This window comes from Aquarana catesbeiana, linkage group LG06, assembly GCF_042186555.1.
Source record: "Aquarana catesbeiana isolate 2022-GZ linkage group LG06, ASM4218655v1, whole genome shotgun sequence".
Classification (NCBI taxonomy): Eukaryota; Metazoa; Chordata; class Amphibia; order Anura; family Ranidae; genus Aquarana; species Aquarana catesbeiana.
The window spans coordinates 370,895,171-371,024,017 of record NC_133329.1 but is presented as its reverse complement, the minus strand read 5'-3'; the positions used below and the strand labels follow the sequence as shown (position 1 = coordinate 371,024,017).

The 128,847-nt window shown below is 43.4% G+C and overlaps 1 protein-coding gene and 1 non-coding gene across 3 annotated transcripts; one reads left to right on the top strand and one right to left on the bottom strand.

The window, feature by feature from the left end:
- The first annotated feature begins 45,356 nt into the window (after nucleotides 1-45,356).
- ACVR2A (activin A receptor type 2A) lies at nucleotides 45,357-128,613 on the top strand. 2 transcript variants are annotated; one of them, XM_073634221.1, is made up of 12 exons: nucleotides 45,357-45,832; nucleotides 90,897-91,104; nucleotides 96,372-96,481; nucleotides 97,396-97,550; nucleotides 105,763-105,786; nucleotides 110,099-110,242; nucleotides 111,072-111,215; nucleotides 113,254-113,399; nucleotides 113,617-113,731; nucleotides 115,467-115,605; nucleotides 116,988-117,118; nucleotides 118,755-128,613. In XM_073634221.1, exons 1-12 carry the CDS (start codon nucleotides 45,778-45,780, stop codon nucleotides 118,947-118,949), a joined length of 1,566 nt encoding a protein of 521 aa, XP_073490322.1. In that variant the 5' UTR covers nucleotides 45,357-45,777; the 3' UTR covers nucleotides 118,950-128,613. The 2 variants fall into 2 exon arrangements, with proteins under 2 accessions (XP_073490322.1, XP_073490323.1); XM_073634222.1 differs by lacking the exon at nucleotides 105,763-105,786 and having other exon boundaries at nucleotides 45,358-45,832.
- Nucleotides 124,815-124,941, bottom strand: LOC141101926 (small nucleolar RNA SNORD22). Its single transcript, XR_012235055.1, has one exon. It is a non-coding gene; the product is annotated as a small nucleolar RNA SNORD22 (small nucleolar RNA).
- Nucleotides 128,614-128,847: the final 234 nt, after the last annotated feature.

The window sequence follows — 128,847 nt, the reverse complement described above, 5'->3', positions numbered from 1 at the left end:
CTGCACAGTGTGCGGGTCCCGCCCTGTCATCTGCCTGCTCAGCTGGGGAAAATGGAGCGATCCCCGCTGAGCAGCGGATAAACACGGGGCGGATCAACACGGATCCGTCCCGTGTGAAAGGGGCCTAACTCCCACTGGTTACTAAATCTAGAGTGTGCAAAATCTGGTGCAGCTCTGCATAGTAACCAATTAGCTTCCAGGTTTTATTGTCAAAGCTTGACTGAACAAGGTGAAGTTATAAACTGATAATCTACCATGCACAGCTGCAGCAGATTCTGAGTGCTCCAGTCCCCATTGTCTACTTCCATTAAAGCGGGAGTCCGGCGACCAATCTTTTTTTTTTTTTTTTTTTTTTTTTAGGTCATTGAGACACTTTGCTAATCCCAAAATAATACTCACAGTTTGGGTGTAATGTTTCCACCTCTGTCTGTTTTCGTACTGAAGAATAACTTAAACTTGTGAATAACTTAAATAACTTAAATAACCTAAAAAATGTGATGCTGGCTGTTTCCATCTTGCTTGTGGGCATGTGAAGCCCACAAGCATTGATTTCCTGGATGCGGTGAATGCTGTTCATTCACAGCTTGTTCACGCACATGATCATTGTTTCGCACTGAATGTTGGGAAGCCTGACACTAAACTCCCAGGAGACAGTGCGGCGCCGGGGAAAAGCAATAAACACGCCTACTCCCATGGGAGGAGAGACAGGAAGTGCCACAATAAAGTACAATATAAAGGTAATTACAGCGATAAAAAAAATTTTTGTGTGGCATTTGAACATCTATGCAATTAACTGAAGGGGGTAAGATTAAGTTAAAAATTTGAGTGGAACTCCGCTTTAATGCTGGGACATTTTCTACTTTCACTGGCTACAGTCCAGCCCCCTAAAGTCTGAGAGACAGTAAACTGGTCCTTTGTTTAGAAAAATTTTGAGACTCCTGCCAAGGATCAGTCCACCCAAAACTCATATTTCAGTATTTTGTAGACATTGAAACGGTAAAGTACTTACCATCTTATATTTCTTGGGGACTGCAGGATCCTTTGGCGTGTTTTCCCAGGCTTGAACCCCTGCAAGGGGAAGGATAGGGGGTTGGGGGTACAGTTTTCTCCTTGTTGGATTTAAAATTTAGTTCATATTATGGGGATTGCATTAGCAGCAGTAAGAACACCCCAAGATGGGCAGGAACTAACAGAGGTTTCTTGTGGGAGGTCAAAGAGACAGAAGCTACAACAAGAAGACCTCATTAGTGGAGTCCCCAATGCACAAAAGAAGCTAGAAGATAATTTGACCCACAGACTCCACTTTTACCTGAAATATTACTTATGGGTGTATTGAACTATTAATTGCTACCTCTCCCCAATTTCACAAACTTATCGTCACTCTGTTTGCCCATTGGGAGCCAATTGCAAGGTCTGATGCATCTGGGGATGAAGAGCATCTAACAGCGCTGGTGCTTTGTGACTGGCTGCTCTTATGGGGCTGGGCAGAGAGTTCTTGTAATTAATAATAATTATTACGCTAGAGCAAAAAAATCGACTGGTGGCCACATACACAAATTAGGTGTAGTTCCATGTAACCAAACCAACAGCATACAAAGGAAATTGGGGGAAGAGAGAAAACTTCACCCAAGAAAAGTGGTTTCTTTCTCAAACTATTTGGGCATATATCCAGACCGCGTCATTATAAAAGTATGCTAATCACAAAATGAAAAAGTTGACAAATCAACAAAATATATGACAAATCAAAAAAAGGTGAAAGGAAAGGAAATTGCTCAGTATCCCTATCAACACAGTCAACGTGAATGAGGGAATACCTCCTACAGCCCTATTGTATTCTCCCGGTGGGAAGGGGGAGGGGCGGGCATTTGGAGCCTTCCCAGCTGGCAAAACAAAATGATCACTGCTAGCAACTATAGTCGCTGGCAGTAATCGCATATAGAAAATCTAACAGGCTGGATGTATACAGACCTGCCCCCCCCGCGAGCGATCAGTGCCCCACAACCCCACGCATGGGAGACAATTTGTCGTTGCGCCCCCACCCACGCATGGGAGACGAACTGTGACGATTAGTCCCCCCACGCACGGGAGATGGACGGCGATGCTGCTCCTCACTCCAGGGAAGAGCTGGAGTCGTTGCGTCTCCTCCCCGCCAAACGGGAAGTGAGTCCTGAGACCCGATTGACCGGGAGTCCTAAGACTCTCTCTCAGGTCTCAGGTCCTGCTTACTGACTGGCCGGGAGGAGAATCAGGAAGACAATAGCGAGCATCCCCTTTTTTGAAGCCAATTAGAGCCTCAGGCTCTAATCATGTGCTTCAAGTGCCCGGCGCCCTGCATGTAGAATACTGGCCAGGCGTATGGATTACTGGGGCGGCGCCCCTGCGCCCCTAATGGGGGGGGGGGGGGCGCCACAGATTTTTATAGTAGCTAACTTGTTACGCACACTTACTACAGAAAGCAAATCTGTCCAAAGTTGCATTATGAATAAAATCATTTAAATCATAGCAACTGCAAACAGGACAGCTCTGATAAATGTCTCCCAAGGTGTGCATACTTGTACAGTTCAGTTTTTGTAAAAAACAGCAACAACTTGAATAGAAAAGCATGTCCCCTGCCACCACGCTGTAAAGAAGGACCCTTTCTCTATGTGTGGAAGCAGTGGTCTCTCTGCAGAGCTATGACACTAAACTCTGTGTCCAATCCTTCAGCATGAACTTTGCTGTGGTTGCTTTCCATTGGTTGCTTTCTATTGGCAAGGTGTGTTGAGGGTGTCTGTCGCATTATATAACATGCTGCAAATTAGCACAATATGTTAGTGTAAAATATGCCCTAAGACTTTGCACACCTTTTGTTTTGATGCACATGGATTCATTGTACAAAGTGGCATTTATCTTTTTTTTTTTTTTCAAAGAAAGTGAAGTTTTGCTTTAAGGAAGCCGTGGGATTGTTACATGTGAGCCGGGATTAGCTGAAATTCCAGCTCCACCGCCGGTCATACAGATGGCGATATACACAGTGCTGGCCTTTTGCAGTGCAATTCTCCCGAATATTGCAGCTAATGTGGAACAATGCAAGACTCAGTGTTTCTAAAAGAATAAATATTGCTTATTCTGCATTCACATGGAGTATTACAATAGTCCCTACGCCCCACAAAGAATTCAAGAAAGTTCATATCGACCCCTCATTGCAGTGCTGTGAAAAGCTTTAATTGTCTGACCGACGCAGATGGAAAAAATGAGTGGAATTTGAAATGTTTTTTTGACAAACAAGAAGCACAACATATGAAAGCTGGGGTTGACGGGTTACGTTGTGACAACAATTTTTTCGTCTAATTGAATGTGACATCTGCATACATTTCCTGGAACAGTGATAAGCTTTCTAAAGGGTCCTATAGTCTTTTGAATTTTTGTTCTAAATATATGTAAACTGTTTAAGCTTGAAGCAAGTTCTCTTATTTGCTCTAAAAACTGAACTCCCGGCGGATCTAAAACCACCAATTAAAACCAGTAAAAGAGAAGTATGAGATATTGAAAAAAAAAAATTATACTCACCTAGGTGGATGCTGCATCTGTCCCCCCACTGGCTCTGCACTAAGAACTGATCGATCAAAGACCACTGATCACTCACATAGGTGTGCACAGCCTATTGCATTAAGGTGTGCATCTCAAAGCTCAAACACATATGTGTGTGTGCATTTATACTGATGGTGTCAGTAGAGCAATGGATGGTGTCAGTAGGGCAGGAATTGGTGTCGTTATTCGTTTTTGCATCTTGTTAGGAGCCCCGTCAGGGGCTTTGGTGAAAAATCAGGGGTTCAAACAGGGGGAATCTGTGCCACACTGGGTGATTTGGGTGTGCCTGGGCACACCTGGCACACCCTGTGCGCACACCTATGATTACTCAGTTCTGTGAGCTGTTAGCCGGGTACTGTCAGGCTTCTGCTCTCTGCTCCATTGGCAGGACAAGATATTCCAGTGCCCAGGGCGAAGATGCCAAAATGCGACCCCCCCCCCGGTCGCAGAGCAGGGGTCAGGGCTAGTAGAAGCATTTGCAGCACCCAAAAACATATGTAATGGTTACAGAGTGCACCAGTATTACTATTTACATCTGTGGTTGGTCATCCCAATGATCACAAAGTACACAGCCAATTAGATTGCTTCGATGATGGCTTGGTTCACAGCCAATAATGAGTAACCTGGCTGCCCAGGGGTTATTTCTGAAGATTGTAAATGGTGCTCTAGAACTAGGTGAAGCTGATCTTGGTCCTGCTGGAAAACCTCCTTTGATCTGCGGGCTGCAGCGATGATCATTGTATTCTGATAGTGGATCAGTCCTGCTGTCAGAGTACAATAGCACAGACAATGATCATCGCTGCAGCCCGCAGATCAAAGGAGGTTTTCCAGCAGGACCAAGATCAGCTTCACCTAGTTCTAGAGCACCATTTACAATCTTCAGAAATAACCCCTGGGCAGCCAGGTTACTCATTATCCACCTTGTTTTGAGTGAATGCAGGGATCTGTTCAGCTTGCTGGAAAATAAAAATAGCGTGTACTAGGGTTACACTGTTACAGGGGCGGATCCAGAGCCTAGTCTCGGGAGGGGCAAAAAACAAAAATATGTTTTTTTGGGGGCAATTTGTCGGTGAAACGGCTGGTGTTGGCGCTTCAAACATCCCGGCACCATGGTTGTTATGGTGTCAGGATGATTGAAGCGCATTATTTCTATTATTACATTGTTATAGAAAATAAAATAGTTCAACTCACCATAATGCAGAATCAGTGGGAACCCTGAGCGTGTCACTTGCCACCGTCGCCTGCCACCAGATGCAGATTGTCACTTGCCACGTCACCTGCCACACATTGAGGATTGTCACTTGCCACGTCGCCTGCCACCAGATGCAGATTGTCACTTGCCACGTCACCTGTCACCAGATGTGGATTGCCACTTGCCACGTCGCCTGTCACCAGATGCAGATTGTGACTTGCCAAGTCACCTGCCACACGTTGCGGATTGTGACTTGCCACGTCGCCTGCCACACGTTGTGGATTGTCACTTGCCATGTCATGGATTGTCACTTGCAACGTCACCTGCCACACATTGAGGATTGTCACTTGCCACGTCACCTGTCACCAGATGCAGATCATCACTTGCCACGTCACCTGCCAGCGGTTACGGATTGTCACTTGCTATGTCAGGGATTGTCACTTGCCACGTCGCCTAACACATGTTGCGGATTGTCACTTGCTGTGTCACTTTCCTGTGTCACTTTCCTGTGTCCCAGAGTCAGGCAGCAGATTATCAGTCAGGCAGCAGAGAGATGATGTCATCTCTCTGCTTCCCGCAGCTGCCTGCACACTGAGTCAGTTGTTAGTTAGTAGTAGTTACTGTATAGTGTATACTGTATGTATTGTAACAGGGGCGGCGCCGCTCCAGGCTGTGTCACACTGTCACGTCGGTCGGCTCTGAGAGACTCGAGTTCGACCTCCGACGTGACGCCGTGACTCACTCACTCACTGCAGTGTGAGTGTGACTGACCGTGACGTCACTCGTTGCTAACGCCAGGGCCGCCTGGCGTCTAGCAACGAGTGCAGAGCAGGGAAGAGGCTCCACCCACTTATCCTTCCGCCGCCGCCGCCCATACGTACCACACGCGAATATCTCTCTCGGCGCCGCTGATCGGCACATGTGAGATAGAGACTCGGGCCGGCAGCGGAGCGCAGGAGACAATTACATTCAGAGTGTGCGTGCTATTATTTCGGGGATCCGCCCCTGCACTGTTACCAGTATTGTTGCTGATACTAAGCAGTTGCAAGAGTACTTGTACTTCTGCAAATGCTCCAATATCTAAAACTAATACTTTCCGTGCAATTTGAGCTCATACAAAATGAATGGGCTCAAATCGCACTGTAAAGAATCGCATGTGATCACACAGGAGTGGTGCGGGAAACCACATGTGATTCAGACAGGAATCGCACCACATTCCTGTTCAAATCACATGTGATTCTTTACAGTGCGATTTGAGCCCACTCATTTTGTATTGGCTCAAATTGCACCGCAAAGGTATCGGCAACTGGTATCAGCGAGTACTTGAGCACAAGTATTGTTGGTACAAAACAGGTATTGGTGCAACCCTAGTATGTACCCAGCTTTAGACTATGGGGTTGATTTACTAAAGACAAATAGTCTGCACTTTGCAAAGTGCAGTTGCACTCTAGAGCAGTTGCTCCAGAGCTTGGTAATTGAGCAGAAGCTCAGCTGGTTTCCATCATCCAATCATGTGCAAGAAAAAAAGCATTTTTTTTTTTTATTTTCCTTGCACGTGATTGGGTATTCTTTACAAAGTGAAGTTTTACCCCATTTACTAAGCTCTGGAGCAATTGCACTTTGCAAAGTGCACAGTCTATTTGCATTTAGTAAATCAACTCCAGGTGTTTAATGGACTCAAAGACAAAGCTCCTGGGCAAACAAATCTGCATATTGTAGTATAAAGATAACAGGGAAAACATTTGTCATTGTTAGTACTCCTGCACAAGATTACTATTCTGTAGGTATAGCATACACTATACAATCTGATTATACAATCTCTGCACAATCTCCTTTTGATTTACCAAAACTTTGTAATATATGGACAAACCTATACAACTAATTTAAGTAGTATCCAATCAGGCAGGCCTTTGTACTACATAGTTGTTGGTAGATCCAAAAGATATTGTATAATCAGATTGTATAATATATGGTAAGCTGGAGGCTGGCCATAGATGGGTCCATTTTTTTTTTTATTTTTTTTTTTATCAGTCAGTGTCTGATCGAAAAAAAAAACTGAGTGGATCTCCCAATCCACACAACTAGGGTGGATGTCTCTCCTTTCTGCTGAGACATCTATGTCAGCGCTGCAAATCTAATGCCGCGTACACACGAGCGGAATTTACGGCAGACTTTGCCCGGCGGACGGGATTTCGTCGGACAATTCGATCGTGTGTGGGCTCCAGCAGACTTTGTTTTCTCAAAAGTTGGACGGACTTAGATTTGAAACATGTTTTAAATCTATCCGTCAAACTCGAGTCCGGTCGAAAAGTCCGCTCTTCTGTATGCTAGTTTGACGGACAAAAAGCCACGCTAGGGCAGCTATTGGCTACTGGCTATGAACTTCCTTGTTTTAGTCCGGTGTACGTCATCACGTACGAATTCGACGGACTTTGGTGGATTGTGTGTAGGCAAGTCAGTTCATTCGGAAAGTCCGTCATAAAGTCCGTCGAAAAGTCCGCCGGGCAAAGTCTGCCGTAAAGTCCGACCGTGTGTACGCGGCATTAGGAAACACTTCTGCTGGTTTGAGAGAAGTTGATCATTAAATTGATGTCTCTTTAGCAAGAATGACTATAGAAGGATTGAAACGTATCCGGTCCTTGCTGGACCAGTTGAATTTCCATCCATTTATAGACAGATTTAGTAGCTCCTGTTGTTTTTTTATGCCTGGGGAGCTCACTAAGCCTCCATGTACAGGAGTTCTTTAGGACCCATTCACATGGGGTGCAGACGTGTGTGTCCTGTGCAGGGCTCTCTTTTATCAGCACAGGGATGTACGGGCATTGTTTGCATCCCTGTGCCAGCGTCCCATTCACTTCTATTGAAACCTGCACCTGTAGGTCATATTCGGATAGAGAGGGACTGTGAGAGATAATGCAGGAGTGATAGAAATGAGCGGAGAGGGAGGAGAGAAGTCAATGTCCAGGAGAGGGAAAGTTGTATGCATGTAGACTGAATCAGGAAAGCACTGATAGCTGATGCCTTCCCAACCTCACGCGCCCCACCTGCTCCATTCTACTGTTATTGAAGGAGAGGAATAGTACAGTGCACTGTGCAGGCAGGGGGGCGGGTGTAGTGCTACGATCTACATGCGGGGACAAAGCCGCTCTCTGTCTGTGTTACATTCTTCAGCATATTCTGTTCTAGGAAGGGTTGTACCTGGCAAACTGCGCCCTCTTCCTACTTTAAATCATAACGCCCAGGGCAGAGGCCCCGCCCGCCCCTAGAACCGGCCCTGCTCTGCTCTGCCCCTCCAGCGCTCACTGGAGAGCTGGGCTGTGGAGGGGGCTGGAGCGGCTGGCTCAGGCTCTTGGCAGATTGCTGAGAGGCTGAACCAGCTGTCGGTCCAGGAATCTGGGTACCAGGAACCACCATATGGTCGAGATCTTTTCAGAGTCTGGTCCAGGCCTGTGATGTCAGCTGACAATTACTCATGCAATGCTGTACCCAAATGAATTTTATATCATTTTTTGGGAGGGATAGAGCTTTCTTTGTATGGTATTATCTCCTTTGCAGTGGGGCTGTGTCAGGGTCATCTGCTCGTTTGGGTCTATGGGGTCAATTCACAAGCTTTACCACATTTGATAAGGGTATCGTATTACTTATTTGGATCCTTTATCGCATGCAGTAAACGACGTCCAATTCACGCGAAAAAAATAACGATTATGCCGGTAAATACCACATAAAAAGCTCTTAAGTCCAAATCACAAATGGGCCAGAGCGTTAAAAAGCATGCGATAATTACCACTAGGGTTTAGCCGGCGGTCTCACATGCAGTATTTGTCAAAAAACAGCCGGGGGGTCCCGCAGGCTATTTTTTGACAAATAGCTGGTTGCTAAGCCTGCCACCACGTCCATACCAACCGATGACTCATCAGCTGTCAAGGGGCTTCCTCGCTAACAGCTGATTGTAAAAAAAAAGCAGACAATTAAAAATTCTAAAAAAAAAAAAAAAAAAACAGCGTGGGTACCCCCCCCCCCTTTCTCTCAGTCCATACCAGGCTCTTTTCTGAGCATGCAGTCCGACAGGTCAGGAAAAGGAGGGGACGAGTGAGCCATACTAGGCCGTATGCCCTCAACATGGGGGGGTGGGTGCTATGGGGCAGGGGGGACTCTGCCCGCACCCCAAAGCACCTTGTCCCTGTGTTGATGGGGACAAGGGCCTCTTCCGACAACCCTGGGCTGTGGTTGTCGGGGTCTGCGGGCGGGGGGGCTTATCGGAATCTGGAAGCCCCCTTTAGCAAGGGGACCCCAGATCCTGGGCCCCCCCATGTAAATGAGTATGGGGTATATTGTACCCCTAAAAATTGAGGGGGAAAAATGTATGCAAACACCCAAAGGCTATCTTCTCAAATTTATATGCTTACTGAATGAAAAGATCACAGCATAAAACAGAGGTTGCTATACCCTACAAAAACACCCCCCTTCCCCAGAAAACCCACACACTTCCCACCCACATACCTAAACCCTCCCACTAAGAATATTGATTCCCAACACTGACTCCCCTACAGAAGCCCAGAGCAGCCCTCCTGGAGAGCTAGGACAGTGTGACCACAACCCCCCTAAAAGATGGATCACCTATACCAACAGCACCTGAACGCTGATTGGACCACGGCCTGTAAATAGTGCTACTGGTAACACAGAGTGTATTGATGAAGGTGTAGAACAAGAAATTAGAGCAGTCTTTAATCGAGATGATCAAAATGTATCTGGTTGAGAAACTGATTTCAAGACATTATTCAGAAAGCACAGTAATATAACAATAAAACATTTAAAGAGGAAATGGAACATTGCCTCCTTGGAGGCATATGTTGAGGCTAAACTAATCCCATGGGGATTACGGGAACGTATTATCCTGGCCAAGCATCTTGATAATGATCGATTTTTGAACGTATGGAAAGGAGAATCAATCAAACATGGATTGCACCTCATGGGATTGATTGTAGCCGAGGAAAAAACACAAGTCCAAGAATTGGAGGAGCAGCTACAGGAGTCTGTTAAAATACTGGATGGGTATCAAGATATAGAGGAATTAGAGAGGTTTAATGATAGATTGAAAAACAGAAAAAATATAAAAGAGATGTGGCAGATTTTGAGTGTGGACAGGTATTTGATTTAGAGGGAAAGAGGGGACAAAGTAGATCCCCCAGTAGATTTAGAAGACAAAATAGAGATGCACATCAAAGAGGAAAGCCTGACTTTTTTTAGAGACCAACAAAAATGGAGCAGACAGGGAAGATCCCGGGGGAGAAGCAGGAGAAAAAGGAAACAAAAAAGAAAGAGACAATGGGAGAGAAGCCCAAATGGGGAAACGGATATAATCCAAGGCGGTACCTCTATTCCCCGGGGGGGGGGGGGGGGGGGGGGGGCAACGGAGTAACAACCGGGAAAAACAAGAAAAAAAATAGGTCAAAATATCATAAACCTGACTGAGTGTACATTTGGACCGGATCTTATATCCCTACTTAATAAGGGTTTGGGCTTTTCGCCCTGTAATCGAGGTAACTTATTTGACATTTATAAAGACATCTGTCTGTTTCTACGACAAGTTAACTTCAAGCTCATGTACTTTGTTAAGGAGAGTGATAGGAATAAAACCCAAGAAAATAGCCAGCTTGAGGGGTTCGGTGACTCTGAATTAGTTGACTATTTCGAAGGCAACACATAGATTGACTCCCCACCCCCGTCTCTACTAGCTAATAAATCTAAAAAGTTCCCGACTTTTGGAAATAACAAATATCTGTAGGTGTTCATGGAAACTATTACACATGATATGCACACAACTGAATGGGAACAAATACAAAACACGAAGGACAACCTGACCTTGGGGGAGTGTAAGGTTTTACAGGAAATAAAAGAATTGCCCGATTTGTATAGTGACAAGGGAGGAAATGTGGTCTTTTGGCAGGAACAAGTCTACACAGATAAGGTATTTAGGCAACTCAACGATGCATCTTGCTACAAAAAATGTCCTCAAAATCCCTTCCCAGTTTTGCCAGATTTAAATTAAATTAAGTGCAAGAATATAACATCCCTACATTTTATGTAACTCCTAAAGTCAACAAAAATCCAAGTAAACCACCTGGACGCTCTGTCGTGGCCCTTTAGAAAGAGTAGGGAAATATGTGGATAAACGCATTAAGCATCTAGTTGCAGAGTTACCATAGTTTGTTCTAGATTCAGCAGATATACTACGCAGACTGAAGGATCTTATTGCACCAGAGGATTGTGTCCTGGCAGGGATTGATGTTGAGTCTCTTTACTCCTCAATCTCACATGAGATAGGGGTACATGCGGTGTTCCGATGGCTCGAAGTGCGTCACCCCCTAGCGGGCCCACATAATGAACTGTTGGTAGAACTCTTGGAGATGGTTTTGAACAATTTCTTTATGTTCAATAAAAAGTTCTACCGCCAAATAAGGGGTGTAACTATAGGCACCGCATGTGCCCCGTCCTATGCATTTCTACATTTGGGATGGTGGGAAAGTGAGGAGACATATACTCATCGTGACTTTGACAAACATGTGGTTCTATGGGTACGCTATGTTGATGATGTGCTGGTGGTGTGGAAGGGGTCCCCAGAGCAATTAAGTGACTTCATTCTGGACCTCAATAAGAACAAAATAAATATCTATCTTACCTACAAGAGGGATGTCTCAAAAATTGAATTTCTGGACCTGATGATCAGTAAAGAGGGTACCAGACTGAGGACTAAAACGTTCAGAAAACAAACAGCGGGTAATACCCTTCTCCACACCACCATCCATGGCCCCTAATTAGGGGTATCCCCATGGGGCAGTTCCTGAGGATACGCAGGAACTGCTCCAACCTCAGGCATTACATAAAAGTAGGGAATATACCCTTGGCTTTGAACAAAACACAAACAGTTCTTTGCCCGAACAAAAACCTGATAGAGTAGGAATTGTCACTACCTATGGGACACATTGGAACCATCTTAAAACAGTTTTGAACAAACACTGGCACATCCTCCTCCTTGACCATTGACTGAAATAAATTCTGGGCCCTAGACCAAACCTAATAGCAAAACGAGCCCCTACTATAGATGACACTCTAGTTAGGAGCGAATATACGTGTAGAAAACAGCCTAATAAAATTCCATGGGCCAAAGGCTTGCTAAATGGCATGTACCCTTGTGGGCACTGCAGTATATGCAAACATGTGGTTAAGACAAAGACATTCACTGACTCAGAGGGTAATCGCTCTTACCATATACAGTCTTTTATTAACTGCTCCTCCAGTTACGTTGTGTATCAATTAACATGCCCATGTGAGAAGATATATATTGGGAGGACCAGGCGAGAATTTCGCAAAAGAATTGGTGAACATCTGTCTAGTATAATACAAAAAGATGATGAATTACCAGTAGCAGTACATTTTAGAGACTCACATGGGGCATCAACAAAGGGATTTAAATGTGTAGCCATCTATAAACTTGTAGCTAACAATGAGGAGGCTACACTTCTGCATCAGATACTCCACAGCCTTACATGGGGAGTCACATTTTATCCAAAATCAGCACAATTTATCTTCCTGACTCAGAAGATGAGGAAGCAGATGATAGAATTGCCTGTGGTTATGTCAGGAACAATTCATAGTAGTTCAAGATCAGGATTCAGGAACAATGCATAGGCCTATGGAAAGGCAGGTGACTGCATGTAAGAGCATCATGGTGGAGGTAGCTGGAAGAGACGGCCACACAGGCAGTAGCCCGAGGTTCCTAGAGTAATCTGACTGTGGCAGAATGTCAACAGGTTATCAGCCAGCTCCCTTTGATGCTGAATTCATTATTAACAAGAGATCCTCATAACACATACCAGATATGCTAAATGTCAAATGAGATGTTACTCATAGCAACCTATATATTCCTGACATTTCTGTTTTTTCATCTTACTCACTTAGGTGGCATTCACACTATCATTGGTTGACACCCCACACCAACACTTATTATAGTCTATGTTTTTTATACAATAGCTTACTTTGCCAAAAAAAAAAACCCTTGCTCGCCCCCGGGGGAACGCCCGAAATGGGCGTCTCACAAGTGCCGTCTAAACCCGAAGGGGCAGTGGTTGGTGAGTGTACATTTTTTAAAATTTGAATAATTACTCCAATATTATGCTACTTACCTTGTATTATTATTTTTCATCACTATGTATATGTAACTTTAACTGTTTTACTTTGTAGATAGTTTACTTGGACGCCTCCTGAGGAAGCTGTTTGACTGCGAAACTGTTGAGGCTTATGTCCTTTAGTATTCCAAACCTGCCTTCATCCACCTATGCGAGTGCTTAAAAATTGTGATTTCAACAAATACTATATTGTAACATGTCTTTATTATACTTGTGTGAATCTACTCTTTGTATATGTAGATTTTTTAATGTATACTTTTGAATAAATTGTTATTTTATTTATATTGCATATTTTTATGAGGTACCGCGATAGTCCACGTTGCTCTCTATGGTGAGGTAGGACTTAATTGGAGAAGTCCTGGTTACTCCCTCCCCAATTCTCCTCTATTAACATTTCTCCCTCCTGTAAGCAGGAGCCCAAATGTATACACTGAAATACATTCATGTAGTATAATGCAGTTTTGCAGTAGCTGTAATGCAATGCACTATGGGGCTCAGCAGGAAGGATGCAGGCTTCAGAGCAGCACAGCTACAGCATGGTAATAGAGCACCATTTATGCCCAGATGTCTAACTTTGCTACATAATCAGGAGCTGACATTCAGAATGGGGTCATTTTACCATACCTGGAGTTGGTAGGGGCACAACTTTTGGTGCCCAAAGCATCATCTTTTTACTAGGATTGCGTATAGAGAACCTATCTGGTCCTAATCTGCATGGGCAAAGCACAGGTTCACTTTAAAGAATAGCTATATTTTTAGTACAGTTATCCTTTAATTTAAACCGCAACCCATCCACTTTAAAATCTTGGGCTTGTTCACATCATGTCCATTGAGTTGCGCTTTTTTGCACACCACCTCTTATTTATGGTGTGAACGGGGCACATAGACAACAATTGTTTTCTATGTCTCCTGTTCACACCATACATGTGCGGTGGTGTGGACAAAAACACAACTCATGGACATGCTGTGAACAAGCCCTCATACTTACCTGTCTCTGCTCCTCTCAAATCTTCACTGTGCCCAACCTTCTGGGAGACAGGCAGCCACTACTGCAGAAGTCTTCTGAATGGGCTCTTGTTCTTCCACACAATAATGGAAGAATCTCCATGTAGTCCATTGAGGGACTGCACAGGGCCGCTGATAGGGGGGGACCACCAGTCCTCCTGTAGGGGGCCCAGCACACAGAGGGGCACGCACAGGGAGGGGGGTGGGTTCAGCGGCAGAACTATGCCCTGTGCAGCTCTCTGCAGCAGCTGAAAGCCTGTTTTTCCACCTCCCATCAGCTGTCAGCTGCCAAAGGGAGAGAAACACAAGGCATTGTTCTGTAATTAACCTCCATGATCGGCATTCACATTTTAGTTACCCCCTATTTATATGTAAATCTTGCAGGTATTTATATGTAAATTAGGTCCACACCCTGCTGCGATTCATATGCAAATCACACCCCCTCCTCTGCATGGCACCCACCTAGAGGATGTAAACAGCCACTTCTATGCCCACTAAGCCTGCCACCAGACTGCACTTGCAAACTGAGTTCAGTGTAAATGTCCCAATTACATTGATGGTCAGTGTAGGGTACCCCCTTACATTGGTTGTCAGTGTTGAAATCCCTCTTTATATTGGTAATTGGTGTAAGATCCCCTGGTACATGATGGTCAATGTAAATTCCCCCTTACATCAGTGTAAATTCCCCCATTACATTGGTGGTCAGTGTAGAATCCCCACTACCAACATGCAAAAGATTTCCAGCTTTGCTCTACATGATTCAGAATTTTCTACATGCCCCCTAACCCAGGATTTTTACTACCTACAAAAACCTACAGCCCATCAGCAACACAACAGATGTTACAGTACTCAGCAGAATGGTCAATGTCAAATGAAGGTTTCTAAATATTTTATTCCAAATGCGTCTGCAGTGTATTTGGTTTTTATCACTGTATTCTCTGCGAGAATTGTTGGATTGCCACATTTTAGCTTAGATTGTACAGACTAAGGCTAGCCAATACCATATACATGAACATTTCTCTTGTTTAATCCCAAAAGAAGGAAATCACTCAACTACCCCATCCACACAAAACAGATGAGGGAATCTCCTCTGGTGGCTATTGTATTTGGACAGCAGCAGCTGTGGCTGTCTGAATACCCAATCACTGCATCTGATTAAATACAGTCACTGTTTGGCTGGTAATTTTCCACCCAGCTCCTTTGATTTTGAATCTGGATTTGTTGAGCTGTTTGACTGATTTGGCAGGAATTTTGTAAGTTATGTTATGTTTGTGTTCGCTAATAGTGATTTTAGTGCATTTTTAGTAAAAATATTGTTTTGATATTTTCGGGGAGGGGACCCTGTCAGATAGGCTGTACGGGGCCCCATGATTTCTAACAGCAGCCCTGGATTGGCATCCTGTCCAGATGTTTAGAGAGAACAGAGAGTGAGGGGTAATCCCACTAGAGACACAGACAGCAAGTTACCTTCTCAAGGTATATATTGTAAATCGAAAAAAAAAATTGCATCTAGGGCTTTGCACCATGTTTGTTGAGCAGTGATTTTCTGCACACCACTGAAAATGTATGGTGTGATCAGGTCACATAGAAATCAATTGATATGGTGTTAACAAGTCCTAAGGTGTCTAAACACAAAACCTTTTTCTTGTGTTGTGGATAGATTAGGGAAGAACTAGAACCCCTGTAGGGAGTGTATTGGAGTCTGTATGCTTGCTAAAGAATTTAAAGAGGAACTAAACTCACCTCCCCTTGCTGGCGCCAACATCCATGCCTGGTCTTCCTCTGGGTTTGAGAAATTTTCCCATCTTGATTGGCCAGCCCAGGATGACATAACTCCCACACATGCACACGAAAGTTAAAGCGGTAGTAAACTCTGATTTGTGATTTTTACTTACATGTAAGCTTACCTGTAGGTGAAATTAATATCACCCAAATGTGCACCGTTTAGGAGATATTCGCTTGTTTGGCAGCCGGTGATGCCACCGGCGCATGTGCTGTGAAGGAACAGCATACTCATGCCATTCCTTCAGAGCTCTGTGCCACGGGAGTGACATCATCGTGGCTCAGCCATTCAAGTGGCCAGAGTCCGCTAACCCGATAGGAAGACTGGATTAAGATGGAAGCCCTGTCAGCGGTGACAGCGCACTGCTGGAGGGCTTCGTTTTAATGTAAGTCTTTCATAATGTGCTAGTATATTTTTTTTCTTCTTTTTCAGAAGTTTACTACTGCTTTAATTAATCCCAGCACCAGGGCATGCTAAAAATGCACACTGAGCTGTGCATGCACATTTCAGTGAACTTGCTAAAGAAGTTTTCAGAGGTATGAAGCTTTTATTGCAGAAGAGATATACGGTAGCATGTTTCTTCCGACATGAAAAAAACTTTCTGTTGTAAAAAAGTGCAGCAATACAATATTTCAATCATAAAGTGCCACATATAAAACAAAATGTCATAAATACAATATGTGACTTTGACCATGTGTTAATAATAACCAAATATAACAAAGACCCAAACTCTCCATAAAGTGCAACACGTGTCCTAAAAATGTGGAAATCATCCACTGAATAATCCACTTTATAAAGTTTATTCTCAAATGATTATAAACTTTATAAAGTGACAAGAAGTGTTTCCATGTATAAAGTGCCTCCAGTGCAGTCCCCTTTACCAATATGCACTCACCGGAATGCCATTGGTAAACGACATGATATCAGAACAACCTTTTGAGGATTCTCAGCAACTATCCACCAGTAAATGGCATAACATGAGAATAACCTTTTAAGGGTACCCCGCAATCATCTGGTGGCTCTTCCACAAAGGCAATGGTTCCTTGCATTAAACCTAATCAGAAGGGTGAGCAATAGCAGCCAATCCCAACCCAGAATCCCTTTCTACTTTTTTTTTTTTTTTTAACGTAGACTTAGTTCCACTTTAATCAGTTACTGCTCTATCCAATATTAGAAAAAAGTATTGGCTTTAGAAACATCTTAACGATTATTGGTTAGTCCCAGAGATCTTCCAACGTGACAAAACATTTCTGTGAATTTGTGCCCATCTTTCCATTTAGGTCTACTATAAATGCATGTGAAGTCCACATATGTAAAATAATAAAGCCCCATACACACTATTAGATTTTCTGCATATTTTTGTCTTCAGATTTACAAGAACCATGTAGTTGAATTGAAACTCTTAAGGTTTGACCTCATATTATATATTTTGGTAAATCTGAAGACAAAAATCTGCAGAAAATCTAATAGTGTGTATGGGGTCTAAGATAATTTCATGACACTAAATGTAAAAGGTATATATTACGACATATAGTATAGGAGAAGTTAGGGGTCCACCTTTATAAAATATATTTTTTAATTTCAAAGTGTAGGCTAGAGGGCTCTATTAACTGAAAATACTAGTATACATTACTGTACGTTGCAATACAGAAAACTTCACCTACGGCTCCCGCTGTCTTGGACAGATTAGCCCAAAGGGAAAATGTCTCTTCTTTGCCCTTGTGTTCACTAATGGGGGATGGTTCATGTGCCTAGTTTCTAGTAAACAAAGCCTTCAGCTATGACCTATGTCTTTTAAGAAGGGGTCAATAAGTTTGCTGAATACAACAAATACATATTTTTAGACTGAAGAAAGTCCAAAAACCTTTTTGGAGAGCTAACTGTCTGTCATAAAGATGATCAAACAAAAATGACCTGTAACTTTTCTGAAATTATAGATGGTTGGCCTTTATCTTTGATTATGAGTTGCTGCATTATCTGTACTGATACAGTACAGTTAAGACTTGTCTTGTGTGTCATGTTTTCCATTCAAAGGAAATGGTCAGTGTTGCATTAAAGTGCACTGGATATAACAAAAATACATAGGAACAGGACTTTGTTGAAGGTAGGATTTAGGAAGCTCGGGGGTCAAAACATGGTTGCCATGGGTCAGTGGTCTGTAACAGCAAAGGCCATGTGATGCTTTAAAGCAAACAGTAGATAGGACATTCACTTAAAGCAAACCTAGTTCACTTTAAAGTTGGCCCCATCAGTTGCTTGTACTTTCTTTCATTTTGTCCCTTGTCAAGAGCAAAAAAAGACACGCGGTATTTCCGGATATGGAGAAACATGTGACTCACTAACCTACCTCCCCATGTGACATTGCTGATTTTGGGAGACTGGCTTGCAGCTTACACAAGGCATTCTTTCTTTGCTTCTGGCAACTGAATGTAGCAATTTGGAAGCAAAGCAAAGCAAAGCAGGGTGCATCTGTCACCTGACCCCAAGTGATCTGACAGTTTGATCAGCCATTGACCCGGGTGATGTGCCCCTACCCGCAGATGATCCGTTGCAGGGCATAGTCCGTAGACTTGAGACCTAGGAATCTAATGAGACCCAGGTTATGTGATTCCTTCAGGATTTGGCCTCCCGCTTTGAACAGCTTCAGGCCTCCTTAGGACCCCCAGGTTCAACAACCTCAACCACTATCTGCTAGACATATGCGCCGTCAATAAATTTGTTTTGTTTCCTTCCGTACAAAAATTGATTCGCATTTCGTAATTCGTGCCCGAAATTCAATTCGGATTCGGATTTTTTCGTTAGCCTCGTAAACTTTTCGCAAAATAACGAAAGTTCGTTAGGATGAATTTATCATTATGAGGGGCTCCCACCATTCCTGTGCTGTGCTGACTTCCTGGGTTTTTAACCTTTAGGTTCGTTAACTTTTTGTAAAAATAACAAATGTTCGTTATGATGAATTTATCAATATGAGGGGTTCCCACCATCCCTGTGCTGTGCTGACTTCCTCTGATTGGTGAACAAAACACCAGTCACGTTTCTGTTGTAACGGAATTTGGATCCGAAATTCGTATGAAATTCGTAAGCATAGAAATTCCCATAGGGTTCCCACCATCCCTGTGCTGAGTTGCCAGGTCTGTACACCTGCTGTGTCCATTATGAGGGGTTCCTAACATCCCTGTGCTGAGTTCCCGGGTCTGAGTGTACACCCGCTGTGCCCATTATGAGGGGTTCCCACCATCCCTGTGCTGAGTTCCCGGGTCGGAGTGTACACCCGCTGTGCCCATTATGAGGGGTTCCCACCATCCCTGTGCTGACTTCCTGGGTTTTTAACTTTTAGGTTCGTTAACTTTTCGTAAAAATTCCGAATGCTCGTTATGAATTTGGATCCGAAATTCGTAAACGAAATTTCATATTTTGTTCAGAATTCCTATGCATAAAAATTCGTATTTCGGATTCGTACGAATGTACAAATTTCCGGAAAATTAGTACGAAACTAATCGCACATGTCTACTATCTGCTGCCACACCTATTCCGGTCACAGCCACATCCACAAAATCTTTGCATTTACCTGCTCCATCCCGTTTCCCTGGGGGACCCCAAGGCCTGCAGAGGGTTCCTTAGCCAGTGCACAATTCATTTTGAACTCCAGCCCCAAAACTTCCTGTCCGATCGGGCGAAGGTAGCCTATATTATATCCCTCCTGTCCGGTGAGGCATTAGCCTGGGCTGCCCCTCTGTGGGAACTGAATGATCCAGTGGTTTCTAGCCTGTCTGGCTTTTTGAAACTTTTTCGGAATATTTTCGAGGAACCAGGTCGTATCTCTTCAGCAGCCAGCTCCCTTTTATGTCTCCATCAAGAGTCCGCTTCTGTGGGACAGTACGCTCTTCATTTTCGTACTTTGACTGCTGAGCTGAGCTGGAAAAATGAGGCCTTAGTTGCAACCTTTTTACATGGCCTCTCTGACAGAGTGAAGGATGAATTCGTGGGAAGAACCATCCCTGCTGATCTGGACGGTGTCATCTCCTTGTGTAACCAGATCAATATTCGCTTTCAGGAAAGGCCCACGGAAAAAAGACGCAAGCACTCCCCGGACCAGACCCTCCCTGTTAAGATGTCGGTAGGGACACCCCACCAGGAGTGGATATCCTTTCTTATCTTACCTAAGGCCTTAACTCCTATCATTTTGGGTCATCCTTGGTTACGGCTCCATTCTCCACACGTTGACTGGACTGCTGGACAGATCCTGGCTTGGGTTTCCTCCTGTTCCTCGTCCTGCAATAGCCGGGCTGATGAACTCTCTAGGTCATTTAACACTCTGGATGAGGAGCCCACCTGTGAACCTGAGCCGATCATTCACTCCAGTTTGCATAACCATTTACCTTTGCTTGTCCCTAAACTCCCTTAGACGCACAGCCAGGCTAACTTGTCCGCAAGTTCCACAGTCGCTACGCCTTACGATGAAATTCAGGTAGTCGCTACACCTGGCGATGCTATTCAGTGGGCCTCTGCACCAGTTACTGTATGCCAGTCCAGCCCATGTCCAGTGAGCCTCCTGCTTTTTCTTATTCAGGCCTTCTGTAACCTGGCCTCACCCTACTACTACTACGTCCATTCAAACCTGTCTAAGAGGCTCAATCCATCCTTTGGATAGACTGCCTCATTCGGCCAGGTGGGGCTTTCAACCTTTTTTCTGCAATCTGCTTGTGTTTCAGCTATCTGGCTTGACTCCTGTGACACATCACCTTCTAACCAAGCTGACCTCACGGATCCACTGACCTTTGCCCAGTTTGATGGTTCTGTGCTGGATGTCCAGCTCATCTTTAAGGGTCTGGGGGACCCTTCTCAGACTCCTGCTGGTCTTCTCATGCCCTTTCCCATTCCTAAAAAGCCTTTAGTCCTCAATAAGTCCTCTCATCCTCTCGCTACCTCGGTTCCGGTCTCTGAGGATAATCTAAAGTATGAGGTTAGTCAAGTTCTGGATTTGCAGCTCTGTAAAGGCATTCTTCAGTACCTCGTACATTGGAAAGGGTTTGGTCCTGAGGAGAGGTCTTAGATCCCTGCATCTGATGTCTTCGCGCCTCGTCTTTTGCGGAGGTTTCATCTGAGATTTCCCTCCAAGCCTGGGCCCAAGTGGGGGAGGGGAGGCCTTGTAAGAGGGGGGGGGTACTGTCATGAATCTGCAATTAATATTCATGTCTGTTTGCTTACCTCTCTCTTGTGTCAGCTTAGAGACCAGTTGCTGTTCACCTATATGCTTAAGTAATCTTCCCTCAAGCATGGCTCCACCCCAGCCTTATCAGGAAACCCTATATTAACCTGTGCACTGCAAGCCAAGCCTTGCTATTCAATATTGTGTCTTTGGCTTCCTGTGTGTGTGTCTTGCCATGTGCTCTACGTCTGATCCTGTTTACCGACCTTGGCTTGTTCTTGACTGTCTCTGTCGGCTTCATATCCCGACCTTTGGCGTGTTCCTCGACTATCCCTGTCTGCTTGTTGCCTGACCTTTTGGCTTATATCCTGACTATCCCTTGTTGTCCCGGTCTGCTGCTTCCTGTCTATCCTCCAGTAGCCTACCAAGAGCGTGAGCTGGGAGACCCTGGGGACCCCGACCTGGAGCCAGTTGCAGTGAAGTCCATCCCCACCATCAGGGGCTCTGGGGAATACCTGCTGGCTCTTAGATTCCGCACCCTGGGGAATCCCATGCTCTAGCTACTAGTGTGATCCTTGTTGGTGCTCCAGAGGACCTGCTTTCCTGAACCACCCAGAACTCCATCCGCAGCAGTCAGCCGTAGGGTCCACTACCTTAGCGGTGCACTCCTGACCCCAACGTGGTGCATCTGTCACCTGGCTCCAGGTGACCTGACAGCCTGGAGCCTCTATCATTAGGTCCTCTACTTTTGTACATATGTTTGTAAGAAGTCTTCCAAACCAGCCAAGGCCTCCTCACTGCGATGGGGAGCCTCTATATCTTAAACTGGGAGGATATCTGTCAGTCTGCTAGTCTAAGAACATTTTAGATATCTGGATCCAGAGTGTGGTTTCCAGGGGTTTCAAACCAGAGTTTCACACTCGGCCTACTCCCCACTTAATGCTCTCCGACTTGTCTCCTTCCCCAGCACACCAAGTGTTATCAGTTGGCTGCTGCCCAACAGCTCTTGGATCAAGGGGTCATTACCCCTGTACCAACAGGAGAACACTTTCAAGGTTTCTACTCATATCTCTTTGTGGTTCCCAAACCAAAATGGAGGAGTTCAGGCCATTCTGTGAAATTAAAACTATAAACTTGTTCCCATGGATTCAGAAGACTCCCATGGAAAATGTCAGGTTGGTCATTCCCTCCCTTCTTCTGGGGGATTCTCTGTCCTCTATGGACATTTGGAATGCCTATTTGCAAATCCCCATTTTTCTGCCTTATTAATGATCTGTGTTTTGCTGTGGGAGGTCATCATTACCAATTTGACACCCTTATTTTGGCCTGTCCACTGCCCCCTGGGTTTTCAGCAACATGCTTTCCCCAGTTTGGGCTCTGCTCCATTCTCAAGAGATTACCATTGTTGGGTACCTGGATGATATCCTGGTAAAGTAGCAGTCCTCCCTGACCCTGTCAGCCAACATCTAACATATGGTACAGGCTTTGCAGAGTTTTAATTCAATCCTCAACCTGAAGAAGTAATTGCTTGACATATCTCACAGACTGGAGCAGCTGGGTCTGCCACTGGACAAATCCTTGTCCACAACCTTTCTGCCTCGGGAAAAACTTCTGTTCTTTTGTTCTCTGGGCTCAAAAGGGTCTTGGGTCTCATGATTGTCTCCTTCAAAGTTGTATGGTATGGCTAGTTTCACTCAAGAATCTTGCAAATCAACTTTTGGCTGTGTGGAACTTTCTGGACTGCTCCATGCATCTGACTCCCAATGTCAGATGCTCATTAGCATGGTGGATTTCTATCCCAGTGCTGGGGTTAAGAAAGCCCTTTCCTCCAGACTCGTGAAAGGTTCTCATGACAGGTTCCAGCCTATCAGGCTGGGGAGCAGTCCTGAACACCTTACTGATAGAGTGGACACGGTCGCCTGACATTCCAATTAATATTCTGGAACCCAGGGCGAGTCAGCTGTCCCTTCAAAGCTGGACTCCTTGATTGGGAGGACACTTGATGAGAATCCAGTAAGAAAACTCTGTGGCCTATATCAATCATCCAGGAGGCACCACAAGTCATGCTGCTCCATGGGAACTTAACTCGATCCTCTCTTGGACAGGACCTCTGGTTCCAGCCCTGTCTGCTGGCAAAATCCCTAGTGTGCAAAATTAGTTGTAAGCACTGGACCAGGGGGAATTGGCTCTCCATTCAGAAGTCTTTTTCCATTCAGAGGTCTTTAAATCACTTTGTCACAGGTGGGGGATACTAAATGTGGACCTCCTGCAGTTCAAATTCAATAAAATAAAAAAAAACTACACAGGTTTATCACTAGGTTCAGGGACCCATGGGCCTTCACAGTGCATGCTCTTGTGATGCCATGGGATCAGTTAAACTTGATCTATGCCTTTGCCCCTCTAGATTCTTTGCAAGATAGAGAAAGAGGGCATTCTCGTGATCCTCATTTCACTGAACTGGCCCTGGAAGGCAAAGTATGCAGCTCCTAGCAGATGTTCCACGGACCCTTCCAGATTGTACAAAACTCCTGTCTCAATGGCCAGTGCTCCATCCTACTTCTCGGTTGCTGACTGTCGAAGCCATGGTCCTGAGGAACCAGGGCTTTGGATTCAGCCATTCCTACACTCTTGGAGGCTAAGAAGTTGACTTGTCGTAAAGTCTATATTTCATATGGAAGGCCTAATTTGCTTGTTGCAAGTTTAGGAACTTTCATCCTTGAAAGTACTATGTGGGATGTATTCTGTACTTTCTTCAGTCTGGTCTGGACCAACATTGGGCTTTGAGTACCCATAAGAGACAAATCTTGACCTTGGCCATTTAGCTTCAAAAATCCTTTGGCCTCTCACTCTTTAGTCAGGACCTTTGTTCTCTGCCCCTATTCATTCCTGTGTCCCCTTGTTTTTCTTGGCTCTTCAAAAGCCACATTTGAATCTATTATCCCTTGTCTGACCCTACCCCTATGGTGGCCTTTTTTGGGGGGCTATCACTTCTGTGAATAGAATCTCTGAGTTAGCAGCCTTATTCTTAAGGAGTTTTTCTTAGTGTTGCATAAGGACAAATTTTATTTGAGACCTCCTTCTACCCCAAAAAGGTCTCTGCTTTTCACCTTAATCAGGATATTATTTATTCTTTACATCCTGCTCCAAAACCTTCTAGGGAAATTTCTCTTCACTTTCTATATATGCTGCATGCTATGAGCATTTACCTCTCAGCAATTGCCGCCTTTGGAAAGTCCCTCAGTTGAGCTGCTTTTGGACATCCCAGTCATAAAGATTAAGAGAAGCCTATGTTCCGTACTGTCCGATCAAGAAAGTAGGATTTTGGCTTACCAGTAAAATCTGTTTCATGGAGTATCTTCACTTTCTATATATGCTGCATGCTATGAGCAAATACCTCTCAGCAATTGCCGCTTTTGGAAAGTCCCTCAGTTGAGCTGCTTTTGGACATCCCAGTCATAAAGATTGAGAGAAGCCTATGTTCCGTACTGTCCGATCAGGAAAGTAAGATTTTGGCTTACCAGTAAAATCTGTTTCATGGAGTACCTTACAAGACACAGGACCTTCCGTTCTTATGATCCTCGTATTGCTTGCTACAAAAGCGAGACTATCTTGGAGTGGTAGGGGTTATATAAATGGATATCATTGCAGCCTTTCTTGTTTTCCAGTGTCCAGTCATCAGACGATAGCCACATATAACTAGTTGTTAAAGAAGCCCGTATCTTCTACTGTTTCTTAAGTTTTAATTGCATGTAAAAAATACTATTTTATTGTGTAAACTACTAGTCCCATCAATCCACCATGTATGAAGAGGAACAAAAGCAGACATGTTGGAAGTCCAGCCTGTGTGACAACCATGACTCCCTCCATAGATAGAATGAAGAAATAAGCATAGCCATGAATGGGCCAAAGCCAATAAAAAATAAAACAAATGCAACCACTACATCCAAGTATCAGCAAGTTGCAATATATATTAAATTATTAAATGAAAAAAAAAAATAGTTTTTATAGGCATCCCAGATGTTGTCTTGTAAGGCGAAACGCATCAGAACGCTCTGCTGAAGTCACTGTTTTATTCCAAAGCGCTTTTTTATCCACTAAAATGTGAGTGTATTTCCTCCTTTTTTACTAAATAAATTACTTCTGATTTAAATAGGATTACACTATGTGCCTACTTCTTCTTCCTTTTCATAAATTTGTCCCATTGGAGCAACTATCCATGCAGTTCTCTGTTTATTACCTATTCCATTGAGGTCCATTGTTGGAGTTGGTCTTCTGGTTTGAAGTTGTGTCCTCTGTGACAGTTCCCCTTGGGTGTGTAGCTCTTCAAGCCTGATTGACCCATTGGGTGTATACCCACTTGGGTTCAATCGCTCCGGTAAGCCTTTTGACTCTCTGGTGGTGGATCACTTATCATCAAGTTTGGGCACATTTTCCTTTGTCACATCGTTATCCAGTTGAAGTGTCAGTTATTTTGAACCACGTTTTGGATAATGTATTGTTTGGTTCACCTGTCCAAACACTAAGGACTAAAATTTATTTCTAAATATTTTTTTTCCTTTACATTATTGGACACCATAACTTAAGTTTTGATGGTCACATAGTATATCAGTTTTATTTTTGGTTTTCTGTACACGCATATTTCAGTGTTTATTTACACACTGTTTGCAAATATATATTTTTTTGAAATTTTTCTTAGATTATTTATGTGTACTTTCATGTATATGTATAAAATTTTCAGTTTATTCTGAGATTTATTTTGAGCGCTGCACTTATTGTTCACATCTCTATAACCCAAATACTTGAAGGGGCATTCATTCATTCAGGTACCAGCCAACATTTTGCAGAGCAGCTTTGTTAATGGTTGCTTTTAACACTTGTCGATGTGCATCTTCCGGCTGGCTTTGTGAAAGATTGGAATGAAGTTTGAGTGGGAAAAAAAAAGTCTTCCTTCACTTCGGATTGGCAAATTTTTGCCTGTGCTGCATTAACTTAATGGAGCTCTGTATAAGCGGATCCCAGCAGTCTATAATAGTTCTGTATTATGCATGAAACCCTCTGTCCCCCCATTCACTTACTGCCTCAGGCTGTATTATGTATAAGACCCTATACGACCCTCTGATCCCAATAGCAGTTAACTCTATGCCCCCTACTCTCAGCAGTCTATAGCAGCTCTGTATTATATGTAAGCCCCTCTGACCTGAGTGGTTTGTAGCAGCTCTGTGTTATTAACAAGCCCCTCTTAACCCATCAGTCTACAGCAGCTCTGTATTACAGATAGCTTAGTAGGAGCTCTTTTCTCCTGAGAAGTCAATTTTACATCAATGCTATGAACAAGGTCTTCTGCCCCCATAGAAGCTTTGCATTATTCAAGACCCCTTGCCCTATGCAGTCTGTAGCACCGCTGTAGTAAGGTCCCCTGAAGCAACTCTAAACTACACGTAACCCCATCTTTTCCCAGCAGGCTACAGTGGCTCTGTGTAATGTATACATCCCCAAAGTCTACAGAAACTCTGTATGATCTGTAAGATCTGTGCCCTTTATGGCATCTGTAACACCAAGCAGTTTAAGGTTAGTGTAATTTTTCATTCATGATAAATTAACATCCATTTAAATTCTATCCACCACAGATTGAATAAAGCGACTTCTACTGACTTAGCCAAAATTCATTCCATGGGTGGCCCTGTTGGCAACACTAGGTTCATAAAAAATGTTTTTTTGATTGAATTTTTTTGAATAAGCTTAGCGGAAAATATTCAGCCGCACAGAATCTTGTGCAGGCATTGTTTGGGTATTCTCACAGCCATGTAATTTGGGTGTATTGATACCTCTGTACAGTCTATAAGCCCCACGCCCCCTATAACACCTTTACACTATATGGTAGCCCCACCAACCCTTGCAGTATTATAACAGCTCTGTACAATCTTTAAGCTCCATACCCGTGGGGCGTGTCCAAGATGGCGACCTGAGTGTCCGCTTACTTCAGAGCTCTGCTGGCAGGTGCTGCTAATATCCTCTTCCTGGGCAGAATTACCACCTACGGATGAGGGCTTTCAGCCGGATGAGATGCCATTCCTCCCGAGCTACATCTGGAAGGAGGAAAAAGCTCCGGTTTCCACAGACTGAGGAGATTAAACCTTCCTCTCCTCCTGCATGCGCGGAGCCTTGTGCGGCGCGGAAATCCAACATGGTGTCGCAGACGGAGCCGCGGGAGATGGAAGAATCTCCTCACCCGAGCTTTGTGGCTGACATCATGTTCAGCGATTGCTCTGTGGCAATCTACGCTAACTACAGAGATTGAAGCGGTGCAGCTGGAAATAGGAGTTATGCGGCAGGACGTGGACAAACTCCGGTCCCATGTCACTGAGACGGAGCACCAAGTAGGCCTTGCGGAGGACACCATCATGGAGCATTCTTCGGCTCTCCGCACCCTACAGACCAAGCTCAAAGCACTGGATATAAGGCGGATGATGCGGAGAACCGCAACAGGAGAAAAAAATCTCTGCATTGTGGGGCTGTCGGAGGGGGTACAAGGTAATAACCCTACAGTGTTTGTGGGGGACTTGCTGTGCACCCTGCTACCGAACACTCACTTTTCTCCACTTTACACTGTTGAGCGAGCGAACAGGGTTCCGCCTAGGCCTGGGCTCCTGGGATCTCCTTCCCGCACCCTCATACTAAGACTCCTCAATTTCCAGGACAGGGATGAGGTGCTTCGTGCCACCAGGATTCAGAAGGACATGGCCTACTAGAATAGCAAACTGCTTATCTTCCAAGATTACTCTATTAAAACTCAGAAGCTTAGTAAATCCTTTGACCAGGTGAAGGCAGCGTTGCGGGCTCGCAACATAAAGTATAGCGTCGTGTTCCCTGCCTGCCTGTGGATTCAAGATGAGGAATCGGTTCGTTATTTCTCATGTCCCCGCAGGAAGCATCAGCCTGGATTGACACCCTTCCTCCCCATCGCTGACCGTCTGGAGGAAGAGGATTCCACCTTCACACTCCATACCATTTTGCCTTTCCGTCTTGGATCTCAGATTGGTTTGTAACACAAGGGTATACCCCCCTCTCCTTTTGTTTTACCTTCCTTGATGTAGGGGCCCCCTACCGTGGAATACTGCTGCTCTCATGTGACCACTGTTCAAGTTTTGTGCCCCTGTTTTTAGTACTGTTTTTAGTACACTGACGATCCTTACTACCCCCACCGAGGGGGGGGGGGGGGGTTAGCCCCTGGCCATACTCAAGCTGCTGCCCAGGAGAAATGTCTTTATCACTGCAGGCACATTGTGCTAACTGACTGCCAACATCTCTTGGTGTTGTACATTGTAGGTGCTTGCCACGTGAGCCAACACATCTGGCTCCCGTTCCTCTAGGTTCTACCTTGTTGACTAACTGTTTGGGGTTCATGCTCTCCATGTTTGGGATGGGGCGGCGGGGAGGGGGGGTTTGTTTGCTCCACATAGTTGGGGGGGGAAGGGGGAGCATTGGTTGGTTTAGTTCTAAATGTTTTTTTCTATTTTTCTACCTGTTTTGTGCTTTGTTCTACATGGTGCCTTCGGTTATTGCAACACCTGACTTTCAACATGCTGGCTCTCTACTTTTGTGTACTGAGTATACTGTTTGGATTTTATTCCATACTGTCCCTGATCTTTGACATAGGCTCTCCTGTGCACCCATGTATACATATTCCCTTATGTCACGTTTTACCGTGATATCACTGAATGTCCGGGGCCTCAACTTGGCAGTGAAACAATCCCTTGTCTTTAAATATCTCCAAAAATACTCACCGCATATCTGTATTGTGCAAGAGACCCACCTCCAGGGCTCTAGGATCAATAGTCTCCGATGCCCCTGTGTTGGCAAGCATTTTCATGCAACCTATTCAAATTATGCCTGTGGTGTAAGTATATTAATTGGGAGGTCCTTGCCCTTTAACGTCTTGGAGGTGCATACAGATCCAGATGGAAAATACGTTATACTGCATGCAAATGTTTATGATAAGAATATGGTGATTGTAGGGGTGTACCTTCCCCCTCCAGCGTCAATTAATACATTGAATGACATTATGCCACTGGTGTTAGGTTATGATACTCCAGCTGTTTTCTTACTGGGTGACTTTACCATGGTCCCTTGTCCAGGTATGGATAGATTGGGGGGGCAGACACTGAGGTACATCGGCACGATTGCAATGGGCCTCCACATTTGCTCTTGAAGATGTCTGGAGACACATGCATCCAGCTGCTTGTGAATATACTTGCCACTCCACCTTCTTTAAAACCCTATCGAGGTTGGATTTGGCGTTTGCTTCCCCAGCTGCCCTTAGTTGGGTTACCGAGGCAGCCATACTCTCTAGGGGCATCTCTAAAAATGTACCACTTAGTATGACCCTCTCCCTGTCTGCCTCCCCTGGCTCTATACTATGGCGTCTCTTCAGATTCTGGGCAACGGACGATAGACTGCAGGAACCTATGGTGGAATCGGTGTGTCATTTCTGTAATTCTAATGGAGAATCTGAATCCCCCCTAGTGACATGGGACACTTTTAAGGCATGGGTCGGGGGGGACATACATCTCCCTCATAGTGGCGTTTCAAAGGAAGGCATCCTGCTCATTAGAATCTCTAGGAACTGAGGCGGTGGGACTGGAGGGAGAGTTTGTTTCCTCCCCTACCACGGATAGGTATCGGGCTTGGCAGCGAACCCTGAGACAGCTTTCCCTTTTGAGGGTGGATAATACCAGAAAGGTCCTGTTCCACTCCCAACAAAAAGTATTTGAATATGGAGGTAAGAATGGTCGTATGCTGGCTTGGCTGGCTAAAATCCAAATTCCAACAACACACATTGCTAATATAAAGGGGGAGAGTGGACACCTCATTGTAGCCCCAGATTTGATTAATAAGGAATTCAGGCAGTTTTTTAACGACTTGTATAGCTCCAGAGTTGCGTACTCGCAGGATAACCTAGATACCTTTCTAGACCCTATTGTATTTCCAAAGTTGGATGATGAAGCTAGAGAACGATTAGATGCTGACATCACTTTGGAAGGAATCCAAACAGCCATGGGTAGACTGCAGGCGGGTAAGACCTCGGGCTCAGATGGGCTTCCCGCTGAACTCTTTTAGGATTTTACGGAAATTTTACGGAAGTAGTGGCCCCCAAACTTACAACTCTCTTTTCTGATCCGTCCTCCCTGGTTGCGTTCCCCGAGTCTATGCAGGAGGCAGTTATAGTGCTCATTCCCAAACCCGGTAAGGACCCTCAGAAATGTGTCTCATATAGGCCTATATCGCTGTTAAATGTCGATGCCAAAATCATTGCAAAGGTCTTGGCAAATCGTCTCTCTACTGTGATTGAAGATCTGATCCATGTTGATCAGATGGGGTTCATGCCAGGCAAGGGAACAGATATAATCTAAGAAGCCTTTTTCTCAACCTCTCCATTCCTCATGATAATCAGAGTACTAGGGTACTAGCAAATTATTACTTCTCAAGCAGGCTCTCTCCTCCAGTCTAAGACAGGACTCTACAAGCCGCTGGGGTAAGCCCCGGCGATTAGATCGCCCTGTGCCAATTCCATGATCAAACAATTGACTAAAAAGTGGCATGCTCATGTAATAATTGTCCACGTACAAGTGGTACCCCTTTCCGAATAAGGATGACACCAAGTCCCAAACAATCTTGCCAACAATCCCTATGTAGTCTGGGCAGTTCTCGGGCTCCTCGTGACTATCTTTTCCCTCGCAAACCATAAAACTATATGTATAGCCTGTTTCCCTGACACAGAGCTTATATATCTTGACCCCATATCTGTCACGCTTGCTAGGAAGACACTGTTTGAAAGACAAACGGCCAGAAATTTTAATCAGGGATTCATCAACACAGACAACTTGATCGGGAGTAAACAAGGCTGCAAACTGTTGGTTGAAGTGGTTTACTGGGGGCCAACAGAGTAATTGTCATTAACCACTTGACGACCGCCTCACGCCGATTTACGTCGGCAAGGTGGCACGGACAGGCAAAATCACGTACATATACGTGATTTGCCTTCCGCGGGTGGGGGCTCCGATCGGACCCCCCCCCGGTGCCCGAGGCGGTCGTCTTTTCTCCCACGGCGATCGGAGATGAGGGGGAGGCCATCCGTTCGTGGCCACCCCCTCGCGATCGCCGCCGGCCAATGAGAACATTCCTTTGCTGCTGTATGCTAAACAGCAGCAAAGGAAATGATGTCATCTCTCCTCGGCTCGGTAATTTCCGTTCCGGCCCGAGGAGAGAAGACAGGTATGTGAGTGCACAACACACACACACACAGTAGAACATGCCAGGCACACAAAACACCCCGATCCCCCCCCCCGATCACCCCCCGATCACCCCCCCCCCGTCACAAACTTACACCAGCAGTTTTTTTTTTTTTTTTCTGATTACTGCATTGGTGTCAGTTTGTGACAGTTACAGTGTTGGGACAGTTAGTATTACCCCCCTGTAGGTCTAGGATACCCCCCTAACCCCCCCTAATAAAGTTTTAACCCCTTGATCACCCCCTGTCACCAGTGTCACTAAGCGATCATTTTTCTGATCGCTGTATTAGTGTCGCTGGTGACGCTAGTTAGTGAGGTAAATATTTAGGTTCGCCGTCAGCGTTTTATAGCGACAGGGACCCCCATATACTATCTAATAAATGTTTTAACCCCTTGATTGCCCCCTAGTTAACCCTTTCACCACTGATCACCGTATAACTGTTACGGGTGACGCTGGTTAGTTTGTTTATTTTTTATAGTGTCAGGGCACCCGCCGTTTATTACCGAATAAAGGTTTAGCCCCCTGATCGCCCGGCGGTGATATGCGTCGCCCCAGGCAGCATCAGATTAGCGCCAGTACCGCTAACACCCACGCACGCAGCATACGCCTCCCTTAGTGGTATAGTATCTGTACGGATCAATATCTGATCCGATCAGATCTATACTAGCGTCCCCAGCAGTTTAGGGTTCCCAAAAACACAGTGTTAGCGGGATCAGCCCAGATACCTGCTAGCACCTGCGTTTTGCCCCTCCGCCCGGCCCAGCCCAAGTGCAGTATCGATCGATCACTGTCACTTACAAAACACTAAACGCATAACTGCAGCGTTCGCAGAGTCAGGCCTGATCCCTGCGATCGCTAACAGTTTTTTTGGTAGCATTTTGGTGAACTGGCAAGCACCAGCCCCAGGCAGCGTCAGGTTAGCGCCAGTAGCGCTAACACCCACGCACGCACCGTACAGCTCCCTTAGTGGTATAGTATCTGATCGGATCAATATCTGATCCGATCAGATCTATACTAGCGTCCCCAGCAGTTTAGGGTTCCCAAAAACGCAGTGTTAGCGGGATCAGCCCAGATACCTGCTAGCACCTGCATTTTGCCCCTCTGCCCGGCCCAGCCCAGCCCACCCAAGTGCAGTATCGATCGATCACTGACACTTACAAAACACTAAACGCATAACTGCAGCGTTCGCAGAGTCAGGCCTGATCCCTGCGATCGCTAACAGTTTTTTTGGTAGTATTTTGGTGAACTGGCAAGCACCAGCCCCAAGCAGCGTCAGATTAGCGCCAGTACCGCTAACACCCACGCACGCACCGTACACCTCCCTTAGTGGTATAGTATCTGAACGGATCAATATCTGATCAGATCTATACTAGCGTCCCCAGCAGTTTAGGGTTCCCAAAAACGCAGTGTTAGCGGGATCAGCCCAGATACCTGCTAGCACCTGCATTTTGCCCCTCCGCCCAGCCCAGCCCACCCAAGTGCAGTATCGATCGATCACTGTCACTTACAAAACACTTAACGCATAACTGCAGCGTTCGCAGAGTCAGGCCTGATCCCTGCGATCGCTAACAGTTTTTTTGGTAGCTTTTTATTGAACTGGCAAGCGCCAGCGGCCTAGTACACCCCGGTCGTAGTCAAACCAGCACTGCAGTAACACTTGGTGACGTGGCGAGTCCTATAAGTGCAGTTCAAGCTGGTGAGGTGGCAAGCACAAGTAGTGTCCCGCTGCCACCAAGAAGACAAACACAGGCCCGTCGTGCCCATAGTGCCCTTCCTGCTGCATTCGCCAATCCTAATTGGGAACCCACTGCTTCTGCAGTGCCCGTACTTCCCCCATTCACATCCCCAACCAAATGCAGTCGGCTGCATGAGAGGCATTTTCTTTATGTCCTCCCGAGTACCCCTACCCAACGAACCCCCCCAAAAAAGATGTCGTGTCTGCAGCAAGCGCGAATATAGGTGTGACACCCGCTATTATTGTCCCTCCTGTCCTGACAATCCTGGTCTTTGCATTGGTGAATGTTTTGAACGCTACCATACACTAGTTGAGTATTAGAGTAGGGTACAGCATTGCACAGACTAGGCACACTTTCACAGGGTCTCCCAAGATGCCATCGCATTTTGAGAGACCCGAACCTGGAACCGGTTACCGTTATAAAAGTTAGTTACAAAAAAAGTGTAAAAAAAAAAAAAAATACATAAAATAAAAAAAAATAGTTGTCGTTTTATTGTTCTCTCTCTCTCTATTCTCTCTCTCTTGTTCTGCTCTTTTTTACTGTATTCTATTCTGCAATGTTTTATTGTTATTATGTTTTATCATGTTTGCTTTTCAGGTATGCAATTTTTTATACTTTACCGTTTACTGTGCTTTATTGTTAACCATTTTTTTGTCTTCAGGTACACCATTCACGACTTTGAATGGTTATACCAGAATGATGCCTGCAGGTTTAGGTATCATCTTGGTATCATTCTTTTCATCCAGCGGTCAGCTTTCATGTAAAAGCAATCCTAGCGGCTAATTAGCCTCTAGGCTGCTTTTACAAGCCGTGGGAGGGAATGCCCCCCCCCACCGTCTTCCGTGTTTTTCTCTGTCTCTCCTGTCTCAACAGGGAACCTGAGAATGCAGCCGGTGATTCAGCCAGCTGACCATAGAGCTGATCAGAGACCAGAGTGGCTCCAAACATCTCTATGGCCTAAGAAACCAGAAGCTACGATCATTTTATGACTTAGATTTCGCCAGATGTAAATAGCGCCATTGGGAAATTGGGGAAGCATTTTATCACACCGATCTTGGTGTCATCAGATGCTTTGAGGGCAGAGGAGAGATCTAGGGTCTAATAGACCCCAATTTTTTCAAAAAAGAGTACCTGTCACTACCTATTGCTATCATAGGGGATATTTGCATTCCCCAAGATAACAATAAAAATGATTAAAAAAAAAAAAAATGAAAGGAACAGTTTAAAAATAAGATAAAAAAGCAAAAAAATAATAAAGAAAAAAAAAAAAAAAAAAAAAAAGCACCCCTGTCGCCCCCTGCTCTCGCGCTAAGGCAAACGCAAATGGCGGTCTGTCGTCAAACGTAAACAGCAATTGCACCATGCATGTGAGGTATCGCCGCGAAGGTCAGATCGAGGGCAGTAATTTTTGCAGTAGACCTCCTCTGTAAATCTAAAGTGGTAACCTGTAAAGGCTTTTAAAAATGTATTAATTTTGTTGCCACTGCACGTTTGTGCGCAATTTTAAAGCATGTCATGTTTGGTATCCATGTACTCGGCCTAAGATCATCTTTTTTATTTCATCAAACATTTGGGCAATATAGTGTGTTTTAGTGCATTAAAATTTAAAAAAGTGTGTTTTTTCCCCAAAAAATGCGTTTGAAAAATCGCTGCGCAAATACTGTGTGAAAAAAAAAAATGAAACACCCACCATTTTAATCTGTAGGGCATTTGCTTTAAAAAAATATATAATGTTTGGGGGTTCAAAGTAATTTTTTTGCAAAAAAAAATAACTTTTTCATGTAAACAATGAGTGTCAGAAAGGGCTTTGTCTTCAAGTGGTTAGAAGAGTTGGTGATGTGTGACATAAGCTTCTAAATGTTGTGCATAAAATGCCAGGACAGTTCAAACCCCCCCCCAAATGACCCCATTTTGGAAAGTAGACACCCCAAGCTATTTGCTGAGAGGCATGTCGAGTCCATGGAATATTTTATATTGCGACACAAGTTGCGGGAAAGAGACAAATTTTTTTTTTTTTTTTTGCACAAGGTTGTCACTAAATGATATATTGCTCAAACATGCCATGGGAATATGTGAAATTACACCCCAAAATACATTCTGCTGCTTCTCCTGAGTACGGGGATACCACATGCATGAGACTTTTTGGGAGCCTAGCCGCGTACGGGACCCCGAAAACCAAGCACCGCCTTCAGGCTTTCTAAGGGCGTGAATTTTTGATTTCACTCTTCACTGCCTATCACAGTTTCGGAGGCCATGGAAAGCCCAGGTGGCACAAAACCCCCCCAAATGACCCCATTTTGGAAAGTAGACACCCCAAGCTATTTGCTGAGAGGTATAGTGAGTATTTTGCAGACCTCACTTTTTGTCACAAAGTTTTGAAAATTGAAAAAAGAAAAAAAGTTTTTTCTTGTCTTTCTTCATTTTCAAAAACAAATGAGAGCTGCAAAATACTCACCATGCCTCTCAGCAAATAGCTTGGGGTGTCTACTTTCCAAAATGGGGTCATTTGGGGGGGTTTTGTGCCACCTGGGCATTCCATGGCCTCCGAAACTGTGATAGGCAGTGAAGAGTGAAATCAAAAATTTTCACCCTTGGAAATCCTGAAGGCGGTGCTTGGTTTTCGGGGCCCCGTACGCGGATAGGCTCCCAAAAAGTCCCACACATGTGGTATCCCCATACTCAGGAGAAGCAGCTAAATGTATTTTGGGGTGCAATTCCACATATGCCCATGCCCTGTGTGAGCAATATATCATTTAGTGACAACTTTTTTTAAATATTTTTTTTTTTTGTCATTATTCAATCACTTGGGACAAAAAAAATAAATATTCAATGGGTTCAACATGCCTCTCAGCAATTTCCTTGGGGTGTCTACTTTCCAAAATGGGGTCATTTGGGGGGGGTTTGTACTGCCCTGCCATTTTAGCACCTCAAGAAATGACATAGGCAGTCATAAACTAAAAGCTGTGTAAATTACAGAAAATGTACCCTAGTTTGTAGACGCTATAACTTTTGCGCAAACCAATAAATATATGCTTATTGACAATTTTTTTACCAAAGACATGTGGCCGAATACATTTTGGCCTAAATGTATGACTAAAATTTAGTTTATTGGATTTTTTTTATAACAAAAAGTAGAAAATATCATTTTTTTTCAAAATTTTCGGTCTTTTTCCGTTTATAGCGCAAAAAATAAAAACTGCAGGGTTATCAAATACCATCAAAAGAAAGCTCTATTTGTGGGAAGAAAAGGACGCAAATTTCGTTTGGGTACAGCATTGCATGACCGCGCAATTAGCAGTTAAAGCGACGCAGTGCCAAATTGGAAAAAGACCTCTGGTCCTTAGGCAGCATAATGGTCCGGGGCTCAAGTGGTTAAAATACATGAACCGCAAGATCTGCTCGTATCGTGTCCTGGTCATGGATGCAGAGAACAGGGGCATATGGTGAATTGGGTCAGTGGACCAATATGACCGTAACTCACTGTTTTTAACTATGCCCATGAGAAGGGATAGGCCCAGGAAGGTCTTAAATTTGGAAACCGTAATAGGTTTCCAATCTCTTGCAAGGGTCAACTGGGGATTAGCGGCGATGATTTGACCAGCATACAAATTGCTTTGGTCCACAATAGATCTATAGAGATCTTCTGTGAAAAACAATGAATAAAAATCAGGTGATGTAAAATCAACTGTTTCCACCTGAAATCCGTGTTGGCCAGTGAATGGGGGAAGTACGGGTGCTCCAGAAGTGATGGGTTCCCAATTAAGGTTAGCATATTCTGCAGGAAGGGTACTATGGGCTCGATGGGCCTATGTTTGTCTTCTTGGAGGCTGCGGGGCACTACTTGTGCTAGCCACCTCACCAGATTGAACTGCACTTGCCATATCACCACGTGATACTGCAGTGCTGGATGTACGACTAGAGTGTACTAGGTCGCTGGTGCTTGCCAGTTCACCAGAAGGATGAGCAGCGCTAGTACCGGCTCTCTGCTCCATACGAGAGCCCTGCGGTTCTTGCACCTCAACAACAGAAGAAGAAAGGGGTTGAGTACAGCTGACCTTAGCAGGGACCACTACTCCGTCGTCAGAGCTATCTCTCAGGGTGCCGCTGCTGTCTACTGGATCGTATTCTGAGCCTGAATCTGACAGATGGGTGACTTCCTCTTCACTCTCATCTGTCATGCTCAGAAGCATATAGGCCTCTTTACTTGTGTACGATTGGACATTTTGGCCTCTAAATTTACTGGTACAACTAGTGAGACTCACAGGAAAAAAGAGCACCTGATTGTCAGAGCCTGTTTCAATTGCTACCAAAAAATCTGTTAGCGTTCGCAGGGATCAGGCCTGACTCTGCGAACGCTGCAGTTATGTGTGTTGTGTTTTATAAGTGACAGTGATCGATACTGCGCTTGGTTGGGTTGGGCAGGGCTGGGCGGAGGGGCTAAACGCAGGTGCTAGCAGGTATCTGGGCTGATCCCGCTAACACTGCATTTTTGGGAACCCTAAACTACTGGGGACGCTAGTATAGATCTGATCAGACCAAAGATATTGATTTGTTCAGATACTATACCACTAAGGGAGGTGTATGGTGCGTGCGTGGGGGTTTAGCGGTACTGGCACTAATCCAGGCATGGACTGGCCATCGGGACTACCGGGAGTTTCCCTGGTGGGCCGAATGGCTCAGTGGGCCAGTCAGGTGCGGTCCTGGAGCCGCTCCTCTCTGACAGTGAGTGATCGCTATTTCACTCTGTCAGGAGGAGCTGCTTCCGTCACTTGCTAGAGAGAGCATTAGGCGTTATGCTCCCTCCAGCCTGCAGGGGGGGATGGACAGCTAGCAGACTTTCCTTCCTCTCTCCCTTTAGCACTTGTTATCACATGACTGGAGAGAGGAAGAGAAGCTGCCTTCAAAACGGTGAGTACATGTGGGAGGGGGAGGAGAGGGAGGACTCTCTGATGTGAAGGGGACTTCTGATGGGGACTCTGATGTGAAAAGGACTTCTGATGGGGACTCTCTGATGTGAAGGGGACTGCTGATGGGGACTCTCTGATGTGAAGGGGACTGCTGGTGGGGACTCTTATGTGAAGGGGCTACTGATGGGGACTCTGATGTGAAGGGGACTGCTGGTGGGGACTCTGATGTGAAGGGGACTTCTGATGGGGACTCTCTGATGTGAAGGGGACTTCTGATGGAGACTCTCTGATGTGAAGGGGCTACTGATGGGGACTCTGATGTGAAGGGGACTTCTGATGTGAAGGGACTTCTTATGGGGACTCTAATATGAAGGGGACTTTTGATGGGGACTCTCTGATGTAAGGGGACTTCTGATGGGGACTCTGATGTGAAAGGGACTTCTGATGGGGACTCTCTAATGTGAAGGGGACTTCTGATGGGGGCTATCTGATGTGAAGGGGACTTCTGATGGGGACTCTCTGATGTGAGGGGGACTTCTGATGGGGACTCTCTGATGTGAAGGGACTTCTTATGGGGACTCTGATGTGAAGGGGACTGCTGGTGGGGACTCTTATGTGAAGGGACTTCTGATGGGGACTCTGATGTGAAGGGGACTTCTGATGGGGACTCTCTAATGTGAAGGGAACTGCTGGTGGGGACTCTCTGATGTGAAGGGGACTGCTGGTGGGGACTCTGATGTGAAGGGGACTGCTGGTGGGGACTCTCTGATGTGAAGGGGCTACTGATGGGGACTCTGATGTGAAGGGGACTTCTGATGTGAAGGGACTTCTTATGGGGACTCTAATATGAAGGGGACTTTTGATGGGGACTCTCTGATGTAAGGGGACTTCTGATGGGGACTCTCTGATGTGAAGGGGACTGCTGATGGGGACTCTCTGATGTGAAGGGGACTGCTGGTGGGGACTCTGATGTGAAGGGGACTTCTGATGGGGACTCTCTGATGTGAAAGGACTTATGGGGATTCTGATGTGAAGGGGACTGCTGGTGGGGACTCTAATGTGAAGGGGACTTCTGATGGGGGCTATCTGATGTGAAGGGGACTTCTGATAGGGACTCTCTGATGTGAGGGGGACTTCTGATGGGGACTCTCTGATGTGAAGGGACTTCTTATGGGGACTCTGATGTGAAGGGAACTGCTGGTGGGGACTCTTATGTGAAGGGACTTCTGATGGGGACTCTGATGTGAAGGGGACTTCTGATGGGGACTCTCTAATGTGAAGGGGACTGCTGGTGGGGACTCTCTGATGTGAAGGGGACTGCTGGTGGGGACTCTGATGTGAAGGGGACTGCTGGTGGGGACTCTCTGATGTGAAGAGGACTTCTGATGGGGACTCTGATGTGAAGGGGACTTCTGATGGGGACTCTGATGTGAAGGGGACTTCTAAAGGGGGCTCTCTGATGTGAAGGGGACTGCTGGTGGGGACACTGATGTGAAGGGGACTTCTGATGGGGACTTCTGATGGGGACTCTGATGTGAAGGGACTTCTGATGGGGACTCTGATGTGAAGGGGACTTCTGATGGGGACTCTCTGATGTGAAGGGGACTACTGGTGGGGACTCTCTGATGTGAAAGCACTTCTTATGGGGATTCTGATGTGAAGGGGACTGCTGGTGGGGACTCTAATGTGAAGGGGACTTCTGATGGGGGCTATCTGATGTGAAAGGGACTTCTAATGGGGACTCTCTGATGTGAAGGGGACTTCTGATGGGGACTCTCTGATGTGAAGGGACTTCTTATGGGGACTCTGATGTGAAGGGGACTGCTGGTGGGGACTCTTATGTGAAGGGGCTACTGATGGGGACTCTGATGTGAAGGGGACTTCTGATGGGGACTCTGATGTGAAGGGGACATCTGATGGGGACTCTCTAATGTGAAGGGGACTGCTGGTGGGGACTCTCTGATGTGAAGGGGACTGCTGGTGGGGACTCTCTGATGTGAAGGGGACTGCTGGTGGGGACTCTCTGATGTGAAGGGGACTGCTGGTGGGGACTCTGATGTGAAGGGGACTTCTGATGGGGACTCTGATGTGAAGGGGACTTCTAAAGGGGACTCTCTGATGTGAAGGGGACTGCTGGTGGGGACTCTCTGATGTGAAGGGGACTGCTGGTGGGGACACTGATGTGAAGGGGCTACTGATGGGGACTCTGATGTGAAGGGGACTTCTGATGGGGACTCTGATGAAGGGGACTTCTGATGGGGACTCTGATGTGAAGGGGACTTCTGATGGGGACTCTGATGTGAAGGGGACTGCTGGTGGGGACTCTCTGATGTGAAGGGGACTGCTGGTGGGGACTCTCTGATGTGAAGGGGACTGCTGGTGGGGACTCTCTGATGTGAAGGGGACTGCTGGTGGGGACTCTGATGTGAAGGGGACTGCTGGTGGGGACTCTCTGATGTGAAGGGGCTACTGATGGGGACTCTGATGTGAAGGGGACTTCTGATGGGGACTCTGATGTGAAGGGGACATCTGATGGGGACTCTGATGTGAAGGGGACTGCTGGTGGGGACTCTGATGTGAAGGGGCTACTGATGGGGACTCTGATGTGAAGGGGACTTCTGATGGGGACTCTCTGATGTGAAGGGGCTACTGATGGGGACTCTCTGATGTGAAGGGGCTACTGATGGGGACTCTCTGATGTGAAGGGAACTACTGATGGGGACTCTGATGTGAAGGGGACTTCTGATGGGGACTCTCTGATGTGAAGGGGACTTCTGATGGGGACTCTCTGATGTGAAGGGGACTGCTGGTGGGGACTCTGATGTGAAGGGGACTTCTGATGGGGACTCTCTGATGTGAAAGGACTTCTTATGGGGATTCTGATGTGAAGGGGACTGCTGGTGGGGACTCTAATGTGAAGGGGACTTCTGATGGGAGCTATCTGATGTGAAGGGGACTTCTGATGGGGACTCTCTGATGTGAAGGGGACTGCTGGTGGGGACTCTGATGTGAAGGGGACTTCTGATGGGGACTCTGATGTGAAGGGGACTTCTGATGGGGACTCTCTAATGTGAAGGGGACTGCTGGTGGGGACTCTCTGATGTGAAGGGGACTGCTGGTGGGGACTGCTGGTGGGGACTCTGATGTGAAGGGGACTGCTGGTGGGGACTCTCTGATGTGAAGGGGACTGCTGGTGGGGACTCTGATGTGAAGGGGACTTCTGATGGGGACTCTGTGAAGGGGACTTCTAAAGGGGACTCTCTGATGTGAAGGGGACTGCTGGTGGGGACACTGATGTGAAGGGGACTTCTGATGGGGACTTCTGATGGGGACTTCTGATGGGGACTCTGATGTGAAGGGACTTCTGATGGGGACTCTGATGTGAAGGGACTTCTGATGGGGACTCTGATGTGAAGGGGACTGCTGGTGGGGACTCTGATGTGAAGGGGCTGCTGGTGGGGACTCTGATGTGAAGGGGCTACTGATGGGGACTCTGATGTGAAGGGGACTTCTGATGGGGACTCTGATGTGAAGGGGACTTCTGATGGGGACTCTCTGATGTAAGGGGGACGCTGTTGGGGACATTCACAATTAAAGTGGGCCGGTCATGATGAAGTCCAGGGCCAAATTTTTGTCCCAGTCCAGCCCTGCACTAATCTGACGCTGCCCGGGGCTGACGCAGACCCTGATGCTAAAACCTAACTGATGTCACCCGCCTGGTGATAAGGGGGTTAAACCTTTATTAGGTAATATATGGTGGGTACCCTGACACTATAAAAAAAATAACTAATTAGCGTCACCCGTGACACTAATACGGCGATCAGAAAATAGATCTACTAGTGACACTGGTGACAGGGGGTGAAAGGGTTAACCGGGGGTTAAATCTTTATTTAGGGGGGTACCCTAGACCTACCTGGGCCTACTACTAGCTGCCCTAACGCTGATTAGTGTCACAAGAGACACCAATGCAGTGATCAGGAAAGATCTGAAAACTGCACCTGGTGACACAGTGACAGGCAGTTAACTGGGGGGCGATCGGGGGGTGAAATGTGTGCCTACGTGTACTGTGTCAGTGTAGTGTTGGTGCAACTCACTTTTCCTCTCTCTGGAACCGAAAAGAATTCCATGAGGGGAGATGACATCACTTTCATTTCATTGGTCAGAACCGATCAGCAGGTCCAGGCCAGAAATCATTGGCCTGGACCTGAAGACTGATCGGTTCTGCAACTAATCTGATCGCCGTGGGCACAGCAGGGGCGCGGGCGCAAGTGACGTACGGGTACGTGGTTTTGAGCACCCGTGCCATTCTGCCGAGGTATATCGTGTGAGCTGGTCGGGAACTGGTTAAAAAAGTATTCATACCCCTTGAAATTTCCCATATTTTGTCATGTTACAACCAAAAACATAAATGTATTTTATTGGGATTTTATGTGGTAGACCAACACAGAGTGGCACATAATTGTGAAGTGGAAGGAAAATGCTAAATGTTTTTTGAATTTTTTTTACAAATAAATATATGAAAAGTGTGGTGTGTATTTGTATTCAGCCCCCGGAGTCAATACTTTGTAGAACCTCCTTTCACTGCAATTACAGCTGCAAGTCTTTTTGGGGATGTCTCTACCAGCTTTGCACATCTACAGAGTGACATTTTTTGCCCATTCTTCTTTGCAAAAATATCTCAAGCTCTGTCAGATTGGATGGAGAGCGTCTGTGAACAGCAATTTTCAAGTCTTGCCGCAGATTCTCAATGTGATTTAGGTCTGGACTTTAACTGGGCTATTCTATCACATGAATATGCTTTGATCTAAACCATTCTATTGTAGCTCTCGTGGTATGTTTAGGGTCGTTGTCCTGCTGGAAGGTGAACCTCCACCCCAGTCTCAAGTCTTTTGCAGACTCTAACAGGTTTTCTTCTAAGATTGTCCTGTATTTGGCTCCATCCATCTTCCCATCAACTCTGACCAACTTCCCTGTCCCTGCTGAAGAAAAGCATCCCCACAACATGATGCTCCCACCACCATGTTTCATGGTGGGGATGGTGTGTTCAGGGTGATGTGCAGTGTTCGTTTTCTGCCACATAGTGTTTTGCTTTTAGGCCAACAAGTCCAATTTTGGTCTCATCTGACCAGAGCACCTTCTTCCTCATGTTTGCTGTGTCCCCCACATGGCTTCTCACAAACTGCAAACGGGACTTCCTTATGGCTTTCTCTCAACAATGTCTTTCTTCTTGCCACTCTTCCATAAAGACCAGATTTGTGGAGAGCACGACTAATAGTTGTCCTGTGGACAGATTCTCCCACCTGAGCTGTGGATCTCTGCAGCTCCTCCAGAGTTACCATGGGCCTCTTGGCTGCTTCTCTGATTAATGCTCTCCTTGCCCGGCCTGTCAGTTTAGGTGGACGGCCATGTCTTGGTAGGTTTGCAGTTGTACCATACTCTTTTCATTTTCGGATGATGGATTGAACATCTCCGTGAGATGTTCAAAGCTTGGGATATTTTTTGGGAACCTAACCCTGCTTTAAACTTCTCCACAACTTTATCCCTGACCTGTCTGGTGTGTTCCTTGGCCTTCATGATGCTGTTTATTCACTAAGGTTCTCTAACAAACCTCTGAGGGCTTCACAGAACAGATGTATTTATACTGAGATTACATTACACACAGGTGGACTCTATTTACTAATTAGGTGACTTCTGAAGGCAATTGGTTCCACTAGTTAGTGGTATCAGAGTAAAGGGGGCTGAATACAAATGTACCCCACACTTTTCACATATTTATTTGTAAAAAAAAATTGAAAATCATTTTCCTTCCACTTCATCTGTGTTGGTCTCACATAAAATCCCAATAAAATACATTTACGTTTTTGGTTGCAACATGAGAAAATGTGGAAAATTTCAAGGGGTATGAATACTTTCTCAAGGCACTGTATACACAGTCCTCTCTCTCTCCCTCTTGTACATTATACACACTCATTTCCACTCTCCTCTCTCTCTCTCCTGTACATTATACACACGCCTCACCTTTCTCTCCTGTACATTATACACACTCCTCTCCTCTCTCTCCTGTACATTATACACACTCCTCTCCTCTCTCTCCTGTACGTTATACACACTCCTCTCCTCTCTCTCTCTCTCTCTCCTGTACATTATACACACTCCTCTCATCTCCCCTGTACATTATACACACTCCTCTCATCTCCCCTGTACATTATACACACTCCTCTCATCTCCCCTGTACATTATACACACTCCTCTCATCTCCCCTGTACATTATACACTCTCCTCTCTTTCCTGTACATTATACACACTCCTCTCTCTCCTGTACGTTATACACACTCCTCTCCTTTACGTTATACACACTCCTCTCCTCTACGTTATACACACTCCTCTCCTCTACGTTATACACACTCCTCTCCTCTCCTGTACGTTATACACACTCCTCTCTCTCTCCTGTACATTATACACACTCTCCTCTCTCTCCTGTACATTATACACACTCTCCTCTCTCTCCTGTACATTATACACACTCCTCTCCTCTCTCTCCTGTACATTATACACACTCCTCTCCTCTCTCTCCTGTACATTATACACACTCTCCTCTCTCTCTCTTGTACATTATACACCAGTGTTTCTCAACTCCAGTCCTCAAGGCGCCCCAACAGGTCATGTTTTCAGGATTTCCCTCAGATGAAACTGCTGTGGTAATTACTAAGGCAGTGAAACTGATCAAATCACCCATTCAAAATAATGGTAAAGCTGAAAACATGACCTGTTGGGGTGCCTTGAGGACTGGAGTTGAGAAACACTGTTATACACACTCCTCTCCTCTCTCTACTGCACACTATACACCAGGGATATGCAATTAGCGGACCTCCAGCTGTTGCAAAACTACAAGTCCCATCATGCCTCTGCCTCTGGGTGTCATGCTTGTGGCTATCAGAGTCTTGCTAGGCCTCATGGGACTTGTAGTTCTACAACAGCTGGAGGTCTGCTAATTGCATATCCCTGCTATACACTCTCCTCTCTCTCCTGTACGTTATACACACTCCTCTCTCTCCTTTACGTTATACACTATATACTCTCCTCTCTCTCCTGTACGTTATACAATCTCCTCTCTCTCCTGCACACTATACACTCTCCTGTACATTATACACACTCCTCTCATCTCTCTCCTGCACACTATACACTCTCCTCCTGTACGTTATACACACTCCTCTCCCCTGTACATTATACACTCTCCTCGCTCTCCTGTACATTATACACACTCCTCTCTCTCCTGCACACTATACACTCTCCTCTCCTGTACACACACTCCTGTCCTTTCCATACATCTCTGCACGGTTATCGCTTCACTCATGTCACCCCCTCCCCCTTTCACTGCCCCGCCCCGCCCCAAACTCGACGTCACTGGCCCCCTCAGCACCCCGCCTTTTCCGGAAACCCTCCGCCCGCCCCCTCTCGCTCATTGGATCGTGCCGTCGCGCCCCTCCTTTGTTCGTCTCCGATTGGCCCGCGGCGCCGCCCATCAGCCATCCTCACCAAGCCGCCCGTCCCCTCCCTGGCTGTAGTCGCGGAGGAGGAGGCGAGAAAACAAAAACAATCGTTCGGGGCCGCCATCTTGGCTCGGGGGGCTCTGTGGCGGCTGAATGGGGCGGAGAGGAGATGAGAGGAGACGGCGGATGCTGCTACACGAAGAGGCGCCCTGAGCGGCCCGACCGGAGACACTGAGCCGCCTTCTCCATCTACCCGACACCCCCCCCCCGGTGTATGTGTGACTTCTTCTTCTTCTTCCATGGGGGCCTCCCGCCTACTGCTTCTCCTCACCCTGCCCTCAGGCTGGTGACCCGCCGCACGTGCTGGACCTGACCCGACAAACACCCGCCTCGCTTCTCCCTTCCCGGACCCGTCTGTGTGCGAGAGAAACCGAGAGAGAGAGACCGAGAGAGAGAGGAGGCCGGAGACATGGGAGCCGCCGCCAAGCTGGCCTTCGCCGTGTTCCTCATCTCCTGCTCCTCAGGTAAGACCCCCGGCCTCATCCCCATCCCCGGCCTCATCCCCGGCCTCCGCTTCACCCCCCCCCGGGGATCCCCGTCCTCTGATTTACCCGGAGGACTCCCCTCCATTCCACACTTCTCATTAGGAGTCATCCCCTTCCTTACCCCAGGAGTCATCCCCATCCCCTTCCTTACCCCAGGAGTCATCCCCATCCCCTTCCTTACCCCAGGAGTCATCCCCATCCCCTTCCTTACCCCAGGAGTCATTCCCATCCCCTTCCTTACCCCAGGAGTCATTCCCATCCCCTTCCTTACCCCAGGAGTCATCCCCATCCTCCGCTTCCCCCTGAGGAGTCATCCCCATCCTCCGCTTCCCCTCCTCCATGATGCTTCTATTCAAGACTTCATTGCCTTCACCTCCTCCATCCTGACCTCTATAGACACACCGTCCATCCTTCCCACAGTCCCTGGGGTCAGTCCCTGGATCTTCTATCACATGTGTGTCCTGCCAGGGACTGGAACTCCTCCTCATCACATTTTATTTTAGTAAACCAGGAAATCAAATCTCAGGACAGACATGAAGACCGTCCACCATGTGTGTCCCTGGAGACATCGGACACATGGAGGGGTCTCTTCTGACTCCAGGGACCGTCCCCTGGTCCTCATGTTTTGTCTGTGGAAATATACTCAATTTACAAATAACCTGTGTGTGTGTATGTATGTATATATGTATGTATACATATATACACACTCACACGGACTGTCCTCATGTTTGTCCCTGCATTTGATTCCCTGATTTGCATTGTTAAAACTAAGATATTATTTATCTTAGTTAAAATAAAAAAAAAAAAAAGATAAAATATATATATATATATATATATATATATATATATATATATATATATATATATATATATATATATTTTTTTTTTTTTTTTTTTCTCTTTAAACAATGGGAATCAAGTGCAGAGACAAACATGAGGACGGTCCCTGAATGTATATCTAATAATGTAAATGATCTTCACTCTCAGATGGACTCTTTTTTTTCCTCCTGATCTTCATCTGGTAGAGGGAAGACACTATTTATTTACATGGTGTCTTTCCTCTTCCAGGGACAGTGTTTGGTCCTCATGCTTGCCTATGGAGATAGATCCAATATTCACTCTCCCATGGGTGAGTCTGTGGTCCCCGTGTTTATCCCTGAATGAAAATATATACAACAATGCAATCCCCCTGTCCTTGTGTTCCTCCATAGATCACTTCATAAGGTAAATGGACAGTCCCTGGTCCTCATGTCCCCTAAATAAATGAATTGTAAAGTATTTCCCTTTCCTAGGGACTATCCTCAGGTTTGTTCCTGAATGTAAACATATTTAATAATGCAAACAATATTTACTCTCCCATGGGACAGTCCCTGACCCTCATCTTTGTGTGTATACATATATATAATTTTTTTTTTTGTGACCATGGGATTTTAATGCAGGATGTAAAATCTTCATTATCATATTATGGGGATTTTGTTCCCGGGATATTCCATGCCACAGGATTTCTGTAAAGGCCTTAATAACCACCCATGGCACGCTTCTAAAATTCGAATAGGTTACCCAGGAGTTTGGTATTTCTGTGCAGGTCATCTGTGTGATGGGAATCTTTATCTGATTACATTCATCTTCTGTCATAGAAATGGTTACAGTTTCTTACTTGAAATGGTTACATCTTGCTGTATAGAAATGGTTACATTTTGTTCTATATTGTGCTGAATAGAAATGGTTTCATATTCTTACATTGCATCTTTCTGTATAGAAATTGTTGCATTTTCTAATATATTGCTGTGTAGAAATGGTTACATTTTCGTACATGGTGCTGTATAGAAATGGTTACATCTTGTTGCTCATTCACTGCCTGTGATGTCTTGTGGTCAGTCCCCACTGCTATGAGCTGTCCCTAAGATTTGGGGCACAGCAGGCCATCTGTATGGTACTGTGTGGTAAAAATCTTTGTTCAGTGTTCCTGGAAGGTCCCTGCAATTGAAGTTTTCTCTCCCTGGATTGTTTGTCACTGGGATGGGATTTCAGTACTAGTCAGCTGTGAGAATATGCTCCTGTCTTCTCCATTCAATGGCTGTCCAGTGATATCCATGTTCTCCCCTCTCCCGGGGACAGTCTCTGGTTCTTAGGTTTGTCCCTAGATCTGTTTGTGATCACAGGATTGCAGTACAGGCCATACAGGCTTCATGATCTGTTAATGGCGATCCTCACAGCTGTCTTTTCCAGGGACTTTGTTAAGATTTGTGTTAAAGGGTTATCAGTTGTCAGGATTCCAGTAAAGACTAGCTTGTGCTATAACCTTCATGACATGCATGAGTTCATAACCCAAGTTTTGAAATTGCGGTACATAAAGCGATATGAGCAAACAAAGTGATTTATCATTTGGTGAAAGTATCAAGCGATGCAACGCGTGGTTGTTTGTCCATGCTTTGAGGGGCTGATTTACTAAAAGCAAATCCACTTTGCACTACAAGAGAACTTGGAAGTGCAGTCGCTGTAGATCTCTCTCTCTCTCTCTCTCTCTCTCTCTCTCTATCTATATATATATATATATATATATATATATATATATATATATATATATATATATATAATTTTTTTTTTATGTGATTTTTGTCCTTGAGTTTTGATTTATTTATTTTTCTGCTCTGGGATTGCAGTACAGGCTGTAAAAAATATCCTCTATTACAGTGGTCATCAACCCTGTCCTCAGGGCCCACTAACAGGCCAGGTTTTCAAGATAACTGAAATACATCACAGGTGATATAATTTGCTGCTCAGTGATTGCAGTATTCTAGTCTGTATCTCCCCAAGGTAATACATAAAACCTGGCCTGTTAGTGGGCCCTGAGGACAGGGTTGATGACCACTGCTCTTAGATCATTAAATGGCAACTAAAGCTGGCCATACATTATTCAATTTCCTTTAGATTTAACTTCAGGTATGTAGTGCAAGGGCCTGCTTATTTGCATACAATGTGTTTAGGTTTGACCTCATATTATATGGCTTTGGTAAATCTGAAGGAAAATTGTATAATGTATGGCCAGGGGCCTGTGATTCCCAGGGACAGTCCTTGTTGTGTAGAGACCTGTCCCTCAAACATTGATGGCAGGCCATCTCTTCTGTTAAAAAAAAAAAAGTCTTGTTTGGTGAGATGGTGCGGGACAGTCTCTGCAATGGAAGGTTTTTCTGTCAGAATGTTGGTCCTCATCCGCTGTGCTGTGGAATGTTTTCCTGTATAGTTCTGTGGTTCTCTAGTCCAATGTATAGTTCCCATCTCTGCCTAGTTTCCAGGGACAGACTTTGGCTCATAAAACTATTTGTTAGGGAATTTTCAGTAAAGACTGACTGTGCCATGAAATCATTTCTTCTGGCTTGTCAAATGCATATCTGTTCATTCTTCATTGCCAAGTGTTCTTGGCTACCAGGGACATGTTTCAGGATTTGCATTTTTTTGTAGTTAGAACTATTTTTCTTGTCATTAGAAATATACACAAAAAAAAAAAATCATTGCACTGTCAAATGTTTATCTGCTTGTCAATAGTAGACCTTATTTATCAATGTCCTCTCACCTTGATTGAAGAACAGTGGTTAACACGGCAACATTTGCACATTGAAAGTGTTATGAGTTGGTATGTTTGTGTGTTCTGGACTTTCATTATAATGTTGTGCAAGATGGGCTTAGTTTCAGCAGAAGTGTCCCTGCAAATGATATGGAAATGTTTGTGCTTACAGAAGGGGGGGTTGCATTCAATGTATTTGTACATTGCTGTGGTTCTGTAGCTGTGATGGGATTAGTTTTTTCTAGGTAGTAAAATATCAACATATGCAATGTGGATATAAAAAGTTAGGGTGTAAATTACAGATCATATGACTTGTCCTGGTGCAGTTTACTAGTCCTTGACACCTGCAGCCATTGCAGTGACTTTATCATTTGAAATAATTCCCAGCATATCCTGTCATTCTGAGAATCAGTGTTCCGCCACAGATGTTGATTTGAATAAGTACCTGAACTGTGTAGGGACCCACCTATGCTTGTGCTGTGTGATCTTATATTTATTGTAGTGTAGGGGCCCCATTTACATTCATGTGCAGGTTGGGATGGTTCTGGAGCAGCAATATATGTAACTAGCTAACTTTGAAATTGTGGTTCTGCTGGTTCAGAGGTGGCTTTGTGCAAGTATCCTACGACTTAAATGTGTAAATGCATTACTAGACAGCCACAGGTTGCAGAAAGCTGGCTTCATGTCTTGCTGTGTGGTTATCCAAAATGCCAGGGGCTGATTTGGGTGCTTGATTACATGTATTATATTACCATTTTATTCAAGGTGTATAAGTTTGCATTTTGTAGGTTTTTTCTATGTTCTAAGGTTTTCATTGTGCATGTTGAGGGGGCAAACTGCAACAGATTAACTGTGTAGTATTGTAATGCTGTCTATAGTGTGTTTTTAAAGGATAACTTCACTTTAAAAATACAAATAGTAAGTGCACAATTTTTCCAGGTAAAAAAATTTGCATTTGTTGTGTTTTTGTGTAGGAGCCTGGAAAGCATTGCACCCTCAATCTGCTGACTCCTACAGACTGTCAGTGTAAGCTGTCTCCCTGTACATTGTATGGAAATGAGTTTCATGCTGATGGAAGAATCAACAGTGCCTTTGTAGTTCATTGAGAACTACAAGCAGGCAGCCTCAAAGGCTGTCTGCACTTGTAGTTTTCACATTTCATTCACAGAACTCTGAATGAATGATGTGGCTGGGCATTTTTGTAGCAGCGAGCGGGGGGAGTAGAACTCCTGCTCACTGTCACAAGGGGGGGGGGGGTTACGGGAGCCGATGCTACAGTATCAGGTTATACCCTGAATATGGGTGTAACGTTATGAAAGGTGAACTTTTCCTTTAAAGTTCAATGTTTGCTGAGTTTTTAGGAGCCTTTCATGGCGTATGCCAGGGCTATTCTTTTCTTTTCTTTTTTTCTAAGAGGAACCCTCGATATAACTTTCAGGTTTTGGGGAACCACTGCTAAAGAATAAAATTGAACCTGGGGTGAGCGGGAAGAATGCCCTCTTTGCATTCTGCAAAAAACAAAGTTATTGTGTCCTAGCGCTGGCTCTTCCAAGTGGCATTGGCCCCAGAACTTTGCAGGCACCTTCAAATGGGAGCCACAGCTCAGAACTCCTAGCCACTTCTGGAGGAACCCTAGGGGGGTTCTGGTAGTGATCCTGCATTTGCAAATTCTGTAACATAATGTTGCTGAATTATGTATTTCTTGTTGTGGCTTTTTATATGTTATCATTTTTAAAGCACAAAGGGATCGCGTGTTACTGATTACATATACTATAGTTTGACTAGTTCTTCACTGGGTTCCCTTGATGTTTTATGGGCTTTATGCCATGGACATGTAAAGCAAATTCTTTACAGCGACTGTGATTTTGTGTATCTGGCACTTGTATTTCTGCAGAGAGTAGTGCTATGTTGCTAATATTGGTTACACATGATGTAGTGCAGTTTTATGTTGTCTGTAGCAATAAAACATGCATCTGTTAAAGCATTATTATGGGCCTTTCCATGTTACAGGCATAGTCTTGTTAGGGCCTTGAATTGGTAACAAGTGTGAGTGAAAGGAAATGTTTATGTACAAACCATTGCCACATATACGTATGGACAAATAGTGGAGACCTTCTGTTTAGCAGGGGATCTTGCAGTTTCTAAGTTGCATGGTGGCATGGGTACCATGCCCGATCCCCAGATGTGTGCCAGGCTGTAATGATGTGTACAGCATTAACGCTCTGGTGGCTGGTCATGTGAAGGCTGATGGCAGAGCATTTCAGGACAGCTCTGCATGTGCAGCACGTTTCTGAAACCCAACCTCTATTGATCGTGTTTCTGTCTTATATCGTGAACAATTCCCCCCCCCCCCCCCCCCCTTCTCTGCCTGGGCCGAGATTGACATTCGCGTAATGTGCGTGTGCATTTGTTCTTGCGATGGATAACTGCCTGGAACGCCCAAATAGTACACATTAAAAAACAGCTGTACATTTAACGTTTGATAAAGCATCTCGCTCTAAGTGGCTTAAGCAGGTGGCTGGCTATAGGCAAACATGTAGCACAAATCCTCTCAGTGACAGATATGTTGCTGCAGTTGCATTTCTCACGTAATGGAAGGTGACATTCTCGACTGGGTAGAATTTTTTTTTTTTTTTTTTCTTTTTTCCTAGGATTTTGTAATTTTTATGAACTTTTTCGAATTTCAATGTGTGTGGGTTTTTTTTTTTTTTTTCTCTTAACATATTATCTAGAATGAGTTGTCACGTGTCAATGCTTTGCTGATCTACTGGTTGTTAACAATGTCAATGACATTTAAACATCTACGGTCCTTTTAACTTAGAGCAACAAATCAAAATTCATAGTTTTTTCTTCCCTTATATCTTTCATCTGTGGCATTTTATGTGAAAACAAATCTTACAAATATAGAATGTATAAAAAAAAAAAAAAAAAAAAAAAAAAAAAAAAAAAAAAAAAAAAATAATCATCTGACTAATCTAGTTTAGTGACATTTCAAGTGAACTGTGGTTCCACAAGGTTACTTTTGTTTGGGCTACAATGTTAAATAAGCCAGTTAGTCAGTATTAAAATTTTAGACAATCTTTTATTAAATTAGAGTAGTTCCAGCCTGTAAAAAAAAAAAAAATATAATAAAAAAAGAAGTCAGCCGATACAAATGCTGTAGCTGCTGACTGTTAATATAAGGACACTTTACCTGTCCAGGGATCCTGGAATGTCTGCACCCCAAGCTGATCCGTCCATCGGCTCCTGGGGCAGTTTCTGACATTGTCACTAAGGGAAATGGGAAGCGAAGCCTATCTTCACAACCTGTTTCCTGCTGCGCTTTCTGAATGGTCCTGCTGTCTTCTGGGACCTGTGTATCCCAGAAGGCAGCGGGGGGTGGGTGGAGGGGAGGAGTAGGGGCTTGGAAATTTTGTAGATGGCGGTGATCTTACCCAGAAGTGGAAGTAGGTACCTGGTTTTGTCAGGTCAGGTATCTGCTCCCCTCCAAAGGTGCCAGATGCGGCAGAGGGGGAGGAAGCAAACAAGCGAACCTTCCCCTTTTTGGGTGGAGCTCTGCTTTAAGGGAAGACAAATTTACATCGATTGCATTAAAACCATACACGTATTAAGCCTGGTACACACTGAGTTTTTTTCCATTCAATCCAGCGCGTTGAACGAAAAAAAAAACGTCCGCTCCGTTCAGAGTCGCTGTACTGACAATCAAATGTTAGTACAGCGATCTCCCCTTCTGCGCTATTGTGTTCTGACAGGGGGACGCCCCCCCCCCACCAGAACACTCTGGTCAGCCATTGATTTTCCAGCATGCTTATCCGACAGAAGCCTGCCCAAACGGCTGCCATTCACACAGCACGAATGTCGGCCGTTTTTTATTGTCGCCCGACAATCGGCCCGAGTGTACAGGGCTTTAGCTTTATTTGCTGTGTTGCACTGCGTGAAATTTCCCAGAATCCTCTAGATCACACAGAGTAATAGTTTAGAAGGGCACAAAAAATGTGCATTTTGTAGTTTGTGTTTCTCAGCATGTGCAGCCTGCAGTACTTTGCAAACATAGTGATGCAGCACATATGTTAACAGACTGATTTAGAAAAGAATGAGACTTATTTTTACTTCAGTGTGCATTAAAAATGCATACAAAGTGGAGATATCGTATACTGGTGTGCCTTAGAACCTGAAATTCAGGAGCCAGGCCAGTCTAGGATCTAGGAACTACTTCCAGGACCCTGGGGACCTGAGATTGCATTTATCACAACAGACAGAAGTCTTAAAGCCAACCTCGTAGTACAATGAAAGATCTTCTCAAATTGCCTGAGGTCCCTCCCCTTTTACAAACCTCGTACTGCTGCTGTGTTTGTTTACCTGGGTAAAAAAGTTATGTTTACTTACCTTCCCGCCTAACCTGTATTTAAAAAAAAAAAAAATCTGTATACATAACCTATTTTTAATCTGCTCTGGTCACGTGATCCTGCAGCATGGCTCCCCTTAGTCAGTGGGCGGCTGCTGCAGGGGGGAGAATGGAGCGGTGACAATGGCTGGGCCCTGGGAGCCTATAGGTGACGTCACGGCTCCCAGAGTTCACGGCCATTGTTTAATGCAGGGATATGCAATTAGCAGACCTCCAGCTGTTGCAGGACTACAAGTCCCATGAGGCATAGCAAGACTCTGACAGCCGAAAGCATGACACCCAGAGGCAAAGGCATGATGGGATTTGTAGTTTTGCAACAGCTGGAGGTCCGCTAATTGCATATCCCTGGTTTAATGCTTCCTGAGCCAGAGCTGTAGAATTGCATGCCTGGACCAGTGTGGATTAAAAAGTGGGTAAGTACACACTTTTTCCCTTATCGTCTTTCAGGACAGCACTTGATGCTGCTGTCCTGAAAGACTCATGGAAAACAAGTTACCGGTAAGTCTAACTTGAATTTTTTTTTTTTTATATAGGATAGGTAGAGAGGGAGGGAACAATTTTTTAAATAGTTAGGCTTAAGTGCTTTTTTCCCGCTTTATTTTGTATTTTTTTTTTTTTTTTTGTTATGCTGTTTGCTGCATTTTGCTCAGAAGTAATCACGATAATATGGTAGTGTATGTTTTGAACTGCTCAGTTTCTGTATGCAAGCCTCGTCTTGTCCCAGCATTTGATTGACAGTTGGCCGCCTACATCCTAATGACATATATTTGCTGTTAGATGGCAAGCTGGCATACATTTTGGTCTGTGCGATTGTGCTGTAAGGCCTATGCTTCATTTTTTTGGAAAGCCATGCAGTTGCATGGCTGAAAGGCCGCAGTGTTTGCTAACAGAAGCAGTCTGAATGTTTAATGTCTGATTTATCTGTCCCTTCCAGCCAGTGGAACGTGTTCTGCTTCGTTGCTGCGGAGTAACCGTGGCACAGCCATTGTCATTCAGCTCTAATTTCACTCCTTCCTCACTCATGGTTAGTTAGGTTCAGTATTGTTCAGTAAAAGGCGACGTTCAGCTGTATTTGTAAAGCTTTCACATCTTAGAGAGCTCTGCTGAATAGATCCGTTTCCTTGTGGTTATTAAATAGAGGGTGTCTAGTCCACTGTCTATAGTAGTATTGATTGTGTGACTGTGTTGAGCTGTGAAAGTTCAGGTTTTACCAGAGATGGACCAGTTGAGAGCCAAAGCCTTTGTTTAAATTGAAAAGCTTAAATCTTATCAATTTTACATGTTTTATTCTGCCGCTTTAACTATATAATTGTCTAAATCAGGAAAACAGTGTTTTTGAGTCCCACCAGTCTGAAAAAGACGGCCCCTTTCACACATGCGGACCATTTAGGTCCACCTGATGTCGACGGATGTCAGCGATGGAGACTTGTCCGCTGACCTCCGCTCCTCTAAATCCAGACGGAAGGTGGTCCTATTTTCCATCTGTCTGGTGGATCGGATGAAACCCGACAGGCGGTCTGTTTTCATCGGATCTCCCCATAGAGGAGAGCAGAGATCTGACAGGTCTGTCTCTGCACACTGAGCGGAGACGGACCTGTCATCTGCCGGCTCAGCGGGATCGATTCCCTGCTGAGCAAGCGGAATCTGTATAATGGATCCACATGTGTGAAAGGGGCCTAGATTTTGTGAATTTTAGTACGAGTTCCTTCCTGCTGCAAAAAATCTCTGGTCGTGTGACCTTTTATTGCGTAATGTGGTGTTATAGAAACTAGGACTTCCAGTATTTTGATGCTGTACTGAATGTGGAAATCCAGGCAAACGTAAAAACCTAATCTTTATTCCGGCAAACAATTCAAAAAGAAGCTGGTGTGCTTGAAAAATGCTAACATAACTTGAATCTCTTTATAGTACAAGATCTTTATTTTATAAGTTCACTCAATTCTCTGCAAAGATTGAGGTTCTGCTTGGAGTCGAGCATTGCATTGCACATCACGGTCATCCTAACTTATCAGTTTGGCAAGGGATGGGGAGGGGGGATGATATCTAAGTGGGAACTCGCCAGCAATGTGGTGTCCAGCTGGCTGGAGCTAGGGAAACCAAACAGGAAGTTTAATATGCTTTTCTGTCCCCCCTGGTTCATAATATTTCATCTCTGTGCTTCTAATTGCATTGCAGGCAGACCATGGCTGGTGGGAGGGGCTGCACATAGCTTCTTGATTAACAGCTGGCCATCCTAAGTAACGCCCACATGTGATGCTGATCCTCCTCTATTGAAAGAACTGCAGTCCAATGAATGAAATGGGTGGGGGCAGAGTTGAGCTGGGGAGGAAAGGGCTAGATGATGCTGGTTGTCCTCCAGCCAGGAAATGAGGTGGACTGTATCTGACTTGCTGCAGTGTGAGAGCGGCCTGTACAACTGTCTAAGACAGAAGGAAAGGCTGGAGTTCAGCTTTCATAGTAATGTTGCCCTCTGGTTGTACAGTGTGACAGGGGAACTTAAATCACAAGGGTGGCAGAACAAAAAGACACGTGTTTTGACAGGTATGAGAGTTTACATTTCTGCATGTCAACTGTGTCTTTAAAGGCCATTTGATTGCTTTTGCTTTAAAGGAGAAGTAGGGCAGAAGCTCTTTTGGCCGTATTTTCTTTGTGGGTCACTGGGTCACCCCTAAATTGCAGGATGTTTCTTGACTTGTATTTGTCATCTTAAAGGATAAGTTCACCTTTTACAGAAAATCTGTAAGATGAACTTACACAGGACCCTGCCTCCAAATCACCCCCCCAAGCCCCCCCCCCCCGTCCCACTATACAGAAGTCCCGCAATCACCCACTGTGGGACATCGAATCGCCGGTCCGAGGATTGGAAATCCCCGCTGCTTAATCTTCTCCATAAAGGTATGTATAGGAGGCGTTCTAATTGGTCGACGGGTTCTCAGGATCCAGAAGAAAAGTGACATCAACCCAATGGCACATCCGTGGCGTATTGGTCCCAGCACGCTGGAAACGGTATTGGAATTGGGCTTTAAATAAAGGAGCAATTTTGTGTCAATTTTGCTTTTTTTATAGCTTTCAGTCTAATAAATAATCATATGGTATTAAGATCTACAGAAATCTGCCACCCACATTTTGGTTGTTTGCCAGGTTTAGCAATCAGATCTTGTGGTGGAAATTGTTGAGAACCACTGCAGATTATATTTTTAATTGAACAACTCTTTAGATTAGATGTTTTCATGTGGGCTGTTCAGTACAATTCATTTTTTTATTTATTTTTTTTCTATTTTAAAGCTTCCAAAATTGCCTTAAGTATGCCCAGCACAATAAGTGTGCTTTCATGGAACTGTGTGTGGTGCACAGAGCAGACAGCTAAATATAAACTTTCAGTGTGATATTAGGAGAGTAAAAGTTTAATTTTGGTTTCTATTGAAGTAGAGAGCTTGTCTTGTGTGATTGAAGATGCCGTACACTTCCTGGTGCTTCCAGTTAGAGGAGCAGATGACTGTCACCAATGATGTGTTTTTGTCCTAGAAGCCAATCACAAGGCCCAAACACTGTGAAGCTACAAATAATCGTGGTCTTCGTGTCGTTCCTCTCCTATTGATGGCGCCACAGTTCTTAGCATTTATTTTGCATGTTTCAGTTATTTAACTACACTAATGCCGCGTACACACGGTCGGAATTTCCGACAACAAATGTTCGATGGGAGCTTGTTGTCAGAAATTCCGACCGTGAGTAGGCTCCATCGGACATTTTCTGTCGGAATTTCCTACCGAACAAAATTTGAGGTCTGGATCTCAAATTTTCCGACAACAAAATCCGTTGTCGGAAATTCCAATCGTGTGTACACAATTCCGACGCACAAAATTCCACGCATGCTCAGATTCAAGCAGAAGAGCCGCACTGGCTATTGAACTTCATTTTTCTCAACTCGTCGTATGTGTTGTACGTCACCGCGTCCTTGACGTTCGGAATTTCTGACAAGATTTGTGTGACCGTGTGTATGCAAGACAAGTTTGAGCCAACATCCATCAGGGAAAAAAAACATGGATTATGTTGTCGGAATGTCCGATCGTGTGTAGTGTGAAAGTACATCACTTGGCTGTCCTGCTTGTGACTAAAGCATAGATGGATCAATATTCGACCACTTCAGCAGGGACCAGCTGAATTTCAATCCATTTGTGGCCATTGCCTTTCGAGGGGAGTTGATCTAATCTAATGACTGACGCCTTTCGAACAGGACTGTTGGTAATATTTTGTTCATTCGGGGCTTCAGCACTGATCAGTGTATTCCTGTCAGCGGAGGAATTCCCACTGTTAGAATACAATAATGCAGTGGGGGGGGGGGGGGGGGGTTGTTCATTCACCTTGTGTGTATGAGGGAATCTGTTCAGTGGTTTTTTTTTTTTTTTTTTTTTTTTTTTTCAGTTAGACCATTGGTTGATCAAAAAAAAAAAAATGGTATAATCTAAAGCCAGCTTGAGAGGGGAAAAATCACTATAAAATTGACAAATGTGAAGTACTGATCGGGGGTCACTGCTGTGCCTTTTTTGCTGTACACTTCTGGTCTAAGATGTTTGAACCGGAATTTTTGGTCATATAGTCAACTATGAAATTGAGTTTTAAAAAATCTGCACTTCTTTTTATCTAGCACCTTAGTAAGTGACATAACTTTGGGGAAGAACAGACAAATTTTAGGCAGTGCAGAGATTTTTTATATATGATCTCTCCTTCTCTCTTTTTTTTTTTTTTTTTTCAGATAATTTACCTCTATTGAGCGTAACCCATATTCTGCTGGTTACTGTACAAATCCTCCCTCCAGTGATACCGAATACTCCCCACCACAGAGTGATCCTTCAGCGGTTGTGACTGTGAAGGATTGTGCTGCTCACCTTCCCTTTCCTGTCTACTCGTCCATCAACAAAACTAGTACCCTCCCAGAAATGCAAGGCGTCCTTTGAATTGGCAGCAAAAATCCTGACATTCAACTGGCCCGCCTCTGTTCACAGAACACCTGGCATTCTGGGAGAATACTAGGAGTTTTGTGAATGGATGAGAGTGAGCAGTTTGTTTTTTTTTTTTTTTATTTGCTACCCTTGCTCTTAACCCATGCAGTCCTGGATGATAACCTCTGTGGAGTATCCAGCGTCGTTGGAGAAAGGATTTTTACAGTAGCCAGCAGCATACGATATAAACTTTAATATTCGTCACATGCCTAATGAAGGGGGATGACCCTAAAATGTCGCTGTTTTAGCTGTGATGTGATAGTTTAAAAAAAAAAAAAAAGCTTTGGACTTTTCAGGAGATCCTTGATCTATCATATCCTTCATTCACATGTTTATTAAGGATAAATTATGCGACTGGTGCTGTCCAGAATTTTTACTGTAGTTGAGCTTTTTAAAGTAAGTGTCAGAGAAGTAGGTGTTGCTGTCATTGCGCCTTTTGCTAGTTTACTTGCTGAGTCTGATTTGGAGTGGACCTTCATTGTTTTGGAAATTTTGTAAATCCTCAGTGAGTGCTCTGTTACTTTCAGTGGTTAGGCCAGATCGTAAGTAAGGGAAGCAGCATCTTGAGTGACAGTAAAAAAGCTAACCTTCACCAACTCTACTAAAATAAGAAATTAAAATCTGTATTGCTTTTGGAGAGTTTTCTTAATTTCCCGCCTGGCAAAACAGTTGTCACCGTGGCAGTAAGTCTAACAGAGCCCCAGATAGCAGTAAAAACCTGACTGATTAGGATTCTTCCACACTAAAATAATACAAACTATTGGCTGAACATTCACTTTAAACTGTCTACCATTGTTTGCCTGCGTGCCCTCCCTGGAAACAGTTTAGTGGAGCAAAATACTTTTGGAAAACTGCATTGCAGCATAGTCATGCATATTTATTACCAAGTTTGTTTTATGCTTGTGTTTAAATGGCATCAGTCTTTGAATAAGGATCAATATTTCCTGTGCTGGAAGGTAGAGAAGAGCCGGCGTACTCTTCTTCCTCTGGTAGCAGAGTGCTGGGGCCTGACAAATATCCACTTCTTCCTCTAAAACCTTTTTCTGATTATTGCAATTCTTTCATTCTTTTCCTGCATGTTAGAGCTTGATTTCTTTAAATAACTACCGATACAGGAGGTAGGGCTTGTTGCCACATGCAGCAAGTACCTGTGTGGGGTCCGGTGGCTTCTCAGCAGAATGCATTGGCACTTTGTATCTTGCGTGGGTTGCGTTTTTTTGAGCTTCTGTCGTGTGCAGAAGTATGGGCACCATTGGTCAAATTACACATTGATTTTCTTGAAGAGTTAACCCAACCTCTGCAGGAAACAAATTTTTACATGACATGTTTCTACACGTTCTATTGCACAATTACTTTTTACTGGATTAAATGGATATATAAAAATGAAATCTAAAAGTTGGCATGTGTAAGTCTGGCCACCCTGTGAGCCTGATAAAGCACAGACATTATGGATCTGAATGTTAGCTGTTCACTTTGTTTTTGGCTTTCTTCCCTTTCCACTCTTTGTTGGTAATGTAAAGTATAAGAAAATATTTTGGTTCTTGTGCATGTTTGTTTTAAAGTGGTTGTAAAGGGACAAGGTTTTTTTACCTTCATGCAGTCTATGTGTGCAGCATCCCCCCCTCCCAATACTTACCTGAGCCCCCCTCTCGATCCAGCGATGTCCAGGAGAGCTTTGCCCCTCCGGGGACTCGCACTACTGAATACTGAGCTATTAGTTCCTGCTGTTAATCACAGCCAGTGAGCTAATCAGGATGTAGGGGGAGGGGGGCTGAGCCACAGTTGTGTGTCTGAATGGACACACAGAGCAGCGGCTCAGCTTGGGTGCCCCCATAGCAAGCTGCTTGCTATGGGGGTGCTCTGCAGGAGGGAGGGGCCAGAAGTGCCGCTGTTGGTACCAAGAAGAGGATTGGGGCTGCTCTGTGCAGAATCACTGCACAGAGCAGGTAAAGTCAAACTTTATTATATATATATATATATATATATATATATATATATATATATATATAATATTTAAAATCAAGGCTTTACTATCACTTTAGGTATACCCCCCACCCCCTCAAATCTGATAATACCACTATTACTGTACTGTAAATATTTAAATACACATTTAAAGATAATTGCCTACCTTCTCCTTTACTGGCCGCCGCATGTGAATGTGCTGCCCTTCCTCCTCATATTCAGTGGCACTGTTTTTCAGAAGAAGATCTCATCTGTGGGTGGCTTCTTCCTTGTGTGCTGTCACACTGATTACTTAGTGCCTGATATTGTTCATTTACCATACAAGATCTGGGACGTTGTTTTTCATTCAATAACCAGGCTGCCTCAGATCTCATTCAGTGTGTGCTCCAGATCTCCCTGGAAGGTGTTGGTGATGTAGCCTTCCCAGGGTTGAACTGTAAGGTCAGGGGTACACATCACGAGTGCCTCAGTGAAACCAGGAAGTACAAAAATATAAGTTTACCAAAATGATTTGATGTACATAATTACTTTTATGCCATTTAATGGAACAGCATGTATGTTGTATTTTTTTGTTTTGTTACATGGGATAAAGGTTCATGTTAACTGATCACTAAATTCAACAATTATTGGGTGTTACCACTCTGAGCAAAACATGAAAAATTAACATTTGCAGAAGTGTGTATTTACATTTGTTGCAAACCCAAGAACAAAAATGTAATGCTTTGCAGCTTTCCAGCTCTTGAATGCGGTGGCTGCATTCGTTCGTCATGTTCATCTGGTGATCCTGTCATCCACATACTTTCCTATCCCAGGGTGACAACATTTTACACGCTCTACTGTAACTATGGAGGACAGCAAAATATGTTGAGACCACAAAACACCACCTCCTTTCTATAATATAAACAGGTGTCAATCGCAAAGAGGAAGCTAGGAACAGATATAACAAAACACTTTCGATGGTATAGTTAACAAACCAAAGTTTTCACAGTCCTCCTTAGTTTTGTATTTAGTAGAGCAAGGATAGTAAAGCATAGAGTGTTCGAATCTTGGCCAGCTCAGCAGGGACTGGCCGAGATTTCAAACCATGTGTGGGGCAGGCTGAGCGTAATCAAGTTAGTTGATCAACTTGGGTACAACCAGCCTGTCAACTTTTAGTTCTCTAGTGGCTTTTATAGTCACTAGCAGTAATAACTGTGTTCTACTGGTGGGATTCCCTATTAACAATGTCTGTGTCGATGAGGTAATCAAGTGGTTTTCTTCCCTGCAGCCCATGATTGCAGGCAAGAAAATGGTTGCAGGCAAGAAAATCGGTCCATCAATGGCTGGCTTTAGCATTCGCTTTTTGATTTGCTTTTTTCCTATCTGCAAGTGGAGGGAGCTCTCCTTAAATCGGTTGTGTAGTCAGAAAAGAAGCTGACAATTTGTCTCGACGACTCTTCCAGGTTCGCGTCTGTGGCGCTGTGAGTGGGAGCGTGCGGGAGGCCTCCGTCCTGGCACGATACGCCGGACCTTCACTGCGCGTGCGGCGCTGACGTCATTGGCTGCATGCAAGGTGAATATCTCCTAAACTGTACAGGACCATACAGAAACGGAGAGATTCATTTAACCTACATGTATGTCTTATTATAGGCTTACCTGTATGTAAAAATGTACCAAAGGGGTATACAAGCGCTTTAATCAAGGTACAACAAATCCTGGTGCTAAGCCTCTCATAGATTTCCCCTCACTGTGCTGATGACATGAGAAGAGGGAGAGGTAAAAGCTTACAAAGGGGACACAGGCAGCAACAACAACCTAACAGGGGTCTAATCCTTTCCCACTTTATCCAAAATAGTTTGGCTGGAGATTCACCTTAATTTATCACCACACCAGAGGTGTTCAGCTTTTACATATGTCTGTCTGCATTCATTTTTTAAGAACATCTGGAATTGCTTTAATGTTTTTAGTAGGTGACTCCAGATAAAACATTTTTCAGAAAAGAATATAAAAAGTGGCTATTTGTAAACTATAGAAGTAATCTTTGGAAGGAGAGAACTCCAGGTCTTTGACTAAGCATATTAAAGCAAGAGGTTCAGCTTGGCAGCCAGGAAACTAGCATTTTCGGTTGGAGAGTAAGCAGTGGCAGCCTCCATGGTTCTCTCATGACAGGTTTTCTTTTATTTTGCAAACTTACAAACCACTTGGGAAGTGACTATTAACCTTCAGCACAGACACTTCTGCAAGCCTAACAAAAAATATTCAGAGTGTAACCTAATATTACGTAAGTCTTCTGGCAGATTGTATTCTCCCTGGAGTTTTAACTGTATGCTGTGGCTCATTATTGTGCAACACATTGGCTTACTTTTAGGATTTTTTTTTTTTTTTTTTTTTTTTTTTGCTTGCATGTGAAAAGCGAGCACTGTAGCATGTTTTGGTCAACAGAAATCTTTATAATTTTATATGGTGCTGACCCTACTTTACCACTTCATGTTATATGGACAGATTTGTACAAGATCGGCTTTAATATGTGTTTAAATTGTGCTGCAGATGGTCAGATCTCTCCCATATTGCTTCAGTTGTTTGGTAAAAATGTGACATAACTGAGGCAAAATAAACGTGAACTGAGTTTTTTGTTCTTTAGAGCAGTGCGCTTGGTTTATTGATGTCCCTGAGAGTGGAATTGTATGTATTGCCTACAGATAAGCTAGTCGCACAGATTTCTCGCGTGCTGTACTACAGAAATCGATTCAAAGGTTTGATTTGTATTTTGGACAGCCATTCTTGTGATACACATATCTCCGTTGTCTGTAAGATCACACTAATACGCTTTGGTTTAAAATTGTTGCTTCAGCTTTACTACAGGAGGCTGCAGCTAACATGGGAGTTAAAAGTAAGGACCTGCAGGAGTAGGGGGAAGAGGGCAGCTGAGGGTATTGAGGGGACCCGGGGGGGAGGGGGGGGGTTTGCCTAAACAACATAAACTTCTACTTTTTGAAGTGCATTTTCACCTGTATACAGCCCCATTCACACTTCATGTAGCGGGAAAGTGCGTTTCCGCTGGTGATTTCTTTTTGGGGGGCGATTCGCGTGCTTTCCTGCATGTCAGCATAAGGCAAACCCATTCATTTGAATGCACTTTTTTCAGGCAACACATTTTTGGGTGATGAGCTTTTTGCTATTTTTTTACCTGCATTTTTTGTTGTGCAACAATCATATCAAAATTGCACTGCATTTGGGGTGCCATTAAGAATGAACATTGCGTTTTGCCATGATTTGGAATCGTGGTCAGAATCGCACTGATCACTAGATTTGAATGGGGCAGTTTCCTTTCAAACATTTTCTGCATTTTTAGGCCTCATGCACACTGGACATTTTTACAGCTGCTGTTGGCTTCAGTCAAACTCCCCAGCATGTTCTCCTATGTGTCCATACATACATACATACATACATACATACATTGGCAGTTTTTGGCAGAAGTGTTTTCTGGCTGGAAAAAGCCCTCCAGAACTAGTGGGTTTTCAGAGGAATTTTTCAGCTGTAAAAACACTCCAACTCTGATAGAAGCTAAAATAAAACGTTGAAAAAAGCAACTATTCAGAGTTTTTGAGCCATAAGGTTTTGTGGGAGCATCATTTTGGGCTCCTCTTCACATGGGCTTGTCCGTTTTGAGGGACTCTGCTTGCTTAGCGGGGGATTGATCCGCTGAGCAGGCAGATGACTGGTTTGTCTCCGCTCACTGTGCAGAGACAGACCTGTCAGTCCCGCTCTCCTCTATGGGGAGATCAGATGAAAACGGACCGCCTGTCTATTTTTTGTCCGTTCCGCCAGACGAATAGAAAATAGGGTCACCATCTGTATTTAACGGAGAGGATCAGAATCGGATAGCAGCGGGTGTCAGCGGACATGTCACCACTGACATCCACTGCCCCATAGTAGTGAATTGAGACTCTGATCAGGTCCGCCTGAAAAACTGACAGGTGGACCTGATCGGAAAGCCCGTGTGAAAGGGGCCTTGCTATATAAAAAAAAAAAAAAAACAGAAAAACACTACTGGAAAAAATGCTGCAAAACTCATTATACACCTAACGCTACTGTCGTTTTTATAACATCCAGTGTGCGTGCGGTCTTAGACTTATAAATTTGTGTAGATAAAATTTCTTACAGTGGTTGTAGGCAGGTAACTGGAAGGCTACAAAATGACAACTGATGCTAAACTTTTGCATCTTTGTTGTCTTTGGAATTAAAAAGGGGAAACTCCTGTAAGGTTCTTATTGCCGTGTCCCCATCTGAGAAATTTCCTTTCTCTTCCTGCAGTCAGAAGACACAAAACAAAAAGGAAATCTCTTTAAAATAAGATTTGATTTTAATCTTGGTAAGTAGTCATTAGAGCGAGTATCTGCATTGAGGAATATCCCCTCTATGCCTGTTGTAAAGTCAGCAAGACAAGAAGTAAGGGGACCTCTTCCAGAGACACACCGGTTATAACTCTTCCTCTTTGTGTATGAAACTAGGAAACTTTTTTTTTTTTTTTTTCTTTTTTTGCTGGGGTTCTCCTAGGTTAAAATGAATGACTTCTGAATCCTACACCAACTTGTCCACCCTAAAGTACAATAACTTTGGTTTGCCAACACATTCCTTTTGAGATTTCCTCGTAGATATTCCCTCACATTACTGCTGCTGTATTTGGCAGTGCTGAGGACATAGTGTAGATAACAAGCTCTTGGTATGTGACTTGATTGGCAGGTCTTGTTGATTACTCACGTTGCAGTTTGTGCCAAGTTTTGGTTGCCCTATAATTCTGAACTAAGAAGTGGTTTGATTTGTTAATTTTGCAAATCTGTGGCTTTAACCAGTGTGTAACCACATTTAAATCTCATCTGGTTTCTTGGTTTTACTAGTGGTATTAAAACTTCCTCTATGTTCCCCCTGCCTGGCCACTTCCTTTATATCTGCAGGGTTCCTGTTCTCTAGCGTGCTTGTTCATATGATCAGCTTCCGCGTTCATGCGTGCAATTCTATCTTCCTCCTTACTACTTGGAGTTGAGAATAGGGGCATAGAGACAGCTTTTGGTTTTCTCTTATTCAGATTTGGCCGTTGGAATCTCACAGCAAATATTTAAAATTCCCTATGTTAAGAAATGTGCAGATTGAGCCCTGGCACCTACATGTCTAGAGACTATATGTTTAAAGCATACAGATTGCCTTGTTTGAATTCCTATATACCTTTTTAGTGGGAGTGTGTCCCTTCTGATGAATCCTTGTGGTTTTTTTAAGTCATCTTTACCACATTGCAAGCATTTTTACACTTGGAAATAGTGGGTTCAGGCTCTACTGCATGCACATATGCTAATAGATAATTGCAGGTATACTGGGACTCTCTTCTCCTTCCAGTAATGTAGCTATGAGTGCTTAGTTGTCAGTCCTGGGTCCTCACTTGGGGATCTTGTCCTGTTTACCTGTCATCTGTGCAAGTTTTGGTGATTTCTTTTAAGCCACAAATAAAAAGATTTCAAGATTGGTATTGCCTGGCAGGTGCATGAACATGTAGGGCAGCAGCTTTAGGTAACCTGGGGCCCTCCAGCTGTTGAACTAATTTCCCATGTGGCATTGCAAGGCTGGTAGTTACAATTAATCCCAGTGGAAAGATTGGACTTGTAGTTCTGCAACAGCTGGGGGGCCCAGGTTGGATACCCCTGTAGGGTTTCGTTCACACTATCTCCTGTAAGTTGCCTAGATTAACACAAGGGCACATGGGGGGGGTAGTTTTTTTTTTTGTTTTTTCTTTGTTTCCCACAAGTTGTTGTTTTTTTTTTTTTTTTGCTTTGTTTTTTTTTCTTTAGAGGTCAAGGAATTTTACAAAACCATTTTCAAAACAATAACAAGGTACAAAAATAAGACCATTACTGTACATGACATTGCATAAAAATGCTGACATGCTTAGCAGCTCACTACACCGAATGTCACCGCAGAGAGTCACAAGGCACTGCAATGCATAGACTTGACTGAAGTGGTGTTTGTGACATTTCAATAAAATTTTAAAAAGAATAAGGTAAACCGTGCCTTGTGTTGTAGCAAAACAAAGCCCCGCCCCTATACAGCGGACACTAAAGGCGGCCATAGATGGTTGGCATCTCGGACGATTCAACAGGGACTGGCTGAAATTTGAGCCATCTATGGGCAGGCGAATTGTACCCAAGTCGATCCATGGTTTTGCTGCAGTGTTTGAAAGAAACCATATTCCGTAAATGTGTGGCAAGAAGTTTCTGGCAGCACCCTGTGTCTGCTAGATCCAGACACAGGCAAGCCATTGCACACAATTCCATCCAACTGCCCCTTTCAATTGAATTTGTCCCCTTGTTAGAAATGATTAAATTAGCGGCATTTTTTCATCGGAAGAATATGTTGATATTGAGCAAATTTACTAGTGACTTTAACCCTCATCTTAAAGGGAATGAAGAGTGGCTTGCTAAATATATTTCTTTTTTATTATGTTTAGAATGTTTAGTAAAAATTTTCATTGGAACTGCAACAAATGAAGGCAACACTCCACCATCCATGATAAAGCTGCATTAGAATTTTTTTTGTCAGTTTTTGGTACATCAGAAGCCTGTTCATTCATATGCTGTTGTAATGCAACACGTGACGTAATATGCGCTATATTAACACACCAGAGCGGAAAACCGCAAAAAGAGAAAAGGGCTGTGTAGTTCCTCTTTAAATACAGCTTTCCGCAATTTAATTGTGTAATAGATTAGGGAGAAATGGTCATGACTTGGTTTATGCAAGAATCTTAAAAATGTAACATTTTTTTTATCTAGTTTTTTAAATATACATATACTGAAGGTGCCAGGGCGTACTACCAAAATATTCTGATATCCTAGGTATCCTTGTGCATGGAATCTTCTCTGCAAATTAGCAACACTGTTGAGGTCATTATTTTAACAAGAAAAGCACACTCTGAACTAATGTGATGCCTTTTGTCCAGCTTTATATCTGACCCAGTCTTCTTTGTAGGATAGCACTAGAGATAACCTGACTCCACCCTACAGAGATAGGAGGCACAATTGCCGCAAACTTTAAATGGAGGTCAGTTATTGTGTTTCCTCCTCTGGATGGTGCGATGCCGGCTCCCATGGGCACTGTCTTCTGCTCCTCTTCTAGGCTTACCTGGGTAGAGGATGCTGCTCTGGACTGTTGTTGCTTGCTGTCTAGTTTTTGGCTATTTTTTTTTCCCCCTAGGTGTGCTTTTTCAAATATGTGCACAGATACAGGTCTGTTATTTGATACTATAAACACCTAAAAGTGCATGTTTAGCCAAAATGTTTGTTTCTAGTTTTGGATAGAGTGGGGAAGGGTCAGAACTCCTGTCAGGTTTAAGCCCCCATTCACACTTGAGTGCTTCTCAGCTTGTTTCCCTACGCTTCACACAAACCTGCACAATCCCATTCTTTCTAAGGCTAAGAGACGCACAGGGCTCCTGTGCAATTCGCACCGGACCTGCTGCAGAGATGTGTGAATTGGATGGGGGGAAACCCCCCATCCAATTCGCAATAGTGTGAACCCAGCCTAATGCTAGGTATACACATTCATTTTATTTTTTATTTTTTCCATTCAACCAGTTGAACGAAGGGGGAAAAAAAAAACTGACCTCCCCGGATCAACTCACAGATGTGTGAGAGATCTCTCCCGCTGAGCTGTTGTGTTCTGACCGGAGGGACCCCCCCCCCCCCCACACTCCCTTGTATGTTGGTTTTCCAGCAAGACGATTCAACAGAAGCCAGTTTTAGAATCGTCTGACTTTTGGTAAGTGTCTACCGGGTTTAAAGTGGTTGTAAACCCTAAAAAAAAAAAAAAAAAACCTGCAAGACAAAGGCATAATGAGCTAGTGTGCATAGCATACTGGCTCATTATGAATTACCTGAGATCGAAGCCCCCGCAGCGGTCCTCTTTCACCGCTCTGGCGGCCGACATCACTTTCGGGTATTGCAGCTCCGACGCTGTGATTGGCCAGAGCCGCGATGACGTCACTCCCGCACATGCACGTGGGAGCCGCTGGTATTGGCACAGTCTAACTGAAGCAACGGCGTGTACGTGCCATTGCTTCAATTTGCTTGAGTGTGCATGTGCCGATGACGTTGGCAAATACAGGGGATATCTCCTAAACCGTGCAAGTTTAGGAGATATCCATTGTAGCTACAGGTAAGCCTAAGCGGAAGCTCTGCTTGTCTGCCTCCTCCAACCACATCCACACCCCCTGCTGCTACATTTGGCACCAAGGGCGGGAACTTGTTGCAGCAGGTACCTGCTCCCACTTCAGTTTTCCCCACTCCTCCCCTCACAGCCTTCTGGGACACTTTTTACAGGTCCCATAAGACTGCGGTCCACTCACAAAGCACAGTGCGCTTCACACATGCATAGTAGGACATTGGCTGTGAAGCCTCAAGGCTTCACAGCCGGTTTCCCTTAGTCAAGATGGCGGCACCAGCACCTGATAGCGGATTGGAGAATAGGCTCGGGTGAGGGCACCGCTGGATGCTTGGACAGGTAAACCCTAATAGTAAAAGTCAGCACCTACAGGGGTTCTAAACTTCCTTCTAGTCAAAAGGTTATAGATACACTTTAATCTCTGGAAATCTGTGTAAGATTAAGCAGCCAATAGGGCAGTGCCTTTCAGTCTTTATATGACCTCTAACCCCAGAATCTCAAACTGGATTAAAAACAAGTAAAGCCAAATTTCAATCTTTGGTAAGTAAGCTGACATAATTATATAATGTAAGACAGAACGGTGAGATGTAAGCTCAGCCGTCGCTGGTTTTCTTTAAGTTACCATGACTAAACCAATTTTATTTCTGTGAAAGCGGGTTTGCAGAAGTCTTTCTAGTTATTAATCTTGTTTCCCTCACTGACTTTTATATATAAGAGCTGGAAAAGAGGGAACTTGTCTGTTCCCATAGCAGCCAGTCTCAGTTGGCATTTGAAAACTTTACAGCTGTAAACTGATTGGTTTCTATGTTCAACACAGATGCTCTTCTTGGTTTCTAGGCATATGAGATGCACACAGGAAGATACCCAATTTGTGGGTTCAAAAGGAATGAAAGGAAGGACAGCTATGATAAACAAAATATTGTATCCTGATAACTGCTTGTGGTTATTGCATCTAAACATATTCCCTCTGTTAATTCTATGTATTTATAATTATTTACATGCACTCCAAACTGCCTAGTAAAATTTAAAAATGACAGGGATAGGACAAAAATACTTCTAGGGGTGCTTTAAACAATTTAAGAAACCTTTTTCTTTTATAAGAGCAAACTTTAATGTAATGGCATTTCTTTTGCTAAAGCACTGTGCTTCATAAATAATTGCCTCAATAAAATACTTTTTTATTTATTTTTTAAAATTTTTTTATCCTTTGTTAAATATAAGTAATGCTGATCTCCTGCATTCTCCATGCAACCACCTCCTGTCTACATGCATGCGCTCTAGCCATGGCAGCATAGCATTTTTAGACCGTGTTTTCTGGCGGTGTCAACAGTGCATACCTGCATGGTGTGTGGAAATGGCCACTTGTCTTCATTTGGGATCCCATGTGACAGGGTGACAATTCAGGAGCACTGATGGGAAATGGGGACAGAGCATTTTTACCTTTATAACAGTAAGTGCAGTGGGATCTTCATGTTGTGGTCCACAGGTTGTTCAATTGAGCTTTGACAAAAAGAGAAAAAAATAATTCCTGGCACCTGATTGGTTACTATGCACAGTTGCACCATAATCTGGTGCAATAGTTATGTGATGTGCCTTTTGGTGACCACAGTTTGGCATACCGCTCGATGATGATGAGTTTTGATTTGCTGGCCTTCAGTGGAACCTTTTCATTCTAGGGACTTGCCTCCATACTCTGCCTGATGCATTGTTGTGGCAAATGCTGTACATGGGCATGGTAAAAGGATCATGTGCCCATTCTCCCTCAAAAGGTAACCTACAGTGATCCATAAGATATTTATAATGATATATCTATCTAAAGTCTGATAGTAGGAAGCACTCATTTAACACCTACACACAGCTTGAGCCGCAAAAAGGTGCATGACTTTGCTGCATCGCTTGTTTTTTATTAACTTTTTCTACGGCTACCCTATGTGTAGCTTTGGACAAATGTCTCTGGTATGGCGGTCTATGTTGGAAATGTAGAGAACTTTGTTTTTGTCGTTCTTTCTGTAAGCGCTGCTTGGTTTGAGTGTCCTGTAACAGTGTAATACTGAATATTTCAGGCCTGTTCCTGCTGTGTGTGTCAGAGCAGTAAGATTGTGAGGGATAGACAGTGACATAATGCCAGGCTCGTTAAATATAGATTCACACGTTGCTACAAAGAAAGCAGAGCTTGTCAATGGCGTACACTGTATTTACACTGCTAGCCTTCGAAGCAACAAAGCTGGACATGCTATGGCACTCCAACAGCTAAAGCATCACAAGTCCCAGCATACCCTGAGAGAAAGCAGACTAGGTCCTATCCTTCCCTGCACCCATAGATTATTTAGCACTTCGAGTCACTAATTTCAGGACCCGTTAACACTAAAATGCAGTGCAGGAGAGCTGCATTCCCGCAGGGCTTCCTGCATTGCATTCTCATCGCAACGTCCTTGTGATCTGCTGTGGACATCAGTTTAACGAGTTAACGACACCCCAAATGCAGGACGCAAATGCATTGCGTTTGCCCACACAGTACAAAAGTATGGGGTTGCCGCACGTTTCAAAAAGTAGTGCATGCACTACTTTTGGTGCAATGTGTTTGCAGACCATTCCGTATGAATGGGGCTGAAATTGCACTGCACAGAACTGCATGTGAAGTGCACAGGATCCGCACAGTGTTCCTCTGTGATTCACATGCAGCTCCTAATGTGAACGGGCCCTCAAAATCCAGTACAGTATTTTATTCTTCTCCTCCCAAATACTGGTTGCCTTCTCTGCATGGAATCTGGGGTACCCTTGTAATAGTAAGGAAATACACAGTACAGTGGTTTAGAGATTGGCCTTCGCTCAGGTTGCTAGGGCTTGCTGCAACTTTTACATTTATCATGCCCTTAATAAATCAGATGGGATATGAATCTTATTTTAAACTTGAAAATGGAATAGTCTTAGGCTAATGTACACAGATGTTATTTTGTTTCTGACATTGCATTAGGAATCATTTTTTTTATTGATCTTGATCTGGAATGTAGTGTTATTTGGATCTTATATAGTGACATACGTTTGAGCTTGTTGCTTTTGCAATGCATTGCTTTAAGCCCCATACACATGGGTCGAATGTTGGGTGGCATCGGCCGGTTCAATAGAAACCAGCCAACATTTGGCCCATGTGTACTGCAGCCGGTCCAACAAAAGAGGCATGACCAGAAAAGGTCTGCCGACAGGCTCACGATCACTGCTCTGATCTTCTGCTGGGGGAGCTGCTCCCCTGTCACAACAAAATAGAACAGCAGGGGATATCACTGTACTACCATCAGATTTTTAGTACAGTGGCTCGGACCTGAGCTGTCCCCCTCCTTTTTTTTTTTTTTCGTTTTAACCCTGCAGGTTGAAAAAAAAAACTAGGACTGTGAATGAGGCATTAGTTGCTGTTCTGCAACTCCGAGTGAAAGCATCTTTATCTGATCTCAGGTCTATAGGCCTTCCCCCATTGTCCCTGGCTAAGCCCTGCCAAGTAGCTATGAATTTTCCTGCCTAATTACTATGGTTTCCTGATTGTCACCATAGCTTATTATAGCTCTTCCATAGAATCAAACATGCATGCTTGTGCAGTGCTGCTGAACTGAACATTATTCACAATTCAGATGTCTGCCGGCTTTCTTACTGTGCTGAGCTGTAAAGCATTCAAAGACTCGACGAATGTCGTTCGAAAGTACTTCTAAATTTCCTTTACTTTTAACATTAAATTCTGCAATAAATGAGCTTGCTGAATGAAAATCATTGGAAATGTGTTCCTTTTGAGAACAATTTTGCTCCTTTTTGAATTTTTCCTATCACTGTGGTAAAAAAATAATTAATGTCCATTTGATTTGACCTCCCTAACAATTCGAAAGCCGAAGAAATGTTCTTAACGGGAAAAATTTCCAATGAAATTCTACTAGTATATGGCCAGTTTTAGTTTACAAACTTCAAACACTGTTGGATGTTACCTGCTGGAGTCGCCTGCAGATGCTGTGCGAGTACAGACTTTGGTGCCTGTGTTTTTATGAATGTTTAGGTTCTCTTCGCTGCTGGCTTTTCCATTGTGGGTGTTCATGCATGTTGTATTGCATGTTCATGTGTGTTGTGTTAGGTGCATTAGAGTAGTTCTGGTAATATGCTTTAAAATGCATGGGTTTTATAACCCTGGACCCCGCGTAAGCACTCCTACACCAAGGTATTGACTAACTCCTCTCTAAGACGTAGACTATTGTTGTTCATCTTCTTCATGCTGCTAAATAAAACATTTGCTAAACTGTGGAACTCCACCACACAACCAATGTGCTTGGGGACCTCAATCACCGATGTGAAATGGGGAAACAAATACTGCCCTCGGCCAATCTAGTCTAACTGAAATGTCCCTCTTTGTGGTCCATCAGGGTACACCACTCTAACTGTAAAATGCATGGGTATTCGTAAAGCTGGCCATACACTAGTAGCATTTTTTTTTTCTCTTTTGTTTTAAGAAAATGCCTTCGTTTTTCCAATTGTTAGCAGGGTCAAATAGATGTTCACTTTCAACCACAGTGGCAAGAAAATTTCAAAAGAGCAGGATAGTAGAATGTTTTTTTCATGAATGATTTTCTTAGTGTATGTGGAAAATTACATTAATTCCAAAAGCAAATACAATTTTGAAGTTCTTTTGAACAACATTTGTCCAGTCATCGAATGTACAAGAAATTTTCATATTAAAGTTTATATGAGTATGTGTATAGATGTTCGTTCAAAAATCTACTATAAGCCTTATTTATTGTGAAGCAAGAGGATCAATAAAGCATTGGCAAACATTATTATTATTTTTTTTTTTTTTTTTTTTTTTTATTCATTGTGGAATAGAGTAAGGGAGGATTATAACCACTGTAAGGTTATTTTTTTTCCATCTTTGTCCCATTGGAGAGATTTCCCTTCACTTCCTGTCCCGTAGCCAAAAGAGGAAGAGTGAGGAGAAATCCCTGCAAATGAAGAGAAGAATCCCTTGGGGGACCCCCAGGTCACCCAAGCGAGTGTCCCCATTGGTTTTTCCCTCTTACTTTTCTGAGGACAACGCAAAGTTTGGGTCTTTATTTTACTTTCAGTAATAATGGTGAACAGGACCAGTAGAGAGGGTGACTCTCCCTAACAGGTGTTCTAATCCCTCTCCAGTCTATCCAAAACATTAACTACTTAAAGACTGCCCACTGCAGATCTGCTGGGGCAGGGCGGCTCTATTGTGCGAAACAACGTACCTGTACGTCATTTCGTGCAATAGATACTTTGGGTGCGTGCGCTGATTGGCCAGAGGGGGAGCCAGTCAGAGGGTCCTGTGGACACAATGTCTGCCGTTGGAGTTAGGACGGTCATCTGCCTATGTAAACAAGGCAGATCGCCATTCTGACAGGGGAGAATGCAGTGTTCTTGTGTTCCAGGGTTCGTTTGTTGGGTTGAACAAAAATAAACGACAGCTCAGGTTGGTGCCACTGTACTAACGATCGGATGTTAGTACAGCGATCTCCCCTGCTGTGCTATGGTGTTTTGGTGGGGATGCAACTGAGAGCAGTTATCAGGAGCTGGTTGGCAGACCTTCTTTTTTTTTTTTTTTTTTTCCTTTTTTTTGGTCATGCCGCTTCGTCAGAAGCCCGCCGAATGGCCTGCTTCTGTTGGACTGGCTGCAGTATACAAACCTAAACAACACTTTCAAGTTGTATCCAGTCAGGTAGGCCTTTGCACTACGTGGTTGACAATAAATCTAGGATTTAAAGTGGTTGTAAACCCTAAGACAAGAAAAAACCTGCAAGACAAAGGCATAATGAGCTAGTATGCATAGCATACTAGCTCATTATGAATTACTGTAGTATGGGTTTATCTTAGCCCCTGCAGCTGTCCTCATACACCACTCCGGCATCACTCCTGGAGTTACTTCCGGGTATCGCGGGCTCTGGTAGTGATTGGCCGGAGCAGCGATGACGTCACTCCTGCGCATGCGCGCGGGAGCTACTGGTAACAGCACACTCACTGAAGCAACGGCACGTACTGTTTAGGAGACATCCAGGGTAGCTACATGTAAGCCGCCTTATAGGCTTACCTGTAGCAAACAGTGTGTTGTAAGGGTTTACAACCACTTTAAAAGAAGGACATACTAAAAAATTGTATAATGTTTGGCCAGCACAACTTGTCTACTGAAACAATTTTTAGCTCGCCATTAACTTACCAACTCTTGAGGCTTTTTTTTGTGTGTGTTTTGTAAATGGCAAAGATTGCGGTGTATGATAATAGCGGCCTACTATGACTGCTATAACACTTCTTATAACTGTTTTAGAATAATCTTGTTCTCTTGTGTGGTTGTCTTTAGAGAACAATGTTGCCTTATTTTCTTTTACCTGTGCTCTACTTATTGTAAAAAATCCCCTCCCCCTTTACGTTTGTATTTCCTGCTTCTGGTGATTTTCTAGTGTAGTACAGAAACATCTGTGGTATGTGGCTGTGGAACGTTATTCTAGATAATTCTCTAGGGAGTTCCCAGCCTCCCCCCCCCCCCCCCCAAGGCATCATATGCAGCAATGTACATAGAAATAACATGGCTATTCCAGTGTCCAACTTGACTACAGTTTTTAGGACTCATTCACATAAACACAGGGTTTAGTATTGTACACATCCATATGCAGCAGTATAGAAGGTTATGTGCCGATTTACACAGCTGCACTTTACAACATCTTGTGTTCAGCAGAGTAAAGAAAAAATTAGAACAGAGCTGCATCTGGGGTCCTGTTTTGGTCCGCATATTACACTGTATGCATGTAAACATGTACTGACGTATACATGGGTACCCTGTGCATGGACTCTATTGGCTGCTGCTTGAGACCTACAAATATTAACAACGTGTAGCCGATTACACACAGAATGATCTCGGCCTTCAGTCACTCAGAATTGGCCAAGTTCATTTTACACTGACATGTAAAATATCAATAATATTTAAAGGGTAGCTCCACTTCCGTGGGGGAAATTGGCAAAGAATAATATAGCCTATACAATTGCGACACAACTCATATTGTAATTGGATATTATTAAAAATTACATTTCCTTTTCTATCTGCAACTCTGTAATTTTCTAAAAAAGAATGCAATATGGTTACCTGAAAGTGTTCTGTGCACATTCTGTTTACAGAACCCCCCCCCCCCCCCCAACATAATTTCCTGCTTGTGTGATTGGCTCACCAATTTTCCCAGAAGTCTGCACTAAGATACAAGTCAGATTTCGGGCATCGCCTGCAACAGACATGTTATTTTTTTGGTGAGACACTCCCCAATAGGTACACGTCTAAAAGAATGCAGGCCCAGCAGTTTTCCCCGTTGGAGACCTGCAGGTGCACAGCTGATTTGATAATTATGAAACCACTCCTATTAGATTCACTAAGCACAGAGGAACACACAGGGATTTCTTCAGAATAACAAAAGGTGGGAATCTGCAACAAAGTTTATTAAAATCCTTGCAATGTACATATATCACCCAGAGAGGAGGTGTTTTTTTCTCAACAAAAGTGGAGTTGCGCTTTAAGCAGTGGCCTAGCTGGCTGCACATTAATTGTACATCTTCCCTGAGCAACAGTGACCACCAATGGGATCCAAGAATGGTGCATGTATGTAAATGTAACAAACATTACAGTACATGCGGTGTACAGACTACTTTTTACACAGGATCCTGCTTAACTACATAACTAGTATGTAAACCAATACAGCCATGTGAATGAGGCCTTATGAATAGGTGTCAAACCACCAGCAATGTTGAGCACTTTGGGCCTCAGTCTCTAGTGGTCCTTCTCAATGAGAATAAATGCGATCTTTCCATACAGGAGATTAGTTGGAGAGTCTGCTACTGGATTTTATAAAATGATTTGTCTTCAGATTCTAAAAAGTCCATAGCTTGAGAAAGTGGTTTACAAAGTTTTCTGTCTAGAACGGTGTTTCTCAATTCCAGTCCTCAAGAAGCAGCAACAGGTCATGTTTTCAAGATTTTCCTCAGATAAAATGGTAGTTACTAAGGCAGCGAAACTGATTAAATCACCTGTGCAAAATAATGGAAAGCCTGAAGAGCTGTCTTCACTGAGCTTTTCAGTGTGTGAGACTTTAGATCCCCACCCCCTGCTTTTCAGAGCTCTGATATGTTGTGTAAAATGTATGTTTTGGAAGGCTGTAGAAGTCAATCACCACTCTGTTTTCTGCTCCTCCGGTGCTCACTGGAACATCAGGCTGTGCAGGGGGTGGGAGCAGTTGGCTCAGGCTCTCAGTTCGTATCTGGGTGGATCCTGACATTATTGTAGGGATTCCTGTATTTGCTCTGAGACATCAGCAGGCTTTAGCTGTCGGCTGAATCTGCGTCACAAGAGTCAAGAACTAAGTGCACTCCTGTGATCCACAGAAGTATGGCTGAAAGAGCTTTGGCCATACTTCTGCTTTTAATGTGCAGATGAAGGGGTTAAAGCTGAACCCAGGTATGACCTTTTTTATTGCTTAGTTATAATGGTCCAGCTTGGCATGATGTAAGTATTCATATCTCGTACCTCAGTAATCACCACTACTATTGGGATATACTTTGTCATATGCCTAGCTTCTGCCCCACTGCAAACTGACCACGGGGGTTGCTTGCTCAGCACAGTCGCCATTTACAGAACGATCTTATTTAAAAAAAAAAAAAATAGTTCCTAAATTAACTTGGTGGGAAAACACTGCCTCTTCGGTAGGGAGAGCCCAAAACTGTGCTGCTGTCCTGGTCAAAGTTCTCCCCTGCTGAACTACAGAACTCCTCCTCTTCCTTTTTTTTTTTTTTTTTTTTTTAAATGCAGATGAGGTGTCCTGTAGTCCAAGAGACTATTAGATTGTAAGCTCTTCTGAGCAGGGCCCTCTTATTCCTCTGGTATTTTATTGTATTATAACTGTATTGTCTCCCTTTTATATTGTAAAGCTCTGCGTAAACTCTTGGCGCTATATAAATCCTGAATAATAATAATAAGAGGAGAGAATTGATTCAGGACTGACAGTGAACCTTTTGGTTTTCAGTGAAGCAGAGGCAGTCCTGTCGGATCACTGCAGGAAGTCAGATCGCTGGATTTCTGTAAACCAAGTGCAGCAGTTCTGCAAGGATGTTGATGTTGGCAAATGGGCAGACAAATAATTCATAAAATCTGAGATGGCAAAAATGGCACATCAAAAAAGATCACATAAGAAATTGCTTTTACATTTCACTTCTAGGCACAAAATATGTGATCAGAGAAAATGGTGTATAGTTTCCCCTCAATTGCTGTATTGTACAGTGTTGGACGGTGGATTTTTTTTTTTTTTTGTATACTCCGATGATTGAGAGATTAGATGAGATTGTGTTGAAGCAGCTGCTTTGCTGTACACGAGTGAGCATGTGCTTCCTCCTCTGTGTCTACTGTGTCAGGTCCGGCTCCTCAATGTCTACCATCCGAAAGCTTTCATTGATCAATCAATGGATCCTATACATATTCAGTGGCTTGCAGGGGAGTTTAGGTAAAGGTGGGCAGTATATACCAGAGTGATCGCCATCCCAGCCTGAGCGTGATTAATGCGATCTGTACATGTTGTTTTATATATTTCACAGGCTCTCTGCAGTAGACGACGGTCTAGACTCCATGTCTGCATTCTCCTCCTGCTTTGATCCTCGCTTCCAGCTTGGAATATTGCAGATTTGCGTGCTGTTTCAGTGTAACTTTACTCTTTGCTTTGTCTTTCTCACCACAGCAGGGTATTTCAGCTTTCATCTTTGTCTGCTGCGTATACAAGCTAGATTAGAACTGTAAAAATGTCTCGACAACGAGCAAAAAGAATCATTGTAAACAAATGTTGTGGGTAATACTTTGTCCTCGTGTATAAATATTTCAGTCAAATGCGTTAGTGGGTTCGGCATACAGATTGAGACTCGGTTCACATTTGTGCGACGCACTGCATGTGATTTTAGCACATTACTGTGTAGATCACATGCGATTTCTGTGCGATGCAAGTTGAGCCATACAGTTTTTTTTTTTTTTGTCCGCACTGGAATCGGATTGCAATCCAATTCCTGCACCATTTCACAGTTCGCCCTGCGATCTGCGAACCGATCTGGGAGTGTCATTAACTTTGACATACACAGCAGTTCGCAGAGGACGGTGTGAACCGCCAGTGATTCAGGTGCGATATGGGAACCTGCACTGGAATCGCGCTGGTTCCCACATTGCACAAGTGAGAACCTTGCCTGAATGCCGGTTCACACTGATGTGATTTATTTGCATTACAAAAAGCCAAGATTCGCATGTCATTCAAAAACACTGTGTTCAATGACGGTCATTCACATCTATGCATTGCGATTGCTATGCGGCAACAGAGTCCTGTCCTGTGCGTTCACTGCATTGCGATTTCCCTCTCCAACAAAAACCGACATGAAGTCGCATCTTGTGTTCAGATGTGTGTGACTACTGCTTTCTCTGTGTAGATTCAGCTCTTTGGTGCTTGCAGATGTTTTAGAGACAACTTCTAGCGGCATTTGCATGTATTACAGAGATTTACTGAATGTGGGTTTGTTTTTCGGGAATACAATTCATTTTGCCCTCATGCACATGGTCGCAATTCATTTATGCAGGATCTTGTTGGCAGAGATCCTGCTTATGAATTTGTATGTAATGTTTGCAAACGTTTTACATGTGTACAGTGTAAATGCACGCTGTCGGCTGCTGTAAAGGCTCAGGGCCGATATGTAAATATCAGCAATGTGTAGCCAGGAGCATCGCCGCTCCATTGTACTATTGATGTTTACATGACTGTGAGTAATTCATGGCCTCGGACAATTCTGAATGACTGAAGACCAAATTCATTCTGCGCTTGTACTGCGGCCACATAAATAACTCAGGGCCAACGTGTGAACATAAATAGTGTGTAATCAGCGGTGGTGGCACTACCTGCTATGCATAGATGATATTAACAATTCAAAACTTAGCCAGCCAGTTGGGGTCCATGTATAGTGTACGCATGTACAGTGAGGGGAAAAAGTATTTGATCCCCTGCTGATTTTGTACGTTTGCCCACTGACAGAGAAATGATCAGTCTATAATTTTAAAGGTAGGTTTATTTTAACAGTGAGAGACAGAATAACAAATATCCAGAAAAAAGGCATTTAAAAAAAAGTTATAAATTGATTTGCATTTTAATGAGTGTAATGAGAATACATATTTGATCCCTTATCAATCAGCAAGATTTCTGGCTCCCTGGTGTCCTATTTTTTTTTCTTCTTTTAAATAGAGGTAACAAGCTGAGATTAGGAGCACTCTCATGAAGGGGAGTGCTCCTGATCTCTGCTTATTACCTGTATAAAAGACCCCTGTCCACAGAAGCAAACGATCAGATTCCAATCTCTCCACCATGGCCAAGACCAAAGAGTGGTCCAAGGATGTCAGGGACAACACTGTAGACCTACACAAGGCTGGAATGGGCTACAAGACCATCGCCAAGCAGCTTGGTGAGAGGATGACAACTGTTGGTGCGATTTATTTACAAATGGAAGAAACACAAAACTGTCACTCTCCCTCGGTCTGGTGCTTCATGCAAGATCTCACCTCATGGAGTTTCAATGATCATGAGAACAGTGAGTAATCAGCCCAGAACTACACGGGAGAATGTTGTCAATGATCTCAAGGCAACTGGGACCATAGTCACCAAGAAAATAAAAATACACTACGCCGTGAAGGACGGAAATCCTGCAGCGCCTGCAAGGCCCCTCCGCTCAAAAAAGCACATGTACAGGTCCATCTGAAGTTTGCTGATGAACATCTGAATGATTCAGAGGAGAACTGGGTGAAAGTGTTGTGGTCAGATGAGACCAAAATCAAGCTCTTTGGCATCAACACAACTTGTCATGTTTGGAGGAGGAGGATTGCTGCCTGTGACCCCAAGAACACCATCCTCACCGTCAAACATGGAGGTGGAAATATTATGCTTTGGGGGTGTTTTTCTGCTAAGGGGACAGGAAGGGATGATGGACGGGGCCATGTACCATCAAATCTTGGGTGAGAACCTCCTTCCCTCAGCCAGGGCCTTGAAAATGGGTCATGGATGAGTATTCCAGCATGACAACGGCCCAAAACACACGGCCAAGGCAAAAAAGGAGTGGCTCAAGAAGAGGTCCTGGAGTGGCCTAGCCAGTCTCCAGACCTTAATCCCATAGATGTGGAGGGAGCTGAAGGTTCAAGTTACCAAACGTCAGCCTCAACCTTAATGACTTGGAGAGGATCTGTAAAGAGGGACAGAATCCCTCCTAAGATGTGTGCAAACCTGGTGGACAACTACAAGAAACGTCTGATCTCTGTGATTGCCAACAAGGGTTTTGCCACCAAGTACTAAGTCATGTTTTGCGTAGGGGTCAAATATTTATTTCACTCAATAAAATGCAAAATCAATTTTATAACTTTTTTTTTTTTAAATGAGTTTGTCTGGATTTTGGTTCCGTCTCTCACTGTCAAATAAACCTACCATTAAAATTATAGACTGTTCATCTCTTTGTCAGTGGACAAACGTACAAATACAGCAGGGGCTCAAATACATTTTTCCCTCACTGTAAATGCCAGCATAAACCTTTACATGCAAACACGATATAAATATGGCCCCAGACATGGCTTTGTTTTGATGATTGATTTATTTTACTGCTAAATGCAGCACAACATTACACTGCCAGGTGCAGTGGTTTGAACTCTGCATTTTTTGTACACTAATGGATAGTGCTAAACTGATCATTTTTGCTTTTTTAAGCCGGCCAAAGACAGATCAAAATTCAACTGCAACATCAGGAACCGGCTGAATTTTGATCCATCTATTGGCAGGCGGGTTGACTTTAGTATAGTAGTTTCATTTGATCACTGCCGGTGCCTAAAGTGGCCAGCAATGATCATTGTATTCTGCCAGTGTGAAGGGCTCCCTGCTGACAGAACTCAATAGCGCTGCAGGAGGGATTCCCCCCATCAACACGGACTATGTTGGCAGTAGAATCAAGCTATTTTCTTTTCTTACACCTGTGGTTAAAGGAAATAAAATGGCATATTGTATGGTTAGCCTTACAGTACGTGGAACTGTTCATTTCAAGTTTTCACGTCTAATGCCTTATTCTATACATGTACATTCCCTAAATGTAATATGAACTGTTAGGTAAAGCTCACCATAAACATATAGACAAGTTGACAAAAAGTTGAGAGGTTGTTTTAGAAATGGTGGTTCAGGGGGCAGAACAATAGTGATATGTTTATTTCTAAACTGTATCTGAGCACCACAAACCAAAAATGCTGTTTACTTTTTGATATTCAACTCCCCCATCCATCCATCCATTAATTAAAGTGTAAGTAAACCCCCTATCATTTTCAGCCAAGGAAGCTGCCATCTTGGCCTCCTGTTTAATCTACAACTGCCATGATGCTGCACATCTGATCAGTTATGACACCAGGCATTGGATGGTTTCTCAGTTTGGGTGAGAGCACAACCAATGGGAGTGTTTTTCATTTACGGCATGTGCCCCTTCTTCCTCCCTTCCTCAATAGCATTGGTTGTGGCCAATTTGAGTAAGGGCAGATGATTCATGTAGCGTTTTACATCCTGGATTCCATCTGCCCTTTGCTCAGGAATGCAGGTTGGAAGCTGCGCATAGCTAGGAAAGCCTCTCCTCACCTTACTAATGTTTGCAGGATAAGAATTAAGAATAGTCATTGATTGAGAGAGTGAAGTTCAGCTTTAAGCTGGGTTCACACTTGACTCGGATGGGCTGACGAATTGGGCCCAAATTTTTGGATGATCTGTATACCACGGTTACATCATAAACTGTACAGTATCTTCAGTGCTGAGAGTTCAGGAAGGTGAAGATTTTCACTACAGCCTGTACACATGCCCACATGTGATGTCAATATCTTGTGACCTGGCTGTCTCTGAGAACAAGAAACTGTTCTCTCCAGCATAAGAGACAACTGAGCATGTGCAGGTCGGCTACTCTGCCTGTGTTAGCTGGCTTTTCCCAGATAGACAGTGCAGGAGGGGGGATTTGTGCATACAGGATCAAACATCCTTTTAACACAATGCAGAGGATTAACCCCTTAAGTTCCACAGTGAGTATAACAAGCATGCTATGCTGATTTTACTATTGTGGGTTTATTAACACTTCAAAGTGGTTGTATACCCTTGTTTGTAATTTTTACCTACAGGTAAGCCTATAATAAGGCTTACCTGTAGGTAAAGTTAATATCTGCTAAACCTGTACGGTTTAGGAGATATTTACTTTGCATGCAGCCGCTGACGTCAATGGCGCATGTGCTCTGAATGCCCGGCTGAAGGTCCAGCAGACACTGACGGACTTTGCCTTGAAGACAGTAGGGGTCCGGTGCGTCTGTTCTCCGTTTTTCAGGGACTAATTGGGCCAGAATTTATTTTTGCCTGAATTCAGATCTGAAACGGAGCCAAAGACGTGCAGGACCCTTGTGCAATTCGCTCCGCAGCCGCGAACCTGGAAGAAACGCAGAGGACAAAATGTCAGCTCCCTCTGCGTGATACGGGAGCTTCGATCTAAGGTAAGTATTTCATAATGAGCTAGTATGCGGTGCATACTAGCTCATTATGCCTTTGCCTTATAGGGGTTTTTACAAAAAATACAACCACTTTAAAGCTGGCCATACATGGAACAATATTCATCCAGTTCAGTAGGGACTGGCTGAGTTTTGATCCATGTATGGACAGGCTGGTTGTACACAACTTGATCTATTGACTTGCATAATTTTCTGACGATCTGGCTAATGAGTGAATTCTGACAGCGGGGAAATCTCCCCTGTGACAATACAAAGTGTATGGATGGGGGAATTGAGTCATTTTCTTTCAGCCAGCAGGTTCAAGGAAAGAAAATATCTTGTGAAAGTAATTACATTGTTCAGGCTGCTTTACAACACAGTATCTTTATATGTGACAGATGTTTGCAGATTCCTACTGGAGGTTCTTGTAAGTTCTGATTCATCCTGCAGTGTAGTTTGTAGGATGAAAGTTCCTTTAGTAATGTGTGGAATTATGTCATGTTTGTCAATTGTTACTCAAGCAGATTTATGGGCTCATTACAACTTACAATAGATGAGGTATATAGATATCCACCTTATACCTGTTCTAACAGCAAGCTTTGTCTATATCAGTACTTCTGTTTGAATAAATTACTTTTATTTTTTTTTCTCTTGCATTGAACCTTTTTGTATTTATACAGACCAAAAGAGGAGAAACCCCACACCTCACCAAATAGTGTGCTTTTATTTTTATTTTTTTGGGGTCTGAGTAGCCCTGCACAGCTTTGGAAATGAATGGCTTTCTGATTGTATATGTTTCTCTTTAAGAGAGCCTGGCAGAGTTGCTTAGCACTCGTAGTCTGGGAGATGCTTGGCAGTGCTGGTGAATTGTGGGGTGGGGGCGATGTACATGTACAGTGTTTCTACTTTTCCGAGGATCTAACAAATCGAATCTACGAGCCAGAAGGCACTAGTGAGAAGCCAGAGGAAATTGGCTTTTATTAACTACATTTGAAAAGGCTTGAGCAAGTTCTGTTAGGTGTCCTTATTGCTTGGCTCCTGGGATCTGACCAGCCCTATTCGTGGAACACAATATAGAATTTTGATGTGTAATATCTCCATAAGAACATTGTTTTCTAAAGCCCAGTCAAAGTAAAAATCCTTCCTTGTAGTGAAGCGGTCTCTCTGCCCTGTATGGGTTAAATGATCATTTAGGTCTAGGGTGCCAAAACAGCAGTTTAAAGTGGAGTTCCACCGAAAAAAAAAATTAAGTCAGCAGCTACAAATACTGTAGCTGCTGACTTTTAAAATGAGGACACTTACCTTTCCAGGGTGCCCGCAATGTCCTCACCCGAACGTCCCTCCGCTCCCGGGTGGAGGCACCGGCATCTTCAGTAAGGTAATCGGGAAGTGAAGCCTTGCAACTTCACAGCCTGGTTCCCTACTGCGCATGCGCGAGTCATGCTGTGCATCCTGACTGGTCCCTACTTTCTTCTGGGACCTGTGTGTCTCCCAGAAGACGGGGGGGGGGGGTGTTTAGACATGGCGTAGATCGCTGCAGTTTCTGTGGTGTGAGTGGTTCAGATATCAGAAGCACTTGTTTTTAGCTACCAGGATTTTCCAGCTTGTTTGAAAACCACAGATGAAGCCATTTGGATTTGACCTATTTGAGATTTTTATGTGGAGTGGAAATTACTCCAGAGCCTATTGATGGAGGTCAAATCAGTGATTTTGTATGGATTGAATGTTCTCTATGTAATTCTGGTTATGCCAGCCACTGTGCCAGTGTAGGTTTGACTGTATCTGATGGCTCCTGAATAAAACCATTCTGTGTTCATTTCATACTATATTTTAGACCACAAGTGTTTAACTGGGGGCTTTCCAGCTGTTGCAGAACAAGTCCCATGAGGCATTGCAAGGCTGACAGTTACAAGCATGACTCCCACAGGCAGAGCAATGATGGGACTTTTAGTTCCGCAACAGCTGGAGGGCTTCCAGTTTGACACCCCTGTTTTAGACCATGTGGTCTCATCATTGGGTGTCTGTGCTTCTCTGTGCAATGCAGGTAGGTGAGGAGGACTGGTCGGATGGTGTAAATTGCTTTCTGAAAATATAACAGCACCCAGCCTCGTTATTCCTCTTGAGCCCCTCAGCCCTGGGGCAAGCAATAGGCTGGCTCTTGAGAGGAGTTATCAAAATACCAAAAATGCCTTAAGGGGGTGCATGTGGGTTTGGAGGAGGCGGCGGGCTATATTTGAATTTTGACCATCCTAGGTAACGCCCACATAAAATGCTGAGCCTCCATCATTGAATGACCTGAAATCCAATGAGTAATTGGGGTGGGCCAGGGACAGTAAATCTAAGCAGGAAAAGAGCTAGATGATGAATGTCAGGGTGGATTTGATTTAAATCGCTAGTAAAAAGGCTTGATTTAAATCAACTTGATTTTAAATCCTAATTTTAAAGGAGAAACTGTCATCTCTGTCCCACAGTGGCTCCTCCTCTGACCTGCTGTTGACACACCGACAGTCCCATTCACTTTAATGGGACGGCTGGCAGCAGCAGATGAATGGATGCCCGCTAACAGGCGCTGCCATGATCGATCTAAATGACGGGTGTTCTTTAAATGTAAGGACTTATTCTTGCTGGTGGTTAGAAAACCTTCATTTTGTAAATAAAGATTCTATTTTTAGAATAATAAGCTGTCAGGTTAGTAAAACGGCGATATCAGAACCGATTCAATCTTACAGTTTGTAGTGTACATAGATTTGTTAAACAATGGGCTAAGGGAATATTCCTGAACTTTGTTTTATCTCATGGGTACTGTGAAATTGCGTGAATGCATCAATGCAGTGCATGTTATCTCAGCTTGCAGAGCTTGGATTCATTGAATGAGTTTACCAAAAATGTAAATATTGCAGAATATACAGCCTCATGCTACATAACAAAGCTCAATTTCATGCTGAATAAACTAAATTCTTAATGTTTTCTAAATATAAAACTATCTTTAGATTTTTTTATTCCAAAAGAATTTTATCAAAATAAATTTGATAAAAATCTAAAAATCCCCAAAAAATCTGATTTCTAGATTTTTTTTTTTTTTTTTTTTTTTAAATCATTGATTTGTATCCACCCTGTTGAATGTTCTCAAGTCGGCAAATAAGGTTGGCTGTACCTGACTTGCTGCAGCTTCTAAAGCACATTGTGAGAAGCTCACAGTGTGCAGTCAGTAAGCAACACCAACACTGTTTTATCACTTGTTTTGCAATTGTCTTCTGTATGCCTGAGCAGAGATTTGCGTTTCTCCATGGCAACCGCCAGTGTCTGCAGTGGTGTGCACAAGCCCTAAAAACAGATGCACAAAGATCAGGGGCAGGTTTTTTTTTTTTTTTTTCTGTCAGTGCTATTTTACAGTTCCATTTCTATCAGTGATTTTTCCAGCCGCACGGGCTACAGACCCTCGTCCATTGATTTATATTCCCTTATTTTTGACCATTCCAGAGGTTCCCACAATATAGCGCTGGGATTTTTGTTGTTTTTTTCAGTGCTATTTTACAGTAGCTTGGGGGTAATTTTGTGAATGAAGCTGATCAAGTATGACAATATATGTATTGTTCACCCTGAAGAAGGGAGTGCAGATCCCTGAACTGCATCAGTATGGATATTTTTACTTTAGTAGATTGCCCTTTGCGCACTCTGTGAAACGTGCTCCATCCTGCCCGCCATTTTGGTCATATATATATATATACACACTACGCTTTAGGTGCCTTTTTTTATATTTTCTTCAGGTTGGCTTGTGAGCCAGTGACTGGTGATTTCCAGCACAGGCCATGGCTGGTAGAGCCGGCTCTACTGGTTTGACGGGGAATGATGCAGGGTGGATCTCACCTTTGGTAGGAAGAGGTGTGTCTTTTCCCTGACAGAGGAACACGTCTGACTTGTATTTAAATAGGGGTTTGTAATTCTGATGAGGCTATAAAAGAATGCAGTAAATGGGGGTTCATGAAGGCACATGCTGTGGTGACTATTTTATTGCGTGAATGAGAATGCCTTCTAAAGAGGGACGTTCTGCAATTGTAAATTGACCTTTTTAGTAGGCTTGGACAAGTCCCAGGAGCCAAGTAGCCAGTTCACCAAATCCAGCACTTAATTTTCTAAGCTTTTTCTATTTAGTTTAGGAACTCATGTTTCCTGGCTTCCTAAAAAAAAAAAAAAAAAATGCCCATTGGCATCAGTCTAAAGATGAGCTCCATACTTCCCTGCCAGATTGCATAGCCAGATCCTGGTCCTTCCTACATACTAGCCAAGTCCAAAATCTTCCCCAGCTCTCATTGGACAATAGAGGAGAAGCGGTACACTGATGTCATCACTACAGCGCTGCACAATGTAGCCGAGGATGCTCGAGTCTTTGTAACAAAACTTCCAGTTTAGGGTGTTTGCTTTTTGGGGGGGGGGTTCTCTTTCCTTTTTTTTTTTTTCCTTCCTTTTTGTCTTCCTATTTTCAAAAAAGATATTTTGGAAACTGGAAGAATAGATGTTTAGATTTTGCAAGCGCGGTGTAATGTGTTTTTTTTATGTGTGTGTTTTTTTGTTTAAATTTCCCCTTTGAGGATTAGGTAGGGGAGTTTTAGGTTCACAGCTGCAGTATAACCGTAATAATTTTCCTTGTGTGCTGTTTGGATTTTAGTTCCTCCTGTGTGTGTTGTGGGGTTTTTTTTTTAACCATTGTTTTCAAACCAATGTATACGCGTATACATAATGTAGTATAATATACTTCGCAGACTATCTAGTTAGTAATTCTTTTAGTTTTGTTTTATGCGTGTCCTGGTAATAGCAACCTGATATAATCGAAAGCCTATAGTGAAAGCTTGTTTTGTGTCAAACTGTAATCATGGCATTGAATGTAAAACAGTTTTTATGTAAATTGAATGGACTTTGACTTTTGCTGTAACCCTTCCTGAATAGCATTAGCGGATCATTTATTAAAGCTTGCAATGACTTGCTATGTAACAATGTGGTTCTCCAGCTTGAAGCATGAAGGTCAACCTGTTCATCATTGTAAATGTGTGAATGCTCTTCAGTAAATAAAATATGCGCCGTGTCTTTGGTAAAAATTTCACAGAGAAGTCTGGAATGTACGGTATTGCTGTGATTTACGTATATAACTTGGCTGCCTTTGTTTGCTTTTGCTGACGGGTTGTTGTAGAAAATTAACACAAATTATAGAGAACTAATGAAAGTTTGTGTCTCTTTTGGATGCATGCTGGAATGAATTGCCCCATCCTCTTTGCTGTTGTATTCCTATTATAATAAAGTGTAGTGATTTGCTATTCTCTATCCGAGATTGCAAACAAGTTTAAAGCTGTCCATGCATTGATCAAAATTTTTCCTGTTCAGCAAAGGCCAGCCAGACTTTGATCAGTGATTTTGAATACTGTTGAAAGGACAAGCTGGGAAAACCTTTTGTTGATCTGCGGCTGCAGGCACTGATCAGTGTATTCTGACAGCCTTATTGTAATGACCTACTTGACTGCGTACCTCAGGACTAAGGATGAGTTCCGGTGTGTTCGCACACTCCACGTGCCGAGCCCGCCAGGAGGTCGGCGCGGTGCTACGCTAATCACAGGCAGTGAGACATTTCCCAACCCCTGCAGCCGCACATCTGGAAAATGCCTCACTGCCTGTGATTAGCGCAGCACCGTGCCGACTTCCTGGCGGGCTCGGCACGTGGAGCGTGCAAACACTCCAGAGCTCATCCTTACGGAGGACCATGGCAGACTTTGTTCTGACAACAGAAGAGCTAGAAACGACTCGCCTGCTTCCATGACATCCCTTGTGTGATTGGTGTTGCATTTTTTTTGTTCTTGCGTTTAGAAACACTTATAAACGTTTTAGGGGGTTGATTTACTTAAACTGGAGAGTGCAAAATGTGGTGCAGCTCTACAAAGAAACCAATCTGCTTCCGGTTTTTTTTTCTCTCGAAGCTTAACTGAACAAGCTGAAGTTAGAATCTGATTGGCTACCATGCAGAGTTGCACCAGATTTTGCACTCTCCAATTTAACTAATCAGCCCCTACACGTTTATAAGAGTTTCTAAACTCAAGAACAAAAATATAGTATACTGCCGTTTACCAGACTTTCGATCTGGTGGCTGCATTTGTTTTTTTTTGTTTTGTTTTTCCTAATATCTGGTAAACGGCAGTATACTATATTTTTGTTCTTGAGTTAAGCAAAACTTATTGGGGTTGATTTACTTAAATTGGAGAGTGAAAAAGCTGTGCATGGTAGCCATTCGGCTTCTAGGTTCAGCTAGACCAGCTTCACACTGGGGCGGTTTTCAGGCGCTTTAACGCTAGAAATAGCCTCTGCTAAGCGCCTGGAAACCCATTCATTCCAGTGTGTCTTTTCACACTCAGGTGGTGCGCTTGTGGGACGTTCCAAAAAGTCCAGCAAACGGCATCTTTGGGGCGTGTTGGGAGCACTGTATTTAGCGCTCCCAAAACGCCCTGCCCATTGGAATGAATGGGCAGCGCCCTAAAAGCACTTTGAAAGCGCAGCAAAACTGGAGTTTTTAACCCTTTTTTTTTGGGGGGGGGGGTTAAAAGCGCCCCACTAGCCGCTTAAAAGCGGCGCCAAAGTGCAGCTTAAATACCACTAAAACGGGCGGTGCTTTAGCGCGAACGGACAGTGCTTTCAGTGTGAGAAAAGCTGGAAGCTGATTGGTTTCTATGCAGAGCTGCACCAGATTTTGCACTCCAGTTTTAGTAAATCAACCCCAAAGTCTTGGTAGTTTGGCCTAAAGTTTAAACAAACAACCCGTTGACCCATTCTGAGCAAAACCGGTAGCTCCTTCCTGACCTCAGAAGTCAATCTGATGAATTCCCTGTATCAACAGACAACCACCAAGCTATTCTTTTGTAATTATGACTGTGGATATCATGAGTTGTAATTTTTTTTATTTTCATTATTGATTTTCCCCTTAATGGCTTATGTGAAAGGATAATATCACATTCAACGCTGTAGTACTGCTGGACAGCAGGACCGCTCTCACATTCTCTCAGGAGACCCATCTAAAGAAGGGTGCATATGTGGCAATACCAGTTTTTTTGCAAAAGGCCAAATGGCTGGTTTGCTGTACAGATTTTCCTGCACATTGAGCAATATTTGTATTTGATGCTAAGCAGTGAGCACAAATAATATTTACGCATTGTATTTCTTAAACCGTGTCATCTTAAAAAAAAAAAAAAAAAAAAAAAAGAGGAATAAAGATATTAAGAAATTTTGCACAAACTGAGTAGTTATGTGATCTTTTCAACTCTATTGGTATTATTATATATGTAAACACACAGTGTTTTATTTGTTGTACGCAGGAGCCATACTGGGGAGGTCGGAGACTCAGGAGTGTATCTATTATAACACCAGTTGGGAAAAAGACAAGACAAATCACAGTGGTATTGAGCGCTGCCAGGGAGACAATGACAAGAGGAGGCATTGTTTTGCCACGTGGAAGAATAGCTCCGGATCTATAGAAATACTTAAGCAAGGCTGTTGGTTGGATGACATCAACTGCTATGACAGGTAAGAAAATGTCCAGCTCTGTCTGTCTAAAATAGTTTTTGGCAAATGCTGAAAAATGTAATTAGCCAGTAGTTTCTTGCATCTCTTGGGTGCTCTGATGTCATCTCTGTAATGGAGTTCCCATTGTCCCTCCAGCAACCTTTGTGCAGTGCCTGGGACATTGAACTGGTAGCAAGCACCGTATAGCATACCCCTAATAACAGACCCCTATGATGGTCTTTTATGCACCAATATTAATTAGCTCTTTACATTGGTAATCTTATGCTGCTCTTTACCTGGCAATTTTTGGTTCCTTATGGCAGGGCTCAACAAATACCAGGTGCCAGGTCGCCATGGCCACTGGGAATTGTGTCCTGGCACCTGGGCCTTTGTCAGCCTATTTATTGTTGCATGGATGAACAGTTTGTATCACCCAACATCCGGGGCATGCAATTCTGGGTGCCGGCCAATCTTTTTTTTTTTTTTACACTTAGCCCTGCTTGCTTGTCAGGTGGAGACATTCGGGCAGCTCTGCCGCCACCTGATTGCATTCATTCACGTGAGTAATGAGACATGCAGGGTCTTGTAGACCCTGCATATCTCATTAAAGAGAACCTGTCACTTTTTGTCCCCTATGTGATAAAGAAAAAAAAAAAATATATATATTATTGTATATGTGTATGTTAAACCCAAGAACACAAAATCCACACCCCACCCCCACATATACGCAACATAACATGCTCGCGTTGGGAGGCCTACACATGAAAACGTTAATTGCGATACACATTACCTATCGCCACGCACAAATTGGCTCCTAACCTTTTTAGCGGGCTGTTAGAGTAAAAGCTAATTTGTCAAGCTCTGTGCTCTTATGGTTTAATGATGATGAAACCCTTTTATACTGATGATTAATTGAAAGGCCCCCTATAAAAGGGGGCCTTTACGTTACAATGGAATGGGCCTTTCAATAAAATGTAGTAATACCTTTTATAGTGTGTGTTGAATATTATCATTCTACTATTGCTGTATGTTGTCATGCTTATGGTTATATAATGTTGGTTGTAATGAGTACCCATTATAATATTGCTGTTTATCTTGGTTCAGTGTCCAGTTTTTAATTGACTTGTACTGCCTGTCTATAGGATAATGGTTTTAGGCAGAAAACAATAACGCCCATCCACACTTGCCGACCTATGCGGTAATCATAAAAAGAAAATGCCACCTTGCATAAATTATTCCGACCTTAAAAATCACTGAAGCCTGTATATGTGGATACGATTTAACCTGGCACAGGTTTCTCTTTAAATCCAGTGTTATCCTTTTACTATATTACTGTGACAGGCTGCAGAAAGAGTTATAAATATGCCTTTTTTTATTTTCTTTAACCAGCCAAGTGTTGCAGCAAGGATTAAAGTGTTTGATAGAAAAGACTCATTTTTTTAACCCAAGCATATTGCACAGAGCCTCCTCTTCTGGTGTACCCCCCTCGCTGGTATTGCATAGACACAGTGCGGCTCGTTCATGCCCGTCGCACCCTCCTCACAAGATTTGACTTACAGCAGCAGGAGTCAATGGCTCCCACTGCTCAGTCTGTCCTGTGAGAGCGGGGAAAGAGACCAGCGCTTGTGCGGACATATACAGAGCTGGATCAAAAAGACTCTGGTAAGTGTTGACCATTGCTGCAGCACTTGGTAGTTAAAAAATAAAGTACAAGAGGCACATTCATTGATTGACAGTGGTGTGTTAGGAAGGTTCAGTTGGATTTTTAAGGCACATTGACTGTTTCGTCCATCTTTGTGTTGGACTGTGGGATAGAACCATTTTTATTGTATATAAACCGATAAATGTCAGAGATCCGCCAGTGCACCGTTAAGATTGCTGCTAGCGTCTAAAGGCCCAATGTCCACCGTCTTTTGTTTATATCAAAAATAGTTTGAAGCATGTCAAATGTCATTCCAAAGGAGATGAACTGGGGGTCCGATGAACCTGCTGGTAAATTCCGAATGATCTCAGAAGCCTCCTAAACTGATGAAAAGCAAGCTCATTGACACAGCCCAAAGCCCGATGATACAGGCAATCACCTTTTGTAGATGTGATGCCCATCTCTGCTGGCCGCTTTACAGAAGCTTGTGCTGTGAAAAAAAACGTGCTGGTATTACTGGCCTTTACTTTTGGACATGTTGTGCTTAGCTTCTGACTATGCTTATGTGTCTTCAGAGGCAGCCAGATACAACCAGCATGTTAGGCTAGGATCTCACTTAGGGCAGCCCATTCAAGCGCGTATTTACAAGACACTAACGCACCAAAGAAGCACCTGCACAATTTTCGACATGGAGATTCACACGATGAGTGCAGAAACGTATTTGGGGTGCCATTAACAATGAATGGTGCAGGAAGCAAGAACGCTCACATGTGAATGGAACCCTTAGAAAGGAGAGCAACAGAGCAGCTAGTGTTTCTCTCCGTGCAGGCTTGCTTGAAAAGTAGCTCTGAGATTTGTAATGATTGGTTTAGCATTATATAGGCCCACTGAACACGATTGTTTACCTATTTAGTAGGTTGTATTTACATTGAGATTTCATGTGAATATTCTGTCATTTAGTGATTTATTTGCGTTTGATTTTTTTTATTTATTTTTTACATTTAATTGAAATGCTTATAAATATTCTATCGGGGCCCTTTTAGCCAAACTCGTTTCTTAAGCTAGTCATCTATGGGCAGGTTGATTGTACTCAATTTTTCCATCGATTAAACTGGGGTACATCCAACATGTTGGATTTTAAGGATGTGATTATTGCCGGCGGCTATAGTTGCCAGCAATAATCACTGTGTTCTCCTGGCAGGTCTGGCTCCCCGTGCCGCCCAACCCCCCTAATAGATCCACGGTAGGGATTCCTCCTTAGACACTGAGTGTGTTGATGGGGGAATTTAACGATTTTTCTTTCCTGCAACCTGTGGTTGCGGTAAAGAATACCATTTCTTTGGCCTGCCTTACAATGCTAGATAGTTGAAAACTACTATACCTTTTTATGTAGTTGCACAGATTCCTTGTAGGGTGTGGCCTTCCAGCATGACATTTGCATTATGTGATTCAACACTGCCATACTACATGCCCTCTCCACCTTCCCTGTGTGTTAATGATTTATGGAATTGGCTTGTCGGGTACTGTGTAATCACAGCACTATAGAGATCCCTCTTATCTTTTTATGAAATATTTTCGAGATCCTTTGTTTTGTTAGGGATAAGTTCTTTAAAAAAAAATGCATTTTCTTTTTTTTTTTTTTTTTTTTCTTTTTCTGCAGGTACATTTTCCTATTTCTTTTATGTATTTTTTTTTTGGTGCCAGGAACGAATTCCACCAGTTATCAGCAGATCGCTGGTGCCATGCAGGTCACCTGCAGACTGTTAGTGTAAGCTGTCTGCCCGTACATCGTAAGGGCAGGCAGTGTCACACTGGCAAGAAAAACAGACATGGAAGGTGTGCACACCTATTGCATTACCAGAGATAATTTAAAGTGGAGGGCCACCCAAAAAAATGCATCAAAAATGTGGAAAAAAAAAAAAAAATTTACTCCCATGAAACCCTTGTTGCTAGGCAGTCTTCCTAATCTGCCTCTTCCTATTCCGCAGCGTGTAATGCTCCTCGGTGAGCAGCCCCGTTACCTTCTGGGAACTGTGTGTGTTCCCAGAAAACCACGGGGCCATTCACAGAGCGCCGCGCCGCTCGTGCTTGCGCGGTAGGAAACTGGCAGTGAAGCCGCAAGGCTCCACTGCCTGTTTCCCTTACCTAGGTGGCGGTGCCGGTAGCTGAGGTATGAGTCGGACACGGGGGGCCGACATCGCAGGCACCCAGGACAGGTAAGTCCTTATTTAAAGTCAGCAGCTACAGTGTTTGTAGCTGCTGACTTAAAAAAAAAAATTTAGCCGGCCAGAATCCCACTTTAATAATAAGAAACTTTTGTATAAAAGTGAGTACTCGCAAAATGCAGCGGACAGTAGGCATAAACAGAGTGTACCCCAGTGTTCTGTGCATGTCCATGCACTGTGTTTATGGCCTTTTGTCAGTTGCAGTTTGTGAGTACTCACTTTTATACAAAAGTTTCTTAATAAATTATCTCTGGTAATGCACTAGGTGTGTGCACGCCTTCCATGTCTGTTTTTCTTGTAGTTCCCTTCTGATTACCCCATCTGAGGGAGACGGCATCCACCTGGTTCTGGGATACCATATATATACCTTTCACACCATTTTATCTGACATCTGTTACTCCTCACCTTGGAAGACCTATTAGCACTGGAAGTGATTGTGTTTTTTAGTTTTACACTGGCAGGAAGAATCTAACTACCACAGTGCCGTGGTAGTTCATTGAGAACGACAAGCTGACAGCTGCAAAGGATGTAGGGACTTGTAGTTCATTTAGGCACAGAACTCTGAGTAATGCATCTGTTTGGGAGGAGCCCTGCGGTTTTCAAAAAGTGACCGCTAGTACAGGGAGCTTCTCCCCATATTGCTGTCACGCAGGCAGTGGATCCCCGATCGGCTGCAGGAGCAGGAACATGTTACACCCTAAAAACAGGTGGAACATTTAATCTGTGCCCAAAGATGAACTTGTCCTTTAAAGTGCAACTGTACTTGTGATAGAAAAATCTAGCAGAGGAGGAATGGGTAGGTTCCTCTCCCACCTGTACGTGCATTATCCAAAACTGGCGATGTCCATTTATTAAGTATCGCAAGACCTGTTCTGGTGCTGTGCTCCCATTAATGTTTGCCTGTTCCCATGGCATTGCAGTAAGGATAGGTAAGGTGTGACAGTTGTCATATTGCGTTAGTGGTTGTATCCTGTAGAAGGGATGGGTATAGTTGGGCTTCATGTACACGTATTTTACCACCTCTCCTGAACGATTTACAGCTAGTAACCCACATTTAAAATGTCAGTTTTGCCGTGTGTGTGGAGATAGAGAGATAGAGAGATATATATATATATATATATATATATATATATATATATATATATATATATATATATATATATATTATATGTTACTGCAACACCTAAGGGTGAGTCCAGCTTAAACAAGTAGGCGGCTGTAAGTTTTTTTTCAGGCATTGTCATCATGGCTTCTAGGATCCATGGGTTTGTCTTATAGATTTTACTGGCCCTTTTGAGAGGTTAACATCCTGCAGATCACTATTGTATTTTCTTCCACTAAAGGATTCAAAATCTTGATGTTTTTGGATAACAGTATATTATGAGACCTTATTGAAGATTTTCTTTTTTCTTGTTTTTCAGGAATGAATGTGTGGAGCGGAAGGAGAACCCCGATGTCTTCTTCTGTTGCTGTGAAGGCAGTGCATGCAATGATCGTTTCTTCCACTTTCCAGAGGCTGACACCACCCAGCGTACGTATTCTCCTAACATTAACGGCGATCCTGCATTGTACAGCTTTGCCACCAGAGTTACTGGCGTTGCTGCTTTTAATTGTGTGCGATAACTTTTAGCAGCCAATCGCCTTTCAGCTTCCTTGAGCATGAATTTGCAAAACCATTAATAGAGATAAAGGAGAAGTACAACCAAAGCTCTTTTGGCTGTACTTCTCCCGTTGATCGCAGAAGTGTAGTTGGTTCTGCACTCCTGTGACTCGTTTTCAGCAGACAGTGGGCTGAAGCCTTAGAGCTAGTCCAGCCTTGGGTCAGGATTCACCCAGAATCGTGAACCAGCACCTGGCTTAGCCACTCAGCAAGCTGCTGAGAGCCTGAGCTGGCCGCTCTCGCCCCCTCAGCCCAGCGCTCTGGGGGGCAGGGGTGCAGAGCAGACAGGGGTGACTGACAGTCACCAGTTCTCTGCTTACAAAGCTGTAAGAACTGAACAATTGATGGTGTTTGATCGCTCGGTTCTCAGTGTTCGAGCCGCATCTAGCTAGGTAAGTATGAATTTAAAAAAAAACCTATACATCTTTTAATTAATTGCTATGGATTATAGCGCATTATTCTTGGCACTATTAATAGACTTGTATAGCTAGAGTGTGTCATGATCATAAATGGATCTTTAGAGCACAGAAAAAAAAATCCTGTAGATTTAATATCTTCCCATTTATCTGAAGGCTTTTTGGAATAGCACTGTGCACTCCTGCCCTGCATGCTCTGGTGGATGCCCTGTCCTCACTTTTATTGTGGTTTGGACATGGAAGCTTTTTTTTTTTTTTTTTTTTTTTTTTGTGTGGTCCATGTTATTTCAATGTATATTGCCATTTAGAATTTATTTTATTGACGATTGCAGTGCTTTGTTTTCATCTGGTTTTCTTTTCATCTTGCAGCCACTTCTCTCCCAGTTCCCCCAAAGCCTCCTCTGTTCAATACGTTACTTTACGCTCTGGTTCCAATCATGGGTTTAGCTGTGATCATCCTTTTCTCCTTCTGGATGTATAGACATCATAAGCTTGCTTATCCTCCGGTGCTGGTCCCAACACAGGTATGTATCCGATGTGAACTGCTTAGAGCTGAAGAAATCTGTCTGTTCTGCTTGTAGGATTAAAATTCTTTAAAGGGATTTCCACCTTTAGCCCACTCAGCAGAAGACCCCTTTCCTGTGGCCACAAACATGACAGTCTAAAGCAACCTTTTAAAGCGCAGTGTGCTGAAAAATGTTTTAAAAGAAATTGAGCGTGCCGATTTTATAACAAAAAAAAAAAAAAAATGTCAACTTCACACTCAATGACCAAAAGGATTTTTTATAAAGTAAATGCTGTAAACTCTAGTTGTGAGAAATTAACATCCTGCACTCTCATGCCTCAGATTAGCCCCAATTCCTGCAACTCCACACCTCAGATCACTGTTCCCCCCCATGCTCGTCTGCTCCACCACTGCAACCCCCATGCTCGTCTGCTCCACCACTGCAACCTCCTGCTCATCTGCCCCGCACCGCTGTAACCCCCTGCTCTCACGTCTGCCCCCCACCGCTGTAACCCCCTGCTCTCACGTCTGCCCCCCACCGCTGTAACCCCCTGCTCTCACGTCTGCCCCCCACCGCTGTAACCCCTTGCTCATCTCTTCCACCCCTGTACCCTCCTCTTCCACCGCTGTTCCCCTCCTGCCCATCTTCCACTCTGCTGAACCCCCTTCTCATCTCTTCCACCCCTGTACCCCCCCCCCCTGCACATCTGCCCCACCGCTGTACCCTCCTGCTCATCTAAGATGTGAGATATGCAGAGTGGTGAAAGGAAGCAGAGATAAGACACATCTACCTGTCCTGGCACACGCATCCTGCGGATCCACCTCTCGCATCCAGCCCACGTGCTTGTATGTGATGTCATGTACAAGCATATGGAATGGATGCATGATGATTAGCTCAGGTCAGGCATTTTCTGAAAGCAGTGTGCAGGCTCATAAGTTGCGCTCCCGCAGCTGAGAAAAAGTGCAGCACTCTGCGCCGCAGCAAAAGTTGTGTGTGTGATTTTCATTGTGCTGAATACTGGCTATAGCTTAAAGGGACCCCTCACTCAATCTCTTCCCCATCACAAAAGCTGACGATCGCAGCTACAGCAATGTTAGAGAACCAAACAATGTTTCCCATCTTCTACAATGTGTGGGGGCACAGTGCCTCCCCCTCAGTGGTGCAGGTGCGGCGTGGGGAATTCTGAAATTGGAATGCATTAGTGTCTCACTGACACTTTGAGTTGAGTGCCGGCAGAAGAGGCTTTGCTTGCCGCACCCATGATGGGGGTTGCCTACCCCTGGTCTAAAGTAGGGCAATGGAAAAAAGAAAACCCCGCTGCTCCAGGTGAGATAAGGAAGTCTAATGATCCAGCAGGTGCTCTGCCTCGGCTCGCCTCCACACATAATGAAATAAGAAGAAATAGCCACACACCACTCTAGATCAAAATCCCCTTTATTTACACATCCCAAAAATTACAGGCATCAGAATGCTGGGTAGACTTGTTTCGCACACTTCACGTGCGCTTAGTCATTACAGGTAATGACTAAGTGTGTGAAATGCATCTACGCAGCATTCTGATGCCTGTAATTTTGGGGATGTCCAAATAGAGGATTTTCATCTACAGTGGTCTGCGGCTATTTCTTCTTATTTCTAAAGTAAGGTTGCTGCCATCCCTAAATTGCTATATATTTTTTTTTTTTTTTTATCTTTTTCCAGTGAGATGTAACATGGCCTCGCAAAACCCATTACGTAGGGGTTTTCCAAGGTTGGGCTGCACCTGGGAGACGCAGCCAACACTGACCTTTAAAACCAACAGAAAAGAATACAGATTTCCCTGGTTTGGTTCAGTAGCGATGAAACTCCGAGCAACAGTAGCCACAGAACTGATCTGCAGCTAAAATCCCTAATCTGTTTTAATATGCGTGGTGCTGCTCACACAGGTTTTATTTGTGCCCACAGAGAAGGAGGTTTCTGCTGAGTAGGATAAAGGTGGGGAGCTCCCCTGTGTACAACCCAGGTCACACAAGAATTTCAAGGCTGCAGTGTGTGGTAATACATGTGAAAATTGCACTGTAAATTTATCTGAGTTAATGATTGCTTGGATGACAGATGACAAAGCAGTCATCAGCACAGGGAACATTTTGCATCTGTGATTATCTGCTCTAAAAGAACTAGACACATTCTGTTATCTGGTACTAATCACTGAAATTTCACTTTAATTAAATGTGAATGTTTTTTTGATCTATGATGCATTTTTTTTTCGAAGGGTGGATAGGATGCTCAGGGCTCAACTAAATAGAACCCAGCAGTGGGTAGAAAATAAGCATATGCATCATCCAAACATTTTGCAAAAGTATAGAGTACAGGCTTAGAGTGTGGACATTTTGTATTGTAGTACACTGGTGACAACCATAAAGACAAGATGTTTAATACATTACACATTGTCCAAGGTATGTTTTACATAGAGAACATACCAATAACCCCAACATGTGAAGCTGAAGGTTTTACAAATTGGGAATAGCACATTGTACTTTTCTCCAGGAAGGTGGATGGAGGTGGTAGGTGGGGTAGGGGAGTGTGATGTTTGAATTTTCTTGGTACGTCCCTCTCAATAGCAGTGGATAATAAAGGAATGTTAAACTGTCTGCAGAAAGTGAGTGGTGAGCATATGGAGTCCATGGGTTCCATACTTTGAGGAAGGAACTGTTTGTATGAATCGGCAAGCATGCTTGTTAGTTTTTCATTAATTAAGAAGGAATGGGCCCTCTGTCCCACCTCTGTGAATGGAGTGAATTGCTTCTTCCAGGCATGAGCTATAGTTTTGTTTAGTTGCTGATAGGATGTAATTTAGCCCAGTTTTGTTGAAGTTTGGCTAGGGAGGGAGAAATGCATTGTTTTATAAAGAGCCTGACCATACCAGTGCATTGTGTTGAGATTTGCTGGGGAAACAAAAATCCTGCATGCATAATATTTAGGTGTGTTGACTTGCAGTTTAGGCCTGGGTCCCACAGGCACTGTGGACTGTGTAGTGTGAATGGGCCATTTCTTGTTGCTTAAGCCCTGCTCAAGCAGCGATCACATGCAAGTGATCAGCCCTGGATGTGGACTACTGCCTACATTCAGGACTGATCACATGTAATTACATGAGAGTGGGCGCGATTGGCTGCGAAAGCCGGCTGCCCAATCGCAGGAATCTGTGCTGGGGTTCTCGCAGCTGATCACACACTGGGTACATGCACCCATAATGTATGACTTGGGGGGGGGGGGGGGGGGGGGGGGGGACTTCCTTATCAAACCTATAATATTCTGCAAGGCAAAATATATCTGTGGGTTTTGTGTGGTGTTAGTTTAAATCCTACTGTGTGTTGGTTAAAATAGGAGATTTTCAAATGTTTCAGGTTTTGCACAATTTTGTATATGGTTATAGCCCCACTCTGGGGCAAAATATGATCCCCCTAGATCCCAACCTTGCAGGGTTTTCATCTGTTCTTACCTGGTGAGGCAGGTTATACTCGCTTAAGTCCCCCATTCCAGTCCCATTTGCTGTTGCCCTCTTGTTGGGGGATGGGGGGGGGGGACGACTATCAATCCAGCATAAATGTCCCCTCTTTGGCTGGCCCCCACCATTCCTGTCGCAAAGACATCACTTCCTCCTCTGGATCCTAAGAGGACCATGCCGCTGGACACCTGAAGGAGGACTGACCCAAACGTGTTTTTTTGTGATTTATAAAATACATTGGATAGATTTTTACAGAGAGATGGGCGTTAATCTTTATGGCTCACACTCCTACAGCTTTCAATCCTGTAGGAACAGGAAGTGAGGTTTGTATCTGGGTATTTCTGGTTGATATTCTGCTCCTAACTCCACTGAAGGCCGGTTATATGGAGGTTTATTTTTCTTGTTTTCAGTGTTTTACCCATATTTACAGATGATATGAATCTTAACTGACATTTTACACACTCTTCTATAGTAATGCAGGTTGTCTTTTGGTTGACAGTCAGCAGTACAGTTGTTTTTGATGTATTTGAGAGATGCTTGTACATGATGACCTGTTTTCCCCCGCAACCTCACCATGCAACACCACTTTGTATTTTAAAAAAACAAAACAAAAAAACTTCCATCTGCTGCTGATAGAAAAGGAATACCTGGTATTTTGACTATGAAGGAGCTTGCCTCTCTGGGCCCATCACAAGCACCAGCGCTGTCACATAGGGAGTGCCTATAACTCCTCATAAGCTGCAATTTGAGCAGATCTTAATTTACACAGGGCATACCCCCTGCTGCCAGGAGTAGAAGTAAAGGGAGTATGTGCTGATAGGGATTGAAATTAACCTGTTGCTTTGCCCTGCATAGACAAAGCATAGGTTCACTTTAGGCGTAATCTGCTTTTGATGAAAAGACCATCGTATATTACAATCCCCCTATTTATAAACTGAAAATGAAGTGCAAATGGAGAACCTACCTGCTTAGGCTTCATCCAGGCATTGCAGTAGTTCGCAGGTCCAACCCAAACCATTTTGGCAATATTTTGATAATCATTTTGCTTTAAAATTATATCACTGTCAGTTGTAAGAGGCTTGCGACATTACTTGTCTAGAAGTTTAAATCAAATGATGGTCTAGGCAGGGATAGGAAGTTGTATAGTGGCAAACGGTTGTTCATACATTCACTGGCCACTTTATTAGGTACACCTGTTCAATTGCTTGGTAACACAAATTGCTAATCAGCCAATCACATGGCAGCAACTCAATGCATTTTGGCATCTAGACGTGGTGAAGACGACTTTGTGATGTTCAAACCGAGTATCAGAATGAGGAAGAAAGGGCATTTGAACGTGGCATGGTTGTTGGTGCCAACAGGCTTTTCAGACATAACCATCTCTGGGGTTTACAGAGAATGGTCTGAAAAAGAGAAAATATCCAGTGAGCTGCAGTCCTGTGGAGGAAAATGCCTTGTTGATGTCAGAGGAGAATGGGCCGACTGGTTTGAGATGATAGAAAGGAAACAGTAACTCAAATAACCACTCGTTACAACCAAGATATGCAGAATACCATTTCTCAATGCACAATACATTGAACCTTGAAGCAGATGAGCTGCAGCAGCAGAAGATCACACCAGATGCCACTCCTGTCAGCTAAGAACAGGAAACGGAGGCTACAATTGGCACAGGCTCACCAAAATTGGACAATAGAAGATTGGAAAAATGTTGCCTGGTCTGATGAGTCTCGATTTCAGCTGCAACATTCACATGATAGGGTGAGAATTTGGCAAAAATGTGAAAGCATGGATCCATCCTGCCTTGTGTCCGACGGTTCCGGCTGGTGGTGTAATGGTGTGGGAGATATTTTCTTGACACACTTTGGGCCCCTTAGTACCAAATTGAGCATAGCCTAAACACCACGGCCTACCTGAGTATTGTTGCTGACCATGTCCATCCCTTTATGACTACAGTGTCCTCCTCTTCTGATGGCAGCAGGATAATGCACAATGTCCCAAAGCTCAAATCACCTCACCACTGGTTTCTTGAACATATGAGATCACTGTACTCCAATGGCCTCCACCACAGTCAACAGATCTCAATCTAATAGAGCACCTTTGGGATGTGGTGGCACGGGAGATTTGCATTGTGGATATGCAGCTGACAAATCTGCGGCAACTTTTCCACTATGGACCAAAATCCCCGATGAATGTTTCAAGCACCTTGTTATATCTATGCCGCAGAGAATGAAGGAAGTTCTGAAGGCAAAAAGGGTCCAACCCGGTACTAGCCAGGTGTGCCTAATAAAGTGGCCAGTAAGTGTATGATGTACAGGTTAATTGAGGAGCTCATCTGAGGTCTGATTGCTGTCAGATGAGTTTTTGTGTGTTTGGTCACCTTTTTTAAAATGTCCTTCATGTGACCTCCTCCCATGTTTGAGTTGTAAATAGCATTGCAATGAAAGCCGCAGAGTAAAGTGAAGTGTATTGCTTCCATCTGCTCTGTATTGATGGCTTCAGCGTCATCAATCTATAAGAGTCACTAAATGCTGAATAGGCACAGCTAGGTTCCCAGACCTTTGTAATCTGATAGAGGCAAAGCAGGGGAGTCCTTAAAGTGCACCTGTACTGAAGTAAGACGATTGCTTTGAAGGGGTTCCTTCATCTAGTCGGGTTTTATGGTTTCCCTCCTACAATCCTCCCATGCATGCTAGGGTCTATCTGGCTGTCTGCTGATATACCTACGAGCATGAATCCCATACAGGTAAATAGAGGGAGGTGCAGACCCCATGCAGCTGATTTCACTGAATGGAGGTTAATCCAAGACCCCAGAGCTTAGCTGAGTCATTAACCGGGACTACTGATAGCCTGGCTGTTAGATTGCTACGGCAGCTGATTGTTTCATTCAACCAACGGGCTAAACAAAAAACCTATTTCCCCATCAGACATTCAAGGTGTATGGGGGAATAACTCCCACTGTGCTATGTATTCTGCCGGGGGGGACAAAGAACCTTCCCGCTGGCAGAATAGGCGGCAATAGCTGATGGTCTTGATCATTCAAAGGAAAAAACTATTGAAATTATATATCGATTAGAGCGACTTGTGTACAACCAGCTAGCCCATACATTGATCAAGCTTCAGCTGGTAAATGCTTAACTGGCTGACATTTCGATCCATGTATGGCTGGTTTTAAAGGTTTTTTTTTTTTTAAACAAACATGCATACTTGCCTGTTCTGTTCAATGGTTTTCCACAGAGCAGTCCCAAGCCTAGTATCAGGCCCCCCGCCAGCTCTCTGGGCCCCTCCCCTTTGCCCGAGTGCCCCCCACAAGAAGCCGCTTGCTACGGAAGCTCTTGTGCATACTCGCCCCCGAGCCGCCTCTGTCCATAAGACACAGGGCATGGCTCAGCCCCCCCCCCCTTCCCTCCTCATTGGCTGTGATTAACATCAGCGGGAGCCAATGGCTGCTGCATATCGGCCAATCAGGAGGGAGAGACTCGGCTCTTGTGCACATCGCTGGATTGCGCTTATAAGGGTGGGCTGAGGGAGGAGCTACACACTGAAGGTTTTTTACAATAGAATGCATGAAGGTAAGAAAAAGGGCCTTTACAACCACTTTAAGTGTGTTTACATTGTTCTTACCTTTGTGTTTAAGGGTCCACCCTGTGAACAATTGCGTTGCCTGATTTCAGATACTAGTACAATAGAAAAGTAGTGGCAGTGTTCTTCAGTTGTGTTTTTCATTATCTGTCTTGGAAACGGTGTAATATAAATTAGTGTGAACAGCACACACATTTTAACAGGCACCATTGTCTTTAAAGGGTTTGTTCTCCTTTTAAAAAAAAAAAAAAAATCACTGGCAGTCAAGGGGCCCCAGTAGTTTTCAAAAAACGTGCAACCCAAAAAAAAGAAAAAAAGAGCTTGGTTTTCCTGACATAAGTGTAGGCCACACTCTGCTTCCCTGAAGCCTGACCAAGAAAACCTGCAATACTGACCAATAGGTTTCTTCCTGGCAAAGAAGCAAGGGCAAGATTTCCATTGTATGCATACCCAGAATCACAGGAACGAGCGCTCTCCCAGCACCACGTGCATGGCGTGCGCTATACTCAGACTAGGCAAAGCAACATGCATGTTGTCAGCAGGCTTTACTGTGCTCCTCCAGCACTCTGATCTGACATTTATCAAACATTCACTGCAGGTGAATCTTCTTTTTAAGTGATTGAATCATCACCCAGTGAATGTTTAGTGAAAGCCACCTTCTCTCTCTTCAAAAGATGTATGTATGTATGTAAGAGAGAGAGAGAGAGATATTCAAAAAGGTGAGCATGTCGTATGATTCAGAAAGTATTGAAGTACAGGATACAGAATTCTTGGCGTTGCTATGATTTCTGTGTTCTATGGAAGAAAGTCTGTTATCCGAGTGTAAAGCTCCATAGAAAGCATTCCACTGATGAAACGCTGGAATGTTCACCGCCTTATGAGATAAGCAATGTGCTCATGTTCACGTTTAACATATATTTATTACAACAGCGCCCTCTGGTGTGTAAAGGTAAAAGCACACCCTGCCATAGGCTGCCCAGTGGGCCCTGCACCTCGTGCCATGAATGACTCCTGGACCTTGTCAATAGATTTGGGATGATTTTGTTCAGATCTAGGTTTTTGTATGGTCTTGTGAAGGTTATAGTTGTATTGCTAGGAATGCAAGATGATCGTATTTTTTGCTGAGGCACAGATGGTAATTTATTTTGCATATGTGTTTTTCTTCACAAGCACGCCTTTCACATAATGATAGAGGTAAGATGACTTGTTTCCCCAGATTGATAACACTCGGTGCTGTGCATGATAGACTTGTGAGGTTTTTATGTATTGTAACATGGCAGACACACGCCGCAGCCTGCTCACTACACCGTGCCAGTCACATGGTAACATCTAACACATCGCTTCGCTCAGCTATCCTATGGATTAGACTGCCACTGTTTTTATATTAACGCTCTAGAAGGATGATATTGGTGCAACATTAAGCGCATTTTGGATATCAAAATTAAAAAAAAAAAAAAAAAATGTAATTGTTGCTGTCATTGATATTTGTGGAGAGGTTTAGTGTTAGAAATAGTTAAATGGTTGGGTCATTTCCCTGCACAAGCCTTCATATTAAAACATATTAAGCTTTGGTGCCCAGACGGTGAACCGTAAAGTATTTACAAATCATTTACAAGCAGTAAAAGGGCTTTAAAACAAACTACCCCTGAGATCTCCAGGTGCTTGTTCTCTGAAGTAATTCATTCTCAAAGTTCATAACAAAGTTGCGTTTCAGCCAGTTTCTAACATCTTGGGGCTCATTCACATAGGCGTTAAAAATGCACGCCATGTACAGATGTGTACAATGTCTAGTTTTGTATGCATCTGTATGCAGCAATATAAAAAGTCTATACACTCAGACAGCTGCACCTGGCAGTAGAATGTTAGTGTGTTTTAACAATGAAAAAAATGTAGGACACAGCAGTATCCGGGGCTGTAAATCAAATTTTTTTTTTTTTTTTTTGCACAGTATGTAAACATTTGTGCTAACGTTTACATGCTAACGGTATTAATTTACTCTGTTGACCATTGCCAGTGCTCAGGGCCGATGTGTCAATATCCACAGTGTGTAGCCAAAGGCACCTGCACCACTCAACTTTATTGATGTTGACCTATCAGCCCTGAATGAGTCTTTCATGCAATGTTCGTGCATAAAATGAAATACCTCTGCAGTTCTGATTGACTGAAGCCCAGTCATTCTGTGCATGCGCTGCTGCATTGTCTGTCAGGGCTGATGTCAACCTCAATAGAGTGTAATCAGTTGTGCAGGTGCCACAAGCTGCGCATTTTTGATATTGACATGTTGGTCCTGAGCATTAACCTTGTTTACATAACATTACTGTTTTTTTGGCTGTATTTCTCCTGTGGATCCCAGGAGTGCAGTTCGTTCTGCACTCATGTGACCTGTTTGCAGCCTGCTTTCGGCTGACATCGCAGACCCAGTCCAGGCTCTAAAAAGATCCTGAGAATGTGGTCAGGTTCTACCCAGAAGCCTCTGTGAGCCGCTAAAGAGCCTAAAACAGACGCTCCCGCCCCCTCCACATCCCAGAGATCCAGTGAGCTCTGAAGAGGAGAGCAGAGAGCTGATGACTGACTGCCACGGCTTTCTGCTCAGAGCAGAGGGGAGAACTGAGTGATCAGTGGTGTTCGATCGCTCAGTGCAGAGCTGGCAGGGGACAGATTCAGCATCGAATCCACCTAGGATGATTATTAGGTTTGTGTTTTTTTTTTTTGTTTTTTTTTTATAGCCCATACTTTTTTGAAATGCAGGGTCTTGCCATCTTCTACCAGCGAAGATCCTGCATTAAAGTTGAGTATTTGGGTGTTCTTGTCTGAATAAGCCTTTAGAAGCACCCACTGTGTTTAAATTAGAGGGCTGGCAGACTGCCAAGATTTTGATGCGATAGAAAATAAAAAGCTGAGATTTCAGTGCCTCTTCCTAAACTTAAATTTTTGTTACAGCCTTATTCCAAAATGGATTTAATTCATTATTTTCCTCAAAATGCTACAAACCATACCCCATATTGACAACGTGAAAGAAGTTTGTTTTGAAATCTTTGCAAAAAAAAAAATCATATGTACATAAGTATTCACAGCCTCTGCCATGACACTCAAAATGAGCTCAAGTGCATCTACAACTTGATTCTCGTCCACCTGTGGTAAATTCAGTTGATTGGACATGATTTGGAAAGGCACACACCTGTCTATTAGGTCCCACAGTTAACAGTGCATGTCAGAACACAAACCAAGCTATGAAGTCAAAGGAATTGTCTGTAGACCTCAGACAGGATTGTATGGAGGCACAGATCTGGGGAAGGGTACAGAAACATTTCTGCAGCATTGAAGGTCCCAATGAGCTCAGCGGCCGCCATCCGTAAATGGAAGACGTTTGGAACCACCATGACTCTTTCTAGAGTGGGCCGCCTGGCCAAACTGAGCGATTGGGGGAGAAGAGCCTTAGGCAGGGAGGTGACCAAGAACCCGATGGTCACTCTGACATGGCTCCAGCATTTCTCTGTAGAGAGAGGAGAACCTTCCAGAAGAACAACCATCTCTGCAACACTCCATTAATCAGGGCTGTATGGTAGAGTGGCCAGACGGAAGCCACTTCTCAGTAAAAGGCACATGACAGCCCACCTGGAGTTTTCCAAAAGGCACCTGAAGGATTCTGAGACCACGAGAAACAAAAAAATTCTATGGTCTGATGAAACAAAGATTGAACTATTTGGCCTGAATGGCAAGCGCCATGATCGGAGGAAACCAGGCACCGCTAATTAATTGGCCAATACCATCCCTATAGTGAAGCATGGTGGTGACATCATCATGCTCTGGGGATGGTTTTCAGCAGCAGTTACTGGGAGACTAATCAGGATTGAGTGAAAGATGAATGCAGCAATGTACAGAGACATCCTTGTTGAAAACCTGCTCCAGAGCGCTCTGGACCTCATACTGGGGCAAAGGTTCATCTCCCAACAGGACAACCACCCTAAGCACACAGCCAAGATAACAGGACAACTCTGTGAATGTCCTTGAGTTGCCCAGCTAGAGCCCAGACTTGAACCCGATTGAACATCTCTGGAGAGATCTGACAAAAGCTGTACACTGACGCTCCTCATCCAACCTGAAGGTGCTTGAGAGGTCCTACAAAGAAGAATGGGAGAAACTGCCCAAAAATAGGTGTGCCAAGCTTGTAGCATCATATTCAAAAAGACTTGAGGCTGTAATTGGTGCCAAAGGTGCTTCAACAACAAAGTATTTGAGCAAAGGCTGGGAATATATAAATATATATATATATATATATAAATATATATATATATATATATATATATATATATATATATATATATATATATATATATATATATATATATATATATATATATATATAAAATGTGTGTGTATTTTTAATAAAAGATTTCAAACTTTTCACGTAGTCATTGTTTGTAGAATTTTGAGGAATAATAATGAATTTATTTAATTTTGGAATAAGGGTGTAACATAATGTGGAAAAAGTGAAGCGCTATGAATACTTTCCAGATCCACTGTAGCTGGGGGGCTTGTTTTAAAATGTTTTTTACTGCTTAATTATAATATGTAAATATGTTATTAATGTGAATGTGTAGTCTTGGGCACAGGTTCACTTACATTTAGCTAGAGGATGACACAAGAGACAAGGGAGGTCAGTAAAGTGCTGATCGTACAGGCAGATGCTTGTTTACATTTTCCAGTCTGATCCAGAAACGTATTTCCTTTCCTGCATGAGGATCAGAATTCTGAGAAGGCCAGAAGTTAGCGTTTTCTTTTAATATTATGCAATACGCTTATAATGCCAAGAGTTGATAAGCAGCAACTTCCACCTACATAAATCTTTCCTTCCTCTTTTTCTTAATTATATGCAGACTAAAAATAAGGATTTCAATGTAATCTATAGTTGGGGTTTTATAGGTAAAATCGGGCCAGAAAAGCCATTTCTAGGAATCGTAAAGCTCCTCCTGTCCTTCTGTCTTTCTCATTCTCAAATTTTAAAAGCTGTGTGCTGTCCCATAAGCCATCTGTAATTTGTGTGTATTTTTTTTTCATAAGGTAACCAAAAGTGCAACAATTCTTTAGACTAGCAGTCACAAATCACAACCGTTAATTAATTCCTATCTTATTACTATGGTTTAGTGCAGTGGTCTCCAAACTGAGGCCCGGGGGCTAGATGCGGTCCTTTGCTTTTATCCGGTCCTTGGGGCACTATTTCATTCACTGATACCAACAATGGGCATAATTTTGCATTATTATGTAAGCCTTATTCATATCTATATACATGCATGTATTAAACACAAATTATAATGGTCTAAATTAATAACAAAAACAGATTTTTCGTTTAATGTGGCTGAATGTGGAGCTTTACGATTCTGGGTTACACTGACTGTACATGCTTGAAAAGCAATGCTAGATTTTTGCATGTATGATGATGGTTAGTAAATTGAGTTGAGACAGACACTAACACCCCCCCCCCCCCCCCCCCCTCTCTCTCTTTCAGGATCCAGGACCTCCACCACCCTCTCCGCTGCTGGGGCTGAAGCCTCTACAGTTACTGGAAGTGAAAGCTCGGGGGAGGTTTGGTTGCGTGTGGAAGGCACAGTTGTTAAATGAACTTGTAGCTGTCAAAATATTCCCCATACAGGTATGTGCAGGCGTGTTTAAACGTGATCTTCCAGATACTTCAACCCGATTGCTCGGGCTTGTTAACAGCATTCAGACTAGTGAAAAATGTGTTTTTAGGAAATGTTTCTTCAAGAAATCTTCTCTTTGCTGACTTTATCCAGACTGAGTGACTGTTTGATTCCTGCCGTGACTAGGAGCAAACATGATAGGTGACATCACAGAAAATATATCCTGAACTTGCCATCACTTGTGCATCAGTGGCGGCTGGTGGTTATTTTTTTGGGGGGGCGGGGGGTGGGTGTCAAACACACACACACACCTGTCTGCAGGTCCACCGGCACTTACCCCATCTAGGCGCCGGGCATCCGAGGAGTGGCTGCGGGCATCACCAGCGTCTCCTTCGCTTCCGTTGTGCATCTCCTCCCCTCCTTCGCTTCCGCTGTGCGTAAAAAAAAAAAAAAAAAAAAACTAAACAAAACTTTAACACTCCTGATTTCAGTTCATAATTTGGTTTGTAAAACATTGAAAAACATGTGGCACTGTGAACACTAGTTCCAAAAATAATTAATCTCCTTGGGGGAAAAAAAAAACACTAAAGATGTAAAATGTGTGTGGCCAGCTCGGTTATATATTTCCACATGATGTGCTGACAACTTTTCCAACAGCTACTTGACAAAAGTTGATTGAAAAACTGACATTCGTTGAGCTGGGTGTTGCTGACCGGGCCAGGTCAGCAGGAAATGGCTAAACTTAGACTGTGTGTGGCAGGCTTATTCTAGGTACACACTATAACTTTGACCAAGAGGGTTGAGCGGAAAAACTCTAACAGCTTTTGTTTTGTCCTTCAGGACAAATTGTCGTGGCAAAACGAATACGAGATCTACAGCCTGCCTGGCATGAAGCATGAAAATATCTTGCATTTTATTGGAGCAGAAAAACGTGGCACCAACTTGGACACTGATCTCTGGCTCATAACCGCTTTCCACGAAAAGGTTTGATTCCTTTTAGACATTAAAGTCTTAATATAAATGGGCGATTCTTGATTTGTGCATTCGTATATTTTTTTTAGATGCATGATGGCATAAAATAGCATCTTAGTTCTACTTAGTGCTATTTTTCTTTTGAACACATTCCTACCACAGAGTTGCTATAGAAAAATATCCATAGATCTTTTCAAATGTGGTTACTTTTTTAATGTAACATGCGATCCGATTCCACAGTTCGCACTGCGTTCCCCCAGACCGATTTGGGGGTGTCGTCTTACTATTACCACCTGAAGCGGTTCAGAGAGCTGTGTGAACTGCCTGCGAGTCAGATGCGATGCGGTAACCGCACAGGAATCGCGCTGGTTCCCACATCGCACCAGTGTGACCTGAGACAATGTTTAAAATTGTCTTTTAATCAAATTTAAGTAAAACGTATAAACACATTTGAGGTCCTAAAATGCCCCTTTCTTCAGGACATGTAAAGGTAGCAACCTGCTCAGAACTGCTGTGATGGAAGAGGCTGATGAATAAAATGTCTGTTCCGCAGTTTGCAGAATTTTTTTTTTTTTTTTGTGGTCAAATTCTTAATCCTATATCTAATAAATAGTCAATCTTAGAAATCATCAATTTAGAGCCTAACTCCAGCTATTTTTTTCAGAACTGGTTAGTGAAGAGAAGTTCTAAACTTACTGTTCGATTTTCTTCCGTAAAATGATTTTGGTGGTTGTCTGCATTGGAGAAAGATCCAGTCACTACTTGACCTGACAAGAAGGAAAATCTCTCCAATAGGGAAATCGTTGTAAATACTTTAAAATCAAAAATTTGTGTCACACTGTCTCTAATCCCCAGAACGATGAAGAGTGTGCTTTGCCTATGTTGGCCCCATGAATTGCCAAAACACACCATATGCAAATGTAGATTCTTCTTTTTTTTTTTTTTTTTTTTTCTGTAAAACAGCCAAAGTTTTAGAGACACAAAGGTCCCCTTTGTTAGGTGACGATACAAAGCAAACACATGAGTGTGACACAAATGTACATGCAAATAAATGGAGGCCACCTTGGAACCTTCATGAATGTAGTGGTATTCATCATGCCCTTTCAGGGTAATACTATGAATAATATAGTAGTGCACAGCCAAGAATACAAATAATAATACATTCTAGCTTAAACTTAACAAGCCTTAAAAATGTCCCCTCCTAACTAACTCCTTAAAAACTTTACATATTTTCAGGCCCTTCAAGTCCGGTCATGTGATCCAGCTCACCTATGTCAACCAGCGGTGGCTGAAGGGGCAAAGGATGCCAACAACAGATGGGCCATAGAAGCTGACAGGTGACATCACTGCTCCAAGATTTACTAGTTGTTGGAGTGCTTTCTCCTCTCTTGCAGTCGCTGTTGGCTGACACAGGATCACATGACTGGACTGAAGCACACTGAAAATAGGTGGTAAGGACATGCATCTCTCTTTTGACACAGGTTAGTCAGCATAGGTGTTTGTGAGGAAGGGGACATTTTTATGGCTAGTTAGGGTAAAGCTGGAATTCCACTTTAAATAAGGAACAATTAGAACTTTTCTTCTTCTCTGTGTTAATATGCCATCTCTATTTGTGTCCTGATGACTGTTGTCAGTGGGATTAAAAGTGAGGGAAAACTGAAAAATTGAATTGTACCAAAACTGGAATAGAGGAGAAATCTTCCAATGGGAGCACAGATCATAGGTGATTTTCCTAATTTTAGGAAGATTTCCTATTGTCTACAGCAGGGATCTCCAAACTACGGCCCTCGAGCTGTTGCGGAACTACGCGTCCTATGAGGCATTGTAAAACTGACATTCAGAAACGACTAGGCATGATGGAAATTGTAGTTCCTGAACAACTGGAGGTCCATAGTTTGGACAAAAAGTAAATCGCCCCAATAGGACACTCTTATTTATTTATTTTTTCCCTAACTGTCTTGACAGGTTTGAACACTTCCCTAGTCTAGGGCACACAAGCCATTACCCGTTTAAACGATAAAAGATTTTGAAGTCTTTCTCTCTTCTGCAGGGTTCTCTTACAGATTATCTCAAGGCAAATGTGCTTACTTGGAATGAGCTGTATCACATTGCTGAGACGATGGCTAGGGGCCTGTCGTACCTCCACGAAGATATCCCCAACATCAGAGATGGCCACAAGCCAGCAGTAGCCCACAGGTAAAGCCATTTGGTTTTGGTTTGGTTGGTCGGTACTTCCATGCACTGCTCTGGTAATGCTGGAGAGGGAGAAAAAGACACAGGCACCTCTGAGTATGGACTGCAATATTTAATAAAGAAGGTGCATTAAAAACTTACATTGAGGTTACTGTGTAATGCTGGAGGCTCTGGACATCCTTAGTTAATCATTAAACCATGTTTTCCCATTTTTCTACAGGGATATCAAAAGCAAAAATATCCTCCTGAAAAACAACCTGACGGCCTGTTTAGCAGATTTTGGTCTTGCTCTTAAGTTTGAAGCCGGTAAATCTGCTGGTGACACACATGGTCAGGTAGGTGTCATAACATGTAGAAATAAACCACTGTACACAAATTGATTACTTCTGAATAAATGCAATATTACCAGCCACAGGATGAAAAGTTCTGTAGACCATAACAATATGCCATGGGCTGGGAGATGACTGGGGAGTAGGTGGGGCTTTCACATACAAGCCTGCCATAACAAGAGCTTTATTCAGAAGATTTGTCTTCATGGAAATGCTTATTTGCATGTTTTCCCACAGACAATTGTCTGCATCTTGTTCTACCTAATATTTACTGAGGGTTTTTCCTTTTTATTTATTTATTTTATTGCATGTTAGTTAATATTGGCTGTGCCATAAATTAATATATTCTAGTGAGACAAATTACCTTGGTTTGGTATATTTCTGTACTATACAAGGCAGTCATATTCCTGCGATCAGATTTGCACTCCAGGTTTGACAGTTGAAGCTGGTTGCTGTGCGCATGACTTAAAGTGATATTAAACGCAGATGTAATACTTACCTTCTCTGTGCAAATGTTTTGTGCAGAGTAGCCCCGAGCCTTCTTTTCTTGTGTTCACTGCCGGTGCTTTTGGCTCCTCTCTTGCTGAGTGCCCACATAGCAAGCTGTTTGCTATGAGAAACACCCAAGCAGGCTCACTCTGGGCCACTGCTCTATGTCCGTCCACACATGGAGCATGGCTTGGGCCCCCACTCTCTCTCCTCATTGGCTCACTAGCTGTGATTGACAGTAGTGGGAGCCAATGAGAAGGAGGAGACCCAGGAGAGCCGCTGCTCTTGTACATATTGCTGGTTCGAGATGGGGCTCAGGTAAGTATGAGGGGGGGCTGCTGCACACAAATTTTTATTTTTCTTCATGCATAGTAGAATGCTTGAAGGTAAAAAAAACCTTGAACCTTTACAACCACTTTAAAGTAGCCTTTCAATCAAATTATAAAAGTTACACGCTTAAAGCAGTTGTAAACCTCAGACATAAAATATGAACAAAGCATATCCCTCTATAGTGTGTTCTTGTCTCGAGCACTTGGTGTCCTTTCTGTCTACTGCCTCATTCCTCTATCTGCATGATTCACTTCTCAGAAGTTTTCCTGACACAAAGCGAATCTAATGCGACATGGAAGGGATATCCAGCACACAGCATCAGCTCTGTTCCTGTGTAAAGGGTGTTGGGGGTGTCCCGTCCCTCCAATCAGCTCTCAGAGCTTTCCTCACTAAACTCTGCAGAGTAAAATTTGAGCTCTACGCTCTTTTTTTTCTGACAGCTTAGACTGCATTATAAATTCGGCCTTTTGGATGGAGAGAAGACAACAGATAAACAGGTACAACTCCTGCCTGTGGTGCTGCTGTGGCCTTCCTGCACTGAGCAGGAGAGAGGTCTTGCAGACAACGTGCTGTGAAGATGGACACGGTGAGGTCACTGCATAGCATAACAGGTTATGGTAACGGAGGGCCAACAAAGCTGTTGAATCTGCAGCATTGGCTGCCCTCTATTTCCTTTATCCCAATTATAATATGCTGTGACATCACTCTGTCTTCACACGCATTGTCAGTCAACCCTCTGATCTCATTTCGCTATGTGGTGTCATTATCAGGTCAAAGTGCTGTCCCGCCGATCCTGACATGGGTCACCGAATAACAATGAAAAACTTGACTCAGAGGACTGTAGACTTGCCTTCTTACTAACGTTTTTATACCTGAATCAAATTTTTGAGTATTCTTTCTGACTGTGGTGTTGCTGTTTCAGGTTGGAACACGGAGGTACATGGCTCCAGAAGTGTTAGAGGGTGCTATAAATTTCCAGAGAGATTCCTTTCTGAGGATAGACATGTACGCCTTCGGTCTCGTCCTCTGGGAACTGGCATCTAGGTGCACGGCATCTGATGGTGAGTACAGTCACACTATATAGTAGTAGTAGAATCTTCTCATCCCCTAAAACCACTGGAATGTCCACTAGTTGCTGAAAGTTTGTAAAAGTCTGTGCGCTTGAATACTTCTAGCTCCTGAGGACTACAGTATTTCTGATGCTTTCCTTTCCATAATTTTTTCTTATGCATCTGCACTTTGCCTTTTGAACTTGATAAAAAATTTTGATTACTTCCGGGAGAGACAATATAGCTTGCCCATAGCGTAATCCACTATACCAACGAGGAACATGACGTGGTCCTCATTAGTATAGAGGATTACGCTATGGGCAATCCTCGTATTTTGTGATGTTTTTGGAGCCCTTATGTCATTGGATCTCTGCGGATGGTGAGGATTCAGATTTAACTGGATGAAGAACATTTATTCTAAATGCTTTCTCATTAGTTTTTTCTGGTGAGTTTAACCCCCTGAGGGGAGTGTGCTTCACGCGGTGAAATCTGAGAGTTTTGGTGGAAGGTGCTATGACAATCATATTTTTATTTTAGCGCTGTTTTAGTATTTGAATCATACAGGAATTGGACTGTCATATATTTTTATACTACTGTTTAGAGAGAGAGAGAGATATACAGAGAGAGAGAGAGAGATATACAGAGAGAGAGAGAGAGATATACAGAGAGAGAGAGAGAGAGAGATATACAGAGAGAGAGAGAGAGAGATATACAGAGAGAGAGAGATAGAGATATACAGAGAGAGAGAGATAGAGATATACAGAGAGAGAGAGATAGAGATATACAGAGAGAGAGAGATATACAGAGAGAGAGAGAGAGATATACAGAGAGAGAGAGAGAGATATACAGAGAGAGAGAGAGAGATATAGACTGTTCTTTCTACCTAGGAAGCGCAGCGCGACTCACGCATGCACAGTAGGGAACCGGGAAGTGAAGCCACAGCGCTTCACTTCCTGATTCCCTTACAGAGAATGGCGGCAGCACCCGAGGGACGATTCGGTCTCAGATACCGACATCGCTGGATTTGGGGACAGGTGAGTGTCCTTATTTTAAAAGTCAGCAGCTGCAGTATTTGTAGCTGCTGACTTTTACATTTTTTTTTTTTTTCGCGGGACTCCCTCTTTTTAAGCTCTGCCACCAAAGAAAAAAATAATCTATGGATGAAGGATTTTGAAGCAGCCTGAAATAATTTCATAACCGATTTTTAACACTCATATAAATCAATTATGTGGGCACATTAGAAGCGTGTTGCTTTTCTTCTTGTGGGTTATAGTTGTGCGGCTTCTCACTGAATAATTTTAGAAAAAGACAGTCTTTTTGAATCCGTTTAGTAGATGAAAAAAATGTTATCCATTTGTAGACTAAACCTTCATCTGTCCGAATCCTTTTGTCAGGTCCTGTGGACGAGTACATGTTACCATTTGAGGAGGAAATAGGGCAGCACCCGTCTCTGGAGGACATGCAGGAGGTGGTAGTACATAAGAAGAAAAGGCCCATTTTAAGGGAATGTTGGCAGAAACACGCAGTAAGTAGGAAAACCATTTCACTGTTGTTGCCATAAAGAATGCGGTTGTCTTATGGCTCCTGTTTTTTGAAGTCATTGAAGCTGATAAGAATGTGTAAATAGTTGTGTGTTTTTTTTTCAGTGCACATATTACCCAGTCTCTTTGTAAAAATGTTAATCTAAAAATAAAATTAATTGTAGTTTTAAAAATAAAATTCATATTATAAAATGTTTAAAGTAGCTCAAAATTCAATTTTTTTTTTTATTGCCCTATTTAAAACCCTATCCTGTGGCTATGTTCCCTGAGTTCAATGAATCAACATTACCTTGAAATAACATAGCACAGCACTGGTAATCTGGCTTGTGTGCAGTAGCTTCTGGATACTAAATAGAAACGTGGGTGGGTTGCAGCAAGGTTTGGAGCTAAATTATTAATGAGCTGTGGGTGGGGCTTGGATACCAGCAACTTTTTGACTAGGCTGGTCAGTCAGGAGTGAGTGTGCCTAGCCTCACCCACTGCATACATAATCACATAGGGCTGTCATTCTAGTTGGCACAGCATCTCACAAGGTTGACATGCTGCTAAGTTTTACATAATCTGCCATTAACAGAATCACAAGGTATTTTATACTATTAACCACTTCCCGCAAAATCAATTACCTGTGATTTTGGGTAAATGGTTGTACTGGGTTGAGACCTGCAGCCAGAGGCATCCTCCTGCCACCGTTTTTTTTTTTTTTTTTTTGTGTTGTGTTTTTTTTTTCAGAGGATGGTCAGCTTTCAAGTGATAACAACTGATGCGGCAGAGCAGCTGCTCGGCTGTTATCACAGGTAGCAATATGGGAATTCCCCCTGCCGCTCCGCCCAGGTCTCCCGTCCCACCTGGAGATTTGAGCGACCAGCAGACACGTCCGCTGGCTGGCTGGAGTCCCGAGCAAAGCTGGAATCTGCTTTGGGGTCTCCGTTGTAGTAACCCCGAAGCAACGTCACTTCTGGTTTACTCGGCAGCCAACAGTGCCGATTATAAAAAATCCAAAGTATTCAAGAATGCAGATTTTGGCATTTTGAAGTGCAGAGGAGGTGTTTGGGGTCTTGGGGTCTTTTAGACCCCAGATCTCTCCCATAAACAGCACCTGTCACTGCCTATTACTGTCACAATGGATGTTTTACATTCCTTGTGACAACAAAAAAGGTAATCAGGTTTTTTATTTTATTTAGATAGTGTAAAAATGGAAAAAAAAAGTCTTTAAAACGCCCCCGTTCTCACGTGCTCGCGCGCCAAAGAAAGCACATACATAAACCACACCCCTAAATGTGAACAGAGGTCAAATCACATGTGAGGTATCGCCGTGATCATTAGAGTGACCATCATCTGTGTTTCATAAACTGTTTATGAGCTGAGATCAGCGGCGATCCTCAGGATCGCTGCTGTTCAGCTTCATAAATGGACACCTAAGTCTTAGGACTGATTGTGATAATCGTGGGTGCAGATAGTCCCTAGATAAGGTTATAAAAGACCATAGTCCAAATACATAAAATAATGGGAAAAATTAAAGTGATGCCACAACTCCAGTGAACGTAAGGGTAAATATCAGGTTGTGTCCAAATGGTTGAATGCGAATTTCTGATCACTGAATCCCACCTTTTCTCCACCTAGGGGATGGCGATGCTCTGTGAAACCATCGAGGAGTGCTGGGATCACGACGCAGAAGCCCGGTTATCGGCCGGCTGCGTGGAGGAGCGGATCATCCAGATGCAAAGACTCACAAATATCATTACCACAGAGGACATTGTAACAGTGGTCACCATGGTGACAAATGTGGACTTCCCGCCCAAGGAATCTAGTCTATGATACTTGCACTAGACCAACGGACTCACAGCTGCTAAGCTAAGGAATGACTCTCAGCGGAAATGGTTGGTCTGTACTGCAAAAGTCCGTCCCTCGGGACGCACCCGGCGTATCATTCCTCGTGGCCTGCAATGGTTCGGCAACGGATTATGGAATGAATAAAACATGAAGAAACAAGGAGACCTCTCTGGACAACTGACCGATTTCCCTCTTCTTTGTTTTCTAAACACGTCAGAGAAGGACTGAACTTGAGTGAACTACTGCTATAAATATATATATATATAAAAATATATATATGTGTATATATACACACATATACATATATGTGTATATATATATATATCCTATGAATATTTTTTTTTAAATCAAAGCATTTCATTTCAGATTTTAAGAAAAAAAGGGTAACTGTTTTTATTGCATTTGCTGTTGTGTTTCTATAAATGACTATTGTAATGCCAATATGACACAGCTTGTGAATGTTCCCCTGTGCTGCTCTTCTGTGTATAGGAAAATATAAGAAAAGTTTGTGGGACATTTTAAAGAGGCTTCCAAGCATAGTTTAACCTCCCTCAACAAGCTATACCTCAGTTCCACAGTCTCTCTAAATTTAAATTATACAGTTGAAAACACTAAGCAATTTTAAATAACCGATCCATTTTTTTGTTTTTTTTTTGTTTTGTTTTGTTTTTTTAATATATATGTATGTATTACAATTTTTTGTGTTATTTAAGAATAAATGTGGTAGGTTTTATTTAACCCATCAAAATGGCATCCCCTGCTATTCATTTTTGTAGTTTAAGGGACCCTGGAACCAGCATAAACAAGTGCATAGGGTTTCTTACAAAAACACAACTTTTAACGTATTACTTGGCTTCTTTTTTTTTTTTTTTTCTCTCTCAGAATTTGGCCCATCTTCATAAATGGCCCTTCCTCCTTTTGTGTTTGTGAGGGGTGTAGGCTATGCTACCTCAGTCTTGGTTAGAATCTGCCCTTTAAAACCCACAATGCATTGCTGCAGCAGGTGACTGTTTAGAGAGGTGTGGTTGGATGTTATACACGCCGTAGAGAAAAGACTGGTATTCTTGTGTGGGTTTTTTTATTTTTTTTTTTTTAAAGAAAGGAAAAAAGACAAGCCCACAGACTAGGAAGATTGTTTTTTATTATGGGGAAATCGGGTAAGCAGAGCATTAAGAGTGTCCATAGTGCATTGATCACTGTACGTTTTCTCGAAGGAGGGGGTTAGCTTTTATAGTATCAGTGCGGGAGTCCCTTCCAGGACTTGTTGGCCTGCTATGTCTTTTGACTTCTAAAGGTTGACATCTTTAAAAGGTCTGTAATAGGTTTTGTTTAGACACTGCCTGCTGATGGGACTTATCCTTTAATAAGTTTAAAGGACTGAGTATTTAAACTTCTCCCCTCTCTAAAAACCACTGGATGGTTCTTGTTGTGGTGACTGGGCAAAGGCGACGTCCTCCTACTTTGGCCAGATCTGGGAGAATGTTGAGTTGCCCAAATCTCACGAGAATGATGGGTTGCAGTGCCTTCTTATGAGATTTGGGCCTGCTCAATATTTCCTGTGCTCTTATATGCAGGAGGGTGACCTCACCCCCAGCACTACATTAATTGCAGAAAGGTGAGGGTATGTAACAATTTTCCCTCCACAGGTTCATTTATGCGGTGTTTATGGTGGGGGCTACCATGAATAAGCAGGCCTTGCCTTTAGTGCAAGGTTTGGTTGAAAGGGGAATCCAGAAGCTGTCATCCTTTACTTCTGGTCAGCATACAATCTCTAGGGCAAAGGCATTCTTGTGGGTTAATGAAACCATCTTTGAAAGGGCCTACAGCCAGTAGTTAGCCTGGCCATCTCAATCTGAGGCTGCCTACTATCTTCTCACGGGTTCTTTGCATCTTTGAATGAGCGTATAGCTCAGATGACAACCTTGCAACCTCAATCTGAGGCTGTGTTACTATCCATGGGGCTTGTGTGTTCGAAAGAACCTACAGCTCCAAAGTCAGCTTAGTGGTTCGCCACACCATCTTTGAACGAGCCTACAGTCCAGAAAGTCAGCCTGGCAACCTCATTCTGAAGTTGCATACCATCTCTGGGGCAGTAATGGTGTATGAAGGTTCACCATACAGCCTACATCCCAGGAATCCACATGGTAACCTCCATCTGAGGCTTCCCGCATTCACCTTTTTCCTTCGCAAAAGATTTCCTATAAGGCACTTGATTAGCGCTGGTGACATTCCCTTCCATTGGATGCATCACTTATGGGTTAAATATAGCATTTGCCAGCTCTTTTATTACTGGAAGGGTTAATGTCCAAAACAAATAACCATTCCTAAACAGTGTTTTTTTTTTTTTTTTTTTTTTTTTTTTAACTTTTCTGTGAAGAACTCTTGCCTTTTTATTTTCTTTACCTGCCCACATAGGAAATTCTTACCTGCTGATGTGTTATATAGATTTGCTGTGTCTGAGGAACCATTGAAAATAGAAGCATGGTTTTTTTTTTTTTTTTTAATCTTTATTTGCAAGCTCGGACACTGGAACACCCGGTTTTGTGCTCTCTCTTGCTCCTTTATTTCCTTTATATTTATGTTGTATGTCTGTTCAGTAAATGGCCAAATTGGCCGTTTTCAGATCTCCTCAGGAAATTTCACGACCCAGAATTCCTCATACTATAATTGCAACCAAGCAGTGCCATCATGTCAGTGCAACACTGGAATCGGAGTTTGTGTAATCATGCCAGGTCTATATTTTACTGCAGCTTCAGATTCCTTGTGTCACCGTTTAAAGATCTCCTTCAGTCAGATAGAAAAACCTTTGCTTTAGCCCATGTAGATCATTGGAGGAAAAAAGGCCAAGCCGTTTTTTTTTTTTTTTTTTTTGTTAAACTGTTAGATTTTAATTGATTGTAATCCTTTTAAGTAAATGTTCACCCAAAACCAAAGCTAACACTAAACCTACTGGCAGCCACATTCTAAAACTAATCTATCGAAAGCTGTAAAGCAAAAATCGCTATACATACCTTCTCTGCAGTCGGTTTGGTCTCCAGCGGCGGAGTCTGCCTCTCTTGCACACGCCTAGACACTAAACCCGCTGGTGATTGCTCAATGTGGGACCGGAGCGGCTGCACAACAGGTAAGTACAGATAGGGCTAGATTTGGTTTTAGAATGCGGCTGCTAGAAGGTTTAGAGCTGGTTGGGTATTGGCTGAACTTCAACTTTAAACTTTAGTTACCGTCACCCCCTGCACACTAGCTTAAATCTAAACTCCAAGCAGGCTCCAGTTCAGTTATCCGTAAATGTATTATCTACAGCTGCTGTGAGTACCCCAATCTGTCTTTGTGTTGCACAGTGCTGTCATTGTGACACTGGAAGTTTGACAGGAGAATAAAGCAGAGAGCTCACCTAGTCATCTGCTCCTTCACTACTCAGCATGTTGCATGTGTGTTAAGGACTAGTCCCTATTACTAGTCTGACTGATCTTGCTGTGCTGCCTGGCAGGGGTGTCTAGATCCCAAAACTTGCTGAACAATTACCCTTTTTTAATCCAGTAAAACAGCCCACCTTTATGTATTTTGACTGCATACTTCAATTTTTGTCTGGAGATCAGCTTAAAATTTCAATCCAGCCTCAGAGTAGTCTTGCCTGTTTTGGCTGCTGTAGTAAAGGAGAGAAGACTGACATAAAATTGTCGTGTCAAAACAGTATTTTATTTCAGGCACAGAGGTACTGGACGTGAAGAAAGGTATTTAGGTAGAAGTCAGGCATGTTTCCGGAGCAAAAAATAGTCTCTTTTCAGGATAAAGCAGAAATATTGCTTTCGGGAAGGAGACTGGCTATGCAGAAAATCTATATAAACACGCTTTTGTAACTTTCTGCTTAAAAGGGTTTTTCTTTTTGACTGGAGTCACTTTAAAATTAAAATTCAGGGAAAATTAGTGAAATGTAATCGCTATTATGCAAATCTTGTTTTGAGATATAACCAATACTGACATGGTTAGCACAGACTAGCAAAAAACAAAAACAATTCTTACTTTGACAGTTTATGGTGTTTTTGGCTGGGCCTAGGTGCCAAAGTTTGTTTAAACCTGAGAAATGGAAGTGGAAGTACACCCTTGCCTGTTCATGGTGGAGAATGTCATTTTGTTAGCGTGGCTTCAGAAATTTGACCCATCCTGTCATCCGAGAGCACATCCTATCCAACTAGTGGAAAGTTGTCTCAGTAGTGTCAATGCTCCTATCAAACAAGTGGAAAGTGGTCTCTGTGATGTCACTGCCTCTATCCAACAAGTGGAAAGCGGCGTCAGTGATGTCACTGCCCCTATCCAACCAGTGGAAAGCGGCGTCAGTGATGCCACTGCCCCTATCCAACCAGTGGAAAGCGGCGTCAGTGCTGTCACTGCCCCTATCCAACCAGTGAAAAGCGGCGTCAGTGATGTCACTGCCCCTATCCAACCAGTGGAAAGTGGCCTCAGTGATGTCACTGCTGCCCCTCCGCTAAATAGACTAACCTCCTCAGAGGAATTGCTTTAGCTAACAACATGGCTGTCTCCCCTCCCCGTATATGTCAGGTCGGTGCCGTTAAGTTGATTTGTGCATGCCAAAGTACATTGTTTCATTTTTCTGAACTTTTACCGTAAACCTACAGACACCAAGTATTGTGTTCTATTGCAGGAAATTTTTTTACAACCTTTCTACCACTCAGAAGCTTACTGTGAATGGACAGTGACCCAGGCTGCGGGCTTAAATGCTTAGAACCATGGTTAAAGAGCAACTGCCCCCAAACAGGATTTCTTGTCTTCGGCAGAGTGGGATCAGGGTTTTATCATTCTCTGGAGAGGTCCTGGCATGACTGGCTCTTCAGCTGAACTGTCCAAGTCCTATCCTCAGTACAACCACCATCACAGTACTGCGACATGATCTGCACCTGTAGATGCATACCATTACCTACAAGACGCTGTGACTGGGACTTGGGGATCAAGTTGGGAAATAAATCTGTAGTGGCTTCTCCATTAAAACAAATGGAGATATCACAAGCCTGTAATGGAAAGTTGGAGAAAAAGACTCCACTCTCAAAGAAACCCATTTTTGGGTAGAGCTGCTCTTTAATCACTCGGGGAACAATGCACTCTATACATTTGTTATATACAACACTTGCATCGGGGTTATTCTGTAGAACTGTAGGAAGAGAAAACCAATCAGATGTTGGCTTTGTTTTTAAATCTGTTCTCAGAAATCGACAGCAGAAATTTTGATTGGTTGCTGTGGGTCACGCCCCTCTTTCATCCTACTTGTATAGAATACGTTCCCCCAAAATAACCTTCAGTGGCTTCTGTTTTCAAATTCATGGGGCAAACAATGTTGATGGTTCTCAATCTGTGTTCCTGATCCTCAGGTATCAGTAGTTGTATCACTCACCCGATGGTTAAATAATACTTGGAGTGTTATTTCTGAAAAGAGTCATTTGAATAAACTCTATTGTTTAATATTTGAGATTCTCCTCAAACATATTTCTTTGTTTTTTCAGTGAAATTGTAGAGTCTTTCAAGTATCCTTTTCTAGTATTTGCTGCAATGTGATTTGTGTCCAGGCAAAAGCAGACAACTTTTGTAACTATAGAACATCGCTCAGTTTGTCATTGAGAAAGTTTCCACTGGATTATTTTTGGGAAAGAACTTTAAGCGAACCTGTTTATGAAGCAATATACAGTACCTTAGATTGAGGCCTCAGAAGCATCCCAGCTCTTTGGCAGTGGTAAAAACAGTATGCTAACCATACATACATCGTTCAGCCTGTGGGCCGAATGTGAGAAATCTAATAGATTCCTCCATTCATGTTGCTGAAACGGCAGCTGCCTGAATACCCAGATATATTTGTTTTTTAGGAACAGGTTATCCATCTGCTCCAACTGACTACACCAGTGGCTTCCCCTTTTCAAGCTCTGATGGAGATCAGATGGTGGGACGCGTGAAGGTATCATCCTCGGGGATACCCAAATATGTTTAGATGTAGTCACTGTACAGCTGAGAATTTTCCACCTGGCTCCTACAGTTTGTTTTTGAAGTTTGTCAAGCTGCTTGGTGCCAAAAGGGCCCTACGTGGCTCGCATTTTTTCCAACAGTAAATGGCCAACCTTTTGTGTCAGGTATGGCCAGCTTAACAGTGGATAGATACAGCATGATTTCTCTAGAACAATTATACAGCTTTGAAGGCAGAACTGGCAGCTTTCATCTGATGCTGCTCATGGGGGGATTCTCAAAGTAGAATTAAACCCAAAAGGGGAGGTTCTGCTTGTTTTGCATCCTCCCCAACCCCCCCCCCCCCTTTCTCCACTGCTACAATTGGCACTTTTTTAGGGGAGGGGAGGGGGAGCGGGTAGCTGGTTTTGACAGGTACCCGCTCTCATATATGGCTCAGATCGCCGCAGTAATCTGAGCCAGAATTTAGGCCATTCCTCCTTACCCCACAGTCTTCTGGGACATATCACAGGTCTCAGAAGACTATGGGACCATTCACAAGGTGCAACGTAGCAGAAAACCGTTCAGTTCCTGTTTCCCTAGAGATGCCAGTGCCTGCACCTAAAGCCGATTGAATAATCGGCTTGGATGAGGACTTCGCTGGGTCCCTGGACAGGTAAGTGTCCTTAAGTTAAGTCAGAAGCTATAGTACTTGACTTTTAATTTTTTGGGGGTGCCTGGAGCGCCTCTTTAAGGACTCCACAGCACCTGGTATTTTATTTGCCTAATAAATCCACATTAACCTCTTAGTCTCATTTACAATATACCTATGTTTATGTGTTGGAAATGTGAGATAATCTCACTACTAAGGATTTAGACATCTCATTGGTAGTTTAGCCACAAGGTATTAATGTTGTCCCCAATTATAGCTTGTGTGAAGTTGTGTTCTGAGCTTTATTAATAGGGGTCAGCTACCACTACAGGCCAGGGTTCCATGGGAGAACTTTGTGGGAAAGTAGTGGCTTCTATACCAGACTAGCTGCAGATCCCCTTTAAACTGCATGCTATTGGTATGTATGGTGTAAAATTGTAGGTTTCTTAGGAGAAATAGAAATTTACATTCCCCACCAAAGTATCAGTCATGATAACTTAGCAAATGTGTACTCAATGTGAGCGATGAAGTGTAATGCACATTTCTTGAATTCACTGTTTGGTAGAGCAGTATTTCTGTATTAGTTTGTTCTGCATTATAAACAGACTAACACATGTTATTTAATGCATGTTCCCCTCCTAGGATGATGCCACTGGAGTATGTACAGACTATGCCACAAGTAAATTAATATCTGAATAGTCTGCAAAGATCTTGAAGTTTTTTTGTAATATGCCTAAGTCGACTTGGGTACAACCAGCATGTCTGGTTTTCAGCATTCGATTATTGCCAACGGCTATAGATGCTAGTAGCGTTCACTGTGTTCTCTCGGCAGGGATGGCTCCGCACACCCCCGTCAGGAGAACACCGTATCGCCGCAGGAGGGATTCCTGTGATTCTCCCATCAACATTGTCTATGTTAATGGGGGAATCAAGCGATCTTTCCTTGCACTCATGGTGGAAGGAAAAAAAAAAAAAAATATATATATATATATATATATATATAATCTATGGCTAGCCTGAAGCTGACCATACAATTTTCTTGTTCAATTTTCTTTAGATTTACCTTCAACTATGTAGTGCAAGGGCCTGCCTGATTGCATACAAATTGAAAGCGTTTAGGTTTGACCTCCATATTATATGGTTTTGGTTAGGTTTGCACCAATACAATTATCGGTATCCATACCGAGCATTTGCATGAGTACTTGTGCAAATGCTCTGATGCTTAATCTGATACCTGTGTCCTCAGCGTAACAGGGGGGGACGGACCGTCTCAGATGATTGGTAGGGGCAGTAACAAGCACCAATCTCCATGTGCAGCTTTCAATAAAGCAGCTGACAGACGATTCTCCTGTACCTCCTACGGCTGTCAGCTGCTTTATTGAAAGCTATACAGGGAGATTGGTACCTGTAACTGCCTTCATAAATCATCTCAACTGTCCCGTGTCATCCTCCTGCTCTGGTCCGTCCGCCCCCCCCCCCCCACCCCCACATCCTGGATGGAGAGCGGCAAGAGGAGGCGGTAAATGTCACTTACCGGCTCCTTTTTCTGAATGAACAGTGTGATCACTGTGCATTGTAAACTCTGTTTACGATGTTTCAGTTTATGAATGAACAGGAGCCTCTGTCTTCTGTCCCTTCATTTTTAGTGCAGCTGAGGCTGCAGAGACGGACTGGGGAATCTGTGTCCTCAGTCCCTTTCCCTGTCTCAAAAGGGAGATGTTGGGGGGGGGGGTGTTTAGACCCCTGATATCTCACCAAAGCCCCCCAATGGGGCTAATAAAAATAAATAAATAAATAAAGAATTATAAATTCATTATTTAATTATAAAATAAATAAAGAATTATATAATATTTATATATTTTTAATAAAGAAACATTTAAAAGGTTAAGTTGTAAAAATAAAAAACACTGACCCCCCCCCCCCCCCCCAAAAAAAAGAAAGCATTGTAAAAAATATATATAAATTGTAAGAAATAAACTAGTGACACAGTCATCAGTGCTGCATATTTGGCCCTGGTCATATTACTTTTTTTTAAATGTATCGGTAATTGGTATCGGCAGAAAACCACAGGGCCATTCACAAAGCACTGTGTGACTCCACTGCCTGTTTCCATTAGGATGGCGGCGCCGGCACCCAATCCGATGGACAGATCGGCCTCGGGGGGCCGACATCGCTGGCTCGCTGGACAGGTAAGTGCCCTTATTAAAAGTCAGCAGCTACAGTGTTTGTAGTTGCTGACTTTTTTTTTTTTTTTAAATGGCCGGACCTTCGCTTTAAAAAGTGGTATCGGTGCAACCCTAGTTTTGTTAAAGCTAAAGGGAAGTTGTACAAGAAAATTGTATAATGTATGGCCAGCCTTAGACTTGTGTTGCGAGAACCCTCAGCACAGAGGTGCTTTGAATGTTGAAATTGAGAAAAAAATGAATATAACCAAATGTGTGCAGATACCCAGAAAGTGCTCTGTAAACCATTTTGTAATATGCCGCTAGTAAATCTGCTCGGAATTATTTGCCAACTCTAATTGCATTCTCATATTTTGACCACCTCTGTTCATGTATCTTATGAGCTAGCAGCAACCCTTTTCCATCTCAGGTCTTGCCCTTTATTGTAACAGCGTAAAAAGCTATTTATTCTAAAAATGAAAGCGATCTGATTGGTTAGTGCTGTTTTACCCCCTTACACACGAAGGTCATTCCAGCCAAGACTGGTATTTCTGTTTTTCATTGATGCTAAGCTGATTTACCCTCTGGATTCTCCTACTTCTCCAGAAACTAGCACCTGGTACAAAGTCGCCAAGATGTAATAAAGCAGTGAATGATTTCACCCCAATTGTTTTGCTTGTAACAGAAATATCAGTCTTGGCTGGAATGACTATTAAACTCATGAAACCAAACTCAAAGCCTTGCAGCCTGGGTCCAGTCTCTAAAGGTAACACAAAGTGCGTATTTTGACCCAAATTACACAGATATTTGCTGAATGATATTTAGTGCTTTTCATTGCAATCCCTGTGATCGGTCCCTAAAAAAACAAAAAAACAAAAAAAAAACAAAACACCCATTTGCTTCTCTAAAAATGTGATTGTTCGCTGCCTCCTGTGAGCCAGTGGCGATAATCTAGCGATTTAAAATCGGCGCAAACAAGTTTTTTTGGCGATAAAAGTCCCTCAGCAATCCCTGTGTAGTTTGGACTGTTGTGACTTGTTCTATCCCCCGCATTAATGCCTTCAAACATGTACTGAATGTAATAAGGTCTCTCTCTATCTCAAGTCTCTAACAGTATTTCAAC

Excerpts from the sequence above, each read along its gene's own strand:
- ACVR2A (XM_073634221.1), top strand. The coding sequence starts at position 45,778 with ATGGGAGCCGCCGCCAAGCTGGCCTTCGCCGTGTTCCTCATCTCCTGC. Across the intron at positions 97,551-105,762 it reads CGGTGCTGGTCCCAACACAG|CACGCCTTTCACATAATGAT; the intron begins GTATGTATCCGA and ends TTTCTTCACAAG. Across the intron at positions 113,732-115,466 it reads CTGGTGACACACATGGTCAG|GTTGGAACACGGAGGTACAT; the intron begins GTAGGTGTCATA and ends TTGCTGTTTCAG.